The 115,891-nt window shown below is 34.2% G+C and overlaps 2 protein-coding genes across 5 annotated transcripts; one reads left to right on the forward strand and one right to left on the reverse strand.

Moving 5' to 3' along the window:
• Nucleotides 1–14,349: 14,349 nt before the first annotated feature.
• LOC127842046 (uncharacterized) lies at nucleotides 14,350–81,320 on the reverse strand. Of its 4 annotated transcripts, none has more exons than XM_052371365.1 (18): nucleotides 81,233–81,320; nucleotides 61,560–62,200; nucleotides 59,358–59,516; nucleotides 58,304–58,565; nucleotides 43,836–44,021; nucleotides 43,263–43,366; nucleotides 43,062–43,135; nucleotides 37,329–37,499; nucleotides 34,719–34,930; nucleotides 32,246–32,346; nucleotides 24,284–24,424; nucleotides 23,889–23,991; nucleotides 22,227–22,349; nucleotides 19,644–19,767; nucleotides 17,873–18,576; nucleotides 16,339–16,613; nucleotides 15,879–16,016; nucleotides 14,350–15,715 (listed from the first exon to the last, which is right to left on the reverse strand). In XM_052371365.1, exons 2-18 carry the CDS (start codon nucleotides 62,127–62,129, stop codon nucleotides 15,608–15,610), a joined length of 3,555 nt encoding a protein of 1,184 aa, XP_052227325.1. In that variant the 5' UTR covers nucleotides 62,130–62,200; nucleotides 81,233–81,320; the 3' UTR covers nucleotides 14,350–15,607. The 4 variants fall into 4 exon arrangements, 3 of the variants coding, with proteins under 3 accessions (XP_052227325.1, XP_052227326.1, XP_052227324.1); XM_052371366.1 differs by having other exon boundaries at nucleotides 81,243–81,307; XM_052371364.1 differs by lacking the exon at nucleotides 81,233–81,320 and adding an exon at nucleotides 75,183–75,373.
• A 6,084-nt stretch (nucleotides 81,321–87,404) lies between these two features.
• On the forward strand, nucleotides 87,405–113,768 carry LOC127840588 (uncharacterized). The gene is made up of 6 exons (XM_052368998.1): nucleotides 87,405–87,425; nucleotides 87,695–87,733; nucleotides 104,875–104,973; nucleotides 106,612–106,794; nucleotides 110,271–110,418; nucleotides 113,165–113,768. The coding sequence occupies exons 1-6, from the start codon at nucleotides 87,405–87,407 to the stop codon at nucleotides 113,395–113,397; spliced, it is 723 nt and encodes a 240-aa protein (XP_052224958.1). The 3' UTR covers nucleotides 113,398–113,768.
• Nucleotides 113,769–115,891: the final 2,123 nt, after the last annotated feature.

The following is a 115,891-nucleotide window of genomic DNA, read 5'->3' on the forward strand; positions in this document are numbered from 1 at the left end:
CCCGGGTTGACCGGGACTCTGCCGGGCTGTTGACCGGCTTCAACCGGGGCGGCACCGGGAAAAAGTGTGACCGCGTTAAAAAAAATTCCAAGAATCATCCCATTCCTCGCCTGTCGACCTGCGTTAGCAAACCGGTATGGACCGGGGCTCTACCAGCAATAGTAAGACTTGGGCTTTACTTTCGGTTTTCCTTTTGTTGTTTTCGTCTGCGGGTTTCGTCGAATGTTTATCTCCAACTCCAGATATCTCCAACTATTTTTTTATGTCCTTACAACTTCGAGATATGAGAATCATCTATAAATAATAATAAATAATCTGACAATGGACATATTCTGTTGGTGTGTTTATTCGTGATATCTTTCGCACAGGACTTTCTGTCACTGTACATTTTGTCGGAATTATCAATTTTCCAGAAACCGGATTGAATGTAATATTTTCAGCATACTTTTATGTCGCAACCCATAATATTGAACGTGCGATTTCTGTATTGTACACCTGGTGCAGTGTCACAAGGCATCTCCCACATAAAGGAAACAGTTTCGTTTGGATGTTCATGCTCAAAATGAAGCACAGCATCTTTTGCACTGAGAAATGGCAGTCTGCAGGAACTGCAAACTGCATGTGATATGTCCTGAAAATGATACAGATACTTCGTTGAGTAACCTATACATTATATTTGTACTTCGTAGCACAACCAATATATACTCTACGCGAAACCTATACATAAAGCGACTTGTAATTTCCTTCGAAACAAACCATTTGAATAATTAAAATACATGTTCGTAACCTGTTTTGTACTTTAAAATGTGTAATTTACTCTGAATCAAAGTAACATGTAGTTTGATTAAATTTAAGTTACCGTAATTGGCTATTTTAACAGAATAACCACCTTATGCATTGCTTCAAATCGAAATATTTCAATTTAGCTCAAAATAAATGTAAAGGTTGCAACTACGCACATTTGTTATTAGTTTTTATTGAAAACAAGTACCTACCATTACTGGATGTTCTGTTCTCTAATCCATAAATATCAGAAAAGATGAAACTCGCCTGATTAAGTAGTGTATTTAATCAATGTTTTAGTAGTAAAACATATACCCGACGTCGTAGCGAAACGGACTACGCTTATACCTCGTCAGCCCCCAGTGAGTCATAGCTTCTGGACGGTGTGTTAAAGTATGTAATATGAATAATATGGTTACAAACTGTTGTATTCAAACACGTTTTAACATTTAATATATTTGCCATAATTTCATCGATGTACAAATCAATTATTGTTAAACAATGTGTATGCAAAATTATGTGGTGTAATTTCGTTTCGCATGTAAAAAATACTCTGCGATGTGGAATTTAAAAGCACAAATAACAGACCCAAATGATTCTTTCTACATATAGTAGGAGGTTTAAGTAAAACGGACGACTCTAGTTATAAAGGAAACTTATTTAATATTAACAATTTATTTTGAAATAATAAAACAAAACTTTGTTGCGAAGTATCTTTCATCCATTTACTGGTAATTTATGTGTTTGTATGTGTTCATGTGTTTTCAAGTGTATTTGTATGCGTTTCTACATGTACTGCTTCTATATGTTTTTTCCCTTATATATTGTATTTTATTGAAGTAAAAGACGACGTTTCTTTTAAATGCTTTGAAACTGCAATACAAGAACACTATTTACACATTTTACAACGTTGTTTGGCGGTATATCTGTCTTAGAAATATTGAAATTTATTGTTTTTACAATTATGATTTTTTGTTGTTGGAGAAGTTGGTATATAAGCCTCCACAATTTTTATATTAAGTTATATCATCCTATATTTATAACGAATGTAAATACGTGCAATTTTGGTAAACCCTATGTAATTAATGTGTCTTATATGAATTTCTGTTAACGTGAAATCGCTATTGTGAGTACATCTCAAATAACCTTGACACTTCACCTTGTTTTACAACATTAATAATGCAAAATTTTATTACTTACATTTTTTCAAAAATGCATACTGGTCTACTTATCATTCATTTACTTCATTTAAAAAAGCATATGTAAAACTTAACATTGGGATATTGTATCGCAAACACAATGATAGGTATAATGAAAACAGAGACCAATTATTTGACTGGAAAACATGACGAGTCTAAATATGTGCCTCTTTAATGTCAAGGGTCTTAATTTTAAAATTAAACGTGAACAAGTTATAACTTATATAACATTAAAATCAATCGACATAGCACTGCTACAAGAAATTCATTATGATTACAAACTCGACAATTCGGCCTGGGGCAAAGATTGGACAGGGGATACGTTTTTTAAGTGGCCAAAGTACACATAGTTTAAAAGTAGGAATTTTGATTAATAGAAAAAGTGAAATACAATTTATAGAACATAATGAAATTATAGTGGGAAGACTTCAGGTGTTAAAACTGTTGATCAACAATAACAAAATAGCAATTATTAATAGTATGCACTAAATAATGACAACATTACGTTTTTGAATACACTTGAAAATACTATTGCTGACCTAGATGCATTCTTGCCGATAGTTGGTGGTGACTTCAATGCCGTGCACCATTTTATAAAAGACACATTGAATAGTAGAAATGATAACAATAAAAAGTGTTCTGATAAAATGAATGATATAAAGAAAATAAATTCACGGTTTAGTAGATATTTATAGAAATTTTAACCCACATACAAAGGTACATATACATGGCATTCGAATTCAGACCCGCCAATATTTTGCAGGCTCGATTATGTTCTTTTGGCATCTTCACTGATTAGTAATGCAAAAAAATGTACTATAAGTCCTGGATTCACATCGGATCACTCAATTGTCTCACTCAGCATTCTCTTTAATACCCTAACACTGGGTCCAGGTTATTTTAATCTAAATAGTTCACTACTCTTTGATCAAGATTATAAAACTTCAATAAAAAATTCAATAAAAGAGATAGCTGATTTTAGCAAAGAAACAACTCCTAATATTTTATGTGAATTAATAAAGGGTAGGATTAGGGATTAGAGCATAACATACTCAACATACAAAAAGAAACTAAGCTTAAAAAAATCGGAAATAAAAGCAAAATTACATGATATTGAAGAACGATTAAAAATAACCCTAATGACGTAATATTACTACAAACATAAGGGCATTTTAATAAGGGCAAAAGCAGAGTGGATTGAGGGAGCCGAGAAAAATACTAATTATTTCTCTAATTTAGAATCAAAACGATCGGGTCAAACAGTACTTAAACAGCTTAAAATTAATGATGAAATAAAACATGATCATTCAACAATTTTGGAACACGTTAAGCAATATTTCGCCTCACTCTATAAAATAGACGAAACTCTTGATCAATAAAACAGTTACTGATTCTTTCAAAATCTAACAAAATTATCAAACGAAGATAGAGAACAATACCTCGATCATTTATCCGAAAACGAATGCTTCCAGGCACTAAAAGATATGAAAAATAACAAAAGCACAGGCTCAGATGGACTAATAACATAATTTGATAAGCTCTTTTGGACATAAATAAATTATTCTTTTGAAACCGGATATTTAACTGAACTTCAAACACAAGGGCTTATTTCACTTTTGGCAAAAAATATTAAGATATCCTATCTATCAATAATTGGCGACCAATCTCTTTGTTAAACGTTGACTATAAAATTGCAAGTAAATCTATAGCTAACAAAATTCAATCTTATCTTCAAACACTTATTAACTCAGATCAAACAGGATTTATAAAAGGGAGATAATTTTGGAGAAAACATAAGAATTTTGAATGAGGTAATTGATAAAGTGAACGATTTTAATTAACAGGTTTGATATTTTTCTCCAATTTTCAGAAAGCTTTTGATAGTTTAGACCATAATTTTGTGTACAAATGTTTTGATAGCATGGGCTTTAGCCAGTCTTTAATACAGTGGGTGAAACTGTTTTATAGTCATGCAAAATCTTGTATTAATTAATAATGGGTATTTTTCTGAATTCTTCGACATCAAAAAGGGAGTACGGCAAGGTTGTTCCCTCTCGCCCTATCTTTCTATCATATGCATTGAATTAATAGCTAACTATAAAAGACATAATACAAATTTAAAAGGAATTCACATAGGCAACATCGAACTCAAACAAACATTATTAGCAGATGATGCTTGTTTTCTTCTTGAAGGCAATCAAAGGTCATTTGAATTTTAAATATTACCCTTTGACAAATTCTCTACTAAATCCGGTTTAAAATTAAATAATAATAAATGCTCTGTTATGAAATAAGGTGCACTTATAAACAGAAATGTAATTTTTTATCAATATTAAAAATTTGATTCGACCTGTGAAAGCGCGACAATAAAATTCAAGAATTTGAAAACTGTTTACATAAATGGAGAAAATGGAATCTCTCACTGACAGGAAAAAGCGCTTTTATCAAAACATTTGCATTTCCAAAACTAATAATATTATACCCATGTACAGTTTTTTAAGACCAGACGGAAATAAAATGAAAACCTTAAAACAAATATTTTAAAAATTTTATGGAATGACAAGCCCGATAGGATAAAACGTGATCAAATTATACAGGAATATGAAAATTGCGGTTTGAAAATGATGGATATAGAGAGTTTTGTGGATGGTCTCAAAGCTACTTGGATTAAACGACTTATACATCAATCTGAATCAAAATTAACCAAATTATACAGTATTTTTCTCGATAATTATTGCAATTATTTCATTTTTAAAAAATGCATAAAAGCTGACTATATAAACACACTAAACATTCGATCAGTGTGTTTAAAGGACATATAAAAGCTCTGTAATTAGGTTTACGCACAAAACAACGTCACACACATCGGAAAAGAAATAATTTGGAATAATTTGTTTATAAAAAAAATCACACGGTTTATTTTTCTTAAAAGAATGGCATATTAAAGGAATCAGTCATGTAGAACAAATATACGACTATGGAACAAGGCAATTTTATAGTTTTGGGCAATTACAAAACGTGTACGGGTTAAATACCAGAGATTTCTTGAAATACTTTAGTCTTATAAAATGTGTGCCACTAGAATGGAAAGAAAAGCTGAAATCTGGAAACATAAGTAGTGAATCGCAAGAATATTTACTCTCATCAATTTAAGAGTCATCTAAAATATGCAAATTAGTATACCAAAAACTCGTACTGACAAAGCAAATCAATCCAATTAAGGCAATTGCAAAATGGGAACTATTTTAATACAGAAATAGAAACGAATAAATTGTGTATTCAACCTTTTAGACTTACACATGATACCAAGCTAAGATCGTTCAATTATAAATATATTATGCAAATTATTTCAAACAATAGCTATCTATTGTTATGTGGTTTAACACAATCCAATATTCGTGATTTTTGTAGTATGTCAGTAGATTCGAATGAGCATATGTTTTGGGAATGTCCTGTAATTCAACATTTTTAGAACGGTATTCAAGTGTATATCGTACAAACAGCGAATTTGCCATTTATTTCATATTTCGACTATGAACATATATGCTTTTGTAACGTTTCAGCAGGTCATTCGAACATGTCACATAATGTTAATTTATCATACTGTTGGCAAAATTTTTATATTTTTAGAAATAAGTACCAGAACAGTATACCCAATATTTATCATTTTAAAACATATCTTCAGATTAGGCTCAAAATTTAGGAGATAATTGCTTTCAATTAAAATCAAATAGAAACTTTTAGAACAATTTGGAATAGTTTTTTAACATAATTAATTACATTTTGTAGTCTGAATATGCATTTTTATGCTTCGGTCTATTTGTCAAATTGTATAAATTATTATTTTGCTACAGTCTCATGAAATACTATCGACAGACATGTTTGAGGTATTGTTTTTTCTTTCTTTGTATTTTGTTTGCTATTTCTCCATGTATGTAATTATATTGTGTATTGATCAATAAATATATATTTAAAAAAAATTGTCCCTGGAACTTAAGCAAGTGCGCTTCTACCATATTAACTGCTATTAGTTTTTGGAGCCCATTTACTTAGTATAATACATTTCTGAAGCGATTGTAACTTTCAGTAATGCTGCCAAGTGATATTCTACATGTACATGTGACAAAGCGGTGTGGGAGTTTTGCTCACTTTTGTGAAAAAAATATTGTTGTGTTTCATGTTTATAAAGGATGAATATATATGAAAAGCAAAAGGGACTAGTTAGTTGTGCTTTTGACTTTCGTTTCATGCATTGAACATGCCATGCTAAAGTTATGATTCATAAAGATAATGTGTTATCACACTTAAGGTTTACTATATTATATCGTAATACAGCTTAACCATGGTATTGTATTCCCCCAAGGTAGGTATTAAGGAGTCAACAGTTTTCAAGCTGCACTCGGTGTGCCGCCGAGTGTATCGTTTCTTATCTCATGCCTACTTCCACCACCGGGATCAATATGATAACTATGAGGTACGCGGATTGTGGGACAATAAATAATTACACGTATTGATAAAACTATGATACAATTTTGACGGTTTAATGAGTAGACCGTTTGTAGAGTGTATACAAAAGTGTAACACTATTGCTAGTGAACGAAGTACACATTTAAATGAGATTGCCACCGTTCATTAGGCGGTTGACGACGTCATTTCATACATCAAGCATATGAAACATTAATCATTAGAAACGTCACATTAGGTTGTAAGTAATCACCATATTATGCGAAGTGCACTGATCTTTGACTTCTTATTTTAAACTGAATATATGTTCAATATACCGATGATGATGATGATGATGATGATGATGATGATGATGATGATGATGATGAACCTGATGATGATGATGATGATAATGATGATGATGATACTCAACTCAGAAGGGTAAGACAGGGTTTCTTAAGACTGGGTTTCTTGTTTGATGTTATATATACTAAAGTCTGAACGGGTTAGACAGGGTTTCTTGTTTGATATAACATATACTTAACTCTGAAGGGATAAGATTCGTAAAACAGGGTTTCTTGTTTAATGTTACATATACCAATGTCTGAAAGGGTAAGACAGAGTTTCTTGTTTGATGTTACGTATACTTTACTCTGAATGGGTAAGACAGCGTTTATTTTTTGATGTTACAAATACTCAACTCTGAAGGGGAAAGACATGGCTTCTTGTTTGATGTTACATATACTCTACTCGAAAGGGAAAAGACAGGGTTTCTTGTTTGATTTTACATATATTCAACTCTGAATGGGTAAGACATAGTTTATTGTTTGATGTTACATATTATCAACTTTGAAAGGGAAAGAAAGGGTTTCTTGTTTAAACAATCCGAATCGTTGGTGTTAGGTTTGTGTTGGCTGTTACTTTGCATTCTGTGAGGTTTATTTTGTGTCGATTCAATGTAAGCAACAAATCAGTTCAGAGATTAAATGTCTTGAGTTTTTGTAAGGCTGTGAAGATAATGTTTAACTGTCAAAATTCGTTATTACTTATGTGCTCCACAGTTTGAAAGGATTGATACTGATATCATTTCTATGAATCGGCAAATTGATCTGTTAATAGGTATCTGAAATTCCTCGTCATTGTTTTTCATTATTTTCCATTATTATTCAGCACCGTGGGTATGGCATAGATTTGCGAAAAAGGAACATCTGGGATTTGTATTGGTCAGACACTGATCTCAGGGCAAGCCTCAATAATACCTCATGTTTTGTGTGGTTACCCACCCTCATGCTTTTTCAAACAGTAAGACTGATTTTTTTGCACTCTGAACTAAAAAGAAAACGTGTGCACACGTTCCTTTATAAATTCATATGTTAACTTATGTTTTTGATCTTTTAGAAAATACACCTTTTAAATTTGTATACATTAATTTGATGGCCTGTGATATGTTGTATTGACTTTGTTCATGCAAACATTACGTATAGATGATTAACCCGAAGTAGGCACTGGTACTCAATTAGACATTGTTTAAATTATTACATGGGTAAATATCCTTTCGGTAGATTGCCTTCCTTGGTATCTTATACACAAATTGTGTTTAAAAAAAACTGGATCATATTGGAAATAAAAACACTTGAAAATAAATCACTTTATGCTTGGGTATTTCAGATTTTATTTTTAAAGTTATCAACCAAGCCATTTCTCAATTTATTTAATTTCATAGAACAAATAAAGGCTATGGGTGATATTAAAACCATAAGCATCTACTGTACTGTCAACGGGAAGCAACCATCACTTCCTCTAATAAGTGTGTATTCCCAGATGCTGATTGGTTGATTGGTAGCCAAAGTGATGACCTTTCACCTTGGATACCCGTCATGGCTGCGAGGTATTTTCAATGTAATGTAATTTATTGTAGATAAGTATTTTTGTTATAAACACGGAATGTGTTTTCATATTCAACCAAAAAGTATTCCACGTATGAGTTTTGGATGTTATTCTGTTCTTATGCCTCCAAAGAAAATGGCAATATTGGTTAACTAATAAGGGTCGGATAATATGTTGGCCTGGAAACATTTTTTTCTAAATTGTGTCACCCAATCCTTAGTTAAATTCATACAAATGTGTGTTTTATATATAAGCTAGTCTCAGAAACTGGCCATGAGTTATAAGGCCTGAATTATCTGACATTGACGTTAAGATACAGTTTTTAAAGTCTGATTTTTATTCCCCATTACCAAATTACCTTTGTGTTGTGTGTAAATCCCTTGCTTCTTGGTGGCGTGAATTTGCGTCTAGATCTTTGCTAAGTTATTAATATGTTAGCCTCCTGGTTTTGGGAGCTTACCTTATATCCTTTGTAATGATTCGTTTTCTGTTCATAAAATAATGTTTTAGATAGCCTACATATGCATTGCCATACACTGAAATAATGCCATGCTTTATTGTCATATAGTAAGTAACAAATTTCTATGCATACTTTCAAGATCGTCCTAAAACTTCAAGTACTTTGTGCTTCCGTGTTGTTTCTGGGACTTCAACGCGCGGTTCAGTTTTAATAAGAGCTAACAAAGGGAAGTGACTACGGTGGCAAGTACCGCCATTTTCTTAACTACATTAGGGTCATTGGGGAGACTTGTGGATTCGAAACAGAGGATGACATTCTGCGCATACCATCTACCAAAAGGGTATATAACTATTGAGTCAAGTTGATAATTGTTTTAAGAATTTGTTTTTTGAAGTATTTTAGTGTATGCTTCAGAACTCTACGGTCTATTGATGAGAGCAAGATTGGTTAATTTGTCACGTGTGTAAAAGCAGTCCTTGTATCTATTGGTTGTTCAGTGGCCAATATTGTGTCAACTCCTTAGAATTTGCAGTTTTATCTGATCTTTACAAACTTTATAAATATGTTTGTTAGCAATAAAAATCTGTCATTTTGACAGCGTCCAAATCATCTCAGGATTCGTGGATTTGTGACCCTTATTTACTCGATATTATTTTAACATGACCTTTCTTAACAGTTTGAAGTCAGACAGTTGTGAAACTTTTAAAAGTTGAAAAAACTAAAACCATGGTTGATGCTGGATTAGCAAATACTATTTAATTATCCACCTATTTGCCACAATGCCATGAATTCAAAGTTATAGTCCTAAAATTGTTTACATTTCTTATTTACAGCAGTCATTTCGAACATTTTTCTTCAATTTTGTATTAACATTTATTATATGTTTTAAAGCTGAACTGTTTTACACACAGAGATATCGTTATATGCAATATTTAAAATAATGCTTATATTGTTATTATACCTGTTTATTATTAAAATTTATGACAACAGAATTACAAAAACGTTCATCGTTTCAGGTATATTTTGTTGGAAGGTCACGGAGCTATTCATCTTTAGAGGAGGAACAAATGGACGCCAAGAGGCTAGATTTCCTGTCCCCCAAGCAGCCCTTAGTTACAAAACAGCCAGAAGAGCAAATTATACAGGGCCAAGATAAAACTGCAGCTGATTCTAAAGCACACTGGACGGCAGACTTCACTCCTCGTAGCAAGGTGGAAACCACACGTAACTGTGTGGCCATTAGTCAGGAAATCAAGACGCTTGTTGTAATGACGGTGTTTAATAAAATACTTGGTTGTGATAACAGCGATTGTGATATCACTCAGTCATTTGAACATGCTTGTATTATGTGTGATACTTCACCCAATGCCTGTGATGTGGATATAACATGTTGTGAAGACGAACGTTGTATAGAAAACTTTCCAAAATAAACAGTAATACATAAAAGGTTGCTAACCAGTCTAAGGACGATTTAGTTAATATCTGTACAACTGCACAATTGTTAAAGGATGAAAACTGTGTACAAGGGAGGACAGATTCAAAGGTTGTATGTGGTTACAGGATAGGTGGTCGTCTCACCCTGGGCAAGGTTGCAGACTTGTTTGACAGGCCGCTGCTGCAGAAACTGAAGAACGAGTGTGGAGGGCTGCAGTATCTGCTGAGGAACCATTCACATATATTTCAAGGTATGAAGGTCTGCAGTTAATACATACATTTGCATAATAGTGACTTCTCTCATTCAAAATACTAGTTTCTCCTTGGCTAAGTTGTGTCATATGGTATCCATATTAACCGTATTAGGTCAACAATTGCTCATTATTTCCAGTCAATGAAATCATGCTATCAAACGTTGTAGAACAATGCGAACATAAACAAAACGACGTCATCAAATGCAGTACAATCTAAGTTAAATCCTTTTCTTTGATAATAGAGGGCAATTATGGATTATAGGCAAATTAATATGTAGCAGTCAATTGTATGGCATAAAGGCTAAGGCAATACAACTAAATTTTAATGAATGTTGCTTTTCACTGTTGGAAAACATTTACATGTTCAGTTACGTAACAATTGTTTGTTAATTTTTTTTCAGAAATGTTCACTTTGACAATATTGAATCATTGCTTCCCTTGTCGTTTATTGTAATACGACATTTCTCATTACAGGCATTGGTCTTTATGCATGCATGTATCTTCAGGTAGAGGAGGAAATGTTTGTCACCGTGATTTCACTCTTGCTGGCCCATTCGAAGGTCGATATACGAAGGGTCGTCACACGAAAAGGAAGGAGTTCTTTAAGACTACAATATGCTGGTTTCATGACTTCCACCCCGACGGATGTCTTAAATCATCTGACCAGTGTGCGTATGCACATGGTATAGAAAAACTGCGCGCAAAGCCGAGGAAGGAAAAATCATATTCGATTTTTAAATTAAATAAATTTTGATATTTGAAGTACGTGTATTTGCATGTTTAAGGTATTACAGTTATTTATTGAAGATCCGATGGGAAAGTGACATTAATGAAGAATAACGGTTGCCAGCCTTGTTCTTTTGTAATATATCAGATAAGGCTTAAAATAAAAGCTGAGCTGTTTTTATTTGTGCCGAGCCTTATATATTACAATACGCTATGATAGAATCCTTTTTCTGTTTATCATACCACTTCGCCACCTCCCTTTTTATCGAACTTCAATGTAATTAAAGTGAAAGTATGGGCATTTTTCACTGTTGAATTGAGCTGAAAAGAATTAACAGGTCAAAAAAGTAAGTTAAAATGTGTTAACTGACCAATTATCTGCAACTCATTTTGCTACCAGTTGTTTATAAAAATATATACAATTTTCCATATTTTACATGAATTTCCCCTCTAAGCCGAGCGGAACTGATTTTTATTAGGATCGGAGTTAGTGTTCGTGTGTCGTATGACTAGATATCGTTGCAGGAAATTAAAATGATCAGTAAAACAAATTTGTTCTTTTGTGTCGTATGAACGAATCTGCACTTAAACTAAATTTAGATTCACATCGTACATGCATGATATACATGCTGGCGAATTCGACAGTTGATATCGAAATGCATTATTTTTCATTTTCCGGCATATTGCTTTAGTTTGTTGATAATGCATTAACACATATAAGTGTATATGAAGTTAAACACCAAAAATAAACAACGGTTGCGATAGACACCTATAAATATAGCATTTACTGTTAGATGCGTCTAATGTCACTTTAAATATAATTCCGTTTTACTCTGCATTTATGGCAGTGATGTATATGTTATATGACGTTATTAATAATGGCATCACGAGCGCGTGAACGTAACATTTTTCATAGCATTTGTAGCTATTTTTGTTAATTTTTGTTTCTAAAATGTAATACAGCATGACATCGCATTGTATGTTTTGTTGAATCTGATTCATTTCTAACGAACATATATACCTGATTGCCTTTTCCTAGTAATATGCCGTACCTCGAAACATTGGCAGATGTAATAGCTTACTAAACTGATCTCCGGCATACATCACAAATGTATTCTGGACAGATTGTTAGGTTTTGTGGGGAACAATTTAATTCAGATTTTGAGAATTGTGTATGATTGTATAAAGCAGAAAATCATTACGATCAATTTCATCGTAAATATTAACAAATTATGTATAAAACGAACTTATATCAGGTTTAATGTTAATAAAGGGCCTTTGAATAGTTAAGACCGATATACTCAGTTTAATCATATTTATTTCAAACACACATTGTTTAACATAGAATTCCATATAATATTTAGAAGCTGTACATGGAACTTGCTGTGGAATATAACGAAAGAAAAGGTCTTCTATTGTTTTTCTCCGTCAGTGTACATTCAGATGCATATTGTCAGAAGAACACAATTGTTTTTTAAATACCAAACAATCATTAAAACACGGCAAAAAGAGAAATTCCGATTAAGAGTTTTAATTGTCAGGTACATGTAATGGGTTGACATTTCAATGGAAGATGTGACATGTATAATAGAAAGCAGAAGATGGAGGAAAAAGAAAATACAGTTTGAAAGTCTTCTTCGGTGCAAACGAACATACTTTTGAGAGAAGTTCAGTGGCACACTCACACATCGCCGTCTTCGCACGTTGCATATAATAATATGCATATTTAATTTAACACATAATAATGTCAGCATTTGCTAGTTGCGTTCGACGCTTCAATATCATGGGAATGTGAGGCAAGGAAGACAAGATCCTACACCTTAGGCATCTATGAACATATGTATTACCACTGGGCTCTTTACAACCAAAACCACGATGATTCCATAGAGACTGATTTGCCATGATCACAGACTTCTTTGGCTAAAAGCCCTTGTGTCCAGCTCCAAAAAAAGCCAATCTATGCAGCTTATTTCTGAAGAGTTCGAACAGCGTCTTGGCGGCAAAGGAACGGCGCGATCAAGACTCTCTAGTAGTAGCTAGTAGTTCCACCAGCGCTGTTACGGCGTCTCCACAGAGCTGTCAAGCGCTCCATGAAAACGTAGAATCGCGGCGATATTTAAATTATTTTTTTTTGGGCAAACCATCGCCGGCATATTGCCTCTCAGGCGATTGCAAGACGCCCTCACGTTTGATAGCGACTTCGCAACGCGCAGCTCGACGTGTTGCGTGATTTTGGACCTCCCGTTAGGGCCGTCCCATTGTGACCTTGGGTTTACTCACATGAATCTCGAAAATTGAAACAGCAAGAGTGATGAAACTGTTAAGACATAATACACCACCGTTGTAAACAAAAAGCAGAATTGCGAAACAATAGTGTCATACGGATATATTTGTGTACAGATAAACAGTTTTGATTAAGTCAAATATCTGAGTTTATTTTAGTTTGAGGGATCATATCGTATTGTACATTTTGCTTGTGCTGCTTGGTTTAAGGGTTTGCCTGACCTGCTTGTCCTGCAGACGAACAAGATTATGCCTATTATGCCAAATTTCCCAAGCTTAAGGGAAATAATGTACAGTATACGGTCACTATTTTATAGGTTGGTGCAGTATACGGGGCCGTGAAGATAATTCAAGGGGTTAATATAATCGTTGATAAAATATAAATTTTTTGTGAAATCTGATAAAAAATTGTAATATAAATTACAATGAATTTATGGAAAATACTGAACTACAGAATACTTAATTCGCTATTGTTGAAGTCATTTACGGAAAAATAGATCTAGACATGATGTTTAATCCTATAAAAAGAGCCATGTTACAGGAAACACATCGTGCAAGCTGTAGTTCAAAAGACCTTCCATTAGGTTCCTAAAACATACAAAATGAGTTACTATAAGAAACAGTCAATGCACTCATGTTAGTTTCACAAGGTTCTACAAGTCAAGATTAAACGTTTAAAAACAATTTAATATGTGATATTGCCATTTAAGGTAAGCTTAATTGTTTACAATATGACGAAGATATTTTGTAATTGATTATAGCCAGAAGACAATAAAGAGAGTAATTGTAACTGGGGACTGCCAGTTTCAGGACTCTGTGAGGTTTGTGTGCACGCACTTCTTTGTGCACATAGAAGTACAGAAAGACAAATACACCATGCTATCATCGTAAGAGAAATTTATTTCACTAAGTAAATGATTTACTTTTACTGAGATGTACATCATACATTATTTGTGTAATCTTTACAAATATTTCATTCATTAACTTTACAAATATCCATTATTTCTTAAACCCCGGTCAATATTTGCTCAAGTCGCATGTTGACAAAAAATAAAGTGAGTTTAATGGTGTGAACTTGAGCAAACAGAGACACGAGCTAGCGGGCTTTTCAATTGTAGTCACATAATCACATGCTCAGTTCATGAATACAAATTACAATAACACAACCTACGTGAATCTAAGGTCAATTACGAATTCAATGCAAACTGATCAAGAAAGAAATTTAGTTTTTCTATTTACTGCACTTTGTACTTGTCAAGTTCTGATTCACTGTCTATTTGTTTCATGGTCGCTTCGCCGTTTTCAGTTACTCTGATCGGTAAGTTACATATCTTTTTTTCCATAAGGTCAGTCCACATGCTACATACAACAGCTGTGCACTGTGTTGGTAAAATCGTTATGAAGATTTTAACATCTCCACTGCGTGTCTTCAGTTCACGGTTTCCTATGTGAAGCTGTTGCCTGGCCTTGTAGCTTATACAATTTACTATTACAGGGCGGGGATAGTGTCCGCTAAGGTTTCCAGTGCTGTGAGGGAAGGTCATTTTAATAAACACATCAACGCCACGTGTCTTAAACAAATGATTGACTCGGTTGCCTGTACTTTCCGGAACTCTAAAAACCCCAACATTATTTCGATACTATATTGCTCAATGGCATACATTGAGTGTTAAGGTCTGTAACACGGGAACATTTTGTTTTCATTTCACAGCTCAGGCTATAGCTATAAGTCACTTGTTTTTCTTACATTTTCATTTTAGAGTATTCCTTGGTTTGAAAACAACATAAATCACGACCAACACTAGCCTTAAAAATGTCGGAACATTTAGAACAATAGCAAAACACACAGACGACATGAAAACAATTAAGTAATATGCCTGGCACCGAGGTCATCATTAGCCACCATACTTATTTAAGCAAAACGTTCAATGACACATATACAATATAAAGTACACAGTATTACTGAAATACAAAACCCATTCTTAATTAAACATATAAGGGGTAATTATGCATAACTTCATATTTATAGCCAACCATAGGCTATAAATAAAGCTCCTGCGTTAAAATAAGAGTATAGTTAATGGATAAAACACTAGATTCTTAGCACATGGTTAACCATCAAAACAGCTTCTATTGGTTCAGTTTTCATCCAAATCTTCAATTTCTTTCAGTTCCAAATACACCAATGTAACGGATTCGTCGTCAAAAAGGTTTATGAATTCCATTTCAACTCTTTGCGTTAAATCCTAAAAAAGTATAACAAAAGCAACATAATAACATAGTATCCGGTGAAACATACTAGCAAAGCAGTAAACACAACCGTGTTATCAGTAATCAAAATTGATGTCTCTGTAATAATGCATTAAATAAATCGGAAGTAACAACCGGTATTTCTCAATCCAACAGTACCTTGCTCCGTGTTATATCTTTAATTGCCTGGACGTCAATTATAAAGTCAATCAGAGCTTCTGACAAGTCGCCCATTGATTTTGACAGATTTTCCAAAGATTTTATCATGTGATCCAATTCTCTTAGATCAAATATCGTCTGGAAAAATAAAATTATATTTTTAATGCTCAACTTCACTATAGCTTTACACTACATAGATTGGCATGCCTTGCTACTATATTATTTTAACATCTCATCTGGTATATTCATACAAACCAATCGAGTTATCTGTAAATCTTTACATATCATACGAAAGCAATAACTCAACTAGTTACTTAAAAGATGATTTCAAATCGGATGAAGTGAAGTTGATTTTGTTTTTTCATGTTCTTGTTTGAGTAATGTTTTTTAACAAAACTTCGTCAAACCACATGTGTGCATTTATTAAGAGTCGTCCTGGTATTGAGACTCTTTATTTTACCTTTCCGTTCGAGATTTCAGACACCATTTTAGCGACATGTTGACCTTGATTTTGCAAAAGAACGACAGGCTTGCCTTTATCAATTCGCTCGCACTTTCTAAGTTTACATCTTATCATCCGTTTTGAATTCCATGCCAGCATCAGCTTTTCAATGGTGCCTATCTCTTCGACGTGTCTTGAGGCCAAATCAACCTCGATTGCTAAAGCGTTTGCCAACTTTGCAAGTTTAAATTCCTTTGCAGTTGCCTGACTTCCACAATTCTCACCAAGAAGAGCTTTGGAAAATGAAAGTAACGTTTACCAAACTGGGAAGCGATTAGATAAACTTTAAATAACACAACATGTGTAACATGTATTCTCAATTCTGCAACTTCAAACAAGTACGTTTGTAAAAAAGTATGTTTTGTTAGGTTTATGTTTGAAAACGCTTAGCGCGAATGCAATTACAATACTGTAAGGTTGGTGCAAACGTTTTTGAGATACAATATCCTGCACACCCACTCAAAGTCACTTCTACGGAAACACTAACATTTTCCCTGATTTTTCAATTATTTTATAACATATTGCGTAAAAATGTTTACTAGAATGAATAATGAATCGATGAAATATCATTTAAATATAAATACCATTCTTTAAAGAACCAAAAAATAACAGAATCTAAAAAATATTTAGTTTAAGTGATGATCATTAAACCCTTAATCTCATGAAAAATTAACCAATTAATTGTACATTTCTGGTGTCTCAGTGTCATTAATGTCAACACATTGCTGGGTTGACACATTGACACGTTTATCTGATTGAAAATCAATAACATCGGCATAATGCAAATATAATGTTCTTTCATTCCCAAATACAGTCTACAGTCAGCTACAGTAAACTACAATGGGATAAAGATAGGTTCTTTACAATTATGTCAACTCGTCACAAATGCTTTATAATATTTGGATAGGGTAATGTTTATGGAGGAGCAATAGGTCGTTATATGTTATGTGAGTCTTGTAAATACATATGTTGTTCTTGTGATACAAACTTGTTACCAACTACATGACTGCTTTTACGATCGACGAGTCTGCATATATATTAGTGCACACACAAGCTTTTTCATCTTTATAGGAATATGACAATATGCAAAGGAAAATCAACATTATAGGCATACTTTCATTAGCAGGTGCGGCGAGGGGAACCATACCCGAACGTATCAGAGCGTCATGGATAAATTAATTGAACGCTACTTTGAAGACAACGCTATAAAGAATCGATTTTATAATTAAGTAGCTTTTGCGATGAGAATAATGAAAGTGTTACGTTGGAAGTGCATTCGAGTGTGTAGAGACAATTCGATGAATTATTGCGAAATCGATATTATTTGGTATACATGTGCTTCATGAGTTATTTTGTATCATTGTCGGTAAGTTGTCCTTTGAACTCGAACGTTGTTTTGTTAATGTATTTTGGACTGAGACATAAGTTTTAATAATTAAAAAAACTTGTTTTGAAAGAAATTACTTAATATGTCGTTGCTTTAGATACTTACCAACAAAATGCGGAAACAGAATCTCTGATTTAAGAGTTTGAATGTCGGTCAAGGCCGCTGGTGTCACATTTATTATTTTTTCGAAATTTGGAACGATGACATTGATAGAAATTTCCACTTTAAATGCGAAGTTATATGCCAAGTAGATGCTCCTCCAATTCGCATTTTCCGAATGCATACGCGGAATCATTTGAATAAGACCTTCTCTGTGTTCCTTTAAGTAGTCAAAGAGAGATCCAAGTGTGATGAAGTCACCTTTCATTGTGCAATGACTCTTGTGCAAACTACATTCGCCACCAGATGCCTTCATTGTGAAAGCTTGGTGCAAGTATTTGGTAAAGAAACTGACTTCATTTGGTACGCATGTTGCATTCTCCTTCTGTCCTGAGGCACTGAACTGTATCCGACTCGTTTCAGGTCGAACTTCAATCGGTTTTGATTTGCAACAATCGAGAAATGCGATAACTTGTTTTATGTTTGCCATTTTTTTAATGTTGTAATTTATCCTGTTCATACTGTAGAATTTCTTTTTACCTAGGTGTTCACCCAACCAAAACCCTTTAGCATCATGATTATGTCCCGAGTAAAGAAATACCAAAGTGTGTATATCTTTCGAGTCCAGCCGGTCAAAAGCTGTATCAATCTTGGCTGACGATTCTTTCGGCGTTCCTTTATTTGAATCAATAATTTCTATGTTATCAGGGCTGAAATATCGCACCAGAGTCTTATTCACAAAAGTATGTTAAACAAATAAATACATGTATAATGTTTACAAATTAAATAAACATTAATAATATAAGATCAGGTTTTGGAAAACACTGTTCACAGTTTGGCACAATGACAATTTTCCGAACGATAGTCATAGACTTAAATAGAACAACTTCAAACAAGCAAAATAACACTTTTGATATAAAAAATGTTAAAATATATGTTTGTTCATTGACAGTCATCAAATGAAATATGAAAAAATATATCGATACTTTAGCAAATAAGTGTATAACCGACAAAGCGTTTAAACTACCATCTTGTTTTAAAAGCCTGCGTGGTTAAGTTGTACTGTGTTATCATTTACTTCAGGATGTCACAGATTCGTACCTTAGTGCAGGAATATGTTTTTATTTGATATTTTTCCTTGTTTTTATTAAACTAAAAATATTCAAAATATTACAGTTTTGATCGTAAATGCATTCATTGACAGTCGTCAAACATTCGAAAAGGTGTGAAGAAGTTTCTTTAAAGATCCATAAACACTCAAAATCAACGAATATTTCGTGTTCCTTATCCAAAATGTTAACGCTAAACATGGGTTTCATCACTAGTAATTACATTTCGTGATTTGATTCATGTGCATCAACCGGAGGTTTGACAACAAATTCGTATACACAAAAAATCTTCGGCATAAATAAGTGTATGAATGTCATGACATAACCTTCTGATGACAAGCGCTGCCCAGCGTAAGGTCAACAATGACACGCGTTTTGAAAGCGTATTGAACAACGCAATAATTATGCGCAAATAAACAAACGCTGCCTAAATGTATGGTATGAAATAAAAGTATTACATTAAAAATGTAAAGTAAGACAAATCACAACTGTTTTAGTATTTACGGATATGTAATATCACGCAAACATGTTTATTATTTATTTTTTAATTAATTGCAAATCATAAGTGATATCTGCATGTTAGTCATTTGAATAATTTAATCGAGATTTTCAGAATAGAAAAAAATACCATACTAGACTAAATTATTGAGTGTTGAACAAAACCATACCTTATACACATGGCTGGAAGGGCTAAATTTGTAATAGCATCTCCGAACAGTTTAATGTCTAAGTCGAACATTTCCTGACCGTTCTTTTTATGTCCAGCAATCAATATAGCACCCCATCCGTGACCTGCAATATAGTTCTTAAGATTAAACGCTTTTGTCCCACTACTTCTCGAAATAGTACGGATTGAAATAACATGTAAATACAGCAAAAAAAACAACAGCAGGGGACAGCTAAACTGTGCAAAATACAATTAAAACAGTGCAATTCGTTAATAAGCTTTGTGCTGCGAAATCCCCTCAAATTATTGAAGTTTAGTTCAGTATGTCAATATGAACACGAGTGTAGGTAATATGTAGACTCTGGTTTTTATAAGCAACGACTGTCGAAGTATCCCAATCCTTTACGGACCTACTGGCGTATTGATTGTCCCTAGTGAAATGACGAATCGATATAATTCTAAGCATTTGCCTTCGCTAATGACAAGGCAGAGCATCAGAACTATTTTGTTCAACTTTATAACTATTATGTGTTTTAATGAAAATGATTTGAAGGATTTATGCTTTTGCTGAATGATCAACATTTATTATTTTCTTAGTATAATTAAATATCTACATATTTTATTTTTATTCTTAAGTTCAATGCATGAATGAATGACGAAACAGTAGCTTGGACGACGCTCGTTTGTGTTTTCTTACGTTATAGGAAGGTCCCTATTATAATTAAAACATCGCTGTTCATTATTTGGGTTTGAGAACAATTTCGTTATGATTTGTGCGACATTGTAGCTTAAAAATATACTGCTTGTATGTAATGAATGCGAAACACGTGTTCTCGAATATTCTACGTCCATTTACTTTGGTAGACCGATGTTATTGATGGGAACAAATCTTTTTTTTGTAAAATTTTTTACTACAAACAGATACAGTGTGTTTCATAATATGTGATACACTTTCAAAGTATTACCCCGGGTCTAATAAAACTGATATATAAACAAACATGGTTTCTTAATGACAAAGAACATTCACCATTTTATATAAGACATAACGTACGGGAAAATGTTGACATCATGACGTCACATGTGATTTTATTAAAATTTGTTATTTTCAAGATGGCGCTTTCCACAGAAAAAACGTTAAAACATAATAACATTATATTATGAGAGAAAATCAGTAATTTTTGTCATAAGAGGAATGCAAAAGCTATATCCTTTGGATAGGTCTATTACCAGATTACAAGTAAACAAAGTTGTGAAACGGTTTGGGCAGTATGGAGATACCAGACCAGAGAAAGAACAACACGGGGAGACCAAAAAGCAGTCGCAGCAGTGAAAATGTTTAGCAGGTGAAGCGAATTATTGACGAACACCAGAGAGGTCGGTACAAAAGGTATTTTCTGACAATAACGATTCTTCTAGTGCCATCAATGTATGCAGAGTCTTAAGATTTTCCTCAAAACTAACACCCTACAAAGTTCCGGTCCTAACATCTGAAAGAAAGTGATGTAAACAAACGTCTTGACTTTGCCACTTGGATGACAGAACACGTTCATCTTCGTCAAAAGTTGTGGTTCAGCGCCGAATCTCATTTCTACATTGACCAACATTTAAACAAAAAGAACCATCTTTACTGGTCAGACGCAAAGCCTAGCATTTTTAGAGAAAAATCATGCCATGCTCAGAAAGTGTACTTGTATATAATAACTAAATAAGATTTTGTTTACCAATACAAGTCTATGTTTTGTGGAAAATGATACTATGTCCACAAACATATTTGGGACACACTGCAAAAAAATCAAAATGCTTTGTAATTCTTTGTAAAAACAAAGACGTCCGACCGTTCCACCTGCAATACTCTGCGCCACAATCGAAATCAAAAATTGCCAGTAATATTAGTGGTATAGTATGCTAGGTTCTAAAACGTGTTTACAATAAAGGATGCACTTCTTGTATATATTCATTTAATCGTTTCTAAAAACTAAAATGTTTTTGCTATGGCGTATCAAGAAAGTATCGATTGAGCAATTAATTCAAACATTCTAAGCTCACAGTTTGTTTTTCAATTGACTATTCCATTTCGGTGACCCGAAAATTAAACACTTTGCATTTATCTCATACTGTGTGTCTATTATGTAACTTCTATGGTATCAAATTTGTTATTGTCCTTTTCATTATGTATTGCAAAACTAAGTGTGAGGTAAAGAATGAAGGCAGACGCAAATGGCATCACTTCTAGTACTAAAACAAGTGGTGAAGTATCAGCCGCGTTATAAATTAGCACATCAATTTCATCTACATAAAACTAAATATATATGTAAGTAAACTATCAATCAAAATAACGCGTTAGCAGCATCGTTAAACAGGTTAAACGTTACAAAATTAAGAACAAAATAAGAGCACCTATATTAATACTTGAAACAATAGAGAAGTTATTGCAAAATAAAGTACCATTTGGGCATTCGTAGCATACTCGAAAATGAAATGACTTGTAATATTTTTTCCTATTAGCGGTCAATGGAGTATAGATTGAAACACGAGAAAAGAAACAATCAAGATATAATGTTTTCCTTCTATTGCAGAAACTCACCTATTATGGACTTGACGTCATTTCCACAGTCGTAACATTTGACTGGATTGATGTAGCTGTTTCGCATACAAGCACAGCACGTCTTAATATGGTGTGGGCAGCCGTCTCTTTCTTTGTTGATATCTGCAAAGGCAAGAACCAAGATAACATTTACGTAAACTAGTTATGTGCCGTCCCTATTGGCGAGTCCAGTCTAGGTTTTGATAAGCGGAAGTAACAGGTGTAGAAGTAAACCTCCAGCGGGTAAATATATGTAAACAGCGATGATCAAATGGTTTAAAACACAATTTTGATCGATTAAACCATATTAAGTTTATATTTTCCAGGGGAGAATTAATGAATTTCACAATTAGGAACTTTTCTAATTTTTATGCAGTTTACACATATTAACCAATCAATTGACTTTAAGAATACAGTTAATCATGGAAAATGTAATTGCATCTTGAAAATTAACAATTAAATTGTTGGAATGTTTTAGATCAATACTGATATCTTAAGAACAACTAAATGTTTATACCGACGTGCGTTTTGCAATACAGTTCCTTTCGTCGTTCAAAGTTATACAGAATCATCAGCTAAAACGTTAGCATGTTTAATGAATAAAACTATGAATACGATATCAAACTTAAATATTACGTAGATAGTTTTTATATAACGTTTTTATTCGACGTTATAAGTTTTCTTACCTACGTACAATTATGTACATGTACACATTGAATTGGCACCGAGTATAATATAGTTTATTATGTGCATGTCAAATTCCAAAAGTCATTACATGGTAAATAATGGTTATTTAAGTTTTTAAATAAACGTCCTTCGTGCTCAGATGTACTAAAATATCAACCATATATCCTGTATTTAATTTAATTTTAATTTCAGAACAGTTATTTGGGTGTGTTTGCTATTGGTCTTCAAAACTAGATTGACACGTTGATTAACATAAAGATATGAGGTTCATTTATATAACACTAGATGGTCATGCTGACCCATACGCGCTCACCCGAGTTCACGGACACACGTTACTGAAAACTTGATAAGCTGATCTATATTTCGACCACACTTGATCCAGATTCAATTATGCCTTTTATATTGTCAATATAACATTCTGACCAAGATGCATAAACACTGAGTTATATACATGTGGACCTAAAGAGGTAACACGTGATTAAAGATTTCTCCTGATTACCTAGCTTTTATACGCATTTGATTATTATTCAAACTTGGCCTTGTTATTGTTAAGTAACAATCTGAAAAGTTACATTAAAATGAGTCATAAATAATGCCAATTGAGTTCTCAAAGAGTCAACCTGACAAACCATATGTGTTTATGCTCGATAAAATTCCGACCAAATGCGTGCCACAGTAGCTAACCATGAGCAATTTTTAACATTGCGATGCTGATTATGAAGCCAGCAGTTGACAGGTTTATCTCTTAATTGGCAGGGGCTCCGTAGAGATAACACTGCAGACTTACCACTTGACTCGACCATTTTATACACGCAAAATACCTTAATACGTTATAAATCACAACAGAAACATAGATTGCTTGTTATCAGGTTGACATTATACATTAATAAAATATTATATCTGTTTTTTTTTCTGAGTATCAAAAGACCTTCTTCAGATGAGCGTATGGTGTTTACGAATAAAGAAAAAGAATACCAGTGTGCACATCTGGGACGGATTCATTCAAAAGACATATATCACATCGGTTATTTTCCACGCTGATCCACTTTGATACATCATTCGGTGTCCTCATCAACATCTGCAATACATACAAATCCATTTCTTATATAAAGTTATGCTTTGACTTTAATCACATACTGAATGACTTTGTAAAACACGTTTTCAAACAGTATTAGTAAGTTAAATTCTTGTTTAATAGTGCTTATTCTTTTTCATGGAAATTCATGTGAACACATATTAATTGTTAATTTTGTGTCAAACACTCGTTGAAAATGTTTTGTAATATAATTAATTTATTGAAATTGTTTTACAGCATACATTTCAACAATGTATCTTACACATTTAGTTTCTCTAATATTGTATTAGCAAACCTCTAGCTTCGAATACAAGTCTTTTGATGTAAAACTTGTATCTCCTGTATATTTTGCATCTTTCGAGTCAATACTGGTAATGCATTCGTAAGAAATGTTGACTACTTTTTCGGTAACTTCATTGTCTGTCCAGATATTTTGCTAAAACAATTCCATAAAAAGTATACTGTGGTCTACAACATTTAATATTCGTGACCATGTACCAGTAAAATTAATGTATGAGCGAACATTTTGTATTTCCCATTATAATTATTAATTCTGGATATAAAAGTAACGGAAACAATTAAGTGTATTATAAATATACAGTCAAAACTGAGAACAGCGGTCAGTTAAGGTAAATGCCCAAAGTGACAAGTGACCGCTATTCTGGGATCACCACATTTTAGATGGTTGGTCAGTTGGTAGTATTTCCACGTCGTTACCCACCAAGTCGTTCGCACACAGTGTAAAACAAATGCTCGTTTCCGATAACTAGACCTAAGCATAACAACATCAATAATTTATATTAAATAATACAGAATAGTGTGTTATATATTAATATAATTTCATAACTATTTTTAAACTGAATCTTTGACTTAATCAACGATATAATTATTGCTTACTCATGCATCTCGCTCGTTGAGAAAATCCGAGAGTTCGTATTTCATTCATTGGGGTGTATTTTTAAGTAAAAATTGCCACGTGTCATTGACGTAACATCCAAACAAATATAAAAGCGGATTCGCTGTCATAAACCGAATATACGGTATAATAATAATAAAATTTAGTTTGTTATAAAAGTTGCAATTCAATGTATATTTTTCCCGAACAGACTATCACTAATCCTTTCATCTTCTTCTTTTAACAGCACTCGCCATCTTAGTATTGATTTTAACACCTTTATTAGCGATAAAGATCTATCGACTATGTCACACGCTCATTCTTTTACGTTATGAATTCAGCCGCTTATTGTTTCAAATACATATTCATATTGTTATGTGCACCAACTTTGTTTGTGTTCTTAATTTGCGTGACTCGAAATGACTGACGCGTGACCGTTGATTTCAGTTCAACCATGACTTTCTGAGTGAAATATATTACCCGTTGGCCGAAACCGTTATTCTCAAGTGTAATAAAGAGTGATTTGCGTCGGGGGGGGGGGAAATCCAGATTGACCGTTGTCTACAATTGACCGTTTTATTCAAGTGACCGTTATGTCAGTTTTTACCGTATTCTCAATAATGATTACTATTCGCGTGACAACAACATTATAGACGCCTTTGTCTATTTTTAAGAACGGTCACGTGGTGTGCTTTAAGAATGCCTATAACGCCAACTGTTTATTAAGTTATTTCACAGCTCAGGTTTACTATGTGTACAAGTTTTAATTAGCTTTTATTGATGATATTTTCAACTCAACCGCCAAGGCGGGGAAATTAATTGATTTATTGCGGCTTCAGAATAACTGACACTGACTTTCAATTTTTTTGCTGAAATTACACTCAACTGTGATGTTTAGTTTTTTTATATCTGGAACTTGATTGTTTTGAGTTGGTATGTTTGCTAGATATGATACTGCGTCAAGTCGGTCTGTTATTTTATTAGCAGAAATTATGTAATGTATAGTAATGGCAATGCAGTACCATTGAAAATAGAAGGCAAAACAGAAAACGTCAAATAACTAAGACGTTAAACGTAAATTTAGCGATACGTATTGATGGTTAAATTTTGCGGGAACATAGCATCGCAATATTAATATTTCTGTATAGGACGCTTTACAAATTAAATTTCGGTAATATATAACTACGTTACATTGATTAAATTAAATATTTTTGTTTAAATATACAGCTGACTTCTTTTATTAGTTTTACAAGTTTAATTATTTATATCTGTAAGTAATAAACACCATGCCAGTTCACAACATAACCATTATCTAGATGAATACGTCTTTTATCGCTGTAAAACGAACGCAGCGATAACTGTTACTTTTCCGCAGTTCATGTTCTCTTAACAAATATAGCGGACATATATCTGTTTCTTCAGTGCTGTTCACCTCTAGTGGCTTCCCTGCCTCAAATGTGTAATGATTTCAATTTTAAATGCAGATAAAATATGCATTTTATGAAATACAATTATACGGGACATTAATATGGAATGGCTTACAGTCACTGGTTAAAAAAACTGTATTGCAATTTGCAAATTGTAAATGATAAGTATCGTTTATGTAAAACACTGTTAACAGCCGGGGCGGAATAGAAATATAAGGAATATCTTCCCATGTACATTTAAGTATTCATCAATTAAGTCCCGCTAATATTAACAAAAAATGAAGTACCTTTGAGAATATAGTATTCTAGGGGAGCTTTAAGGAAACATTGATGTCAATCACCTGTTGGAGCGTTACGTAAGTTTTTATTATAACGAATTCTACTTCTTAATCCCTAGACAGACTTTGACAAAACTTAAGAGAAATGATAAGTGTGTTTATGTTTTAAAGTTGCTAAAAGCGTTCCAGTCCATATCGTTCTTCTTTTTAAAGAAGAGAGCCAAAAGTCCCTACATACCTAAACAAATCTTAGTAGCTTTTGTGATATATTTATATTATATGTGTTTTCTGACCTTGCTCTCACCTGGAACCATTTTTGAACGTGAATGATATACCGGTAGAACACATTGTTTGATAAATTGTTATGCTCATTGGGAAAAAACATGTGCCTTCTTTAAAAACTGACCCATACATGTGCAGCCAAGTTTTTCAATGGACCGAAACCATTTTTGATTAATCGGCCAAGAAATCATAAAAACAAATGTTCTGTGCACATTTCCTGACGAATGAATTAAAAAGGGAATTCTAGAATCACTGTTCCCAATGTTTTACTATAGGCATATAAGAAAAAATGTCCCGACCCCTGCCGGCAAGGTTATGGACTTGAATAAATTTTTAACTCTTTAATCATTAGAAAAAAATTAAGTTTCATGTTTATTGGACAAAACATGCGAAGTTTAGAATGCTTACATAAATCTGAAAATTAGTATGCGAAAACCTCGTACTGGCAAAGCAAATCAACTCAAAGATGGCAATAACAAAATGGGAATGATACTTTGACAAAGACTTTGAAAAAAATCAAGTGCTTATTAAACCGTTTAGACTGACACACAAAACATCAAACTAAGAACTTTCCAATATAAATAAATTATTTAAACTATTTCAAATAGTTTTATTAAAAGTTATTTACTTATGTGTGTTTTTAAACATTCCATCATGTGTGATTTGTGAAGCAAGTCAGTAGATTCGAATATACATATATTTTGGCAATGTCATGTAAGTCAACGTTTTTGGTATGGAGTAAAAGTGTTTATCGAACGAACGGCGAATTTGACATGCATTGTAAAAGTTGATAATGCGTATTTAGGCTTCAGTAGAGTGTTCGTATGGTTTTTCTTTTATTTGATCTTAAAAACTAGTTTTTGATCACACATGACTCAGTTTCAAATTCAGCCGAGATACCATTGCGACAAGTCTCATGACGATTGGGCAATATATGTGGCGTCTGAAGTGTTCACATGGCAAATGTGGATGACGAACAACATACAACGAACAACGGACAAAATTCTCAAATTCCCACCATTAGCACATTTCGTTAAGATAAGATTAAATGAAAGGTTAATACAAACTTGTTGAAAGGTAATTTCCACAAAAGCAACCGTTTTCCATTAAATATGTGTCGATAATAAAGAACTCATCAGGCAAAATACCACTTAATGTTTGCGATCCGACTGTTCCAAAGTTTTATATAAACAATTGCATCATGAAAAATTTCGTCAAATCCAGTTATTTAATGACCTAAGTTAAACTGCAAACAATATTTAGATAAAATAATGCTTTTACACGCTGTTGAAAGTTTGAAGGTCTAGGTAATATCGATCTGTAAAATATGTTTAAAAACTTTAAATGTGTTGTTAAATGTTGGGACAAAGAGAATAATCAGAAAGCAAGAAACAATGCAAACTAGATTTTCTATGTTTTACTTATCAATCTACTACAAATAAAAATCTTGCATTTTCTAGCTAGACATAAAGGTAGGCTACGTACAAACAAATCAAACGAGACACCCACTTGCAGCACAATACCTCTTTCCAAACTCAAATTTTTGAACATTTATTAAGTTTTTTTTATCCCACACCTGGTATGCAGGAAGCTACGTTCATTTTCAATTGGTATAATGCCTCCTCCCAAACACAAGTTTTTGAGAGAAGAACTCTTATATATTTTTTGTTACAGTGACCCAACTCGCCACAAATGTAATCCCATGCTAGGACTGAATGCAATGTACCTGCACACAGTGCGATACCTACACACAAATTCAAGTTGTTGAATGGAAACCTTTTTTTCCTATTTTAAGAGACAGCTAAATTGACGCGACAGATAAAAAATACAAACATGTAAAGCTTGCTTTATCCAAGATTTCATCACGATTGGTGTCTACTAAAGTTATTGTCCAGAAATCACCTGTATGTTTCTTTTCTATTTTTAGTAACAGTGAGAGTGACCCGACTGACCAAAATGCAATTCCAAGCTAAGTCTCCATGCATGACACCTAAACAAACAAGAGCACCGCATAACGGGTGCCACGCTCGGCTGCGGGTGCATTTTTGAAAAAATGAAAGCTTGTCAGAATTATTTTTAGAGGTCACAGTGACCTTGACATTTGACCTAGTGACCCAAATATGGATGTGGCGTGTAGAACTCATCAAGGTGCAGCTACATATGAAGTTTCAACGTTGTAGGTGGAAGCACTTTGATTTTAGAGCCAATGTTCTGAATACTATCCCTCAATATCAAAGGAGGTCATTAATCGGAAAACTTTTCATATTTTAGTAACAGTGACATTGAATTGGACCTGAATTTCCCCATCTACAATTCCAAGCTTGGCCTTCATTAAAGCTTGCTATATTCGCAGTTGTATCACTATTTGTTAATGCAAACTAGACTGCTATATCCAAATTTTCTTTATTATTTGTTTTTGTTAACTACAGTCAGTGGCCACAAACCACCTGTTTGACGCGGTAAAATATGACCTTAAAATTGTAATTTAAATTAAATAATACACATAAGTGTCATGAATGCACGGTATCGCTCACCTGATTTAACAGGCTAATATATCAGCTGGGAGATTATTAAAGGTTTTGTTATGTGCAACAAGCAAAACAATATATAGGAATAATGATTTTCCGGAAACATCATCAGCAGAGAAATTTTTATTGACATGAATTTCAAATTTTGTCAGCCAGTTTTACCCCCAAGGGCCGGTCAGTTTTGACCACATATTCAAGATTTCAATAAATTGGGTAAAAGACTACTATATGATATTACTTACAAAATTCCAAATCTTATATACGAGAAACAAGAAACGCACAACACAAGGCTAATGTTGACACCAGGGTAATTATTTGAACGAATTTGGTAAACGACCATCATATAAAGAAGTTTAATTTCTCGATATCCATATAAACAAGTTACGCATGCAGTGTGGCCATTTTTTACCAAAGGGGCATGATTTGACCAAACTTTGAAGACATCTACTATATGCTGTTACATATATATTTAAACTTCTGAGTTTTGTGGTTTCAATATAAATAATTGAAACTTCAGCTGCTGGAGCAGTATTGCATTCTTATTATATACACTTTGTTAGTGCTTTATTTAAGGCAAGTGACCAATTGCCAAAACAGTATTAATATATTCAATATTAGTACTGTTTATTACCAAGGCACAATATTTTTAATGTTCCTAATTAAGATTTTATTTTGAGCTCTAGTGACCGTTATGATGCAGATAATATTGTATGCAAAGTTTATACAGAGGTTTCGTTTGAGACAAATTTTATATACGACACAGAAAAGCCATCTCCCACACTAGCTCACCATGAGCACGTGTGATCAGAAACGAGACTTTAAGTTAATCAGAGCCGAAGATTACTTACTATCCTAAATACAACGAAAATAAGTTGATGTAAGTACATGTGTATAAGCTTATTGCTTGTTTTAAAAATACGGGAATCGGGATGTTTTGCTGCATACCAGTTTCATCCTTGGTAGTTTTTTCCTGTGGTAGTTTTGCCTAGATTTGCCTGTGGTCGTTACACCCGCTAAACATTTGATTTAATAAGACTATGATGTTAATTGAGGCCATTACACAAAACCTCATATATTTCTTATTATTTGTAATTGGTACACGTTTAAATCAATGGGTAAAGAAATGAAAAAAATGAACCGACCCTTTTACATTAATTGTATTACAAATATAGAGAAGTAGTTGACTTAAACACATTTTAGCAAATGTATATTATAGCCCATAGTATACTGTTTTGGCACACTTTTTGATCTCACGGTAGGGATCAGAAACAAAAAAAAAAGTGAGATGGCTAACAGGGCTATGACAAAATTAAGAAAGAAAGCATACTCCCAAGTTTAGTCATGTTTTTTTTATATCTTTTATTATTGACACGTTTTTAACATGATATTGTTATTTATCTGTCTAAAGCAATCATTGAAATACAAATTCTTCAGTAACAAACCGCGGGGTCTTATCGACATTCGCTTAACACAATACATTTATACGTTTACCAATGATATTCTTTAAATAGATTGTCACTACACGAGTATTAATAAATGTTGTATCTGTACATACCCACCTCTATGTGATTGCTTAAACAAAATATCAAACGCACTGAAACGCTCAATGCCGAAGTTTAGTTCAGTGTCTGGTTAACACCAAAGTATGTTTCTAGTAATAATTATAGTACGTAAAATGTAAATTTTCGGCCTAAATGTTTATAAATAAAAATATAGTGTTATGTTGATTTTTTATTAGTATTTGTATACACATTCAAGCTAGGTAATAAGGCTTTTTACAAACTGCATATCGGCTAATTCCAAAGATGTATTGTGAAGATCTAGGATAAGTACTTTACGATGCTACTTTCTGAAATCATGCAAACAATGAGGAATTTTGTTGATATTTTATTTTTGTCATTTCACCATGCCTAAGAAGGTTGTAATTTGTAGATATTAAACAAATAGAAAATTAAATAGCTATTAAATTCAATTGAAAAATTCTTTAATTGCTTTTGAACTTGAATAACAATGCTTCTCGGTTAATGTTTAGTTATATGTATGTGTTAGTTATATATGAGATTTAGCGCACTATTCAGCCTATTTAAACCCAAATGCTTTGCATGGATCATCCCAGACGGAGACCAAAGCTTTTACCTTGTTTGTTTTAGTATGTCGTGTTGTGTGTGTTGTTCTGGGGAACTAATAAGCTCATAAGGGAAATCTTTACTCAGTGAAAAATGTCGTTGAACTTTCAATAAATAATACACTGTTTTCTTGGTACACACTATTCAATATTAGTCATTTTACCAATATTTACTTGTGAAAAACATTTGCGAGCAAAACGATATGAAGGTAAAATAGCCAGAGACTTAAGGCATGTCATGAATTCGAGGAACTTCCCATAAGTCTTTGTCTTAAGGACGCATGCAACTATGGGCTCAGTATTGTGTATGCAATAGGTCGAATCAATTACAAATGTACTAGCGGGTGTTCATATGAGTTTCTCTCCTAATAATGTCTGTGGCTTTACATCTAAATATTTATTATAAATACATATCACAAACAATTTCATGTTAAAGTTGTAATGAAATGTTCGTGTGTTTCTTTCATGTGTTCCAAACTAGTAAACACATATTGCACTTGCATGTATTCTTAATGTTCTATGTGTTGATGAATCGATGTATTAATGATTGAATGCATTAATTAATTAACGTTTTAACAAATGGAATAATAAATGAATGAAATAAACTAAATTATATTCAATGAATGTACGAACGAGTGACTGCACGTACAAATATATTAACAAATGACATTCGTCTTTTTTAAAAAATAACACGTGTTTAGACCAAAATATAAAACATTTACCTGTCTATGTTTTTTAACATACAAGTTCTTCCATTTGCGCATTTCTTGGTTATGCGTATCGTGGTCTAGAGCGTTGCGACCAGTTAATAATTCTCGCATAACTGCAAAATGATTGAATATAAACAATATTGTGAACATGTTGTCTAAATTTCTAATGTCACTGGTGCTCTCACAACACATTGGAGGCATTAAAACACAATAGTTATTGCACAGTGGACCAAAAGACAAAGAACCATAATTATGTAATAACTGGTCGCAGTGAAAATTTATTTCGTTTGGATCATATACATATTTAGACTTTGAACTGTGAAAGTTGGAGCGAGTTTTACCCTGTATTTAAAGGGAATTTAAAAACCAACTTTTGAGATTATAGATGCTACATTGTTAAAACAGACAATGGACCATAATTCTGCCAAAATGTCGAAACCAAAATTTCTTTCTTTAAAATCATCTACACATTAAAGCAGTTCAACTGTAACAGGTTGCGAAAGATCAAACCTGTATTTGAGCGGAGTTGAAAACACAATTTTGTGTGACTATATTGTATATTGGGAAAAAGACAAATGGCCATAATTCTACAAAAACTCGTTGAAGCCCAAAAACTTTTCTGTATGATCATCTTCACATTAAGTGGTTAATGAAGAGTTAAAATACAAGCTTGACAGGACTAAATATTCTTTAGTAACAAACAGAAAAAGGGAATAATGCTTCCACATTTCATTGAATCCTTAAGTCCTTTCTTTTTAGGGCATCTAGAAATTAAAGTCATTAAACTGTGACAGTTTCATCAAGACCCAACCTGTAGTTAAAGTGAATTAGAAACTCGAACATTTTCACTACATTGTATATATTATAGAAAGAAAAAACGCAGACAAAGGGCCAAACATTACAAAACATGTCTCCACTATAATTCATTTTATTTATACACTAAGGTCATTCAATTTCGAACGTCTGAGCGAGATCCACCCAGTAGTTAGAACACAAGCTTCAGGGGGCTGTATGATCTTAAGTGGACGGACAGACAAAGGGTATTATTCTACGAGAATCTGATTTAAGCATAAGTTTCTTTCGTGACAATCATCTACACATTTAGGTCATTACACTGTAGAAGATTGAGCAATTCTTTTATATAATATAAACCTCTATAAATCAACTTGTGTATTGCTATCAATCAGCCCTTTATTTGTACACTGAAATCAAACGAAAATTTTAAAATTCGATTTTTTTACATTCATCTTACGATCGACATCTGGTAAAACAAGGGCGCATAATTTTAGTTTTTGTATAAGTCTCATGACATTTGACAATTGCCTCAAATGAGAGAAAATACATAATTATTTCATTACTAAAATACGTATACCAATCTCATAATCATATAATATAAATTTACATTATATTTGTGTGGACAGACAGACAGACAGATGAATGAAGGACTGCAGGGATTGACAGAAATACAAACGGCAAACTTGATTAATACAATTATTAAGGGTATTCGTATTTAAATAACAGTTACTTGACCTTGAACCACTGGTAAAAACCGAAACGTCTTTTAATATTCCCACATGACACTGCACATAATAGAATACTAGTATGATGAAACTTTTTTTCAAAATACCAAGGTTTATTAAATTATCAGCAGAACTTTATAAACATCGGGCTCCGGTTAAATGTCATTTTTAAAAGTGATATTCTAGTTATTTCAGTTTTTGCAGACTGACAGACAGTTGGACGGAAGAACAGAGGAAGTGATTGACAGACAGTCATACAGAGATTCTATAGCTGACTATATATATACCAAGTTGCATTACTATATTGCATGTTAGTGAATCAGATTTGAATACAGTATAGGTATCATCAACACGGCTTAGATTTTGTAAAGTTAAACATTCGAACCATGTTTCATTGAGCTTAAGATATAAATGTTGTCTATATAGTGGTAACGATGTCTTTGTAAGATCTGATCTGGTGACCATTTTTTTAAACGCATGTGACCCAGATTAACCAGCGGGTTAAATACTGTTTATTTTTTAATAAAACTAAGTTAAATCAAATTGAGTGAAAAATGTGTCAGTATTAAATTGTATGAACTTTACGAATTACTACACTATTAATGTTTCTAATGACGCAAACTCACGCGGGCAGATGAACGGTTACAAGTATTGTCACACTGATTTACATAAATCGTAAAGCTGAATATATATATAACAATGTTAAGTTTTGTTTTGTTTCTAGAAAAAGCCATCTGATATATGGCCTCTAGTGGGAAAGGTCGTTCACAATCATTACATTATTACATTACCAATAGTAAGTATACCAATTTTCTTTGGAGCATCTTAAGTACTTTGTAAACAAGCGCAGGAACAATTTTTGAGGACGTATGGACTGAAAATCATATAAGACGTATGGGGAGTGAACCTATAAAAACTTTCGTTGAAACCAGTAGGATACTTTTATATGATCTCTATAACCTTACCGACACCGAAGTTGTGGCAGTCGTGTTGTTGAGTCAGTTTTTTGTGCTCTACAGTTGGAAAATATCCTTTTGTCCCATAAACCGTTGTCATAGTTTCTGAACAGTTTCCTTCCTTCAACTCGCGGGAAAGTCCAAAATCTATCAGCCTTGCGTTCAGTTGTGAGTCCAGAACAATGTTTTTGGATTTGATATCCATGTGTAGAATAGTGCCCCTATAAAGTTTATAGATCAAACCATTTTCAAATAAAACTTCAGTATCTTATTCCTTTTTATGTTCAGTGATGTGTTTAATGCTGCGTTTACACTATGTTCCCGGCGACCACGGCAATCACGTTTCGGGCCACCGTGGAGGAAACGGGATGAACGTAAGACAACGTAGGGGAACGGGATAGCCAAACGTGACACAACGGGGTTGCCGTGGTTGCCGCGCCAAAATTTTAAACGGTAAAAAAATTTGCCACGGCAGCCACGGCGGAAATGAAAAACGTGATAGAACTTTTTAAACGCAATAAAACTTGACAGTACGTAGCAGGCCGTAACAGAACCCGAAAAGGGTCCGTACTCTGACGGGAATCCTATTCTTTCCCCGACATGTGAAGTTTCTATCAAGTTTTGTTACGTTTTGTTACGTTTTGTCAAGATTACCACGGCAAGCTAGGATAATTGACAGCCGTTTTGCTACGTGTTCATTCCGACCCGTTACGGTGTGTTGCATTTTGCAGGCAGATGCGTTACGGCCAGTTGAGTTGTTGTACGGTCTGACAAGACTCGCGCGGTCTGAAGATGTGTTTATTAAAGCCGTGCTATTCAGGAAACTTTCATTTCAGTCTGAACACTCGATCAGTATAATGATACCAAGAAAGCTCAGAACAAAGGCTCCCCGCGCTGCAAAGGATGCTCAAGTTGGGGAGCAACCTGAAAGTCCATGCCTACCGTCGCACGATCAAGATGAACCCACTGCTCCTGTTGATCCACCCCTTACAAATGAGGACGAAGAAGCAGAAGGAGTAGCATATGCTAGGAAGAGAACAACCCCTAGGGTTATAATAAATTTTACTGATGAAGACAAATAGCTCAAAATTGACTTCCTCCAGCAAAAACAAATTATCTTCTTAAAGAGGTTGACAGGTTACAAAGACGCCGCGGCCAAAAACAGGCTCTGGGTAAAGCAGGCCACAAAGATGAAACGCAAGCCCAGTGAATTGAAGACGTGATATGAGAGCATGCGCATTAAACTTGGGAAACTGATGAAAGCGGCCACCAAGTCAGGGCTAGCCACGGACGAACCCACATGGACCTTGGCCTCCTTCTTCATCTTTTCCCGGACTTTTGTGCTTCTTTCAGCTCTTTACAACTCAAAGATTGCATTAATGCTGCAAATAAGCAGGCAAACACAAATCATCCTCGTCGTTCACATCCATGTCACTGGAATTATTTTGCTATAATAAATACCGTTGCTTGAGAGTTTTCTTTTATACCGGGAGCACAATCGTGCCCGAAACCTCTCGGATGTCCACGTTTGATCCGCACAGTACCTTCATAGAACGTGACAAATGAATGACAAACGTGTACAACGTATCATACCTGCATGCCACAGCAAACAACGTGTGGGAACTTAACAGAACGCATCGTGCCTTGAAGCAACATTTATACATCCTTGGCAGACCGTGGATGAAAAGTTAGCGTACCGTCGAAGGGCCGCGTATTCGCTTCGACGGCACGTCACGGATACCTTTATAAACCGTGAGGAAACTTAGCACAACGTAGCAAACATTGGATTAAAGGTCAACAATTGCAACAGTCACACGGCGCGCTACCTTTCGGACAAACGGGACAGCCGTGGCTGCCGGGAACATAATGTAAACGCAGCATAATGTTTTGCCCTGTATTGTATTTCATGAAACAAATTTACTAACAAAACTGTTATGTCAAGAATACATTTACATATTTATATGACACGGACAAATATTAAATAAAAAAGTGTCTTTTCCGATGCAAATATCTGAGACATCTCAATGACAAAGCTACCAAATTAAAATACCTAAGAGGCATTTGAATGTATGGGTTAATTTAAACGCTGTGTTGGAAATGAAAGGTTATACTAAATTATCTATGACGTTGACAGATAAGAACATATTCAAATACAACTTAATTATCTTATTAAGTTTTATGTTAAGTGATGTGTTTTGCGTTGTATTGGCTTGACTTGCATGTCACATAACTTTAAGGGACTTGTTCACAGGACGTGAATCTTTATTTATTTTTTGAATTTCATTTGAAGATTATCCATAAACGAATTGATACTTACAACAGATTTCTAAGGCAGAAGTGTTGTTTTGCTTGTTTAAATATAACGAATACATTCTTTTTTGAAACTATGACACTTTGTAAATTGGCATTTTGCAAAACTGTGAACATGTCCCTAAAATAAAATACTATAGGTCTAAAGAGAGACAATACTTTCAACAAAACACTGCAAAACATTAAATGAGTAAAACCGGGCTCAGGGACTTATAACGACTAATGACAATCTCTGAAAAAAGTCCATAACAGAATGGACATAAAAACACTCATTTTTTTAATTAATACAAATTATAACAATGCCAATACCTGAAGGGATTCCCAGTATGCATATAGTTGATAGCGGACGCGACCTGATACATCGCTCTCAACCTGGTATTCATGTCCATTTGAATTATTCTGACCTCAGGATCTCTGTCCTTCTTGATTGCCTCGTACAAGTCACCGTTGTCAAAGTACGGTGAAATAAAATAAAATGTCCTACAATAATAAGTACACATATTTGATATAAAAATAAAGACTGTATTGGTTTAATAGTATGCATATTCAAAAGACTTACAAAACAAACTCATGTTTTGATGTCAAAAAATAATCCTTTAAAATGTGCCTACATCAATAAAATGACACAGGGTACTTGTTAATCCATTCCTTGAACAAAAATGAAAGGTTAATTAATGTTAAGTTTTTTTTTGTGGCGAATGATAAAGGATACACCTATGTCCAAAGCAATAAGACGTCTTTTTTATCTTAGCTGGCTATAGGGGTTGGGGTGGGGTTGAGGGGTTGGGGGGGGGGGTGGGAGAACCAAGAATCAAAGTATTTTGAATTTCGCGATAATGGGTTAGGACATCGGTTACTACATAAGGAATTATCTGTGTGTATTATTAGTTACACCGTTAGTAACTGACGGTGTCTGGTTCACCGTCAGTTACTAACGGTGTAACGCTGATAACTCGGGTAGTATGGAAATTACTCGGGCAGTATGGAAAACACTCCCTGGACACGTTACCGCTTTAAGCCAATCGGATAAAGTCATTTTTGTGGGAGGTGAGATGTATTGTATTTCCTATTATAATGATATTTCCATTTCTAACTGACTACTTTCGCCGTGCATAAATGCTAGCGGATGAGTAGAAAACATACTTTCCTTAAAAAATAATGCATGCACGTGTATATACAAACCTGTTAAATATGCTTATGTGTTCTTTTATAATTGAATTATTGAGATATTAAAATGCTCAATATAAATATCACCCTTTCAAGAATGTTCAAAACCTTTATTTTTTATTAAAATATATGACAGACGTGGTGTTATTCTTCTAAATGAATTCATGTTTAGTAATGCACCAAGCATAATTAGACATTTAAAAAGAACGAATGATTAGAGTGATATTTTATTAATATTTTATTTTATTAATAACGCTAGATCTAATATATCAAAATAGCGTATGCATTTAAAAGTTAAGACTATTTTAATATGTCATTTCATGTAGACGTTATTCAAAGATTAGTAAAACCTAACGTACTAGTCAATGAATTATTATTAGTTTGCATACAACCAAAGCAATTTTTTAGTTGGTCGCGTTAGCGGCCGACTAAATTTACAGAGCATATTTTGCAAATCAGTATGTGCTTAGCCTTAGCTACGGTAAGAACCGCAACTCACTATTCTAGGAACGATTACCGCTGCTTGTCTGCACTGTAGACGACGAATGCTTACAAGCTTACAAGCTGGTATATACACTCTCTGCAAAAGTAGATAGGGTCTGCTCTACTTCTGCAGTGAGTGTATACATCAGCTTGTACGACGACATTGGCCAGTGTAGTATTTATCATTGAGATCTGAAAACGGAGCTTAATGCATGTCAAATAAGATTAGCCGGTGGAATGCGCACAAGCTAATCAAGGACGACAACAGCAAACAACTTAAGTGCCTTCAGCGCTTTGATTAAAAACTGTTTCCAACAAATCACTTATTAACTCGAAACCATAAATGAACGCCTCAAAATGGCCACAAAAAATCACGTATTAATTAATATTCACTGAGTTAATTCCACTAGGTATAATTTTCGTTATTGAAGGTGTCATGAAATGATATTTCGGTTTAAGAGAACAGTAATGTAGTTGTGATGCACATCTTTACATTTCTTTGAAAAATTAAATTCATCTACATATTATATGAAATACAAATAACCCGATGCAGTCAAAATATAAGTCTTGGGGTCGTGGTGTCAGATATAAGAGAAACATAAATGGCATTTATCATAAACATACATTCGTTTGAAGTGAAAGATGCTTGAAGATGATTTCTTGAAAATCCGACAAAAGAAGTGTCAAAACCAACCAGTCTTTCATGATTTAAAGCTTAATGAACTAGAGCTTTGTCACAGACGTGACGTATACCCCCACGTGCCGCATTGACACAGACTATTGTGCATGATGTCTTAACAAAACAAGAGAATGCAATTTATGGCGATTTTTAAGAATTATTATGCCATTATTATTTATGGCCATTTTGACCTCTTCACTCTTGATTGTGAAAAAAATAATGCACAGAGTAATTTTAAAAACTCACAATGAATGACATAGTTATGGCCCGGACAAGATCATTTATGGCCATTTTTGACCTTAGACATCACAGTGTGACCTTGACCTTGGAGATATCGACGAAATTCTTTCGCCCGACACATAATCCAATGATCGAGAACAAAACTGTCAAATGATTTTAAAATCTCACAATGAATGACATAGTTATGGCCCAGACAAGCTCATTTATGGCCATTTTTTACCCTGAACTCAAAGTGTGACCTTGACCTTGGAGCAATCGACGTTATTCATTCGCGCGACACACCGTCAAATGATGGTGAACAATTGTGCCAAATGATTTTAAAATCTCACGATGAATGACATTGTTATGGCCCGGACAAGCTCATTTATGGCCATATTTTATCTTCGAACTCAAAGTGTGACCTTGACCTTGGAGATATTGACATAATTCTTTCGCGTGTCATGTCACACCGTCCAATGATGGCGAACAAATGTGCCAACTGATTTTAAAATCTCACAATAAATGACAAAGCTATGGCAGGGACAAGCTCATTTATGGCCATTTTTTATCTTTGAACTCAAAGTGTGACCTTGACCTTGGAGATATCGACGTAATACTTTCGCGCGACACACCGTCCAATGATGGTAAACAAATTCGCCAAATGATTTTAAAATCTCACAATAAATGACAAAGTTATAGCCCGGACAAGCATTTGACCTTTGATCTGCAAGTTTGACCTTGACCTTGGAGATTTTGACGTACTTTTTTCACACGACACACCGTCTCATGATGCTGAACAAATGTTCCAAGTCATTTTAAAATCTAACGATAAATGACATAGTTATGGTCCGGACAAACTTTTGTTTAAAACACACTAAGTGACCCCGTGACCTAGTTTTTGACCTGGCATGACCCATATTCAAACTTGACCTAGACATCATCTAGATACATTTTGTGACCAAGTTTGGTGAAGATCAGATGAAATTTCGGGACAGACAGACCGACAAACAGACAGACCGACAAAGTGACTCCTATATAGCCCCCATAACCAGTAATGGGGGTATAAAAAGAAAAGACGCAGTAGCAAGTGGACAACTGAAAATATATATTGTTCACTGTGTCGTTAACGACTTTTGAAACTATGAAATGATTAATACTTAAACCTGGTGACTTAGTTTTTAGTCACATCTGAACCAAATTATAAATCGGCCTAGACATCTTCTGGATAACAATCTGACCAATTTATCTAAGTTGAGCAAATATGTGTTGCCCTTTAAAGGAGCCTTTTCACAGATTTTGGAATGTATTGAAGTTTTTCATGAAATGCTTTATATTGATAAAAGTTAACATTGGATCTAAAAAGATCCAGTAAAAAAAAAGAAGAATAAAAATTAAAGACAGAAAATAGTAACCCTCAACTGGGCTCGAACCACTGACCCCTGGAGTAAAAGTATATCGCTTAGACCACTCGGCCATCCGTGCTCACATAATAAGCGATGAACTTTATACGTTATGTAAGCAATCCTCGTAATTTCACAAAATATAACGACAACAATTGAACTCTCCAAATTATTTAATCGTTTTGCGCTGCAAAGCTTTATAATGTTCAGGGTTTTTAATCGTCAAAACAGGCATATAATGGATATTTTGGAGCATGATTTATGTGTTTTCTCACAAATATAATTACTACAACGACAATTTGCGAATTTGAAACAATTTTTGTAAATTTTGTCAATTAACCAAGACGTGAAAAGGTCCCTTGAAGTGGTAACAAGTTGGTTGTTATTTTAATGATTTAACATAGATTTCTAGTTTTCTATGAAGGTTAACACGATTTGAATACAACATAGGTATTGCAAAATTTAACATTCTGACCAAGTTTCATCAACATTGAATCAGAATCGAACCTGACCAAAATATTTTTTCAAGTAATATATATTCTGAAAAAGTGTCATATAGCTTGAGTCATATATATTACCTCGAGAGTCGTTACAATGTTTTTCATTTGTTCAATGATTTGACCTGGCGACCTAATGTTTGAATGAATCGGACCCAATATCGACGTAAGCATAGACAATTCAATATAAACATTCTGGCAAAGTCTAGATTAAGTCAGAATTTGGCATCTGGACTCGAAACAAGATTTTATCTTACATTTGAACCGTTGGCCTTTTATTTGGATGGAGGTAAATCACATTCGAACACGGCCTAGATTTAGACAAATTAAACAGTATACATATGTTTCATTTAGATTAAGTTATAAATGTGACCTATATAGTGGAAACGATGTTTTTCTAAGATTTGATCTGGTGACCTTGTATTTAGACGCACGTGACCCAGATTATGTGCGGCTTAAATACTGTTTAAATTAAAATGAAACTTAGTTAAATCAAAATTGCGTCATAAATGGCCTTCTGGAGATAACAGGTTTTTGGTATAAGATTATACCTGGTGAACTCATTATTGACGCACCTGGCTAAGTTTAGAAGTCGGCCTTTATATTGAACAAATTAACATTTTAGAAAGATTCATTAAGCGTTTTTCATAAATGTGGCATTAAGAGTGGTTACAATGATTTGATTTCGTAACTTAGTCTTAGGACGCTTGTTACCCTTATTTATTTACAGCCTAGGTATTGCTCAACTAAACATTTTGACCAAGTTTAATCTCGATAGGATGAACACTCTTGCCTCTAAAGTGGTTACATGGTTTTATAAGATTTGACCTGGTGACATACTTTCTGACGAACGTGACCAAGATTCAAACTCGGCATTAAAAATACCTAGATAAAATTGCTCTAAGTTTTATCAAGACCGAGCCATAGATATCGCCTTTAGAATGGTAACCATGTTTTTTTTAATATTTGACCTAGTTATCTAGTTTTTGGACGCACTTTACTCAGATTCAAACTTGGCGTATATTAAGTGAAGATAAATTTCTGACAAAATTCATAAAGATTGAGTCATGCCTGAGGCATCCAGAGTGGTAACTTAGCTTTTTAAATATTAGAGCTGGTGACCTAACTGTTGGTTGCACTAAACCCATTATCAAATTAAGCCTAGAGATTGTCCACATAAACGTTATGACCAAGTTTCATCAAGGTTTGATGAATGATGTTGTCTCTACAGTGTTAACGAGCTAAAAGTTGACGCCGCACATCGCACGCCACACATCGCATTACGCCAGAAATAAGGTTCTCACAATAGTTCAGCTTGAGAACTTTGTGATCAGGTGAGCTTTAAAAGTTCTTACGAGGGCATAGCTTTGTCAACATACAAAACGTGTTCATATTAAATCGCACTTTATGACGAAGATACGTTTCAGAATGAAGTACTTACAAGATCGTGGAATAATGTCCAGCGAGATGAAATATTCACATCCGTTACAATGATTATATTAGCAAACAGAGACTCTATTAAGACAAAAACTTCCTTTAAACGGTAGCAAAAACATGTCAGTCAACCACTCATATAGTTTGTTTAAACATAACTTACCCATTCTTATGGTCGTCATGATAGGCCAAGAGTGGTACAATGGCAAAGTGCATGAGACGTGAGGCGAGCTTCTCCTTAAACAAATTTCAACCTTAGAAATGAGATTCTTTGTGTACATCATGGCGACGTTAAACAAAATTGTTTCAAAATTTTAAATATGAAAATAATATATATTCAAAAATACACAAATCTGGTTCTTACGCTCATAACAGATCCGAGAAGTTGGGCCCTGTTTTTATCCTGATTCCCAACATCAATTTCCTTAAGAACTACTCGCTGCTTAAATTCGGGAACTTCGGAATGTGCTAAACATAAAGTTGAATATGGTGTATATGATTGCTATCGGAAAATGCGATTATTGATACAATAGTCTGCAACGGCGATGCATGCCAGATGATGTTTTTACAACATATTTACCAATGTCTATGTGCAATTCCATGACTCGATCATGGAATATTACTGTAGTATGCTATGTCTTATACATTTAATCAGGTTGGCATATTGCTTTCAAAACGGTTAAATTTGAATTTTTGGTAAACTCTAACAAGTTATTACTTAAGTAATTAATTAAATGGAAATAAAATTTTCTATTTGGTTGAACGGCATCCGCCAGATCATTTTATATTTTGTTTATGTTAACTATACATGCGTGTCATCTATATTGGTCTCTTTCAAATGATACACAGGGTGCTGATGTCAGATGAGTGAGCCACTTAGTTTCTTTAAATTTTATTAATATGTATTACAGTGTGCAACTTAACGTCAGCAACATACATATAAATACTTTTCCAAATCCACCGTCACTAATTGGATTTGTGACACTAAGACACGTCTTTAGATGAGAAATGTACTCCCTTTGCAGCTCAACAAGTCTGCCGTCATGAACGTGGCTTGAAATATCTTTGGGTTCTTTTCCTTCTCGACAATAATCACACTGAATGACACCAAACCGGGGTACAACTAAAGGAAAGAAAAAATTAATTTGAATAATATGTTTGAAATTTTATTTGTAATGTTTTTAATTATAATTTCTTGCTGCAAAGGTCTATGCACATCATTAGAGTAAATAAATCATATGTGAATAATGACAACTAGATTTCTTTCTTTATGTAACGTTACAAATATGTTGGACATTATTATATAAATATGTAAATAGTATTTTGACCAACGCAATGACCCAACTTGCATACATTCTTTAAAACACAGACTGTGTCAGTCACACATAAACGTGGGCAATTATGATCAGATTTACGACAGTCACTTCCTTACCTCGATTATTAAACGTCAATTAGTTTTGCCACTACGTATATTATTTTCTTTAATTGTCTGGTAATTTCCTTGTATTAACAAGGAAATTACCAGACAATTAAAGAAAATTATTAGCGGTAAAAACATCAAACATCGGTCGATTCCGTATGTATTCGTTAATTCCCGTTGCTACGTTTGTATTGGTTCTCTGAACACTGGGCAATCTAGCTACCTTTTCATTGGTTCTCTGCACACGTGATCATCGAATGTATTGCATGTATGTATTATTTTAGTTTATTGGCGGGGGAGACTAAGTCTTCGTCATGACGTTATGCCTCACTTATATTTTGTTGATCAGAATATCTTATAGACTTGAGAGAGCGTTTGGGTTGAATATTAAACAGCAACAATAAGTCTCAATGAAAATATTGTGGACATGTGTACGTTACTGTTTCACCGACTATGCTACATTTAAGCATTGTATCGAATACATTTTTTAATCATAAGTTTCCGTTACAAGTTTGTTTACTTGCTGCATTGTTAAGTGAGTATGGTTTAGTTATTTAAACTGAATATTGTGTACTTAAGTACTGTTTGAAAATGTAAACATTCACGTTATTATGTGTGACATCCCATGTGTCCATGCTCTACCTATATTTTTTTATATTATCTTATTATCTAATCTAATCTAATTATTAAATTATCATTAGGAAACAGTTCATTATACTGTGATCAATACAAAAATTAACAACAATATAGCTGGTACTTTGTGCCGTATACACAACGAATACACATACCCTGTACGTCGATAATTTAAACTGAGAAGGATAATTCTAACTGAAGAAAAAATGGCGACAGAAATAAGGACTCCAGTCATTTATTTCTAAGAACACGTTTATTTAAGGCAATTTGTGACATAATAAACGTTTCTCTTTGATAAAATGTAATTTGCCGCATACAATGCGCTAATAAACCCATAACAAGCCTTATATTACTCCACAACACATAGACGAACAACATCAGCAAATCATCTAATAAAAATGGCCTTATTAAAATGATGGAAAAAGTTAATCAAAATGCCTCTAATATGGTGACAAATACATGAATCAGCGGGGCAAGTGCCACTTTAACCTGCAGCTTCGACTCGAATCTCTTTAAATCAAGTGATTAAATAATAAGTATGGACACGCATGTGTGTGCCAGACATTCATTATCACATGTGTAGAGCAACTACGTCCTTATAGTTACTAAATTAGCAAAAATGATCAAATAATAACCTACCTTTCAGTTTCAGTTTCGGCCGACATTTTTTTCTTCAGTTTGAATTATCCAACTCAGTTTGGATTATCGACGTACAGGGGGTGATACACAATTGATAAAAATGTAACCAAGTGTATATTTAATGGCAGAGACTATCATTGGTGATGACAGTAACTCTCCGAGCTTCTGTTTCAGTATGTACTGAGTAAATGCTGAGCATTTGATTTCAAATTCTTCTACTAAGCGGCTCAGGAGATTTTTTTTAGCTAATATGGCTTGTGTATTCATTCCAGTTGCAACAATGCGTCGATATCCGAATTCTTAACTTTACCATCAGCCAATTTTCAAGGTCGTGTGTTGTAATTATCATCATACACTTGCAGTGATCTACTACCAATGTCGGTAGGTTGTGACGATTTCTAGATCCGATCCACACATCTGACCCATCCAATAGTTCCAATATAAAGAAGTGAAACTCCAGCTGCTGGAGCAGTATTGAATTTTCATTAAAAACAATTAGTTGGTCCTTTATTTAAGGCAAGTGACCGATTGCCCAAACAGTACAAAACAGCACAATACAGCACAATACAAATCAACATAAACACAAAATATGAATAAAGCTGGGGTCACCGCCTTGGAACGGTCAATGCAAAGCATTGGGGGTTTAAACCTGGTTATAGAGCGCTCAACCTCACACTTGGTCCAGCAATATTCATAATACATTTAAGTGTAAATACAATTTAACGTCATAGCATTGTAACTCAAATTAAACAATAATAAAAGGGAATTAAAACGCATTCAATTTAATTACTATTTAATTACTCAATTGCATTGAAGATACAAGAGTAACAGAATTACAACTTTTTGACGAACGATCAAATAAAACTATTAATTATTGTCAACTACATTCCTTCTTTATAGAAAAGATTTGAGAATATAGAATCATATAGTTAATATCTCAGATAATCATCGCGCAAATACAGGAAGAAGCAGCAATAATGGGTGTAAAAATTCCATATTACATAGCTTGGTTGTTTATGTGACTGCTAAACAAATTAAAAATAATTAAATCAAACAAGAAACGCCTATCAGAGAGAAAATATAAATAAAATGGAACGTTATAAACCCAATGACCTATGCATGTAGATTACAACTGGGAAAGTCGGTCGTATGACGTCACAAAAATCCATAATGACATAATGTCGTGAACAAATTCCAAGGGCAGTACTAAATAAAAATATTAATGGGGCTGTGCTACTAATAAAACAAGTTTAGGTGATTTAATATTAAGAAGCAAATGAATAAAAATGGTAATTCCATTAAAGCGACATTATTGGAATCAAACAGTATATAGGTGTTTTGACAACTGAAGACAGAAATGATTTGATGTACGATTTGAGTCCAAATGTAGTTTACATGCAGATTTGTTCATACGACACAATGACACAATTTTATTCAGCAGTGAAAAATGCCTATAATGTAGTATTCATGCAGATTTGTTCATACGACACAATGACACAATTTTATTCAACAGTGAAAAATGCCTATAATATCACTAATGATTCCAAATTTTAAGGGAAGAAAGATATAGTGAATCGAAAACCATCAAACACGTGTTTTTAAGTACATAAGCATCGTATCCTTTTGATAAAAACAAGTTAATTAAATTGAAAAGTTTAATATGAACATTTGGTTTAACATATTTTAATTTGCGGAATTTTAAGGGAAGAAAGATATAGTGAATCGAAAACCATCAAACACGTGTTTTTAAGTACATAAGCATCGTATCCTTTTGATAAAAACAAGTTAATTAAATTGAAAATTTTTATATGAACATTTGGTTTAACATATTTTAATTTCCGGAACGCTTCAAAACATCTCCGTAAAATGATGGATGGGAGATTCCATTATTTAAATGCCATTTTAAAGAAACATTATATTTTAAATTAAATCACCATACTTAGAGTAAAATCTAGCAAATTTATTTCTTAGGTTATGATACAAAAAGCCTTGTTTTAGCAATTTTTTAGTTAATATTAGATTACGATCATTAAAATCTTTAATACACGAACATGCTCTGGCATAACGTACCAACTGCGAAATGTAAATACCATAGGAAGGTCCTTTAGGGATGTTGCCATCTAGAAACGGAAAATTTATAATTTCAAAGTTAAAATCGTCCCGTTTGTCGTATAAACTAGTTTTGATCAAATTATTATTAATAGTTAAATGTAAGTCTAAATACGCAGCGTCTGTATTGGATATACACGATCTATTTAAGACTAGTTCTTTTGGGTAGATTTTGTGAATATATTGTTCAAATAATGGATTATCTAAATTAAGTATGTCATCAATGTACCTACTAGTAAGGTTAAAACAATTAATCAAATCTACTTGCTTAGTTTTAGATAATTCTAACATAAATTCGCTTTCATAACAATATAAAAAAGGTCAGCTATAAGTGGCGCACAATTAGTACCCATAGGAACGCCAATAATTTGTTTAAATATTTTACCATTAAATTCAACAAACAAGTTATCCAAAAGAAAAGTAAGTGCTGCACAAAAGTCAGACCAGTCCAAATGATGTAATTATCTAATATCTGATTAGTAAAAAAAGCTGTTTTAGTGTTTAAAGCTAGATACAAACATTTCTCTCTAGCAAAAGTTTTTTCAATCAAAGAAACAAGTTTGGATTTTATTAAAGCGTGAGGAAGCGTTGTATATAGTGTCGAAAAATCATAAGTACTTACCTGTGACACCTTATATTTTTTATTTTCAATTTTATCAATAACTTCTAAGGTGTTTTTTACTGACCAAAATAGGTTAATATTACTAGTTTCATAAACTTTATTACAAAATTTAGCTATATGATATCTAATAGCACTCAATGCAGATGTAAGATACACTGATAATTGTTTGGTGGTACAAGACACTGAATTAGCGATAAAACGACTTTTATATGGCGTCTTATGTAATTTAGGTATCCAGTAAAGTGATGGCAATTTCTTGTCAGTAATATTGACTATTACATTTAACTTTATGCATTGGGCAATATGGTCGGTAATAATTTCATTAGGTTGCTTATTGTACTCACAATATGATGTAGTTTGTGAAAGTTCTTGTGAAATAGTTTGAACATAAAACACTCGTCATATTATGATAACATTATTAGCAGCCTTATCAGCACGAACTAAGACGAATTTAGATTTTAAGTCTTCAAGCAATTTACAGAGATTTTGTTTATTAAATTTAGGTGAATGTGGTAGGGCCAAAGGATGTGTATCATAAAAACATATTTTATTCATGGCCATACTAAATATTTTTGTTTTCCAGTCATTGAGTGCAGCAACGTTCATGCTTCAGAATCTCATTCACTATTTCGTAGGCCTTCTTATGGTCTTCCTGGGAGCATATCTAGTTTATAAATTGTTATTTAATTATTGTATATACGCCCAACTCTTTTAAGGAACACATAGCCTTTCAGAACGTCTAAATCAGCAAAGGTATGTGCGCTGTCATCCATTGCACTAGGACGTTGCGATTCTTCACACCAGTCCAGGGCCAACTTTGCTAAGAATATGGTTTTACCAGACTCAGCATCCCTTTGAAGAAATATTCGTCGGTTCAATTTATCATTTGTTATGAACACATCAGTGTACGTGTTTTCCTGTTTTCTTAAACACAGCTTTGTTCTTATACATTGTCCAAATGTTTGGCGGCAAACAAACCATTCGTAATTTTTCATCACTATAGTCATCTAATGGAGATATGGTCACGTGAGTTAATTTGTTGTTGTAAAGCTTCCTCATACCTTTGACCAGTTATGAAATAGTAGTAGTAGCAGAAGTAGTAGTAGAAGTAAAAGTAGTTTTAGTAGTAGTATAAGTAGAAGTTGTAGTAGTAGAAGTTGAGGTTGTAGTGTTAGTATTAATACTAGTAGTAGTCGTTGAAGGAATAGCAGTATAAGTAGTAGTAGTAGTTGTAGTAGTTGTTGTTGTTGTGTTATAAGTAGAAGTATGAGTAGAAGTAGTAGTAGTAACATTAGTCGTATTAGTCGTAGTCGTAGTAGCAGTAGTAGTTGTAGTAGTAGTAGTGGTAGTAGTAGAGGTAGTAGTAGTAGAAGTAGTAGTAGTATTAGTAGCAGTAGTAGTAGTAGTAGTAGTAGTAGTAGAAGTAGTAGTAGAAGTAGTAGTAGTAGTAGTAGTAGTAGTAGAAGTAGTAGTAGTAGTAGTAGTAGTAGTAGTAGTAGTAGTAGTAGTAATAGTAGTAGTAGTAGTAGTAGTAGTAGAAGTAGTAGTAGTCGTAGAAGTAGTAGTAGTAGTAGTAGTAGTATTTTCATACATGATAATTTCTGGTCCTTTTTAAAGTTGGACTGTGGAAAACAACTGTTTTACAATGATGCATGACTATTTTTTTGCAGGAGTCAAACATGAGAACATTGCAACTCGCTTGCATCAAAATGCGGGATTCTGCCTCAATTGAAATCACTGGTAGTAGTTATAGAAGCCGGAGTAGTTGAAGTAGTAGCAATGGTAGTGCTGTTATCAGTGTTATGATAAAAAATAGTGCCAACTGCCATAGGTTGCTAACATCAGATCCAAAGGAAGTTATTCGGTTTGATCGGCTTTTGCTCTGTATGGAGAACCATTTTAGAGCTTATAAGAAGATAATGCTGAGCATGTTTCATGATGTTCGGGCAAAAACTGTGATTTTTTAGAGTGTTATTAATTTTGTTAGTTAATATGGTGCAGTTGCCCTGCGTTTAGTACCATGAAACCTATTCAAAACTCAGCTCAGCTATATTTAGAATAAATGTTTTGAGCTTATTTCATAAACACTTAGTAAACAAGTTAACAAGCGCACTATACAATTTTGATCTAACATGATCCATTTTCGAAATCAGCGACGCAGATACCGCTTGGATTAAACTTTTAGTGTCACAAACTTTTATGACTAATTTGCAATTGAAAAGGTCCCTATAGTGATCATATGCTTTGATTTATTAACAAAGTGACCAAATATTTGACGCAAATTGATTTTGTTTCGAACTCTACTGAGTTATCATTTGGATAAATGTTTTCAAGATAAATTAATATATGGGTAATAATATATTTCTGTAATTAGAATTGTTGACATAGTTTTGATCAATAGTGACTTTATTTCGAAAATCCCACTTAGATACAATTAGAAAAAAATGTTCTGACCAAGATTTATAAGCATTTGGCAATATATGTGGCCTATAGTGCTCATAAGCTTTTTCATTTATTTTACATAGTGGCAAAGTATTACCTCACATGATTGGGTAATACTTGATTTGACCAAGAGTCATTTTGATTTGGGCAATTATTTCGGTATTGAGAGTGTTAATAATATATTACTTAACAATCACCTAGAGATGAATAACGAATGTAACCCATATTCAAACTACATGTAAGCATGCATATAATTGGGAAATTTTTTATAAGCAAGTTTCATAATAAGTAGACCATTAATGCGATCTCTTGACAATTTACCAGGATTAACTGTACCCCAGCCATGAAAATCATGCTTTTCAATGGACCGTAACAATGTTCAAACTAGGCTGCTATATTAAGAATAACAAGTGACTGCCGGATAATCTTTTAATATATCAGGCGAGAATTAAAATAAAATAACGGCGAGGCTTATATATCATACCACTCATACCACGCACACCCTTTTTGTATATATAAAATATTTGTTTAGCGTGTATGAATCTATTCTAAAACTAGTATTGGTCCTCAACAAACAAAGCAGCGTCATTCAGTTAAGTCAATTTGTGTCATCAATTCTACAACATAAGTTTATGGAGCAATAATATATATAAAATCTGGCACGAGTTGTCATATCATACCATATTTTATTAAACGAGTTCAGGGAATTTGTTAGTAAGCGAGCTGGGCGAGCTTTCTAACGAATTTCCTGGACGAGTTTAATAAAATATGGTATGATATGACAACGAGTGTCAGATCTTTTTTATCACATGCTTTTCAATGCGCAAATTAAATAAATATTTACGCAAACATAATGATAAATCCCGAATATTGTTTACAATTCGTGACGTCATTTGACGTTGCAACGTCATTTCAGCAAAATAACAAAATGCGATTGGGCAACAAACGAAAACTAAGCCAATGAAAACGCTTAAAAATGTTGTATTACACATGTGTAATAAAAAAAATGTAATGGTTGTATTACATGGGAAACAGGTTATAGCATGTGATAAATAGCACATAATAGATGCATATATATAGCACATGCTATTAGAAACTCTTTATTTGCGTTTGTTGTATGTCAAGACTGGTCGTTCCCGTCTTCGAAGTGCGTCAACATGTGTACATTAATGGAGATTTTTTTAATTTGGAGTTAGCTGTGTGGTTTGCCTCTTGCGGTGTGTGTGTGTGCGTGTAAATATTGAGGTTCTATACATTCATAATTGCTCCAAAGATCATGCCATGTCTCTTATTTATTTTGCCAGGAATTTGTTATCGGGTAACTGCGTGGTCGGTGGGGAGAAAAATGTTCATTTTTTATGTCTTGAAAGCAGAAGAATGGATATTTTGTTACTGAATAATTTATTTTTTGCATGACTCGCGAGTTGAAGTGGAGCATACTATCAGCATTGTTGAGCATCTATTCGGTGTTTGTTTTCAAATTTCGCTGTAATTTATGTTTGTGCCTTGTGTTTTGCCTGCTTTCAGAAGATGCATTATTTGAATCTCGTTATTTTTTTAAAAGTATTTTTTGGTAAAATGACATAGTTTGCCTTATCAAAACCGGCCTCAATTGCAATAGTTGTTAATATCTTTGCAAGTATTATATGCCCTTGCCTCAAGAACCACTGATTAGAACTTCTTTGTAAATCGTGCAGTCTATAACAATACTTCCGTTATATTAATTTTATAATTAGGAAACAAGCGTAGATCTGCTTCAGCCTTATCATATGTCGGGATTAAAAACCTATTGGCGCATATCATTTTATTTGCATTATTGATGATAAATCTTTTATCAGACATTTTGTTATTTTTAACAAAAATAGCAAACAAAAACATTTTAAATAGAATTAAATGCGAGGAAAAAATGAAATATTTAATTACAATTATGCTGAAATTATAAGAATTTCATACCATATTCACTGTGAAAACAGAGCTAATATGGGTCTTGGTCTTGCTTTTTTGAGATTGTTATGCTTTGGTTTCAGGTCGTCAAATGCGAAGGAAAATGATGCACGACTATTAAGAAGTATCGAGTATGGATACTTTGCTCTTTGAAGTTTCCACTTAATACTTCACACGATGCTTCGCAGTGTGACTTGCTCGTTTTCATAACAATCGATATTGCGAATGGTGAGCCGATACGTGGCAAAATATTAATCGAGAATGTAAACTGATTAATTGTGGATTTACTTTCTAATATCATTGCAAGATATTTTTGCAATCTATAGGCATTTGCAAGGAGTTTTCTGGAGGGTTTCTGTGATCTTTGTTTTTGATAAACTTGTTTTCATTTTAGGTTGTTATTTATAAGTCTTGGTCTGTTATGTTTTTACTGTTCTCACTGATTTGTTTTTAGTGAGGGCTTCTCTATGACTTTTATTCAAATTGAATATTCATTTGCGATTTCATCGATCGGTTAATTCCAAAATGTTTGGACGACTTTGTTTGATATAACAAGTTCCTAAAAACCAGAGCTCCAGATAAGGGCCGTACAGCCGTAAATGCGGCTTTTTCATGAAGAACTACCCATTTATTTTTATAAACTGGACGTACAATTACGACTTTAATATCCCTTTTACGCATTTACGGAAAAAAATTGGCCGTACTGATACGTCCGCGTCAGCGCGGCGTGATTTGTTGGTCTCTAACCTAACGGCGCTTTTCGTTAAATTTAAATTTCCGAAAAGTTGTAGACTGGGTTCCGGAATTATTGTCGATTCTGGTTACGCACGCGCAATTAATTTCCTTCTATATATTACATATAAAATAGTTGCAGTTCGATATCAATTTTTACCATGATCAAGCAATGACCCACTATATCATCATACATCATTGGAAAGATAAATGCATAATCATTTGAAAAAAGGATGTCATTAAATTCTATACGTTGTAACTCAAAATATTCACCTTAGAATAGGCACACCGGTTTTGACAGCTGTACAGGCGACCATTTTGGGCTCAAATAGTATGACCTACTTTCAAAGCCGGGAACTATCAACAGAAAAAGTAGAGCACAAAAATGGCGTTTTTCTTATTGCTTACAAACATACCTTCAAATTACTACCCAAAACATTCCATTTGCAATGTATTTTACAAATCCTATGCAGCATGCACTGAACAATGTGTGCTAAGTATCAAACTAACAGCATGTAACCCTGCAAACAGGAGTTCCGGTTTTGGGTTATGTGACCTTCTGCCGCGTGATTTCTTTTAACTCGTAAACCCGTCAAAACAATATGTCTGCGCGCAATGGTAGGCCGGCTAATTAACCGAAGGCTGTTCACAGCTACACTTTGTTGTCATATCAAGGCTACATACGGTGTCGTCTAATCATCCTGACATTCAATCTGTAATCCCAGAAAAAGACATTGTCGCCCCAATATTTAACGATTTGATTGCATCGGCGGCTAAAAACGTTAGAAAACACGATGGGAAACTGATGAGACAGCGACAAAAATGATCATTTACCAAACTAACTAGTTGGCTTGTGTTTTATTGTCAATAAAAATGAAGAAATAGTATTAGTCAAGAGAATAATGTTAAGTTGTATTTGCATCATAATGCAAAATGGAAAACTTAATAAAGTAACTGTTTCAGAAGTTAATGCATTTGTTATAATTGCTGCAAATAATTCTGTGAAGTCAGTTATACACCCTTCAATATCCAAGAACACGGGTAGTACAGTACTACCTGTACTTTGGGATATGGTAGTACAGGTACTAATTGATTTTCAGCGTTACTCCTTTTCTTTCAGTCAGTGGCAGTACCGTTACTAATTTCACAAATCATTATCTGGAGCTCTGAAAAACATGTCAAAATTACCTTCATGCACACAATCGTACGTTGTAGTATTTATGTTAATGTCTATATAAATGTATTTTTTGTTAAGTGATACATTTAAAAAGTAATAAGATTCAGGCTATTTAAACCCGGTATAGTATTATATTTTACAAAAACATATTGTATTGAGTTTATTAATGAAAATATAACTATTATGTATTTATAATTAATTAATTAATCAATACATATTACATAGAGTGTTATTATTAATGGTTAACTGCTGTGTTTTTATTATGTTTAATACCTTTTATAGTTTTTCTTTTATTTGTTTGTTTTGGCCATCTATTTATATTTGCTTCTAAAATGTAGACATGTCTTTTGATCATTGACATTTGCATAGCAAGGCATTTCTTAAAAAGTAGTCCGGTTTATAACTGATGTCATGGGTATTTACAAATTCGTTCTAAATATTTGGAGCTTATTTGTTCCACTCTTTTTGTTACATTCGGTGGACATAATGTATACATCTGGTTATCCTTTTATTTGTATTGATGAATCTGATTCAGTTTCACAATTAACAAGGGCTGTTTGTAAAACATCCATTCCCCCCATATGGGCTGTCAGTTGTCAGTGTCAGCCATTGTGTGAATACGGTTTTTGTCACTGTGACATTGACCTTTGACCTAGTGACCTGAAAATTAATAGGGGTCATCTGCCAGTCATGATCAACGTAGCTATGAAGTTTCATGATCCTAGCCGTTAGCATTCTTGAGTTATCATCCGGAAACCATTTTACTATTTCGAGTCACTGTGACCTTGACCTTTGACCAAGTGACTGAAAATCAATAGGGGTCATCTGCCAGTCATAATCAATGAACCTCTTTAGTTCCATGATCCTAGGCGTAAGCATTCTTGAGTTATCATCCGGAAACCATTTTACCGGTTCTGAGTCACTGTGACCTTGACCTTTGACCTAGTGACTTGAAAATCAAAAGGTGTCATTTGCCAGTCATGATCAATGTACCAATGAAGTTTCATGATCCTAGGCGTAAGCATTATTGAGTGATCATCCGGAAACCATTTTACTGTTTTGAGTCACTGTGACCTTGACCTTTGACCTAGTGACCTGAAAATCAAAAGAGGTCATTTGCCAGTCATCATCAATGTACCTATGAAGTTTCATGATCCTAGGCGTAAGCATTATTGAGTTATCATCCGGAAACCATTTTACTATTTCGAGTCACTGTGACCTTTGACCTAGTAACCTGAAAATCAATAGGGGTTATCTGCCGGTCATGATCAATGTTTCTATGAAGTTTCATTATCCTAGGCGTAAGCATTCTTGAGTTATCATCCGGAAATTATTTTTCTATTTCGAGTCAATGTGACCTTGACCTTTGACCTAGTGACCTGAAAATTAAAAGGGGTCATCTGCCAGTCATGATCAATGTCCCTATGAAGTTTCATGATCCTAGGCGTAAGCGTTCTTGAGTTATCATCCGGAAACCATCTGGTGGACGGACCGACCGACCGAGCGACGGACCGACAGACCGACATGTGCAAAACAATATACCCACTCTTTTTCGAAGGGGGGCATAAATATTACCTATATGTTATTTCTAAGGAATATGATATTCCGAAACAGATTGATTGATATAATAACTTCCTGTTAAATATAATATTAAAACAGTATATATCAGACATATCTAAATGTATTGGTGCGATTATATATACACTTCGCACTCGTGATTTAATTCCTGCGCATCTATACTCCTTACTGTGAGTTATTCGATAACAAACCATCATAGAAAAATATTATTTCGATTCTAACACGATTCTGATTGATGTGGTTCAAGCATTTGAGCGTGAACTATATGTTTCAATGCTCCGCCCTTCTTAGTACAAAGTTCAATATTTAGTGACGTCATTGCATTTACAAACATATGACGTCGATTTCATTCATAACTATTTTGCAAATGACGTCACTTTCATTGAGAACAACAATCGTAGAAACTAAATGACGTCATGTTTATTAATGCTACTGAAAAGCTTACATGCTTTAAATGTTTTCTTAATTACGTTGCCTAACAAATAACATTCTTTGTAGGCGTGGTTATGCCACTTATCACCAAATATACAATTTGTTGTTTCCTTACATGTATATACATGCTACATTTATTACATTTCTCTAAGAGCGGGTTTTAGCACGTGCATTCTACTGCAATATTTTCGTTATTTATTCGGAACTATTTTCGAAACATTAAGTTCCGCCCATACATTATTGCAGAATAACCCACACTTGATTTCCTTCTTTGTCTATAGAAAACAAGTCGCGTGTAGTGTTAGAATATATAATATAATATTATATATAAATATTGACCAGCCTCAGGTTCTAAGCCTCGCATGATAAACGTGATATTTATCCAAAACTTACATAATATTCGCTATTTATACAATTTATCATAATATTATTTATACAAGTTTCTTTGACCAAATGCTTAATGTTCATACAAAGCTAAGTTTATGTGGGTACTTATATTATCCGATTTCATTAAGGTAGCGCACCCCTAATGATTTCCAACGATTTCTTCGAAAGTTGAAGTGCCTAATATTAGGTGCCGTAGCCTAGTGGTTAAGGCGATAGACTAGAAATATTTTGGTATATTTCCGCGCAGGTTCGAATCCTGCCAACGACGTTTACTTTTTTGCGACGCGTTTTATTTCTTTTCTAACGTAATTTGATTTAATATGGCATATAAGCTATGTTTATTGTAAAATATGTTGCAATTTTTATAAACATTCTTCAATTTTAAAAATTACAGAATATTGTAAGTGTCATCGTAATGTGTCATCAACCGTCTCCTAAAATCTGAAGAGAGAAGGTAGTATGTATTTATATACTTAAGTTGCTTAAATTGTTTGTTAGAAAAAAAAACATTAAGGTTATATTAAAGTATTCCTAAGGAATCTGATCATATGAAGTGCTGATCATAATAGGTTCGTTTGTATAGTAGGTTATTGTTGAGAAGAGGGTTCATTTTGAGTCGTGGTTACAGAGATAGCGTGAAATCACGTGATAAAACGTTCCCAAATGATGCAATCGTTTCGGAAAAAAGTGTTGAACTACTTTCAAGGTTGCGGTTTGACATATCAACACAATCGATTATTTATTATTATTACAGACGATTAACATTTGAAAAAAGCAGAGAGTATAAAGACCAAAGATGAAATATTATGTTTATAATGATTCATAGTCATTTATTTATAAAATATTATGTAACAACTTTGTAAAAATTACCCACGACTCAACAAGCATACATTTATATCATATAGTCATATCAACAAGTAGTATTCCAATTTTAATAAACTGTACACTGTTAAGTACTGAACATCAATTTGTGAAGTAATAATTACATGTACATCACTTTGATACATATAATTAAGATTACCATATCCTTTACACCTTGCGCTCATGATAACAAAATTGTTTCCAATGGGCAAACATATTAGTATTTACATAAATGGTTTGCTGTTAAAAATGCAATTAAATAACTGCGAATATTGTAAGAGATGATCGCGTTTCATACAAATGTTGAATGTTCAGAAATATAAGCTTGATGTTAGTGTTTGGCGACTTACCGTTCAATCGAAAGTATGCCTTTAAAACAATCGATTTACCATTGCAAGGTAAGACATACCTTAACAAGATTGGACATACCTTTACACGATTTGTCGTAGTCTGTTTCTGTAGTCTTGCGAACATGTTCATCCAGTTGTTCTTTACATTTGCCCGTGTGTTCATCAAGTTCCTGCTTACATTTCTCAGTGTGTGCATTTAGATCCTTTTTACAGTTTTCAATAAAAATCCGAAACTCATCGATAGCCGTCTCAGTTATATGTTCTACTTTCTTTAGTTTATCTTGTGCAAACTCTAACAAAATAATTTGCTCCGTTGTTAGCTTCAGATCGTCTGTTTGTAGCTATACAGAAAAAATGTATGTAAATATGTGTTCACAACAAACACGATTGTATATGTATAATGTTTTATCAATATTGATGTATATAGACGAGTATATAGACTTCCTGATTTGCAAATCGCGATGTTAAGTTTGCCCTTATATACAACATTTACATATATATATTTGGCTATCAAAGAAAGATTCGATTATTGTTTGTAAAATAAGTCAATAAAAATATATCATATCTATATTCTCCGACAAAATTAATATAAAGTACATTACATTTACCTGTGAGAACCTATTATTTTATAATAATGATAAAACTAAATAAGGCTGTATGTAAAATATCTACTGGTACTTTGTGAAATGTTTGATAAATGCGCATATATAGGCATATATTATTCGCCACACTTGATTTTACATTAATAAATGTATACTGTTTAATAAATATTGATACATATATACGAGTATTTAGACGGCGTAATTAGGATTACACATACTTCATGTAAATCGTGTGTAATTCATCGCGTTGTTTGGTTAATCCTTCGATAATAAGTATAATTTGAATGGTATACTCATTGTTATCTAAGTTAATAAAAAGTTATATCACGTAATGTGTTCATAAATTAAGAATAATTGCAGATCAACATTTTAAGACTACATTTAGAGTACATTTTTACCTGGAACCTATTTTTAAATACTCACAGGAAAAACGTACGATATCAATATTTTGTATGTAATATAAATACGCGTACTTCATGCAAACGCAAAAACATACACGGATTTTATTCGTTACTATTGTTTCTACAATACCTTTGCTAATTTCCTCCAAGCCTCCTGCGCAGCAACGTCGTGTGCTAGGCATTTTGGGTCAGTCAACAGCCTAGTCAGTGTTATGAAAATGCCACGGAGATCTGTGTCTGCGACCTTGCACGTAGACGAATGACGAACAGTTCTGCCAATGTCTCGCGCCTAAAAAACATGTTTGCTGTAAAGTAATGCATGATAAAATGATGCTTGTTTGTGACGATAACCGCTTACAATAGCCCATTTAAAAGTTGCGTGAACGTGCATGCTAACATACCCGAATATATATTCATAGCTATCATATATACAAGTGTGCAATACAATACGCTTTTCAGAAATATAACATATAACTAGAAATGGCTCAGCAGAGGCCGACGCGTATCCCCACGCCCAATGTTTGACCCAGGGGCGCCCCTGGGTTGGTAATGGGGTCATGCATTGTTGAGATTGACCGTATTGTCATAAGAGATGTTCAGTATCAATTTGAAGTAAATCTGTGTAGAAATGAAGAAGTTAATGTAAAATAACCTGAAATAAGAGATGTGTTGGTCAGAAACACAATGCCCCCTACTGCGCCGCTTTGATTTAAATATTTTTGTTTTTAATTATTTCCCTTTTAAAAATATTACTTCCCTTGTAAAAATGATCTGTGTCTGCCAAATGATAAATATAAATTATCTCCCTTTAAAGCTTGTTACTTCCTTGGATTTTTTTTTTATAACTTTGACCTTGAAGGATGAACTAGACCTTGAGTTTTCATCACTCAAAATGTTTAGCTCCATGAGATACACATGCATGCCAAATATCAAGTTGCTATCTTCAATATTGCAAAAGTTATGGCAAATGTTAAAGTTTTCGGACGAACGGACGGACTGACGGACGGACAGTTAAACTGCTATATGCCACCCTACCGGGGGCATAAAAATAAGACAAAATATCTGACCCGGCCCCTTCCCAACCCCCATAACTTTAGACCCAGGGGTCAGGTCAAAAGTCCAAATAGTGCACTGTCGCACATATATGCTCATAGCTACCATGTGTGTAAGTTTCAAGGTTCTAGTGCTAATAATTTAGGAGGACTTAGTGGCCAGGACGGACGGACAGACGGCGGAGAAAACCACATAATAGATTTCAAAATCTAAATGCGGACATGTTCAAGGTCAATGTCACAGGGGTTGAAAATTGTATGCGCACGAGAAGGTCTTGTCCAGATACACATGCCTACCAAATATGAGAGCAATATCTAAAGGGACACAGACGTTATGAGCTTTTTTTGAATCGAGGTCGCAAATTTTGAAACCTGAACGCAGATTCAAAGTTTAAAATTTTCATGCACATGGAAATGTGTTGTCCAGATACACATTCGTACCAAATATGAAAGCAATATCTGAAGGGACACCGTAGGTATGAGCCATTTTCGGATCGCGGTCGCAGATTTCGAAATCTGAACGCTGACCTCAAGTTTAAGGTCAAGGTCACAGAGGTAAAACATTGTATGCGCATGGAAAGGTGTTGTCTAGATACACATGTATATCAACTATGAAAGCAATATCTGAAGAGAAACAGTAAGTATGAGCCTTTTTCGAATAGCGGTCGCAGGAAAATCTCTGACCCGGCCCCACCCCTACCCCCATAACTTTTGACCCAGGGGTCAGATAAAAATTCCAAAGGTTGCACCGTCGCAAATATGCTCATAGCGACCATTTGTGAAAGTTTCAAGGTTCTAGTGCTTATAGTGTATGAGGAGATAGTGGCCAGGACGGACGGAAGGACAGACGGCGGAGTTTACCACATAATCCCAACTTTTTCACCGAAAAGAGTGGGGATAGTTAAAACAAATAACATTAATACAAAATGAAATACATATGTTATGTTACTTCATTGTAAAAAACTGTGTCAAGTCAAACAAAGAAATACATAAAGCGGTTGTAATGAATTCACAGGGGTTACTCATAAAATCATAATTTGATTGGTAAGAATTGTTACAAAAACATGCGTTCACTTGTAGTCAGAGCCGCATTGACAGCATCATGCACAATAAAAGCATTTGCTGCTTTCTCATTGAAAGAGATTCACGTTTCCAGAAAAAACCGTCAATATCATAGAACTTATGCATCTCGACTTGGCGGACCAACACAGGGATGGTAAGTTACAATATTAGCGTGCTATTTTTGTGAGATTCATTCAATATGACACGCATATATTTACCTTTGTTAAAAGGCATGGTGGATGTGTTTTTCCTCGAGCTATGGGGAACGAAAACTTGTCATCGAAGTGTTTACAGTTTATCATAAAACTGATGATGCCATTTAAGTCAGTATCTTGAGCCGACCCCTTTTCAGTGTAACCATCTGGAGGAAAATAAGCCTTTGCTATTTCCCATGGATTTGATGACCAGTGAATCGCTTCTGTATTTTTCCACGAAGGATTGGAATATTTATGTTGATTTTCAATTTCGATAAGGACTTTATTACAAACATTAGTAGGACATGGTCGCGGTAGTTTGGACGCGGTGTCATGCATAGATTTGCATCCGCCATTTGCTCTTCGTTTTTTGCAAATCCCTGGCGAAGGGCATTTCAGCAAGTTTGCAGTGTGACAGCAAGAACACGCGACTGCGCCACTTGTCAATATAGCGTTATATATATTGCCTTGTAGAATTTTAGCCTCGTTTTCCACGAACTGCTCTAGGCCAGACTTTAAAATTTCAATTGCAAGCCATGCCTTCAACCAGTTAGTCCTTTCCGACTCAGTGAACACATCGGCTAGATTCGCCATGACGTTTTATTTAGCTACATCGTCGAAGGAAATCAACGTTCCGAAGAAACACGTTGTGGCTCATTCAACATCTGTAATACACAAATATCAATTAAGTATAAGCAGTTTAACATTACACAAATACAATTTCAATTATTAGATGGGTTTTGGTATCATTTTTGAATTATGCATGCTGTTTTTAAGGAATTAAATAATACAAATAATTGGCAAGAGCGAACTAGGTAGACGACGGCTTTTCGATCGTTGACATGTAAGAGACAAATAAATACGGGTTCAAAATGAAGCAACATGAAAACAATTATAACATCAATTTACAAACACATTTTTAATCAAAGCAATAAAGGACATTCCAACTGGCTTGTTTTTTATTTTAGAGTACTGTCAGTAGCTTGCGGTTTGTCTATTGGTAAAATAATCCAGGCTATGGTATGGTTAGGGTGAAAATGGAATATTCTGTGTTAATTAATGTTGGTTTATTAAATTGCAGAAGGGGGGGGGGCATGGGTATACCGGAGCTTACTGCGTTTAAGTGAAGTAAGATCGAACTGACTTACAAAATGTCATCGGTTTCATTATTTTCGTTGAAGAGTAACGTGTATTTTCTCATCTAAAGCCATTTTATATATATATATATTTCTTTTTTTTTTAAATACGCCCTTTCGGCTCTACGGTGTGATTGCTTCCTTCGGGTGTTTTGTTTCAATATCGTTGACATTGGAAGTATACAGTTATTGAAGGAAACTGTACACAAAATTGTTGTTTAATTCCATGACATGCGAGAAATTTGATGAATTTATTTCATTTTATCTTATTAAGCACAGTATTTGCCCATGCGTTTAGTAAACTATAACACGAATCCCGAATATCTTATTTTTCCGACGCGGTTTCGTCTCTAACAATCTATTTATTGCCGAACTTCTTAACGCCCCTTTCTGAAACGGACTTTCTCTTATGCATATTTTAGGACTGACTTCCAAATGACAAAAAGCTCATTTTACATTTTTATGTAAAAAAAGGGAGGGACACACAATACATACGGTCCATATTTGTAACAAAGGTAATGTGTGTACATCAATGTTATAGTTTATTAGCATGTTATGGCTAGCACTATTAGTGTTTTCTTTATCACGTTACTTACTGTATAATTTTGTAGAAAATCTACTTTATTTATATTTACCTCGTCCATAAGTATGTGGAGGTCGGGGCCATCCTGTTTTAACTATGATTATGTTTTCTTTTAGTGTTATATATAGAGAATACTAGGTTAGCGTTGAATACAGAGAAGTTTATGTTGCGAGGCTTAGAACGCCGGGAGCGCGAGCCTTGGCGAGCGCTTTCGGTGTTCGAGCCGAGCAACATAAACTTCTCTGTATTCAACGCTAATCCTAGTATTCTATTTATCCCATTTGATTTTTTTTCAACGTGACATTTAACATAAATAGATATAATAACCTTAACAATAATTTCAATTCATTCTTAAAAGCGCTTAAAATCTAACGAATGTAACCATGCGCAGTGATATAAATGTATTTGTTCTGGTACGCAAAATAGTCTTTAACAAATTCACACACAAACTGTAAAACGAGTAAAAATATCACCATATGTCTCGATTCAATTTTACGCAGCATGCGAATTGTAACACAATACGACCGCGAAAAGAAGATTTTACTTTGCTATAATTCATTTTATTTTCGAAAGAAAATGATCAAAATCCAATATGGCGGCGATTGCTCCTAACGAAATGATGTCGATGTCAACATACATGTACACCATAGACGACCTTGACAATTTCGACGAGTAAACAGACAATTTGCAGCGACTGACACTTTATTTGACTTAATATACAGGGCAATACGTTTTCCGATTTCGGACGACGAATTTAAGGACGCACAGAACGTGTTTTTTATATATAATGTTATGGGTATGCCGTGTGCGATCCGATGCATCAATGACGCCCATGTTAAAATCATTTCCCCGAGAACAGGGAACGACAAAAATACAAACAAAAACCAAAACACATTCGAACTAGTATCTAACCTTTAATTATCCTTTAAAATCCATCTAATAATCCATTTAACTCAATAATTGACGATTTTGCATCTAGGGTCTTTAATAATTATTTTAGCATAGTTAAATAAAGACCCATATGCCATCATATCACTATATTCAAATGAGAACTCAATAAACTTTCTTCTTCGTCACACGCTACGTCATGTGCTCTATATACATAACTGCTGTTAAAATGAACCGGAGCAGTTTATCAAATAATAGCCGTTGGTAAACTCGGTTGCATTTACAGATTTCTGCATACAAACATAGTTATGTTTAAACTTGCACATTGTTTTATTTGTCTATGGTAAATGTCCTTATTGTACAAGGAAATAATTTAATATACAAATACAGAAAGAATGAAAAACATTCCATTGCACAACAGATAAATGAGTGGATATTACCCGTGTACAAAATGGGACATTCCGAATTCCAGTGTGGTGCTATTTTTACCATCTTATACTTTACACAACTCTATGCCTAACGTGAATTAAATCGGAAAGCAAACATTGCAGATTATTTATGAATTGTGCGATATTTGTATGGCTTGTTGTACATTCTTAAATGTCAAAAGTACATGCATGGATTATAAACAATACACATTACACGAAATAAGGAAAATGTGATAAATTGACAATTCAAACATGTCGATATACAGTACATGTACATGTGAAATAAGTCGCGTTTATAATAAATCGTCAACATTTTTTTTGGGAAAACGACGCAATAAGTATGTCATTTTATTACGCCATCAATCAGCTGACTCATTATACGGATGGCGAAAAATTATGTCATATGACTAGATTTAAAGGTTGAAGGTCGTATAATTTTGAAGCTAAAGTTTTCTCGACTTTATTTCTTATGAAAAATCATTCAGTGGTAAAGCAAAAAGTAGTCCGTGCACGCGACAGGTATATCCCACAAGGTTGAATACAGGCTAGTATATTCCATAAGGTGTTATACCGTCAATGTCGCGTTGGAAATGGGATAAATCTTATTTTTCAAAATTGTATTACACTTTGTAAACTTGCTATTTTGTTTTGAAAATTTAACTGAACAATCTTTTCTATATCTACATCAAATATGATGCCTAACACCTTACAATGTGTTGTGCCCCACTGAAGTTTATACTTAGTTTTAATTGAGTGTGTGCTATATTTGTTTGAACCTATCCATATCAGATTTGTCTTGTGAATGTTTATTTTTCATCCATTCTCTAAAGCAAAATTATGTTATAACTGCAAAACAGTATTAAGAGAGATGTCAGAACCATCTTACAAGAGAGAGGTGTCATCTGCAAATTGAGATATCTTGTATTCAACATTTTCTATTTTTATTTCTTTTTCAGATTTATAATAATGCTGTGCGAAAAACCTACCGAGAAAATGAATCAATTTACCTATTTTCGGGACGGTAGCTTGTAGGATGGCTGATATACGAGATAATATAATTTTTATCAGCCCTTTTCAGTAATGTTTATTTGATTTTAAGGTATTTTATGGCGTGTCGACCTTATTTTGATATGACAATTTGTTGAACCACTATTTTAACCGTCTTTGCAGATGATGCAGATCTCAGGGGGTAATATGAAATGCATCTTTAGTTGCACTATGTGTAGTTTGGAAATCAAAACTAGAGGAGGACTGAGCTACCATTCCCCATTCATGGACCACATATGTGTAAATGTTGAATATGCCAGAAAGAATTATTCAACAGAGGCGGACTAAAACAGCACATAAAGACACATGAACCAAACATTAATATGTACATCTGAAGACTGCATAAATAAGTCTGAAATATAATAACTACTTCATTACACTTTGTGTTCCCTTTTTGTCAAGATTCTTGCGTTTTTTTTTACATTTTAAAATTAACAATTATCTTTGTAACGTCATTTTTTCCCGAAATTCGTCTACATGTATGTTTAATTGTACTCAGCACTTATATACATGATACAAAAACATTCAAAAAGATTCATTATTGAATGGACATATAGGCATATAGTTAAGATTAGAAGGTAATGTTAGCAAAAGACTAAATAACCTATCTCGATGAACCATTACTCAATGTTTTCTATACATAAACTTAAATAATTTGTATTTACATAAGTATAACAGATAAATAATAAACATGTATATATCGACCACTACTGAAATCATGGCGTGTATTGTTTTTGCACAACTGTTTATATCCACTTTGTGCGACTATGATATATTCACCATCAACACAATTTGTTTAAAATAGGCTGTCCAAAATGTGTCACATCAAGGTAACACACATGTGTCAGTATCGCTGTGGAAAAACACGTTAAATGTACTTCAGTGCTAATTTAATCTTGAATAAATTTACTTCCCACTGATATGATTCTTCTAAGCTTGCGTCCAGTATTTCTAATCACTTCAGGTATTCCGCATCACAATAATGGTAGTATTTTTATTATGTAATAAACTTTATAATAGTATATGGCGTGGCACTTGGCGTGACGTAATCTTTTATTTTGATTGATGGCTGGGTTTTCATGTATATTTTGCTTTCTAGAACTGTACACAGTAACTAACGCGTGATTGGTCATTGTCTGCTTGGATACTACTTACATGTAACCCGGATACTCTTAAGTATACTTACATGTACACCGGGTAAAGTAAATATACTTAAACGTACCCGGTCGATATTAGGCTGTACCCGAGTTGTATTTCCGCCCAATATCCGAAGTCGTAAAACGCGCAACCGATTACCGTAAAACGATATTATTTATCTTAAAGGGACTGTCGGCCACAAATGACGAAAAAAGAAAAGTTCTAAAATACCGCATTTTTTTACAATTATTACTTGATATTGATTACAATTTCACGTATGGTATATTTACATTACTTGAAAAAAGTTCATTAAATTCAGTATATTCGATAATAAAATTTGGCGATGTGAAATCGAAAGTACATCGCGAAAATAGGTGACATAACGATATAAACACTATAAATAACGCAAGTAGATTGATCATTTTATATATAACAGGTATACAATTCACTACGTATGCACAATTTACATTCATAGGTTTGCCACGTGACGATGAAGATCAATATACTGGCGTTGTTTATAGTTAACTGGTAGTTACCTGGTAGACATAGCCAGTAAAATTTATTACCGAATATACTGAAAATATGAAAACTTAACAACTTTTTTCAAGTAATGTAATATACCAGTCATGATATTTTAATCAATATAAACTAATAATTGTAAAACAATACGGTATTTTACAACTTTTCTTTTCTTCGTCGTCGTGGTTGACAGTCCCTTTAAACAAACTTCTCTTTAAAAAAACATAATTTTTTTAGTACGAGTTTCGATAATATAAAGGCCATTTAACAGAAAACTTGACATAAATGTGAACATAATTATTACAACAAATAGCCGAAAACGACCGATTTAGCGTTAACATATCCGGGTACGTTTTAGTTTATTTACCGTACCCGGGGTACATGTAAGTATACTTTAGAGTACCCGGGATACATGTAAGTAGTACCCGAGCCGACAATGACCAATCGAGCCTTACTAACGCGTTCTGTTTGTATCATCTGCATCCGCAATGTCCATAACTGGCGTCTTAAAACACGGAAATAGTAAGCATAGTATTCCGTTTTAGGCATATTGAAACATAAATTGAACCACACGTGTTAAAATACTCATGTAAAATTTACACTGTGCAAATTATACCGTCAAATGCATTACGTTATGCACACATGCTGTTAAAGTAAAGTCTGTGAGAAAATCAATGTATATGTCACATTTGAGCTAAGGACTTAAACTCGCAAAAGATAAAAAAAAATAATTCTTGACCTCTTATGAGAACAATTCTTCTTACCATTCGTTTCAATGCGGAATTCATTCACGATAGTTATTTTGTGTGCAACCTACTCAGATAGGCATGAGCTGTGTTTGTCGTTTGAAAGTAAGGTTCCTAAATGAGCTTAAAAGAAAGTCAGTTCTAGAGAGGGGTGTGTGGTTTAACCAATATATTTACGCAATAAATTAATAATTAGTGATAAAAACGTGAAGAAAAAATAAAATACTGGTAATGTATGGTATATTTAGGGTATACCTACGCAAGTACTTTTTATTATAGTAGAAAATAATATTCGTAAATCCAAAATCTCGAAGGTCAAATAATTTAACCAAACAAATTTTGATGGATTTCTTTCAATAACCTTCCTATACCGTCCTCTACGATATTGAAACAAAAAACGATGGAAGCAAAAACACCGTAGCGACGAAAAGGTGCATTTATTTTAACGAATTACATATCTTAAATGGCTTACCGGGTGAAAATACACGTTATTCTGTAATTCAGTTCAAACAAACTTCACCTAAACGCAGTCGACTCCGGTGAACGTATGTCTCCCCCGTGAATTGGAATATTGTGAGTGTACGTGTTGTTATTTGCTTAATTATAAAGTGTGGTTATTGTGAAATCGTGTGAGATTAAAACGGAGGTTATGTACTTTAACAGCATGTAATGCTTATAGCATACAATGTTTTGTTTTTATAATAACGTAAGTTTTTTATTTTAGCATGCATTGTGGTTATTATGGTATTCCGTGGTTTTACATATATCTATTTTACCTTTGACTCCATACCTTCATTTTTCGAACGAACTCTACTTCAATGTGATTCACTGTCTGAAGTTCATGTTGATGATATATTTTGAGTTTCAATTCAATCGCTTAAACAATAGCTCCACATAGCTGATGCCAACGCTCGGCTGTGGATGCAGTTTTGAATAAATGACCTTGACCTTTGACCTAGTGACCCAAAAATGGGTGTGGCATGTAAAACGCATCAATGTGCATCTTCATATGAAGTTTCAACGTTGTAGGTGGAAGCACTTTGATTTTAGAGCCTATGTTAAAGTTTTATATAAGAGGTCACAGTGACCTTGACCTTTGACCTAGTAACCCAAAATTGATTTGGCGTGTAGAACTAATCAAGGTGCAACTACATTTGAAGTTTCAAAGTTGTAGGTGGAAGCATTTCGATTTAAGAGCCAATGTTAAGGTTTTAGCACGAGACGGACGGCGGACGAGCTGGCTATGACAATACCTCGGGTTTTCTCCGAAAACACCCAAGCAAAAAATGCAGAAGTAGCCCCATCAACTTAGAACAGTGTACGCGTCTACCATAAAACTGGTTAGGGGTAAAGCTCACATAAATAAGGAATGTGTAGATTACTGGTTACGAAAAATGTGTCTTCCACCTTTGAACTGAATGATTATGACGTAGCTTGAAAAATGTAGAGCTAGTTTGCTCATCAAACTAAGTTGAGTCTATCCTTCTGCCATAAACTAGCTAAGGTAAAGCTCACACAAATCAGGAATATGTTGATAGCTTGTTTTGGAAAATGAGTCCTCCACCTTGGACCTGAACAATTATGACTTAGCTTCAACAATGCAGAAGTAATTCGCTCAACAAACTAAGTTGAGTGAAAAGTATTAATAACACAATCAACATTGAAAAGGTAATTCGCTAATAACTAAGGAACACGTGAATTACTGGGCATACAAAAAGTACATTGCACCTTCGCACTTTAAAAGTTATGATATGTTACATATTTTGTTTCTAATGCAAACGCTTGCGAAATAAATACGAAGTGCGCTACACAAACTTAAAACAGTAATGCATAAAATGACGAGATCCAATGACAAATGATTCAAAAACGTGTGGATGAAAATGTTCATTTAACATCTACACTGCATTGTGACGGAGTATTTTAAGTTGTAATTCAATCGCTTGAGGTAATGGAGACGTATTTCTCCACAAACGTTTTACATTTTATATGGACAGATAAACATATCAACCAACGAACCAACAAACGGACCAACCGACAGCGTGACTCCTATATACCCAATGTCCAACAGCGTTTACGGGGTATAAAGGAATACCGAAAAAAAATCGTCGCCAAAGGACAGTCCAGGCATTCCGTGTATAAAAAATAAAACTTATTAGCATTGTACATATCATTGATCATACAAACTGATCACAACAGCGATTGTTTTTGCTCAATTGGGAAAAGACCCGGTACCACACCAATTGGAAAAATAATAGCGAAACAACACTGAAATTTGGGATAATTTGCTGCATTTTATCTTCATAATGGGAATAATGGGTCTTTAAATTGCTTGGTATACATTTCAGAAACCATTTTAAATATTAATTTACATTCATTTTGGCTTGAAATGTTCAGTTTCAGTGCTAATTTCATTTGTTAACTTGCAGATAATGGACTTTTGGAAATAAATCGACGATATTTGCATTCCTTTTGGGATTTTTTCAGACAGCATTTGGGAAATTTCGAGTGTTTTCTCAAGTGCCCATTATGGGTATTTTATGACAAAAATTCGATGCACAAGATAACTGTTCCTCTATAACTAAGTTGATCAATCATGAGATTATATGTGTGGTGGTAAACCAAGGAACGTTGCTGCATGATCCAATCGATTAAGTGCAAACCCTATTTTGGACAAATAACTACAACGCGTATGTAAATATATAGCTACTTGTACATTAAAAGTCATACGTAAGTTTTTATCCTACATACATGTATGTAGTTTCCATTGGTATCGATATTCAACACAAGTTGTAACTTTCATTATGTATGCATATTGTTAGGGATCCCGTTGTATTTTATAAGTCGGATTTCCATCAGTCTAAAAATAGATCATGGGAAATCATTTAGGTTTTCCTGTTTATGACGTGTCATGAGAATCTAAAGTCACGAATTCTTCCGTAGGAAGATTTAAATCTTTCTTAGGAAGAATTCGTGACTTATGACTCATTTAGCCGCGTCATCTTAATTCTTCCTGCGAATTTCGAATTCTTCCTGCGAATTTCGAATTCTTCCTTAGGAAGATATAAATGTTCCTACAAATGTTATAGCCATTCAGGGTTCTGCTTAAAACAAGCAAATTCGTTGAATTTATATCCCCCGCCAATATGCTTCTGGACACAAAAGTGTTATATATGACACTAAAAAACGCATTTTTTCAAGATACAAAAGGCCATAACTCCGTTATTACAAGATGGTGTACAACGCCATTTGGCGTGCATCATCCTCTTATCCATATATATACCCATACCAAGTTTCAATGAAATCCGCAAAAACAATTCCAAGATATGGCTCCGGACGGACGGACGGAAATACGGACGGACAACGCCAAAACAATATCCCTCCGTCGATGGCGGGGATAATAACAACCAATCAAAATACGCGTTACTTTTCACTCGCGCTATTATATCTTTTTATGAATTTTGAATTCTTCTTAAGGAAGATTTAATTGTTCCTGCGAATATTATAGCCAGTCAGGGCTCCTACAGAACTAACAGCCAATCAAAATCTTTTGATTCCACGCGCGTTATTAAATATTCAATATTTGCAATATTGAAGATAGCAACTTGACATATTTATGATTTTATAAATGTTGATATTAATTCTTTGCTTTACATTTTGTAGTCATTCTCGTCTATTGTTATCAGGGCCGAACACGTCACATCAAAGGAATTTTGAAAGAAGTCTTTTCCAAACTCCTGGTCAAGGAAAACTTTGAGTACAGTTGTGAGTAAATCATTCGTTCCCAAAATTTATCGAAACATAGCATTAGTGCGATGATTTGCTTAACTGTTTATATCCGTTGTAATATTTTCTAATGCTTAACGGACTTTCAATTGGACTGGAAAACTATACGACGGTTATTACTATATTTGCTACTAAACTATTTATAGAAAGCAACTTAGTGGGACAAACTTTATTATTGTTATTTTGACGTGTGATGTTTAAATACATCAAAATTACAACGTTGTTATTTAAAGACATGCCTGTTTCCATTGCGTGCATTATCCAAAGCATAAATACCAGCAATAAAACATATCATTGTACTTACATAGTACGATGGACAGGATATATAATTTAATTCGCTGGAATTTATATAACAACTCTTAAACAACCTTAACACTCCTTGGTTACAAACCAAATGCGCAGTGTGCACCAAACCGTGACATTACCACGTGACCAGTTAGCTCGTTACTGGTTGGCCAGAGACGCGTATCTCATGGTACAAACGTAATGGGCTACTGCTTCAATGGAATGACATTGTACTGAAACTTCAGTAAGAAACTGAATACTCGTCTCACTATGGGTAAATATGACACAGTAATTGAAGGGTGAACGCCTAGTGTATATTTAAATGCACTTGCAAGTTTTTTTAAGTTGTCGATTACTTAATTACTGAAACGTTCGCCACAGGGCTATAACTTACAACCGGACATTTAAACACCGTTAACGCTTCATTTAAATTTTAAGTGTTTCCTCAATTTGGAAAGTGCCCTTTATTGGTAATTAATAACGAAGGGGAAACATCACTTCACAAGATAACTGTTTCTCCATAACTAAGTTGATAAATCACGAGATTATATGTGTGGTGGTAAACCAAGGAACATTTGCTGCAATCGATCTCCTGCAAACCTAGTCTCATTTATAAGACGCGCAAAGAATTTAGAGATACTTTTTATATGGGCTAAATTCTTTGGAACGTCTCATCGTTGAAGGACCTTTTTAGTGGTGGAAACCAGAAAGTTTAAATTTTCATCAATTTGCGTAAAATTGCAAAATAACATTACCAACTCATTCAGTTTTAATTCAGAAGTTCATTTTTACATCAAATATCGTCGATTCGAAGTTAGAAAGGCATAAATTCTTCAGTTAAACTTCTGCTTAAATCGCAAAACAGTCACTGACCTGTAACCATGTCATGAAACTGATTTAAATATGAACCAATCAGAAGAAGGCATTACGGTGTAACGTGTACGCGTAATTTTATTTAACATGAGCTTTTAACACCGACGTTTACCTAACTAGATCTAGTATGCTAATCTTTGTCGATTTAATAATCATATGTTCAAAACAGATATGGTGCAGTTTCTATTCACTGTTCTAAGTTTCAGGAAGTGTTTATGCATGTCTTTTTCGCACCTCTGTCTGTGTTGTTTTATGTACTTACATTCTACGTTACAAAGGACGGTATACTGTACGATCTGTATCAATATTACTTATGTACAGTATAAAAATAAAAGATGTACTTTATTTCAGAACTTTTTAATTGTCAATTTAGAAAAAAAAACAATGCTAAATTAATCCAGAAAAGTATAACATCGGTTTACTATGTAACGCGCTGCACCACAACAGACGAACGCAAACTGTATTTTACGCTGTTTATTCTTCCACTTTAAACCAGATGCTTTACATCGAGGTCGTGTTATCGATTTATATCTACACAGCGAGCGAATCGAGAGATATTGAAAAATTGAATAGTGGTTGGATTTAAATTGCTCAGGCGTGCAAAATTCAAAGTGTCATTACATAATTTTTACGGAACATTATCGAGAAATGAATTATCTACACAGGTATGTAAATATTATTGCAATCCGTTGTTATTAAGTGTCTTATATCGGGGCTTGAATGTTGCGCACAAAATCCTTGCGCAACAATATAGACAAAGAACAAAAAATCCCCACCACATAATTGGTCTTTCAACCTTTGTACGCTTCAAATATTAGGCCACAATTAAAATATTGTTGGTTTGCCCTTTACCGTCCCAAGATTTTACAGGTGGGTAGGTAGGTAGGAGAATTATTTTATTTTATTTTAGAAATTATATTTTTAATACACTTATAGTCTATGAATATTTATAACACTGGTATTAAAGCACTGTTGCAGTGTAAGAAGTTCTATGTAGCTTAACCATATCTTGTTTGCTGTTTTCTTGCATATATTAATATCAAATGCATGCTTGTGTGTTATTACATCAAATATGTGTTCAATAAATGAGGTTAATTGCTCTGAATGTAAATAAAATATCTACAATAAGGAAAACATCAATACCACTTATTGTAACAAGATATTTATAAATTATGATATGCCAATGTAATTGTATCAACTATCATGCATGGGTTTTGGTTACTTCGGTTTGCAGTAAGTATAAAACTATTTAAAATCAGTTTTCACTTGAATGAATGAATGAACAGTAAAGCAAACCGTTTAAGAAGCTATAGAAATAATTTGACTGACTGTGACAACCAAATTTAAACAAAATAAATCGTTTCAATTTTTCATATAAGTTCTAACTACAGGTTAAAAGCGAAAATAGATTAACATGTGCAAATATGTACTTCATTTGAAAACTGTTATCCATTTCAAACAGAAATCTTCCGTTAAATAACAATAAAAACAAAATGTTCAAAGCACAAGAGATGCTGTGCTTTTAATTTGTTTAGATCGTATTCACAATTGAACAGAAGTTTACATGTTGACCTTCATTGAAGATTAACACTATCCGCCATTTTCATGATTTTGATTGTTTTGACAGAAAGCGAAAATCTCTTCTATTTCCTGTGCAAAACAATTTTAAAAACTCGTAAATTAATTTCTATTTACTGAAAATAGTTATACAATTTATGTTTAAACCATATGTGATATGAAACCATGCATGACATGTCTTTAAAATAATTTTGAAATCGGAACCACATGTACTTTATTGTTTGAAACAAAATGGCGGACTAAGTTGACCGTTTATAGACGCTTGCATAATTGCGCACCTCCTATTATTCCAAAATATTGACTACAGTATATGTCATTCACAGCTGTTGATAATGACTCCTAACACTTCCCATATACATTTGGTTTAAAATCATATCTCGCAATATTGAACGCTTAATTGCAACAACCAGTTTTGAAAAAAGGTCGCACATAAATCAACCTTTACAACAATAATTGTTGTGCAGACACCTTTTTTAAACAGAAGATTACTCCACGAGGTCGGATATTCACGTAAAAACAGTCATTTAATGAGCGAACGCATGCAATACATCATTAAGTCCATATATAATTAAGAGCGGTGTATGCACATATTCGTTATTGAACATATTCCTCTAAATTAAGCACAATATATTTAAAGAACATACTTTTTTCTCGTCGATGATAGAAGCTTGTCACCGTTCGCCAACCAATTTCACTCCTCTGCACTTAACCTACTGGCTAAACTTGTCGAACGTTTCTATTCGCACGTACACCACTTTGACGGTTGGGATTGGTGGAATGTTTAAGATTTCCTAGTCAAAGATCCTAGTAACAAGTGGGCTGTAAGCGAAATAAACAATACAGCCTTGTGCGTTCCGGCCGTTGTACCATTTACGCCCTTAGTCTTAGTTGAAATGACAAGTGATACTTGAAAAAAAACTGCGATTGCTATAAAGCGGCCCGTACATGTGTAGAAACCGCGCTCTATGAAACGGTTTTATTGAATGTGCGTGAAGTGTCGTCCCAGATAAGCTTGTGCGGTACCATCGTGTGTTTTTAAATGCCTGTAATTTAATATGTGTTTGAATAGATTTTAACAGAATTAATTTGTGATTACAGGTTTTCAAGTTATAATGTTAAACAAAAATGCGCACATTCATCATAATTTTCATTCTATTTGTCTTTTTTTATAAATATGTTATGAAAGCGGGTGCTGTTTAGTGTACATTAGCTTTTTGCACAAAATGAAATTGATATCTACCTTTGGGTTTGTGTGGGTTTGTGTTCGAGAGTGCAGTAATTTTCATGGAATGAATACTTGGTATAAGGATAATTAATAGAATGTAAAAAACTTAAAAAGTCGATTCAAATGAAATTATATGCTAGATATTATATACGGGTTCTAAGATATCACATTACACTGAAACATTTTACTGTGAGTGCTTCAAACTTTTCATTCACTTGGTGACTTTTATTAAAATTTGAAAGCAAACAAATACAACACCAATTTCACAATTTAAGTAAAAAAAACGACGCGACTTTTCCCAATCTGAAAGGCCCCGGCCCTGTTCTCGAAATGGTAAAGAATTAAAAAAAACATTTCTAACTTAGCCAAGTGACTTGCGGAAGTAAGTAAACGATGGACAATTTAAGAAACATATACTTCGTTAAAATGAAAGCAATTTAAAACATGTGTGTTCTCATACTGCTCGTCGGGTCCAAGAAATATATCCAAATCATCCCAAAAAATTAAATGCTGCAAGCTATAGATCCCGCAATTACGTATTTGCTGAGTGTTCTTATGTCATTTGCGAGTTTTAATTTTGGTAAATACATTCATATTGAAGTGTTCAGTACGACTAAAGTTATAGTCAAACATATACATTTTCGTGTAAATAGAAATAAGTGCGGATACTTTGTTAGCGGTGTAAGGGCCTCAGCAAAAATATATGTAAGTGAAAATAAATAGTTTGTACATAAAGAAATATCTGTTAGGACTCCGGACTATTTTAAAGGGACCTGTTCACGTTTTGATAAATTGAATAAAAAATGACACAAAATGTTTCAGATTTGGAAATGTTCGTTGTAGTTTTTTTTAAAGAAAACAGTACTACGAGAGTTGCCTTCAAAATGAACAAAAGGAATCCGTGTTTTTTCAAGTACATCCACGGTTTTCTCGAACCATTGTTGTGTTAAATACTATACTTCAATGAACATGCAATTTATCAATATTATTCAACATGCCTTATAAGAAAATTAGTGAAGCTATGAAGGGCATTGTTTTAGGCTTTTTGAGATGCAAATGCAGTTACAGAAGCATTCAAATGAACTAAAATGATGGACCCTGCTATTTCATTGGGAAGTATTCGGAATATTCGACATGACGCTACTGTATAGCTCAGAACAACGCCTGGTGGTGCTACAAATTCAACTTCAAGTAGACGTCCATATACGGTCACGCCTGACGTCGTATGCAAAATTCGTCGGTGGATCTCTAAAATCAATCCGCCGACCCAGAGAAAAAAGGCATTGGACACAGGAATGTTCAAGGGAACAGTATTCTACATCATTAGGCATGTTGTGAAAGCAAAACTTCGGAAGAAGTTCAAGGCTCATCAGCTCAACGTGGCACAGATTCAGAAGCGCAGGGCCAGGTCTTGGAAGCTATATATCTTAAGCTTAAATGTGGCAAGTGGAGAGATTTTGTTTCATCTGACGAGTTATGTTTTATCTTGGTGGAAGTTATGGAGAAGAAAAGTATGTTATGTCAGAATGGGAGAAAACGTTGGCGATAAACTGAAATTTGTAAAACGTGATGCGTTTGCCCGTGGCTTCATGGCGTGTGCTGCTTTATCGTCCAGAGGTAAATCAGTGATCAGAATAATTCCCAAAGGGACCAAGGTAAACTCAGAATACTATATCAATAAAGTTCTGAAACAATTTATACGAAAGGATGTATCGAGACTCTTTCCGGAGGATAAACACGTCATGACTTTCCATCAGGACAGTGCATCTAGCCACAATTTTAAACACTGTTTTCTAAAACAAATATCAAAACATTAAGTTCATAACACCCGAAGAATTGACTTAAGTCTCTAGATGCGGCCCAAATGGATTTTGGCATATGGGGATACTAAAACGACTCTTACAGAATCGACAAGTAAACTCACTTTCTGGTCTAAAAATAGCTCTGAAGGACGAATGGCGCAAATTGGAACAAACAAACATCAACTAGACGTTATAATCTTGGCCAAAGCGTTGCAGGATAAGTTACAATTGCATGAATCTCATATTGAGCATTTGTTACAAAAAAAAAGAAATTTAGATTATAAATTATTCATATTTTTGTTTTGTTCGTCATGAAATTGGGCACCTCTCGTACTGAACATTTATGATGCCCTTAAATATCCATTATATGCATTGTTTGGCGATTTAAAAAAAAGAGTTACAAAAGCGATACGATTGAATAATTTGGAAAGTTGAATTGATATCGTTATATTTTGTGACATTACGAGGAATGCTTATACAAAGTATAATTTATGCCATGATCTATATCAGCATGGATGAAGGAGTGGTTAAAGCGCTAGGCGTTTACTCCAAGTGTCAGTGGTTCGGGTCCAGGTAAAGATTTTTGTTTTATACTGCAGCTCTTTAGTTCCGATGTTTACATTTATCAATTTAAAGAATTTAATTACAAACTTCAAACCAGGTCAAAAATCAGTAAACAAGCCCCTTTAATACATACAGATTTTTCATATCCGTTTTATGTGGCGGCCACTAAAAAACGGAAACCGTCGCTTGCTGAAACAATAACAACATTATTGTCCTTATTTCATGACTCACTGACTCGCTGTTCTTTATCCACGAATGGTGTATTTTTAGTTTGGTTTTGGAATAGTTTGCAGACGGATAAGCTGCACGATGCTGAGTGTTTATATCGTTATTCAAAAACGTTTTCCTGCCAACAAGAAGTGTCCACATTGCAAATTACTAGAAGTTGGTATACACGTTTTAATAAAACGTACTTAACCCACCGCGAACGACAACGAAATGATGGTCAGAACATTTATCATTATATTCAGTTATATACATGGTTAATTTGTATTTTCACACATTCATTAAAAAAAATATAAGAAATTACTTGACGTACACATTATTACCTTTTATAAATTACTCACTCGAAATGCATTCAAGTAAGAGTTTACAATAATTAATGAATCAAATTAACTTAATTGACTCGCGTCATGCGAAAATTGGTCTTATGCCATATGCGACCAGCGTAGCTTCAGACCTGCCTGCGCATTTGCGCAGTCTGGATAAGCGATACCCAATCCGCTAATGAGACCAAGAAACCTTAGGTGACATTATAGCGGACAGCGTAGATCTTGGCCGCCCGTAGTTAAAGCCGATGTTCACATGTCCGTGAATATAACGAATACCCATTTAACATAATCTAAAAACCACCAAGAATTGTCTAATGTCAGATATTGCTGACAGTCAGATCCTCGGACTTGCCTAATTTAAATAAAGGCGTAAAAAAGTTGTTTGTTTTCACCAACCCAATTGCACTAACGTCCCTACGTGTTTGTGCGAACCACACCCTGATTTTCGGTATTGCAATATTAGTTTTTGATCATATTCACTAAAATAACTATAACATAAAAAACAATCGATCAACTTTACTTAACTGACTTCAAATTGACCAAAACCATATAAATATAATGTTAAATACAGAGTGGGAAGATTTCTGCATGTCATGGCATATTCTTATTAAGGGTAATCAATCGCAAAAGAAAAATTTAGAAAACAAAACTAACGTTTAGTCGACCTACCTACCATCATGTTTGGCTATGTTAGTGAAACTTTCTTTTGGACTAACTATACGAAAACTTTGTACTTATGTGCTCTATAACCCCTAGATAATCTAGCTTTCACCCGCCAACATTTTTTGCTTAATTGGTAATTGTAGGCTAAGGTACTACTTAAAAGTACCCGGGTACTCTGAAGTATACTATCATGTACCCCGGGTACGGAGAATACGATTAAAGGCACCCGGCCATACTCCGGCGTACTTTTAAACATATTTCCACACATATTATCACAGCATGGACATGGACCTATTTGTGTAGGTCCCTGGCATGAATATTTAATAAAGACATACGTTAAGGGAAATCTAGAGAACACAATAGGAACTATTTAAGTATTTTTAAGGCTCATTATTTTTCATGTTGAGCATTTCAATCGTGAATTAAGATGTTATTAAGAAAATTTAATAAATAATTAAATCAGTTAAGTAAATATTGAGAACTGCAAAAACAACGTTTATTTCAGGCAATAAACTTTGATTTTACATGTAAAACGTTATTTAAATAAAAAAATACGAAAGTTATAGACAAAAGCTGATATGTCCCTTTCAATAAAAAAAGTATGACATGTCCTGACATCTTACACAGTTTTCCAAACGAATAACTCCGGTACTTGTTTATTTAAAATCACAAAAATCATTTCCGGCTAGATATTTTTGTATGAGTTTGAGAGCGATTTTTAAATAAAAGATTGCTAAAAACCACTTTAGTTTTAGCCTTAACTTAACAGAGTTCCGCTAATAAATATTTCCGGACCAATTTTAAAATCACAAACTTCATTTCGGCTATAGATGTGTATATTACCTTTAAAATGACACTTACAAGGGAAATATTAATAACGAAATGGTAACTGTTTAGACAAACAAAGATATGTACTATTTAATAAAAAAGCCATCCTCGGTCTTTAAGTACTGTTTATTGGAATAAAGCGGGTGTAAACTATGATAACGTTGTAATCTGCCGAATTCTTCAGTACCGTTTTCAGTATCGGGTGACGTAATAGCCAATATGGCGGCGGTCAATTTATGGATTCTGGGATTGTCTATCGGGGCATATAAAATTCCAACCATCGCAGCGACCTAGATCGGTCAGGGGCGATAAGAATGGACAGGGATAACGTGCACGAATAAATATTGCAGTCGGCTCTTTATTATCGGCGAATACGAAAATAAAAAAATACGTTTTCAGAAATCGCAATAAAAAAAATTTGGGTCGGGGGGTAAAAAGTGGGTCGGTCGGTAAAGGGCAAACAAACTTAATTTTAATTTAGGCCTTACCCATATAAAAAGTAGCTTAATATTTAAGAGCGTCAAAAATTTGGACTACTGCAAACCCTATTTTGGACAAATAACTTCAAGCGCTTTAATAAATATGTGTCTACTTGTAATTTAAAAGTCAAACATACGTTTTTATCATACGAACACTAATGTCTATTTCAATCAACATTCAACACAAGTTGTGATTATCATTATGTATGCATATTGTTAGGGATCCCCTTATATATTAAGTTGGATTTCCATCAGTCTAAAAATAGATCATGGTAAATCACTTAAGGTTTTCCTGTTCGAAAGTATTTATAGCACAGGTAAACCATGAACAATCAACATTTAAACCTTAATACCACAATACTTAAGTGATGCTACTGTATTTCACTAAAATATAACAATACATGTGTGGCATCAATATGCTGATCTGTAAGTTTAATGAACAGTTTAAATGTACTTTTCGTTGGAAAATAAATAAATTACAAACTTAAAATATGTGCTAAAAATATCCGTTCACATTATATAATTTATTGTAAACGCTTACATACTAGCTAAATAAGCTGTCCATTTAAATAGTTCACTTACCTTGACATACTTTAATAAAGTTCCTTTTTAAGATCAAGTTGTGCACCAACTTTCGACAGAAAACGTGACTCTTCCATGGACAAGGTACTAACTGTTTCCACCATAGTTGTCTATGGGTTGTTTAAAAAAAGCAGGCTGTAAACCACGACATGCCAACTTTAAGTCGTTTTATATTGAAACACGACAATAATAGCAGTATACATGTGTAATGTATTTTCGATCTACAAACAAGTGTGCGATTGTATATTGTGCTATGTACATTTAGTGCACAAACCTTAGTGTCTTTGTTAAAAAAGATGGCGGGGGATTATCATGTCCAGAGCGACTTGCTGATTAATATCAATTAGTTTTATACGATGTGTCACACATTGCTAAGCACGATGAATTCTTTTAAAGGCATCACTGTTATACAAACCTGGTGGCATATAGGCACGACAGATGGCTATTCAAAATTCGCCATTGATCTCAACAGTTTTCGACTATGTCTACAGAATCGCGCTATTTGAATATCATCGTCGCTCTCTACTCCATCATGCCCACAGTAGGTGATTATTTTAAATGAACCATGGAACTCAACGCTTGCCATTTATGGCCTCAATAGTAAGATATTTAAATAGCACCGTTTATATTCACACATGATCGCCTATTGCCTGAATGATTAGCTATTTTAATTGCCATGTAATGGCCGTCCATGTCCTTAGTACTTGACTTTTTAGATACATGTATAATAAACGTTCTTTACAAAAAGGTGACAACAGCAACAGCATTGTGTTATTTCAATAGCGCCAGTGATATCCACAATTAGTTTGCTATTCGAATAACACAATTAATCTATACGCCGGTCCATTTACAACCAAGGTACATTTCTCTGTACAAATCAACAGTGACCTCCACGCATTTTCGCCCATAGCAGCTGTACATGGATCTTTAAATATCGCCAATGTATTAAACGACTGCTAGTCTACGGCAACAGTAGTTAGAATTCGAATAGAACCATTCATATCCACACCTGGTCGCCTATTGTCACAGTAGTTGCCACAGTATGTGGCTATTACTATTGCGCCATTGACACCACGCTTGGTCACCTATGACCTACGATGAATGGTATTTACATAGAACCATACGGCTATACTATTTGGCGTACATAATGCCATCATTAATATCCACGTCTAGTCGCCCAAAACCATTGTAGTTGGCTATGAACATGAGACGATTTATCTACAATGATTTTACTTAATGGCGAGAGTATTTCAACGCCAATTTTTCCCTCTGATAAGCTTCAATGACAATATTTGTTGCCTATTGAATTTCTTTTTTACTTGATGTTGTGTGTATTTGAATTATCGACAATGTTTAAAGTGAATATCCCTCTTTGGTTATAATGCGTATCATTTTTTTTAAATATGAATTTCATTTTCAATGTTTATATTCACGTTTGTTGTTAAGCAAGTTTTTTTTATCAAATGGTCACTTTTACGTATAAATATATGATATAAAATGGCCTAATTAAATTATTCGTTATACGTTGCCCGCAATCACGTTTACAATGCTCCTGTTAATTCGCAACATGATGTGGTGACTCTGAAGAAACTCACATCATGCGTTAATCATATGTTCTAGAAATTGTGGAGTAAATAATTGTTCTGTCACTTAAGAGAGAAGATTCTATAATCATATTTATGAATGGTCAACTCTGTTAGTGGAATACGACTTCGAAGATTTAAGCATTTCTACCACGTATTTTTAAATGATCTGTTATAACGAATGATTGCGATGTCTTATTGAGATCTAATACTCAACCATATGTGAATATACACAATACTAGAAAACATATGAACGGCCATTTGAACCTAGGGGTAATCGAACTGTGGCTGTTAGTATAAGCTGGAACAAAGATTCAGCAATACGCATAAAGTCGCCTTGACAAAAGATCCGTCGATTCAAGCAGGCCCCTATGTCAGTGAAGTAATAAACCACGTCCTCGGTTGTGCCATCTAGGGTTAGATCATCATTGGAACCACCGGTATATAGTGCGTTGTTACTACTTGTCTACTGTGACTATATGTTATCAGGTGTAAAGAACACAGGTTCTCTTAAATAGCCATTAACTTTTGCTATACACAACCAAGTTCGGATAACCATAGATCAATTAAAGATAACCGGCTGTTCTTGTAGTTCACTTCGTCTCCAACCCGCAACTCAACCAGATCCTCAAAAATAGTTCAACCTAATTTATTAATTATCACTAAAATAAGAAGCGAACATAAATGCACTATCCCACCATAATTCGTCCACATTTTCAGTCCAGTCAGTTAATTTCATGTGAGTGACAAGAATACACTCAGTGGCTTCAAATATTGAAGTCACAGTCTCAAAGGGACGTTATGATATTTTTAATACAAGCGCAAATTAAATTTATTATTATTATGTTTTTAATTGAAGCTTATGTGGTCATTTTCGACAAACATTTGATACATAATTTAAAAGTTTATTTTTTTTTTTTTTTTTATATTGATTTTTACATGCGTTTTTTTTTAAAAACTAAATACTGCTAATACTTTAAGTATCGTGGACATAATATTTAACTTTTTAACTTTTCACTATATAAGTTCACTAAAATTATCTGTTAATTTGGTGGTCTAGGACCTCAATAATGGCCATCTTGTCTATTGAATAGAGACTTTTCACTTCTTATTATTTAGGTCAGTAGTGAACGGTTACTGCGATTAGCCGTACATAAATCCATCAGAAGAAGCGATAAAACAAGCGAGAAATGATGGGGGAGAACAAACGTAACCTTTTTTCTAAACATAAATAATCTCAAGGGTAATTTACATTATTTGTATTAAATACAAATCTTTTGTGTTGGTATATTTCACACAATTGACATCGTATGTGTACGTGCATTTTTATCAAGTTGAAAATAAATTCCATTTTGGGAAACCAGTATTCACCGACCCATACGTACGCGTTATAAATAACGCAGGTACATGTGTTGTTTTTTTGAAAACGGATCACGTTTTACTCTTATCCTTATTGATTCACAAGTATATTCGTTGCCCATGACGGCTAGTATTAGATGGTCGATCGAGAATGCGATCATTATTATAAGCGCAGTTAAAAACGGACTTCGGAGACATACATGTAACTTTGTGGTAGTGGTAAGCAGAAGAAGATAAATATTTTCACAACGATATCTAACTAAATTTTGATATAATCTTCCTTTACACATTGATTAATATTTGAGATCTAATGTTTTTACTTAACAAATATACTTTTTAAATCGTGTAATGTACTTATAAAAGTCATGAAACAAATTAAATAAAAACATTTTCCCCACTCCCCCTGGATTCGATACCGGGACCTCTAAAGGACTTTTCTGGCTTCAGAAATTCGCAATGTATTTTAAATGTCAAAACGTTATATCGCTCAATATTCTGAAAGAGAGTTATTGTTTTTGTTTTTTTAATAATTAAGATCTGACAAATGTCTGCCTACTTGCAGTAATGCATCTCTATTTAAACCTCTCACGACGTCCCTTTCCTACAGCCATAATGGACTGTGGAAAGCTTATACTAACACACAAAAAACAAATACATTAATCAAACGCACATTTCACTTTTAAACTATAAATAATAACTGAACACGCTATTAATACGAGATTATTATCAACGGTGATAAGATTATTCTGCAATTTTAAAATCGATTTTGTGAAACACTCGTCTTATCAAATGTCCGCACATCCCTTTCCTTTTTAGGGAACTAATGTGCAAAAACAAAACATAGTCTATTTACACTGCTTTATTTTCTGACAAATACTTTTGTTAAACACTCTGTTCATAAGTGGATGAACAAAATATTACCCCACAGACAAACTAATGTGATCAATTATGTTGATAAGATAAAACGAACGATCCTTTAATCGCTCATACATCTGTGCCTTATCTAAGTCAAGGGTTACGCTTGTATTGTACTGTACATGTGTCTGCAGTTATGTGTTTCCTATTGTTTCCTAATGCTTGCGAGCTGTCACTGGTTATTGTCTGATAATGCGTTCATCTACCAAAATTATTATTACAGGAATTGCATTTGTGTGTGATTTGTTTGTATTAAACACTCTAACAATTAAAACATATTTCACTGATGGAAATACATCATCGTTTAAACGTCCGGTAACATAAACTGTTGAGAGAAAAACAGGAATGAATCGGTGAGCTCGAAGCAATTACATTTAAACTACAAGCTTTACATTGTTAGAATGAGATAAAAAGTTTACCGCTGTTTGTTTTATGTCAAATTGTTAAAACATTACAATAATTGCATCTTGCACCTCATTCACATTGTGATTTCATATATTGCTAAAACATTACAATATTATTCTCTGGGATCGGGTACTTTTATAATTGCATGTGGTAGATGTACTATGAAGTAGATGTACAGTTGAGGGGAATGAATGGCTGCGAGCAACTTCGTAAACACATTTATATAGTAGAACCAGATGTGTTACTCTGTTTCAACCACAACGAAAAGTACATCTCAGAATGATTGACGGTTTAATGACAACAGCGGTTTATTGATGAGTGAAGATTTTAGGGTAATACTTCAAAATTATATAATTAATCATGTTCATTATTGTGTATAAATTAGTGTTGAAATGGCTATTGTTGAAATGATATTTACGCGATTTGTTTAACAATAAAAATTCCTAATTCGTTCAGGGGCGTTCATTTCCATCGTTTCAAGTGTGTTGATAGATATAATTATTTCCAAGTTTAATCGTCAAATCTTTAAAAATCATCCATAGTTCAAAAATATTTGTTTTACCTCTGAATGGTTTCAAGAGTGTATTACTTATGAGCGATTAACAATTGCAGAGAAACATATATAATCTCAAATGTGGATGGGGCTTCAATTTTGTGATCGGTAACGAACATAGTAATTTTGGAAATGGGCGGAGTGTATAGGACTTATCGATCAGGTATATGTTACCACTTATAACATTTGTGTCAGCGTCTCAAATGTAATTGTTTACTTATGGCATTATTCATTTCAATGTTGACTTTTACTGGGGTAAGTATTTAAGCGCAAATATAACCCCTCTAATTAGTGTGTGTTAATGTTGGTTACAACTTGGTCTGTTTCCATACAGAGCGGTAAGTTATTGTTGTTGTTGCATGTTTGCTTTATGATAATACAAAATAAATGTTCATAAATAGAACATTGTTGCCATCTGGGAATACAGTGATACAGTGATAACATTGAAGCATTCGACCGTTATTAACACTTACTCACTGACTGATTAGTCCCTGAAATTAGAAAACGCCAATTGGTTGATCCGTCAATAAACTGTAATTCAGGATAAAACTTGTTTTACACATATAACATATTTAGCAGTGATAAACTATGCGCGTTTGTACGTTTGTACATAGGGTTTCTATGAGAATAGTTTGTTCACAAGTATACTAAATTTATCAGCAGATTGAACGCGAGTTTTCAGGAGTTATTTATCGTTCCACATCTTAGGTCTTGGTCCAAGCCATTTAGTTGACATCAAATTTTAGCTAAACAACATGATACGAATTAAATATTAAGGTGCCTTATCACATTTTGTTAAATTAACACAATTCAAAAAAAGTTGTTTCAGATTCGCAAATTTACGTTTTAGTTATCATATTGAGGAAACAGTAATACTTTACATTTTCCATGCTAAAAGAGCCATTTTATGCATCGTTTGATGATTTAAAAACCTAAAAATTATAAAGCTATGAAACGCGAAACGATTGAATAATTTGGAGAGTTCTGTTGTTGTCGTTATATTTTGTGAAACTACGAGGATTTCTTATATAAAGGATAAAATACATCCCTCATAGCATGAGCATGGGTGGCCGAGTAGTCTAAGTTGGAGGCTGTTACTCCAGGACTCCAGGGGTCAGTGGTTCGAGTCCAGTTGAGGGTTACTTTTTTCTTTTTGTTAATTTTATTCTTCAATTTTTACTGGAGCTTTTTAGATCCAATGTTAACATTTATCAATATAAAGCATTTAATGACACAATTCGATACATGCCAAAATCTGTGAAAAGGCACCTTTAACATGCGTGGAAATACTGTCTACTACATAAACGCCAATGCCTCTGGATTTTCTCTTGTAATCTTTAGAACGATGCTTACGAACATGTCGAGGATGTCTGATTCGGTACGTGAGTTTTAGAGATATAAATTGTGTTGTTGTTTTCAGCTCTCAACTGTCTTTTTTTTTCCATTCCACTATTATGTATACATCCTAATTTTATGTTCCTGTTATTCAGGTAAGAGGGACAATATCTTGCCCCGTAGGCCAAGTACGCGCTTCCCGGGTTAGGTGTGTTTCTGGATCCAGATTCGTCCCAATGCCGTTGTTCGAGGCTGCTATGAAATGATGCTGGGTCGTTTCCTACTGGCGGTGGTTTGGAGGTTCCCTTCTAGGTGCGTATGCGCGAGAATTCCTCATCCGGGAAGGTGATGGTAATTGTATAGTTTCGGTTTCCTGCGCTAATGTATAGGGAATGCAGTGTTCTGTATATTGTCTCGTGATACAGCATTGTTTGAGTTGTTTGATTGGACACGAGGAACTCGTGACCTTGCTAATTTTGCATAGGTTTGGTGTATATTTCTAGCTTGGGAAAACTATGAGTTCGTTATCAAAAATATGATATTAGTTATACGGCTCCCTTGCAGGATGGTATCCCAATTTGAGAAGGAATCGGCGGCAACGCGGACATCTTGGATAATTTTGGCTCGGTGTACAATGCTCACCTTGCTGGTTGTATGTACTTGGTGTAGGCGTTTGTAATGTGGCAATGGGTGCTCACATTCGTTAACAATCTCGTGTGGATAGTTTGTGTTGACATGAAAATGTGTCCCACGGAGCTTTCTAGAACTGAAGGGTAGTTCTAAGTGTAACGGAAGTCTAAACAGTATATAATTATCGGTCTGGTTGAGTATTTTGCATGAATTTTCACAGACTGTGTGATCGATGGACAGAGGGGGGCGGGGGGGTGGGGGGCGGGGGGGGGTGCAGAGATCGATCTCGAACTTTCCTCGAAAGAAAGTTGTGTTAACAGGTTTCGTCTCTTTCCTACGAGATAACACTAATCAACGGGGGGGGGGGGAGTGCAGAGATCGATCTCGAACTTTCCTCGAAAGAAAGTTGTGTTAACAGGTTTCGTCTCTTTCCTACGAGATAACACTAATCAAAATACTATTATATCGACAACTAGCTTTGAGGTTTATGAGTTTATACCATAGTCGTTTCATTTGCCTCTGATGATCACAAATTATAGTTTCAAGTGTACTTACTTTGTTTTGAAAGTTTAGACAACTGTCAAATTTATTGATATGCCTTCTAATCCTTGGCACAGCATGGGCTGCATATGATCAAGGGAGGTAATCTCGTAATCCAACTGTGTTTAAGGCAATTCGTACTCACTGTTGCTGCCCGTGTTTGCCCAAAGCAGCTGTTTTCCCCTTGTTGCCGCCGATCATGATCCGCCATTTTGGCTGAAAGTTTTATTCTCAAACACTTCAAAGAAGCTTTTGGTAGGAAATTGGGGTATATTAGCCGAATGTTTGTCGTGAATTTTTGTGATTATATGCGTATTGTTTACAGTTTTAAACGTAACATACATGTATCCAATGCGAATGTTATAAATTGTTTAATCGTTGTAGATGTTTTTTCTTCGCAATTAAAAAGGCGCGGTTTTCTGCGAATTCAAGTGTTAATAACGATTGAGTGGTAAAAAACGTACCTATTTATTTGCAATTATACTATCGGGTTGACTTTTGTTGAATTTATGCATGTGTTAGAAATGTTTACTTCAATGATTTAATTAGTTACTTAGTGCGTTGAAATATCATGTGGTTCTCTGATATCAGACCGAGATAAACCGTTTCTTTATGACGCAAATGCGTCATTCAATAATGTTATGCTGTTGACATATAACTACAAATATTACACTTGTATCATGCCTCTGAATAATGTTATTAGGATACTATTAAACAAATTAGTAAATAAATGAATGTATTGTCATTCAATGCATGTTATCTATTTTCAGAATTAAGTGCAATTCTGTAAATCTGAGGTTCGGTGTGTTCTAAACCATTTTAAACCAATTGTTTTCAAAATATGTCCATCCACTAATCAAGCAGTTAGCCCAGTTTCAATCGTTTGTTTGTTGAGGGTTCTGTGTTTACGTTGCCCTGTATTGTGAACGAAATGGGTAAAATCTTTTAAAAGTATATCGACGACTTATATGGTGTTACATTTTCAACCATATGATCATTATTAAGCGCGCATTTATTTTAGCAATCGAATACAAAGTCAATTTGTTTTATAAACTAATTAAATATAAGTTATTATAATCATACAAAATTGCCATACTGACACTTTTATTGGGAAAAATATCAATTGGTATTATTAACACATATTCAGTGAAAAGTACAAGCAATCTGTCTAAACGCATGAGCAATATCGAAAGCAGACTTTGCGTTGTTAAATTATAATTGAAGTTAGCTATTTGTTGTGGGCGTGAGTCCGCTACCCACTGGCGACTTGTATCGAAGCAATTGTCAGTTTTCTTATTTCTTGATGATTTTTTAAATGTAACATTGTTACTACTTACACAGATGGAAAATGCTTTGTTTTTCAACGTGTCTATATGAAGGAGGCACTTACTAACGGAGTATTTTGCGTTGCATATTATGTCATATATTGTATACGCAATTGGTCAGGTGATTAAATGTACTAACGGGTGACAGCGTGGCTTATCGTAACGCATCGCCTTGTGTTGTTTATAGTGTTCCACATTTCGAGAATATGTCAAGTAACATCAAATAAATTACGTACGTGTTACGTGTCCTAGTATCGTGATAACATATACAGTAAGCTGTAACCTCATAATCATCTTATAATAAAAAAAAATATTTTCCACATTAAACGCGTAAGAATAAAATAATATTGCAACAATATGACACAGAAATAGGTGACAGGGATGTATTTGATAGGTCGTCCCTTCTAGCCAATGGATCGTCATAAAGCGTTACACTGGAAAGTGTATTGTAATTATTTGCCGTATGGAATGTCTTTATGAAATTTAACATAACACGAGTTTTGCGTACATTGTATTCATGTCAATGGGTATGCATTCATTGTTGGCAATTCCACTCAACCAACAGTATGGCGAAAAAAACAGCAGTTGAACTATATTGAGGTCGTATTAAATACATTTGCTCCAAAACTATATATTAATTATATTAAGCTGATTTATAATAAAAGCATTCTTCAATCATCAGCTAATTTTCAGTCATACTGAAGTTGAAGTCCGGTCACACTTCAGTTGAAGCCGAGTCACAGCTTAAGTCCAGTCACACTGCTGTAGAACAGTCTCACTGCAGCTTGAGTCCAGTCACACTGTAGTTTGAGCAAAGTCACAAAACAATTAAAGTCAAATTACACTGCAGCTTAAGCCCATTCACACTGCAACTCATGCCCAGTCAAAAGGAAGCGTTTAAGTCCAGTTATACTGCAGCTAAAGCCCAGTTACACAACCGCTTATAAGTACAGTCACACTGAAGATTTCTTCATGTCACACCGTAGTTTAAGATCACTCACACTGGATCTTAAGTCCAGTCACTCTACACCTAATGTACAGCCGCACTGCAGCTTAAGTCCAATCATACTGCAGATTAAGCCCAGTCACACTGCAGCTTAAGTCCAGTCACACTGCAGCTTAAGTCCAGTCACAATGCAGTTGAATCTCAGTCACACTGCGGTAGAACAGTCACACTGCAGCTTAAATCCAGTCACTCTTCAGCTTTAATCCAGTCAAACTGCAGTTGAAGCTCAGTCACACTGCGGTAGAACAGTCATACTACAGCTTATGTCTAATCACACTGTAGCTTATGCCCAGTCACACTGCAGCTTAAGCCCAGTTACACTGCAGCTTAAGCCCAGTAACACAGCAAATAAAGCCCAGTCACACTGTAGCTCGAACCCAGTCAAACCGTAGCTAAGATAAATAACATGGATGCTTATGTTCTGTAACACTGCAGCTTGGTAAAGTTACACTGCAGTTGAAGCCCAGTCATATTTCAGCCAAAGTTCAGACACTGCACTTTAAGTCAAGTCACACTGCAGCTTAAGCCTAGTCACCCTTTAGAATAAGTCCATTAACACTGCCGCTTTAGCCAGCCTTTTTCCAGTCACACTGCAGCTTAAGCACAGTCACACTGCAGCTTAAGCACAGTCACACTGCCGCTTAAGCCCGATCACACTGCAGCTTAAGCCCCGTCACACTGCAGCTTAAGCCCAGTCACAATGCAGCTTAAGCCCAGTCACACCAATGTTATTTCGCATACAAAATGTATGTGATACGGATAATGCGAACGGTGCGAAGTCATTTCGATTTTCATGTTTATATGTTATCGATGGCATTTCCTGTCTTATGTATCTTGATCAATATTACATAACGTTTATCCATGCGTTGGAAAACATTCAATTTATATACATATGCTAAACCCATAACATTTTGCTCGTTAAATATCGAGAGAATATTTAGATTTTCTATGGAATTACAGGATCACATTTGGAACAATTACTTTTGTCTGGCCTTTTTTGAGTTCATTTAATTTATGTAAAACGTGAGTCGCGCTGAATTGTGTAAATACTTAACGTGTTTAAAGCAGTGTCATCCTAGCAAAGTAGCCATGTTCCTAAAAATGCTTCATCCGGGTTACCACATTCGTCCGACGTTCATAACAGTGTTATCTCCTATTACAGTCTCTATAACCTTTGTTTCATTGATTAAGGGTTTTGCTTGTTGTGTTGCCTTGAGGGCTTGAGCTTTTCTTTACCCGCCCATCTGACATATTCTGTTGAAATTATGATGCCCATGGTAGAAATGTATATATAAGTCCATTAACACTGCCGCTTTAGCCAGCCTTTTTTCCAGTCACACTGCAGCTTAAGCACAGTCACACTGCCGCTTAAGCCCCGTCACAATGCAGCTTAAGCCCCGTCACACTGCAGCTTAAGCCCAGTCACACTGCAGCTTAAGCCCAGTCACACTGCAGCTTAAGCACAGTCACACTGCAGCTTAAGCACAGTCACACTGCCGCTTAAGCCCGATCACACTGCAGCTTAAGCCCCGTCACACTGCAGCTTAAGCCCAGTCACAATGCAGCTTAAGCCCCGTCACACTGCAGCTTAAGCCCAGTCACAATGCAGCTTAAGCCAAGTCACACCAATGTTATTTCGCATACAAAATGTATGTGATACGGATAATGCGAACGGTGCGAAGTCATTTCGATTTTCATGTTTATATGTTATCGATGGCATATGTTATCACGATATGTATATATTACTGTTTTTTGTTCAGTTCCTAAATGTGTCGAAATACCGATCCGTTGCCGACTGAGTGAAAAAAATGGTTCTCTGCTATATGAACTAGAGCAACACTTTAAACAGCTTCTTTATGAACAACATTTGTAATTCAATAATTGCCCTACCCCTCTCCCCGTAATTGTTCCTACCCATCGCCCTTTATTTTCCCAAGTTTATTTTCCCAACCCCTCTTTTATTTCTCCAAACCTACGTTTCGCTCTTTTCTCTTTCCCCTTTTATTTCCCGTAACCCTTTTTTTATTTCTTCTACCCCTTTCGTTTTATTTCCCCTACCCATTTTAGGTTCCTTACCCATTTTGATTGTCCCTGCCCTTTTTAAGGTATTTTTTTCTTGGAAATAGTATGCTGAAACTAGTATTTATACTTTCATCATGCCACATAACATTGTAATGAAGAGACTATTTAATACAACAATTCAATGATGTATTTGTTTTTCAAAGCATATTCTTTTTAATTCATTTTGAATTGTAATTTCGGACTACAGTCCAGCTGAGGGTGTTCTAAACCATTATCCCAGTTTCCATCATTTTATGTTTGTTTGTTTTTTGTGTTGTATATAATAAATTGCGTTGTATAAACATTCGTAATATTACCTTAAAGGAGTGTATCGATGGCCAATCTGATATGACATCAAACATATGATTAATGTTTAGCGTGTATTTACTTTGGAAATTGTATTGGTTTTGTTTTGTATAAACTCATTTTTCATATTAAAAAAAATGTTTTTAATATTTAATGGTATAATTATACAATGCCGTCCTTGTTACATATTTAGCAGAAAAATATTAAGTTGTATTATTAACATTTTATTGATTGGAAAACACATGCACTACGTCTAAACGCGTGCGTTATACCAAAAGAGGGAATTTGAGTTGTAAAATTGCGATTTAAGTTGTCTGTTGTTGTCGGTGTGTGTGGGGACGTGTATCGAACAATTTTGCTCAGAAAACATTTTTACATAACACTGTTATCAATATAATGTTTTAACTAAATTTAAATCTGCGGGCAAAAAGAGAATATGCATTTGTTTTAATTCCTCTCAATATTAAGACAGAGAAATACCAATTAAGTGTTAAACGTGTAAATTATGTTACATGTATGTTGTATACGAAGATGGTCAATTGGTAGAGGAAAAACACACGGAAAAAATCATGACTTAATTATGTCACTTGCCATTGTCATGTCGTGTCACATTGTAAAAAGGCATCAGGTAAACTTTAATGACCTTGATTATAGAAATTCGCACTTCCCGTAGAACTAATACAATATATTGATACTTCGTTTCAGCCAAACCACCTTTAAATAAGTATGATCATATGAAACTTGAACGCATAAGAAACACAAAAATTACATGCAATAATACTACAAGGAAGGAGATAATAGGGATTGTATTCAATCGGCCATACATATTTAGCCATTGAAACATCATAGCGCGTTTCCTTGAAAAGAATATAGTGCGTGTTAACGACATACATTTGTTTCATGTTATATAATCTCACGCGAATTTTGCTTTTGAACTATGTATGTGATACTTTATCAATGTATTTTCTCAATATTTACTTATAATACTTAGCACCATTATCATTAACGCCAAAGTTCCGCAATTGCAGTTTATTCACTCTAAGGTAAAGTCCATCCATTCACACAACCGCTTAAGGCCATCCTTTCTCCAGCTTAAGTCCAGTCACACGGCCGATTAGCTTCAGTTAAATAGCAGTTGGGGCACCGTCATCCAGGGTGATCCAGGCCTACGGCATTTCAAGCCCAGCCTTATTGAAGCAAAAGCCGAGTCATTCTGCGGGGCTTAAGCCCGGTCACACACCGGCTTATGTTCTGTAACACTGCAGCTAATGTTTGGTCTCACTGAAACTAATCATATGAAATTTGAACGCATAAGAAACACAAAAAATACATGCAATAATACTGCAAGGTAGGAGATAATAGGGATTGTATTCAATTGGTCATACATTTTTAGCCATTGAAACACCATAGCGCGTTTCTTTGAAAAGAATATAGTGCGTGATTACGACATATACTAGTTTCATGTTTTTTAATCTCACGCGAGTTTTGCTTTTGAACTATTTATGTTATACTTTATCAATGTATTCTTTCAATATTAACTTATAATACTTAGCACCATTATCATTAACGCCAAAGTTCCGCAATTGCAGTTCATTCACTCTAAGGTAAAGTCCATCCACTCGAACAACCGCTTAAGGCCATCCTTTCTCCAGCTTAAGTCCAGTCACAAGGCCGATTAGGAACATTTAAATTGCAGTTGGGGCTCCTTCATCCACGGTGATCATGGCCTATGTCCAGAAACATCGAAGCTGATGTTTTGCCTTAGTTAAGTTAATGTTTTTTGTTTCATTGCAGGTAATGTACAGACATCTTGCAGCTAATGATTGGTCTAATTTCAGCAAATGTCTAGCCTAATTGTAGCAAATATTTGGTGTCATTACAGGTAATGTCGAGACACCTTGCATCATATGTCTGGTCTAACTTAAACAAATGTTTGGCACATTGAATCGAATGTCCAGTCTTACAGCAGCTTATGTCCAATAAATTGACTCTTCGTTCCAGCCAAACCACCTTTAAATAAGTATGATCATATGAAACTTGAACGCATAAGAAACACAAAAAATACATACAATAATACTACAAGGAAGGAGATAATAGGGATTGTATTCAATTGGTCATACATTTTTAGCCATTTAACATTAAAGCGCGTTTCCTTGAAAAGAATATCGTGCATGTTTACGACATATATTAGTTTCATGTTTTTTAATCTCATGCGAGTTTTGCTTTTGAACTATGTATGTGATACTTTATCAATGTTTTCTTTCAATATTAACTTATAATACTTAGCACCATTATCATTAACGCCAAAGTTCCGCAATTGTAGTTCATTCACACTAAGGTAAAGTCCATCTACTCACTCAACCGCTTAAGGCCATCCTTTCTCCAGCTCAGTCCAGTCACAAGGCCGATTAGGTACAGTTAAATAGCAGTTGGGGCTCCGTCATCCAGGGTGATCCAGGACTACGGCATTTCAAGCCCAGCCATTCTGTAGCAAAAGCCAAGTCATTCTGCGGCATTAGCCCGGTCACACACCGGCTTATGTTCTGTAACACTGCAGCTAATGTTTGGTCTCACTGAAACTAATGCCTTGACACATTGAAGCTTGTTTTTGATCTCACTGCAGCATATGTCCGGACCCATTGCAGCTAGTGTCTTGTCATACTTCAACAAATGTTTGGTCGAACTGCAGCTTATTTCCAGACACCTTGCAGCCAATTTCTGTTCTAACTTCCCCAAATATTTGGTCTCACTGCAGCTGATGTCCTGGCAGATTGCAACTAATGACTGCTCTGACTGCAGCCTATGTCCAGAAACATTGAAGCTGTTGTCATGCCTTACTTAAGTTAATGTTTTGTCTCATTGCAGGTAATGTACAGACATCTTGCAGCTAATGACTGTTCTAATTTCAGCAAATGTTTAGCCTAATTGTAGCAAATATTTGGTGTCATTACTGGTAATGTCGAGACACCTTGCATCATATGTCTGGGCTTACTTCAACAAATGTTTGGCACATTGAATCGAATGTCCAGTCTTACAGCAGCTAATGTCCAGTCAATATGCTTCTGAAGTGACGTCCAGTCGTACTGCATCTAACGTTCAGTTCCATTATATCGCTTCACACCAGTCACATGATTCAATCTCTAAGTTAATGTTGCAGGACGAGCGCAAACACACGTGTGTTCTTCATTAGGTTTGCGCCACCGACCAAAGTTGTTATAAACAAATTCAAATCAATAGACTTACGTCTAAATGGCAAGACCAATAATAACAACAACACTAATTCGGAGGAACAATATAAGCTTACACATAGATATCAATTTTATGACCTCACATCGTTTCAATTTTTATTTGATTGACACTACGGTTGATGCATGAACTTGGTCAGGGTTGTAACAGCTCCAGATTGTATTAGTTTTGTCCAAAGTTGTGTAAATCCGTATAAAGCTTATTATATCGGAATTTCCTGCAAGTCTCTTTTTTCCTGTCTGATTCTTGTTATTTTGTAATACCACATACAATCAAATGTATCATGTTTGTTAATTCTAGGCTTACAAATTAAAAACAATATATATATATATATTTTCCCTATAATACCTGTCTGCAATTGTAAGGTTACGTTAATATCTCTTCATAGAAAGCTACCGCGTTTTTAAGTTGCGGACGTCTTCCGTACTTCATGGGCAGCGGTGTAAACCATCCGTTTCCCATGGTGATGTGTATTATCGCTCATTATGCCAATTAAAAAAGTCTTTAACATTATTATTCAAGTTATGGCATGTTCATTAACCATATTGTGGTTGTTTCTCACTTCAAGACGTACGAGTCCGTTTGGCCTAGGACATTTTCATTACCATCTAGGATAATACACAAATAATATTTTCTGCACATAATTTAATTTTAATTCTATTGTTCACCTTTGGAAATATTTATTTTCTGTTTAGATATTTATTGTTTTAACATTAAGTTTAATTACTTGTGTTTAACCCAAATATCGTTTGATATTTCTCAATCTTATAATTTATGGAATAACATGAGCTCTTTTGTCTATTTCAAATAGATATTGGTAATTATTGTCCTAATTTTAAATAGGCAGCTGCATCACCATTTAGTGTGATTACAATTAACAACCGCCTCTATGAATTCTCCGCCTTGGGGTTAAATCGTTTTCTTTCTGTATTTTTATGTTTTACTTAATAGTATGTTCCTCCGCTTTAAATGTTTACCTTAGTACGCATCTAAGGTTTGTTTCTCTTGTGTGCCTTTTAATAAGGGTTTAATTTACCTTTTTGTAAACTACTTTGGGGCAAGTGGTACTATATGCCGACAACACAACGAGTGAAAAGAACAATATTCATGCTATATGAAGCATTAATATTAATATATTTATTATTATGAGTATAAGAATATATTTATTATTATGAGTATAAGTCATCAATAAATCATTTTTGTAATTAATTGACAATAAATCAAACACAATATAAAGAAGTGAAACTCCAGCTGCTGGAGTAGTATTGAATGATTATTATCAACAATTAGTAGGTCCTTTATTTAAGGCAAGTGACCGATATCCCAAACAGTACAAAACAGCACAATACAGCACAATACAAAACAAGACAACAAAAGAAATGCGAAAGTTAAAAAGAAGCATAGAATATATGTTATTCGCGGACCGACGACACATATATAAAAGTATAACGCAAACATAAACACTTCACGCATTATAATTACACCACAGTCAAACCTGCTTGATTTTTTTCAATGTTTCTATACGATCACATATGAAACGGAAAAGTTTCTTTTCACAAAGCTCGAGACACGTACATGTTGGTGTTGTAATTAATTGCTTGTACATTCTTTAGAAATAATTTTTAGAGGTTTCATTCCTGAATCAATATCCAAAGTTATTGCAATTAATGTTTGTATTTATTCCCTGGATGCATTTTGCGTTTGCTGGTTCACATATTATCTGTTTGAATGACGTGTTAGTTATATGTGGAACAATGTTGAAGTCGTTTCATCTCCTCCTTAAACGAGAGCAAACAAACATATGCAAAGCTATTTACCTAGGTATTAGCACATTCAAGTCAATGGAACAATTAAATACATTTACTATACTTGTATCAAGAAGTTTTAAATGAAGGCAGAAATCATGCTTTCAATGTTGCAAACTAGCGCATGAGGAGTTTTGGCTGCAAACGGTATAGCTTTTTTGCTTTTAAAACTAAATTCATGTTGATTCCCATTAACAAAACACAAACCTTTTCTCATTACAAGAAACTTAACGTTTAAGACTGTGAAACTAAAATAATTTCGAAAAATCTCTTGCATTATACCAAAATATGTTTTCACATTTCTACTAATGTTAGATGATATACTTGAACGACACTATATAATTAAAAAAAAAAGTTTTACTAGAATTATTCGTAACTAATGTACCTCTAGCGAGGTATGTATCATTTCTTGGAACCTGACATTACGAAGGAAATGGTCAGGTGCATTTGCAGCATCTGTATGGAGATCGCGTATGACCCTCCTTGTAACGGCTTTGACTGGAGACGCCAGATCGGTTGAAAGATATTGCTTGTCGACGGATTGCATAAGAGATCCTGACAGGAGATGTGCAAGCATCAATACCATCAGCATCGCGAAGAATGAGGTTTAATTTCTGCAATTACAAACGAAAGTCTTAACAGGAAAAGGGACACAAGCTGAAACTAATCTCGTTTTAATCATCTCTAGTCCGACGCTTCTGTGCAATGCACTGACTGGATGCGATGACAACTTCAAAGATGGCACGTTTATATCACCTTCCAATAATCAGATCGTCCTTCTGAAAATTGCTGTTCTTTCGGTAAGGATTAAAGCCTTATGATTTTACATAACGAAATACTGTTTGTGTGTAAGGGAAAGGTCATTTGAAAGTGACCTTGTTTGCTATGTCGTCTTATCCATTTAGCACAAATACATGTATGAACGCCAGGATTAAATTGCAATCAACTAGCTGTTTGAACACGCGACGAATTTATGTGTGGGTATTCATTTGAGGAATACACATGCTAGAACTCGCAAGCATAGTGTTTTATGTTACACTATTTAGATTTGTTTGAGTTGTTGACAGATCTATTTTGTCAAACACATTAATAATACGTACCTTTTCCCCTTTTTTCTCTCACTGAAAAACTTGAAGTGTTAGTGTTGAAAAAAATACACCATTAACACATACTTATATAACAATATATAAATTAAACAACTTTAAGATATGCCACCCTTATTTAAATTAGCCCCTGTAATAAGATGTCCAATCATAAGCATACTAGGAACGGACAACACAAATAAAAACGTATGTGTTTCACTTTTTTTAGAAATTTGATTTTTAATAACATACTGAAAACGAATTGTGTGCACTATAAATGCTATGCATATACATTCTAGCTCTTCAAATATGTTTATTTTTTCCTCCGTGTATGGCGGGTTTTTCCGAAGATGCATTACAACGATCTTGCTTGTTTGAGGGGTGTTGCACAAGTGTTCACGAACGGATTTACAGATATATGATTCATTTGGTACACTACTGAGCAATACCATCGTGCATGCATTGAACTGATACTTTATTGTATTTCTGTTTAAATTGAGTACACATGTTTAAAAATTTATTTGATGTTAACGTATCTGTGCAAATGTGTAAGCTTTGTGAATTATACATACATAAATGCATAGATCAATAAAAAAGGAAAAAATAATGAAATAACAAAGTAATAAAAAATCATTAAATAAAGAAATAAATTGAGCAAACAATTACGCAGTAAAAAGCAAATACATTAATGAATGCATAAATAAATAAGTCAATAGCTAACTAACTAATTAACTAACTTACATATTAACTAAATTAACAACTAACTAACTAAAAAATAACCCAAAAAATAATAAATAAGGAAATAGATAAATACCTTAGTTAATATATAAATAAAGCAATACATTTATAAATAAAAATCGACAAAAATGAATAAATAAATAAAGAAATAAATTCGCTAACTCGACAACAAAGGAAAAACAAATATGCTCAAGTAAAATATGTTCATGCCTTTTACCCATTGTAACTGCCATGACATTAAGCTAGCAAGGCACATTTAATATCAGAGAACGGCTTTAAGAGACTGCTATAGTATAGTATTTCTTTGCAACACTTTTTCTCGCTAACGCAGCACTGTCAAACAGTGTCGAGTTGCATCATGTTGGATTGCTTTATTTCAATGTTATGGCATTTCAATCCCAAACGAATTAAAAAATAAGAAATATGTCATGTTTTATAAAATCGAGAGTGATTAGTAAATTAATATATGACAGATGAAACGTTGTTAACTTTTATCATTCAATGCACTTTTAAATAAATAAATGATATGAACTTTAAAATAACCTTTCATATGTCAGGTTGATGATACGCTTGCTGGCCATTAATTAAAAAGGTAAAGTTAACCTGTTTGCGACGCTAAATGTAAAGTTACAAGCATCACATCTGCGTTCAATTAGTTTAGCAATTAAGTTTAACAAGGTGAAATGTACTCATATAAGTATTTATAGAACCTGTAACGTTTAGACAAAAAGAGCGATGTTTATGATGTACTTTTAACAAAATATTTTACAAAGCAGTACTGCATTTTTCATTTCACAGAGTATATTTTACAAACACAAAAACAACTCTATTAATGAACAATGGATAACCTTTTGAAAATAATTTTAGCATATTTTTAAATACATATAAGATTCATAAAAATGTATTTGTGTTTTGTATTGATTACATATGTTTTGGTATATATTTCAATTGTATTCCAAATTATAAATCCGCTACAGGTTCCTTGAAAATAATTGACTGTGTTAGTAAGCAACTGTTATATTCAGTTAAGATATTTCATCCGTTGTATATTAATCAACTGTATACATGTAGCTTTGCTGATACTATTTTTACGACTGACCAGTAATCTGTACGCAAGCGTAAGTAATGTGTACACGTGAAACAGCCTTTTACAAGTAATCTGTGCACAAGTGTTAGTCAGATGTGCACGTAAAATAGTCATTTTTCATGAATCTAGATCACATAACTGATGACTGATAAGTAATCTGTACACATGCGTTAGTCATGTGTACACTTGAAATAGCCAATTACATGAATCTTTATCACACTGACGACTGATAAGTAATCTGTACACAAGCGTATGTCATGTGTACACGAGAAATAGCTACACTTCAACACCGTTATTTCGAAGTCGTCGGGACCGTTAAAAAAACTTCGGATTAACGATAATTCGAAATAAACATTTTACAGAAGACTTCTTTGATTATGTATAAATAGAACGTTGTGGAAGTCGCATGGTTCGGTTACACGCTTACTTAAAAGCGTAAACTAGTCATATAGCAATAGATTTCCACTTGTAACAAACGGAGGAATAAAAAGATTCTTTTTCTTGCTTTTATTTTTGTCTAATTACAGAACATATAAAATATAACGAATAGCACAAATTATCAGACATTCAAACATATGAATACATTTTCGGAAATGAATACACTTTTTTTAAACTAATACGCGATGTCTCTCTGAACACCAGCTTTCGCACAGACGACAAAGGTGTAATTATCGGCTTTTCACGCGCCACGACAAGGTGTGAAAATACGCTCAGTATTTTGCAGTTTTGACTTCGGATTAAAGATTGATAATAAGGTGCGAATTATAGTGTTGGGACCGACTGAATCACTTCGAAATAACGATTTCTTCGGTTTAACAAACTTCGGATTAACAATTAAATTTTACATTTAACAAAGAAAAACCAAAATCGGGACCCTAATAAAACTTCGAAATAACGGTGACTTCGGATTATCGGTGTTCGAAATAACGGTATTGAAGTGTATTTACATGAATATTGATCACATAACTGACAACTGATAAGCGTAAGTCATGTGTACAAGAGACATAGTCATTTACATGAATATTGATTACATATCTGACGACTGATAAGTAATCTGTTCACAAGCGGTTTTCATTGTGCACGTGGAATAGCCATTTACATGAATATTGATCACATACTTGACGACTGATAAGTAATCTATGCACAAGCGTTAGTCATGTGTAACATGAAATAGCCATTTACATGAATCTTGATCACATAAGTGACGACTGATAAGTTATCTATGCAAAAGATTTAGTCATGTGTACACGTGAAATAACCCCTAAGTTAGACATGAATCTTGATCACATAACTAACAACTGACACGTAATCTGTACACAAGCGTAAGTCATGTGTACTCGTGAAATAGCCGTGTACATAAATACAAAAGTTCCGCCTTGCCTAGGGAAATCATCTTCATCTGCTTAAAGTGCTTTGCCAGATAAGCCTTTGCAGTCATCATAAACGCGTCATCAATAGCTTATTTCGTGAATGAGCGACCCTACCCGGTATCCTTCGTGCCGTCGCCTCCTGTCAATGACTGAGTGCACATTGACTTATATTACTTCGAGATTACCACATCCTCCCCGATACTTATCCAAATGATAAAGAAAAATTATTTCTATCAGCGGCAAACTGATGAGACAACCAGACATTTATGTACTTTCATTCCTATGAGTATTACGTCATGGTAATCGTGTTTTAACAAACAGACGTTTAATGAATTTCAATTTACATAGCATTCAGATGTAAATAATAGGTGTATTTATAGTATATGACTTTACGTTTATATGTCTGAATGTATATTTTAATTATGCTGTATGTATCTTAAATCACTGAAAAGAGGAATTACAGAGTATATATGTAAAGATTCATTACAAATGCAAAGTAACAGTATAGCGTATTACGTTTAGTTAGTTGTCTTCATTTGCAGTTTGCGAATAGAAATAACATACATTGAAATTATTATTCGGAAAAAGGCAATGTGTAACTTGAACTAAAAACTTTAATTGGTATGAAAGAAACAATCATTTATAATCATGTTTACAAATTTATGTTTACTTTAATCACCTTTAATATCTTTGTATGAAGGTGTTTTATACAATTGTTTCAGTGTTATAGCATTAATTGATTTGTTTATTTAATGTTTTGCTCATTCACACTTGTTTTATTTCACCATGCATGTTCTCAGATTAGGCATACATTTGTAGGAAAAAAGTGAATTTTAATAAATCATGCGATGTTTCCGTTTCTTTGCGATGAGGCTCCAAGGAATTTCGAAGAGCGTGTAACAGAACGTATATTTAAATTGAAAATCCATAACAGTTACATTGTTGTGTTAGTGTAAGTTCGAATATATGATTTAAGGTTGAATACAATAAATAAGCATGATTTGATAAATGTCGTTTTTTTGTAAGAGAAAATTTTATTTTCCACAGAATCAACATGTAGACGTTTAAACATAGAACATCATTTTATTTGATTCGCTCTCGCAACAGATCACGGAGTGACACAATAATAAAGTTAAAACATTGAAACAATAATAGTCATGTTTTATATTTATCGGTAGTTATAACATAAAATATATATGTAAACAAAGCAATACATCAATTTAATTGCTAAGTACGTCCGTCATAAAACAAAGAAGAGAACATTTGAATATGTCAAACGGCGTTAAGTACATAAAACACCTGGACATGTTCTTATAATGTTTTACGCTTTAAATACAGTTCAACCCTTTATTAGTGTTGCGTCCAATATAATTAACCAAATATACAATAATTTTATTTCGGTGTTATGTTTGTTTGAATCGAATTTGTTGAATATATAATCAAGAACGCGCATCACCTGTCAAAATCAACAAGGTTTACAGGTAACATAGTACATGTTTGTTATTATAGCTACACGTATTTCAATCATTATTGTTAACTCGTTACATAATAAATGTCCACAATTAAAGACAACTTTGTAATTAGACAGATTTAATTGTTCCGCATGCATACTTTAAACGCCTTACTGTGTAGGAATTTACCGTGCAAGTCAGCCAGGCTTGTAAGTTAAATTTAAATGGTAAAACTCATTATTTTACGCGAAATATGTACGTGTTATAGCTAGAAAGGTTTAATCCTAGAATTGCATATAAAATTGTCAACATGACCATGTGTCATCCCCAGGCCTTGCTATACCTACGGGACCAGTGTAAGTATGACATGAATCATGCAAAAAAGTTGTTATGTCAAATGCGACCAACATAGCTCCAGGCTAGCCTGCGCAATCGCGCAGTCTGGTCAGGATCTAAGCTGTCCGCAATTAAGTCACTCCAGGTTTTTTTAGTGGTGAGAATTTAAGAAAAATATGCCATTGCCTATGACCATATATTCTAAAATAAAAACATAAGAGAATTTCATGTTATATATGGCCTAGTTGAAAATCATAATCAACAGTTTAGGCTCATTTGAGTTTGTTTTTTCCGATTTTCAACTTTGCCTTGTGAACAAAACAAAAAGAAAAATGGCCAAGGTTTTTCAGTGGACATAAAATTAATACAAAAAAAAACAGAACAGAATTTCCTTTTTACAAAAAAAAAAATCATAATCAAACATTTAAGGCTCATGTGTGTTTTTTTTTCTGGTTTAAAACTTTTGCCTTGTGTTATTAGAAAAATCGCAAATCTAAATATTGTTTAAGGAGGAGCTCATACAGGAAGTCAGCGAGCTCCTATATCGCCGACTGGTCACCTCTACTCTGCAGGGAGAGTTCCGTAATATCCTCGAGCTTCACGTGCAGGTACAGCTTTCCTAGACAGGAATTGCTTTTGCTTTATATTTTACAGCCTGTGTCTTTTGGATTGGACAATAAAACAGCAAAACAAATAATGAAATTGGAGAACATGAAACATTATCAAAATGATTACAAATATAAGTGTTCCAATTTTTTATAAGTTCTTGTTTAACTGCTTTTTAAAATTTATATTATAGAGTGATTCGCAATAAAATCTCTCTATAATCAATTATTGAGTTTATTGGTCAAATTTGGCTTTTTGAGGAGCAAATTTCGGTAAGATTTACGGGAAAAAAGTTACTTTTTGCGATTGGGAAACAGGCTGTAAGAGTAAGTAATTATGGGGGAATAAGTCATTGTTCTACATAGAAAGGGTTACGTGGAAAACAATTTACGAAATGCAGGACTGTTAATCTGTTCTAGAAAGCAGATTGTGTATTCACCAACCTATCCTTAGTCTGAAGAATAAAGATTATAGACCAAAGCTTCAATGGAAACAATTTTAGAACCGCAGGACTGTTAATTTGTCCTAGAAAGCAGGGCCTGTATACACAACTTATTCTTAGACTTAACATGAAATAATGTATACCCAAGAAAAATACAAACGAGTCTGTTTATGAACAGGCTACAAATGTTGTTTATGAGATTAATTAATTATTCTAAATGAATAATTTTGTACTAAAAAGTGTTGAGATTTTTGTCGCATTGAATTGTATTTTACTATTAGAACATTGCAGTTGAAAGAGTATTTTTTTATTTTTAGACTTATGTCTTAGAATTTATTGCTGACAATCGGTCCAGTTCTTGGATTAAATGAAGTTTGGATTGATTACTCCATATGTTTGCCATTATACCAGGTACCTGTGTTTGGGAGTAATTTACTCCTAATGTTTGCCTCAGTTCCTGCTTTTGTCAGTTATTTACGTCATATATTTACCTCAGTACATGTGTCTCCAAAATTGCAGTTATTGAAGCATTCGAAAATGCATTGAAGAATCCGGAAAAGCTTAATACTTCAAAGTTGACAGGACGTCTAAAAACGTGTTTATGGGGCGAAAGCACGACTTTTTTTACCTATACACATGCTTCAAATATTCATTATAACACTCTTTGAAAAGTCAAATGTTCAAGTTTACATCATGTTATATTGTCAATATCTCCAAGAACTCTGAGAAAAACCTCCAACATCGGAGGCCTGGACAATCAAACTTTCAGTTTTCAAAGAAAGTAAAAGCGCTTAAGATAGGAATGGCTGTGCGAGAGATAAAAGTATTGCATCTTGATGCCAGCATTATGAAATAACACCGGGTTGTATGAACTTTGCTATACAGAGCAAACACTGTTGATAGTGATGTTTAAGACAGATGCAGTTATTTGCTTGGCACAAAAATCTGAACCACTTGGCAATGTAATGGTTAAGGTTTTCTGATTCTGGCTAAGTAAACTTACCTTGATTGTTTAGAAAATAGTAAACTTATCTAGTATTCTCTCGGATTGTTAACATTTTAACTTCTATTTATGAAAGTAAGACACAAAACATATTGGCATTTTTTATATTAATGTATGACCCTAGCTAAAGAAGTAAAAAATACCATATGCTGTGTGCGTATTGCAAACAAATAAACTGGGAATGTATTTTTGTAGCAACAACTTGCCGCAACTGGAACAGAAGGACAGAGTGTGGAGCAGTTCATCAGATCCATTCGACAGCCTCAGCCTCATCAACATTACGACTTCTCCAGCCTTGGAATCCCCGTCCAGGGAGAAAACAGCTGGGACAACATTTTTGTCACCAGTATCAGTGCCAGCGCTGTGCCTTACACACAGGTAACTATTAGCTGCATATTGAGGAATGACTGTGTCATACACACAAGTAAAACTTCTTCTAGTTAGGTTCATATTAATGATATAATTTGCCTTACATACAGGTAACTGCTAGCTGCATATTAAGGAATGGCTATGTCTTACACACAAGTAGCACTTATGTGCATATTATTGATATACTGTGCCTTACATACAGGTAACTGCTAGCTGCATATTGAGGAATGACTGTGTCTTATACACAAGTAGCACTTATGTGCATTTTATTGATATACTGTGCCTTACATACAGGTAACTGTTAGCTGCATATTTAGGATGGGCTGTGCCCTACTCACTGGTAACTGTTAGCTGCATAGTTATGCTAGACTGTTCCTTACACACGGTTTACTATTAGCTGCATAGACTGTGCCTTACACACGAGTAACTGTTAGCTGCATAGACTGTGCCGTACACACAAGTAACTGTTAGATGCATAGACTGTGCCTTACACACAGGTTATTGTTAAGCAAATGTAAACTGCTAAACAAACAAGACGATTGCTGTTTATTTATGGCTTCTTTACTCCTGTCCAATATTTCAATCATATTGTGTATCAAGGTTGCAGGTTTGTAAAGAGTAGCTGAATTAAGGCTACATCTTTTCAGAAAAAAAGATTGAAATTCATGCAATTTTACCCTAAAACAAAACTTTCACGTGCAAATCAAATACCCCAATTAGTAATATTGCATGAAAGTTTTCCCTATTATTTTTTATGAGCTCACCTGAGCACAACGTACTCATGGTGAGCTTTTGTGATCGCATTTTGTCCGGCTTCCGGCGTCTGTCTTGCGGCGTCAATATTTGCCTTGTTAGTCCTCTACTGGTTTCACCGTAGGGGACTTATGGTTTTGTCTCCGTCCGTCCGTACGTCACACTTTTCTGGATCCTGCGATAACTTTAAAAGTTCTGAATATTTTTTCATGAAAATTGGAACATGGATAGATGGCAATATGGACCTTATGCACGTCATTTCATTTTGTTCCTACGTTAAAAATTGTGGTTGCAATGGCAACAAATAGACTAGAAATAGTGCTGAGAATGGTGTTTTTTCTGGATCCTGCGATAACTTTAAACGTTCTTAATATTTTTTCATGAAACTTGGAACATGGATAGATGGCAATGTGGACATTATGCACGTCATGTCAGTTTGTTCCTACGTCGAAAATTGTTGTTGCTATGGCAACAAATAGACTAGAAATAGTGCTGATAATGGTGTTTTTCTGGATCCTGCGATAACTTTAAAAGTTTTTAATATTTTTGTCATAAAACGTGCAACATGGATAGACGGCAATATGGACATTATGAACGTCATTTCATTTTGTTCCTACGTCAAAAATTGTGGTTGCTATGGCAACAAATAGACTAGAAATAGTACTGATAATGGTGTTTTTTCTGGATCCTGCAATAACTTTAAAAGTTCTTAATATTTTGTTCATGAAACTTGCAACATGGATAGACGGCAATATGGACATTATGTACGTCATTTCATTTTGTTCCTTCGTCAAAAATTGTGGTTGCTATGGCAACAAATAGACTAGAAATAGTGCTGAAAATAGTGTTTTTTTTCTGGATCCTGCGATAACTTTAAAAGTTCTTAATGTTTTTTCATGAAACTTGCAACATGGATAGATGGCTATATGGACATTATGCACGTCATTTCATTTTGTTTCTACCTCAAAAATTGTGGTTGCTATGGCAACAAATAGACTAAAAATAGTGCTGAAAATGGTGTTTTTTTCTGGATCCTGCGATAACTTTAAAAGTTCCTAATATTTGTTCATGAAACTTGGAACATGAATAGATGGCAATATGGACATTATGCACGTCATTTCATTTTGTTCCTATGTCAAAATAGATTAATTCTAATAATATTTTGGATGAGTTGAAATATGATATTTGCTTGAAAAACATGGCTGCCAAGGGGCGGGGCATTTTTCCTTATATGGCTACATGTACATGTATAGTAAAATCTTGTTAACACTCTAGAGGCCACATTTATTTCCAATCTTCATGAAACTTGGTCTGAAGATTTATCCCAATTATATCGTGGACGAGTACAAAAATGATGCCCGTTGGTTAAAAAACATATGGCAAAAGTAAAACATTGTTAACACTTTAGAGGCCACATTTATTTTCGGATCTTCATTAAACATGGTCAAAAGATTTGTCCGTATGCTATCTTCTTGGACGAGTTCGAAAATAGTTTTGGATTCTTAAAAACCATGACCACCAGGGGGCTGGGCAATTTTCCTTATCAGGCTATATATGGCTTTAGTAAAACCTTGTCAACTCTCTAGAGGTCAACTTTATTGTCCAATCTTCATGAAATTTACTCAGAAGATTGGTCTTATTTATATCTTGGATAAGTTTGAAAATGGTTACGTTTGCTTGAAAAACATGGCTGCCAAGGGGCGGGGCATTTTTCCTTATATGGCTACATATGGCTCTAGTAAAACACTCTAGAGGCCACATTCATAGTCCGATCTTCATGAAACTTGGTCAGAAGATTCATCTAAATAATATCTTGGACAAGTTAAGAAATTATGCCGGTTGGTTGAACAACATGGCCGCCACGGGGTCGGGGTATTTTTCCTTATATGGCTATATTAAACCTTGTTAACACTCTGGAGGTCACATTTATTTTCCGATCTTCATGAAACATGGTCAGAAGATTTGTCCCAATGATATCTTGGATGAGTTCGAAAATGGTTTTGGTTGCTTTGAAAACATGGCCACCAGGGACGGGGCATTTTGCCTTAAATGGCTATATATGGCATTAGTAAAACCTTGTTAACAATCTAGAGGCCACATTTATTGTCCAATCTTCATGAAATTAGGTCAGAAGATTGGTCTCAATGATATAAGTTCGAAAATGGTTACGTTTGCTTGAAAAACATCGCTGCCAAGGGGCAGGGATTTTTTTCTTATGTGGCTATAGTAACATCTTGTTAACACTCTAGAGGCCACATTTACCGTCCGATCTTCATGAAACTTGGTCAGAAGATTCATCCCAATAATATCTTGGACGAGTTCAAAACTGATACCGGTTGGTTGAAAAACATGGCTGCCAGGGGGTGGGGCATTTTTCCTTATATGGCTTTAGTAAAACCTTGTTAACACTCTCGAGGGCACATTTATTTTCCAATCTTCATGAAACTTGGTCAGAAGATTTGTCCCAATAATATCTTTTTATCTCATGTAACCGACTTTGGGCCTTTCAGGCCTTCTTGTTTGTTTAAGGTGGGGGGGGGTGTTCTTTTTTGCTTATGTAAAGGCAAGAGCCATTTACCTACCAGCTTTACAGTATAAACTAAATCCCTTTTTCTTATTTGGCACATAACTGATACAAAACAATTGTGGTGATGGTTTTGCATGATTAAAGTAGGCAACTGTTGTGTTACATGGCATGTTTTGAATAGATATTTAATCAATTACTCTTACAGACCAACCTGCACCTAAGTAGAGAGATATCGGCTCTGAAGGCCCAACTCCTAGAGATGAAGAACATGATGAAGAACAGCTTTGATCTTCAGATGGACATCCAGAGGTCAATCCGACAGGAAGTTGCTGCTGGCATCGGAGCTGCATCAGGTGGGTAGTGAAATATGTTTCTTCATACAGAGTGTGGTTTTTTGGTCATATTTTGGGCCAGAATATGGCCCCTTTTCCGATCTCAAATAGAGTATTATTTTTTTACATGACTGCCTCAAATCCTAAAGTGATTTCAACAACAAAAATTAAATACATGTCAATCTCTAATTCATCTCCCTCTCCAGCTGTATAAGTTGAACCATAATTGACAACAATCTTCATCTCAGTTGTTAAGTATTTGTTAGCAATCAAAGGAACACAACTTTTCCAGTTTAATTGAAAACAACTCGATTTTTTTCCACATGCAATGTGCCCCGGATCCATTATAAAAATATTGGAAAAAACACTTTTGAATGCTTTTTGCAAAGTGCATGGCTAACCAATTGAGACTTTTAAATGGATAATTGCATTTTGACAATGTTGACTATAAAAGTGACATAAGATCTTATGATATTGATATTTCAGAACAGTTGCTAATGAAGATTAATATTGAAAACAATTTTCTTCCTAATTGTTAAGTATTTGTTAGCAATCGTAAGCAACACTAATTTTCCATTTTAAGTGAAAACAAATCGATTTTTTCCAAATGCAATGGGGCTCAGAACCATTCATAAAATGTTGAAAAAACAACGTTTTGAATACTTTTTGTAAAGTGCGTGGCTAATCAATTGAGACTTGAAATGGATAATTGCATTTTCACAATGTTCACTATATAAGTGACATAAGAAATTATAGTATTGATATTTCCGAACAGTTTGTTATGTTGATTCTTTTCTAGTGAATGTTGCTAGGATTTAATTAAGTATGACTCTGCAAACAAAGTTGGACATTGATGAAATGGAGACACACAGTTGGTTTACATATTAGTGGAGCACACCCTTTCCACAACTGGAACTTAAAATATGTCATCACAGTATTGTGTATAAGTGCAAGACACTATTTTCACGTGCAGTTAAGCTCTTATTCTTTAGTGACCAGTTTGTGCCCTTGATCATTTCCATGGCTGCCATGCCGTTGATAGAGTGGTGCAGGGTTTTTTGTGACAAAGCTCTAATTAATATTTTTTATTAAATTGATCGGAATTTAAATGGATTTTTTTACGTTTTGGTAAATTGACAAAATTGAAAAAAGTCGTTTCAGATTCGCGAATTTTCGTTTTAGTTATGATATTTGTGAGGAAACAGTAATACTGAACATTTAACATGGTCTAATATAGCCATTATATGCATCTTTGGACGATTTAAAAACCTGAAAATTATAAAGCGTTGCAACGCGAAACGATTGAATAATTTGGAGAGTTGTGTTGTTGTCGTTTAATTTTGTGAAAATACGAAGATTGCTTATATAAAGTATAAAATACGTCATTCATACATATTTGGCAGGATGGCCGAGCGGTCTAATTGGTTTTTACTCCAGGAATCCGGGGGTCACTGGTTCGAGCCCTGATGCGGTCTACTTTTTTTCCTTTTTTAAAATTTTATTCTTGATTTTTTACTGGAGCTTTTTATATCCGATGTTTACATTTATCAATATAAAGCATTTAATGACAAACTTCAAAACATGCCAAAATCTGTGAAAAGGTCCATTTAAGTGTTTCTTTAAGTGTCTTTTGTCCGGAACCGAATACAATACAATTTTGTCCCCTTCATTATTTCCATTTTAATATAAAATATTTTCAAATTTGAAACCTGTGAAACAGTATGTGTGGATAATGGATTTCTTTGTCTTTAAATACACTTAATACCCTGCTTAATACATAACATGAGCAGTTCCTACAAATTTGAAGGATGATTTTCTAAACGTTTAAGCTTACCTAAGTGCTTTCAGGAAGCTTTAAGAATAGTTTTTGTTTGTAAGTATTTGCCTGTGTTAGAGTGTTTTTTTCTTTTAACAACTTAACCTCCTTAGACAGAGTTAACCAACACTTGACAGGGATGATCATTGGGTGACCCTCTTTTAAAGGTGTTCAAATCTTTCAGGTATACATAGGTCACCAGAGGTAAAACATGATATTTATAAAATTAAAACTTCAAAACTTTTCTCCAAAACTACAAATACCAGGGGTGTAGTAATGGGTGTTATATTGTCGTGTTGTCTTCTAATTATTTTGTTCTAATCCTGCCTGTGGATTCTCACCAGGGATCACATAATTAACATAAACTTATATAGCAAAAAAAAGAGCATTCTTCTCTAAAAGGACAATTCCTGGAGGTGTAATATTTGACATACAACATTGTATGATGGTCATTTACCAGGTCCGCTCAAATCTCGACTCTGGGGTCAATGTTATTTGGTAACTTGTTTTCCTTATAGATAAATCAATAGTGAAAAGCTAGGTCCATAGGTTTGGTATTTAGTTGCATGTAACATCTTATGGTGGTACTATGGTTTGTTTCAAATAATGTCTTGCTTCAAAATTTGCCTGTTTGTAAAGATGGACAGTTTTTCTTATAAATCTTGATTGCAATATTTATAACACTCTCAAAGTCATATCCCCCCCCCCGATCATCACGAAACTTGCTCAGGACATTTTGTTCTAATGATATCTGGGCTGCTTTATAAAATGGTTATGGACACTCGCACAAGTTTATCAGAGCAATTCAGTTCCTTCTGGTCTCAGGTGAGTGACCAAGGGCCCTCAAGTCCCTCCTCTTATGTATTTTTAAATAAATTTAACCTTATTGGTAGTTAATTATTATCAAACGTTTTGATGAATTATCTGTAATTTTAATAGGAGGTGCCATAGCCGGAACTGCAGGAATACTTCCCACGGCAACCGCAGCCCTGTCCCGCCCTGTGAACGACACACACTGTCTGATCTGCCTCGACAATCACAGCGACTCTGTGCTGTACCAATTCGGTCACATGTGTGTTTGCTTCCCGTGCGGGCGACACCTGATGGACCGCGGTGCCAAGTGTCCCGTATGCCGGGCACCTATCAGGGACATTATTCGCGCGTACAAGTGCAACTCGGAATAAATACGGTGATTCATGGGCCGCGAAAGTATCAGTTGCTATATAAGGGGATGTCTTATTATGCTGAGGCTGTGAATATTTCAGTTTTATATGCAGACACTGCTCCGTAGTTGAGAAAGTATCTACAGAAGAAGCGAAATGAGTTGACTCATGCTTCAACTGTGATGTGAATATTTCTTGAATAGAACAAAGGATTTCCTTTGGAAACACCTTAGGAGTCTACTCGTTCCCTTGAATGAGTGCACTAAAACTCTTAATTTTAGATATTTCTTGAATAGTTTAACTGATCTTATCTAACTTTGTTATTCTTTATCTATACATGCTTTAAAAGCCGAACAAACCGTCAATTTGTCACTCACACACTATTTTGTATGCTATAGTTATGACTTTATCTGTTGCTGAGGAAACTGTTTTGTTTATGCTTTAGCAGTGGATATTTCACTATCTAAAAGAACTGACTTGTGCTTCATTGTTGCGTATTTTATTACCGGGTAGATTAAAGAAATGGCATTGTAGGCATTTTATATGTATTATTAATTATATAAATGAGCAGACTTTTTTCTAAGACATATGTAGGTCAAAAAAGGTTAAACACACTTGAATTGAAGCAAACACGGATGCTTTATAAGGAAACCTGTTTTGCATCGAAGCAAACACGGATGCTTTATTAGGAAACCTGTTATATTGGTTTCTGTTTGTTAGTTGATGCTGTTGTTATGCTGTCCAAAAGTTAATTAAACAAAAATTGCAGCTTTTGTTATGTTATTAAAAAGTTACTTAAAATTGAAGTGCAGGTTGGATAAACGTCTTCAACGTGAACCAATATTTCCTGTCGACTGCATATGAATCTCAACAGAGCTAAAATGTTTTAAAATTGGACAAACGGACTAGCTAGCTCAGTTGATAATGCGCCTGACTTCAAAAGGAGGATCCTGGGTTTGATCTCCAAGCCTAGCTACATAAACTCATATGGATATTGGTCATACTATCATCACTACAAACATTCTAATATTCGCCCCCCACCGATAACTCAAGTAGAGAGTTGTAAGTCACTGGCACTTAGCACAAGTAACCAAGCAGCCATTTATGTGCCATTAGTACAAATAAAACAGCTATACCAAGAACGTTTGTGTTGGTTATACCTTTCATCTTTGCAAGTGGTCCTGTCTGAAACAGGCCGTTGACCAGCTTCTTCCAGGTTCTAGGTGTGTCTCCAGCTGTCCCCAGATTTTCTTCATCTTCTCGGCATATGCATTCATGTGTTTCTTGGCCACCATCTCTTCATCTTCCCAAGGGTGGCTCTTTGCTAGATATTGCCTTATAGTATTGTATACAAGCTTCTTAACGACATGGCATATCATTCTTCACCGTCTCAGGAAGACGTCTTCTGCTTGTGCTGCTGCTTTGTTATTTCCCATAAAGCTTCGTTGGTATCTGTTCTATCCAGGGGATCTTTAGGATCTTTCTGAGACTGATGTTGATTTAGGCCTGGATTGACTTCAAGTCTCTGCTTCCTTAAGCAGTACTGGCTTTACAATGGTATTTAAGAGCTTCATCGATATGGGTTCTGACGTCTGCATCCGTTCCTCCACGTTTTTCCAGGATGCTTCAGAGAAAGGTGAAGCTTTCCAGCGACTTACCTTCGGTTATGATTGGTGTGTCCTTCGATGCCCTTGCTTTGCATTCTGTTCACAGTGAAGCCCAGTCTAGCTGAACTTTGCGCAGCGATGTTGGCCATTTCCTGCATCTGTTGCTATGCGTAAAAGACTGGAATAACTTGCCACAAAATATACGTTGTACCAACTCTAAGAATACGTTCACAAAAGCTAGTAAAAAAGCATTTATTAGAAGAAATGGAAATAGTTGAGAAACTAGAATAGCTTTATTATTAGCTTTTTATCATATTTAAAGATGTAAACCATATTGCAATACATTTTTAAACTTTATACCATATTATAATATATGTTTAAACTGAGTTTGTGCAATCCTGTCAATTTCATCATCATACGTCTTGTTCTCTTATTCAACAATAATAATTAATTTAATTAATAATATACTATGACATTGAAAGACCGTTTTCACTTTATTCCTACATATTTGTCGAATTAATGGCATACTTTTGACTCACTTATTTCTACATGTGAGGCTTTTGACCCCGTTGGAAATAAGTTTTGTACGATTTATCGTCAAAGCTTTACGGGTAATCCAGTGCACTTATATTTCTATAATTAAAGATAATGTAATATCGACCAATAGATGTGATAAAATGTGATAGAGTTTGAACCATATATATATATATATATGTTTTAAAAGATCTGATGTAAACTATCTGTGTTATATCTGAATTGTTAAAAATGTGACTGTGTGATTGTTTCGATATGTTATGTGCACAAATAAAATTATTATTATTATTATTGAGTGGGAGAGAAGAGCCAGATCTTCGGCAAAGTCAAGGTCATCCAACAGCTTCCAAAGTGTGCACACAATTCCGTTTTGC

This window comes from Dreissena polymorpha, chromosome 8 (assembly GCF_020536995.1).
Source record: "Dreissena polymorpha isolate Duluth1 chromosome 8, UMN_Dpol_1.0, whole genome shotgun sequence".
Classification (NCBI taxonomy): Eukaryota; Metazoa; Mollusca; class Bivalvia; order Myida; family Dreissenidae; genus Dreissena; species Dreissena polymorpha.

Bases quoted from the DNA above. Each gene is read 5' to 3' on its own strand.
- LOC127842046 (XM_052371365.1), bottom strand. From the start codon at position 62,129: ATGGCGAATCTAGCCGATGTGTTCACTGAGTCGGAAAGGACTAACTGG. The intron at 18,577-19,643 runs GTATGGTTTTGT...GCGATATTTCAG, and splicing joins CTTCCAGCCATGTGTATAAG to CCCTGATAACATAGAAATTA. The intron at 16,614-17,872 runs GTAAGTATCTAA...CATTTTCCAAAG, and splicing joins TCTGTTTCCGCATTTTGTTG to CTCTTCTTGGTGAGAATTGT.
- LOC127840588 (XM_052368998.1), top strand. From the start codon at position 87,405: ATGTCGAGGATGTCTGATTCG. The intron at 87,426-87,694 runs GTACGTGAGTTT...GTTCCCTTCTAG, and splicing joins TGTCGAGGATGTCTGATTCG to GTGCGTATGCGCGAGAATTC. The intron at 110,419-113,164 runs GTGGGTAGTGAA...GAGGTGCCATAG, and splicing joins TGGCATCGGAGCTGCATCAG to CCGGAACTGCAGGAATACTT.